The sequence below is a fragment of the Alligator mississippiensis genome, chromosome 8, assembly GCF_030867095.1.
Source record: "Alligator mississippiensis isolate rAllMis1 chromosome 8, rAllMis1, whole genome shotgun sequence".
NCBI lineage: Eukaryota > Metazoa > Chordata > Crocodylia > Alligatoridae > Alligator > Alligator mississippiensis.
Window position 1 is genome coordinate 76,575,226 of NC_081831.1, and position 144,179 is coordinate 76,719,404.

At 41.9% G+C, this 144,179-nt stretch overlaps 1 protein-coding gene and 3 long non-coding RNA genes across 4 annotated transcripts; 2 read left to right on the forward strand and 2 right to left on the reverse strand.

Annotated features, from left to right (window-relative positions):
• The first annotated feature begins 7,851 nt into the window (after positions 1-7,851).
• LOC132252177 (uncharacterized) lies at positions 7,852-48,418 on the forward strand. Its single transcript, XR_009464017.1, has 3 exons — positions 7,852-8,536; positions 26,103-26,152; positions 46,531-48,418. It is a non-coding gene; the product is annotated as an uncharacterized LOC132252177 (long non-coding RNA).
• On the reverse strand, positions 41,102-42,824 carry LOC109284410 (uncharacterized). Its single transcript, XR_002091861.2, has 2 exons — positions 42,159-42,824; positions 41,102-41,367 (listed from the first exon to the last, which is right to left on the reverse strand). It is a non-coding gene; the product is annotated as an uncharacterized LOC109284410 (long non-coding RNA).
• Positions 48,419-66,181: 17,763 nt separating the features above from the next.
• On the reverse strand, positions 66,182-70,386 carry SLITRK2 (SLIT and NTRK like family member 2). The gene is made up of 2 exons (XM_006271977.4): positions 70,113-70,386; positions 66,182-69,797 (listed from the first exon to the last, which is right to left on the reverse strand). The coding sequence occupies exon 2, from the start codon at positions 69,761-69,763 to the stop codon at positions 67,187-67,189; it is 2,577 nt and encodes an 858-aa protein (XP_006272039.2). The 5' UTR covers positions 69,764-69,797; positions 70,113-70,386; the 3' UTR covers positions 66,182-67,186.
• Positions 70,387-70,401: 15 nt separating this feature from the next.
• LOC109284444 (uncharacterized) lies at positions 70,402-112,807 on the forward strand. Its single transcript, XR_009464018.1, has 3 exons — positions 70,402-71,194; positions 78,331-87,163; positions 111,492-112,807. It is a non-coding gene; the product is annotated as an uncharacterized LOC109284444 (long non-coding RNA).
• The last annotated feature ends 31,372 nt before the right edge of the window (positions 112,808-144,179 follow it).

Here is a 144,179-nt window from a genome sequence, read left to right on the forward strand (position 1 = left end):
TGTTTTAAAGGGGGAGAAAGAAAAGAAGCTCTCTGCAGGCAAGCTTTGCAACTCATCTTTTTATTATGTTTTTCATCATCCACAGCAAGGATTTTTTTTTAATGTGCACTACAGTTAATTACTATATTCAAGTTATTCCTATACACACAGATTCCAACTAACTAATTAGATATTGTAATTAAGTAGATAGCTATTGAAGTTAACCAAATGTCTATTCAACTGTCTTTTATTCCCTAGAAAACCCTGTTAATATTCCTTTGCAACGGCAGAAAAAAAGACAAGATGCTATCCTACCATTTGTTCCCCAATGGAGAGTCAAAGAAGTAAAGAAATATTATGTCTACTTAACATGCTTTTGGACGGGTGCCCTGCAGGAATTCCCACCTCATGGCTGAAATCTCTCAATTGAGGGGAGTTGGTCCAAAAAAATCATATATTTGGGAAGATTCCTGATTCTGATTTACTCATGTAAACTATAGTGACCGGATCAGAATAGTCAGTATTACTCCAGATTGTCATCAGCAGAATTGATACCGAGAGGAGCAGCATCCACGAAAAGAGGTTGCAGAATTCCTAAGTGTGGGAGGGAGGCTGTTCCTACAAGTTGTATTATATCAGAAATATTAGCCTCAACTTCCACATCAAACAGATTTGTGCTCTGTTCGTGCTTTTCAGACAAAGTGGACTGGCTATATTATAGCCTTTATTTCCCAAGTCTGCTCTAACGTCCAGCTACTGGCAAACTGCTGGAGCTGGGAATCGCTGGAGTATAGTGGTACTCTGATCAAGCTAGTTCCTATGAACACATTTACACTAAGTAATATTAGGTTTTGCTAGCCAGGGAAAGTCAAACAGGGCTCTTGCACTAGGACTGTGAGCAGTAAGGATATTAAACTGCCTCCTATGTGAGCTTGGACATGCCACAGAAAAATCAGCCTCTCACACTCCCTGCACAATGCCTGTGCCTGCAAATTAGTAGAGTAGATGACTTGAAGTGGGTCTGAGCATCTGGCTAATTTTCAGGCCTCTGTGTACATGGGACAGGTAAGAGTGGGCAGGGCTATGTGCTCACGTTTGCTCAGGATATAGTTTAGACATGCCTTTAGTAGAACTAGTATAGCACAGGGCCAGGGGAAAGAAAAGGATTTGGTTCAAGAATCTTAATACCAGGGAGAAATGCATGGCCCGCTTCTTAAAGAAAAAGAGAACCAAAACTGGTACAGTAAACTCTTTAGCAGGGGAATTTCAGCATTTAATTCTTGCAACTAAAATAATGGGAAATCACAAAGTGAATTAGGAATAGACCCGAAGTTTCAATTACGTTAAAATGATCGAATCTGATATTGTGAGAAATAAGGTTTTCATTTTAAATCTCTTTTAATTTGAATTAAAAGAACATGTCCCAGATGAGCCCTATGGACTGTCATAATCCATTTTCTTAAACAGTGAAATAAATGGGAGTGGAATAGTGCAAGCAAGTGGGATATTGCACATTTTAATAAGCATTTGCAATATTTTTTTACTTGCCTTGCTTAAAACTAGAAACTATATGCATCCCCTCATGAGAACCATCCTGCTTGATGTCAGAGGAAATATTGAGTATGCAGGGATCATGGGTGAGATCATATCTAGATCAATTATTTGCCACCATTTTAATACTGTCCAGTTTTATAACATAACATGATCAAATCAAGATTGTGCACAATTCAGGCTTTATCCTTTCTCCACATCTATTGTTCCCTCTGAGTTTTTGGACTTTTCACTTTATTCAGAAGCAAACTCATATTATAACAATCCTGTATTGGGAAGCTCTTGGAAGAAATTCTATGGTCCTTATCTTGCCATTTGATCTCTGAATATGATTCCCTACCTCTCGATATTTTATACCATTTTCTCTACATTGTTGAGTGAATCATGCACTTTGATGTTGCTTATTCATTGAATTTTCTCTTTCCTGTGGTCATAAGTTGACCCTTATTTTCAGAAAGGGAAGAAATTCTTCCTCACCACATGTGTCAATGGATAAAACCCAGAAACATGGGAAAAACCAGGCACCATCTACTATGCATTGTAACCTGGGAACTGCAAGCACACCTTCACACACCCTTATTGAATAGCCCAGACTTCCCTTTGTCATCCTAACACCTCCATAAATTTGTCCCAATTTGTTAATCTTGTCACAGAATCAAGTCAGTTGTGGAGCTCTGCATCATTCTTCTGCTTCTCAAATTCCTCTCCAATTTCCAGTTGCTCTGAACTACAGAGTCCTTTTTATGATCTCCAAGGAATACATATGCACGTAGCTACTCCATCCAATGAAGGGTATTGCAGAATCTCCTCTGGTGGTATGCTTCTCTTCTCCATTTTCCCTCCATTAAAGGTAGGTCTGTGGCTCAGAGTTTGTTTTAAGGAAGTAATACCAATATGAGTGGGCACATCTACACGTGCTACTGTGCAGTAGCTCATTGCTATGTGCAGTACCGTCACAGTCATGGTTCGTGCCCACTGACGCTATATAGCATCTCATGTAGACGGGCCCGGCGAGTAACAGTTGAAGGAATGCTAACGTTAGGTGGGTAACAAAGTTGTTGTCACATGAAAAAATTCCCATTGGGCTCTGTTCCAAATAAGAACTAAAAATGAAAACTGTCAAGTTTAGCAGTGAAAAAGTCCAAAATGTTTTTGAATTGGAAATGTGGAAAAGACAAATAGTGATGCTTTTGATCATAAGTTGAAACTTGTACCTTCATCTCCTTGGAGGAAAGAAGATTGATTTAGTAATCTAACTGTGCTCCCCTTATTATTTTTAATTTATTTCTGTTCAAAGACAGATGTCCACTTAGAATTGCGACACATTATTTTGCATTATCTCTTTGAGTTCACAGAATAACTAGTGTCAGCCTCAATAGTGCAGCTTAAAGATAATAGATAAAATATACATTGTGAGTGTACTTGTCATTTTATGGAATAACTTGCGCAATGCAAACACTAACATATTATTGTAAGGCAGAGGTTTACAAGATAGACAGTGTTTTAAATGTGAGGTGTTGATCCTTTGTTTTTTACCACCTGGGACATTTTTGACACCAATACCAGCACCGATACATACTTGGAAACGAGCAAAATTGGCATTTATCTTATAACTGTCATGCCTTGCTTATTGGCAAGACATACATTATATACTCTGCTTCCATCAGTTAGTGGGAATACAGGTTCCAGTTTTCTTTTCTCTAGGGACAACAGTCTTTTTCATCATTAAAGAAAAAAACCCAAAATCCTCCTGTACCAGTACAATGGAGATCTAATGCTTACAGAAAATTCATTGTGAATATTTTTGAGCATTGAGTAGCAGTCAAGGACATAAAAATCTGTTTAGTTTTGTACCACGTCATGAAATATTATGGACTGCTGAATAGTTGCTTCTTCTTGGGAACAGAGTGGTATTTTCTTTTGATTACCATACTTCCATCCTGTATCCCTTCTTAGCCAAGAGCATGTGGCACTAAAATCTGGATTCAAACAATAGAAGGCCTGGGATTCATTTTTTAATCCACCAAGATCTTTTAGTGCATTGAGTTTTTATCAAGTGACTATTTATTAGAGAGGAGAAAAGGATTAATTTAGTTATTTAAAGACTTCTGCAGAGCAATGGAGAACACTTATTCCCTATCATTTTCTATGTAGCATCACATGGGGTTACATAAAAAAGTAGAATTGTTGTATTTTAAACTGTAATAAGGTCAACACCTTGATTTTTGTTTTCCTAATGAGACAACCCAATTAAAAGTTGAATATTTTGTAACTTTCATTGTTCTTATTTAAATGAAAAATTACAAGAAAGTTATTCAAACCTTTTATAAACTCATTAGTTTGATCCAAGATGGCTTTTCCTCCTATGCTTTAGCCTGAAAGCCTAGATACATGTTCTTTCATATGCTTTCTATATGTTTAAATGGGCAGTGGTTTCTTGGCCTTTCATTATAATTAAGAAAAGGATGTGTTATTTCTAGAAGCTAAACTTAGAAATTCTTTTAAATGATGTTTTAAACATACAATAGAGTATCCAATAAGTCAAGATGAATCGGTAAATGCTGATTTGGACCTCTGAGGCAATTTTAGATTGTTTAGCAAAAGACTTTTCTCAGAGCAGATTTCAGATTGTTTCTCTCATTGCAACCATCATAAATAAACCAGTGTAATTTGGAACCATTATAATTTAGGCAGTTTCCACATCTTGCTGCTTAGAGCAGTATCTTCTAGCCATAGTATAAATAAACACACATCTATTTTTGTGCATAACTCATGCAATCTAGCTTCTCTTGGGTGTCTGTAAATGCAGAGAAATCCAGTAGATTTATCCCTATGCTGATACTGTTGAAACAGAAATCAGATTCTGGCCCAAGGTATTCATAGGCTGGAATTTATTTTACTGAAGTCTGCAGACTTGAGCATGAAAACAAAATTGAGCAAACTTTTAGTCTGATTGCTGACTCCTTGACCTAAAGTAAAAGCATGATCTCACTGAAACATTTTGTTTGGGCAGAGTCAAAACATGAATATCATATTAAAATCTGTAAGCATAAAGCTAAATGTACTCTTAGTTGATGCTTGATTTGAAAGCAGAGCCAAATTTTCATTTAATGACACTAGTTTATGTGTTTTAATTGTATTTCATTGTTTAAGATGGAAGTAAAAGAGCCCTTATGTCAGTTGTGATTGACCCTAAATGTTTTTGGCGCTATCAGCATGGACGTTGTCAACAGGCTTTTATACCTAGAGGATCTCATCCTTCCTTCACACTTGATTAATTCCATGGAGTTACTCAGGTCTCACAACCAGGGAAGGGGGAATACAATCAGGCTCGATGTGAGCAAATAAGAACAAGATGATTGTGGAGCTGAAATGATCTACCTGCAATCATGAGCCTTTACAGGTAGCATTCACTATTCTGTAGTGGACCACAATAAGGTATGTGAATAACTCAAGTGCCGTTGACACATTCTCTACTAATGGGTTCAAAGGGGTTGTGAAATGGTACATGGTTCTTGATCTGGACAGGGAGCTATAATACACCCTGCATTAATATGTGCATCTTTTACATAGCTAGGCATTCAATCCAATACCTAATGTTGGAAATACTGAAGTTGAGTGAACTGAAGAATGCAATGATCTCTTTCTTTTCTTTTCTAACCCCCAAATTGATCCATAATCAGAACAAATATACAGACAAATGAGGTTTGGATACAAGAAGGGAGTATTCTCCTGGATAGTCACATTTAGGGCCATGCCCTATTGCTCAAATGTAGAGGCATTATTGTCTATACAAAACTTTGTTAGTGTCTGGAGGATGTAGGCGGTGGGGGAAATTGAACTTAATAGTAGAAAAATAAAGTCGTTTGCCCACGCTCCCATTTTGGCTCTTAAATATGCATTCATTTAAATCCGACTCCTTTGTTGGTATGTCTCTGTACAGTGCATATCCTTCATAGACAAAAAATTGCAGAACAATTTTAATGTTAATTATGTGATAGTGTTGTGCTACTCATTTCAATAACACCAAGTTGGTGAATACCTGAGTCATGCGCTGCATGACAGGAGAACAAAATCCAAGCTGTTTAAGATCTCAAAATAGCAGCTCTGCCTGAACTTAAGGGCAAAACGCAGGTTGCTTCTGTCAGCCTCCCCCCACCGCCCCCTCTTCTGCTAGCCTCCCCCCTCCTGGGTAACATTTACTAATAAAAAAAAGCTGGATGTTTAGATCTGCAACTGTATCAAAAGCTGGGTTGGGCTACAGATAGAGTTTTGTTGGGGCTAAAATCAGGGATCAGTTCAGGAATGATTTAGAGGTTGAATCTGAAAACTCATATGAAAAGCCCTTATGTTTTTATGGCCTTTTATTTTTCTTCAAAAGCCTTCCAATATCTATTCATATTTGTTACTGGAAGAACGATGGACTCTAAAGAACATATGTTTGGCTCATTTCTATATAGTTATCAGCTTCCTGAGCCAGACAGTCATTTTATGTGCTTCAACAGTTATTACTTCTGACTATTGCCCACGTCTTGCAGTGGAACATGGGTGGGCTATTCATTTACTCAGAAACAGATGAAAAAGTCATTTTCTGGTATTGATCAATTTTGACACCACAAACTTAGGAACTGGCTTGGAGCTGGAGAGTTAAACCACAGAATTCACCTGGTCTCTCTCTCTCTCTCTCTTTTTTATCTCAGGGTTCAATTTTTTTAATCGCCCCCCCCAAAAAAAATATCAGTAGAGTGGTAATGACAAATCTGACGTACTGAACTCTTAGGGCCACCCAATGGGTGAATACAAATAGGTGTTCATAAAGTTAGTTGCTTTGTTTTAGGCTACATGAGAGTTTCCAGTGCTGGGTATATATTTTCTTTACCAACCGAGACACTTAAGGCTGAATCACAACAGTATTAAGCATCTAATCCCTATGTTGCATGTTAAATCCTACTGATTCATAGTGGGAGATGGATGCCTACATATATGGTGGCCATCATAGAGGACAGTCCAGTTGTCCTCTGTCCTCTATTAATACAAAACCAGATGCCTTTATGTCCTCTATTTTTCTCTTGAAGAGAAAAGGTGAAGACATAAAGGTGTTGGGTTTCATATCAGTAGAGAACAGAGTAGCAGAAAACTGGAATGTCCTCTATGATGGCCACCCTACCTACATACCTGTGAAGGATGGGGGCCATTCTTGCCATAATCCACCCAGAGAACTTTCAGCAAATACTATATTTGCACTTCCAAATCTTACAACGTGTCTAGCCATCAATGCAATATGAATTTGCTAAAACACATAAGTGTATGCTATGTGGCATATGGAGGACAGTAAGATAGAAAGAGTGTTCTGGTTTTATTAAATTCTGAATCTCAGCTTTCTGCTCTTAGACAAACACAGATTTCCTTTCGTGGACAATAATGAAAAATGGTTTGAAAAGAGAACTCATTTGTTTTTAGTATTTTGGAGTAACGTACCCAGAACAATTCTTCTTTATGTGAAACATTCCCATAAAAAGCTGCCAAGGTCACATCGGTCAGACCTCAAATATTTTGAATCAGTACAGGTCACATAATGCAATGGGAAGCGATCTGAGGCCTCTAGTGTTTTCTATGGTTTGTGTTCATTTACAAGAAGGGATGAACATTTCTTTTATTTCTTTTCCTTAAATTGCCATTTTGCTTTGTACACAACCTTTGAGTGGCTGTTAGAAAAGGGTCTCCTTTGAGAAATAGCCGACCGATGTTGGTGAGCAATGTCAATTTGACGTGAATTGTGCAAAGCAGCTGGGCTGCACGAGTTTTCCTTGCATAATATCCTTGTATGAAATATGGCTTGTGTCAATTAGCACTCCTCTGGGAAGTCAGATGTCAATAATCTTAACTGTGCTAAGAATTTTATGAGAGGGTAGGGAAACCCCGTGGCTGAAAATACATCATAGCCCTTGAAAAGCTGTAATTTTCACTTTCCATTTTTACAAACAATGAATTTGTCAATAATGCCATGCTGAAACATAGCCACTGATTACTGCCTTGAGTATGTTATTCAAATTTCTGAAACAATTAAATAAAAGGGCTGGTTTATCTTATCAGTTTAAATAAAAGAGTAACTTTTAACGTATATAGAAAGTATGGAAAACAGATTAGAAAAAAAACCCAACTAGATTAATTGCCATGTGTTTCTTGTCTAACTAACCATTACGTAGCTTGTCAATTGTAGCCTGTTGAAAAGCAGACTTTCCGAGCAGTCATGCTTTATAGGGGATTGACTAGATAATTTTTTTAAACTTTAAAAAACTTCCCCATAAAAAATAATACAAAACCAGGCAATTTACTATTTAGAAAATAAAGGGGAGAATAAGTACAAGCAAAATTAAATTATTCTCTTGAGGACCTTATTTGCTTTGCAATGAAGATGAAAACTGAGGAGCTGAATTTCTAAATGAGCTGTATAACACTGCACAGCTATTGGCCCACCCAGGGGTTGGCAGTGTTTTAGGAAAAGCAGGTTGAAATAGTGCAGTTCAGTCCAAAGAGGGCTGCTGCTTGCAACCTGGCCACTGATGTTCGCTTTGCTACCTACATATTTGCTGCTAAATGCCACCTAGTCAATCACCTCTCTGCCAAATTGCCATTGATGTGCCAACTCTGTAGACCAGATGAAATTGCTTCACAGATTGGATTTGGATCCCAGACTGCTGGTTGCTGACCCCTGGTCTAAATGCTACACATACAGGGTAAAGCAGTAATTATATGGCTCTAAAAAATACTGCATGTTTCCTGTTCTCCCTTCCAGGCACCCAGAAGCTCCACTCCTTAGGTAGGTGGAGCCATGGCTCTGTTGGCTACCTCCCCAGTACAAGAGAAGGCTCCACAGACAAAAAAGCTCCACACCAACCTCTCCACCTCATTCTGATTATCTGCTGGAGAAATACTCATTTAGTCAATGGCACGGTTGAGTCACAGAAGGAAAAGGTCACACAAGCATGTAGTATGCACAAGCAACGTGAGTATGAACCAAAAACTGTATCTCTCATTAGAACCTTTCTTCTTCCTTCTTTTAATTCCCAGACACTAGAAGTATTCAGTCGCACAGTTTAGCTCACTTACCGGGGGCCTGAGTTTGCACTTTTAATAAGCAGAGACACTTTGTTATACTAGACCCATTGAGCACATCTACACATGCACTTTACTCCAGAGTTGACTAATTAGCCCCAGCTCCACAGTAAAGTGTCAACATCCACACGTGCCCCCACGTGTAGGATAGTACTACCTGAGACAAGTAGTATCGTACAGTGGAGTACTTATATGCACTCAAATGCACATATATAGGGGTGGCTGGGGCATGAAGGTGCCACAGTGCAAGGGTTGCCTGCTGCCTAGCCCCACATTGTAACTCCTCATGCCCCTGCCAGCCTATCTGCCCCTTGACACTACCAGGAGCCCCGGGGCTGATCCCCTGGACCTCCTGCTATAGGTCAGCTGCTCTCAGGTCTTCACATGCACTTTGCAGCACCCTGGTGTGTCCAGGAGCAGCTGACTTCAGCCCAAACTTTGCTGGAGTTTATTCAAGCACATTAATAGCATGTGTAGATGTGCCCATTGGATTGTAATTTATTCCACAAATAGACCTAATGGGATTATTCAATTTGTGCATAAATGGCTTGCAGCCCAAACCCTGCAGTGGCTTGATCCTTATTTTAAAATATAAGACCAGGATCCCATGTTTTCCTATGTTGGGTCTGGCAAAATATTACTTTTTGACAGTTGAGTATTAATAGCAAAGACAGTCTGTTCCCCACCATTGTTAACCTCAGCACTTCTGTCCATGTGTGACCTCTAACTATCCCAATTTTCATGGTTTCAAGCTGTCAGGGACCCTAATAAGGCCGGCCTAGGCTAATTGCCCAGGTAATCACACCTGCCTGGGGTTTTTTTGACTGACAACTCTACCCAGTTAATCAACTGGCTTCCTCCTGAATGGCTGCTGGGATTGGAGCTACCCATTTAGTCCCACCTTTGGTGGCAGCCTCTAGGACTGACTCGGGTCTGCTTTGGTGAGTCTCCTGGTTCTTGCACGCTCAGATTTCCTGATTTCTGACCCTGATTGACATTGCCCCTGGACTCTGTCTTTAGATTTCCCCTCGGATAAGTTTCTTGGCTCCAGACTTGGCTTGCTCAGTTCCTGGACACTAGCTTGTGGTTTTCTCCTTTGGTTCTGGTAACTCGGTTGCTGCATCCTGAACTCGGACCCAACCTGTGTTCAGAATGTGTCCCTGGATTGCCATTTGGATCCAGTAACTTGGTCCTGATGCCTGCCCCCGATGGGGCCTGTAGCAAGTAACCACTGGGCCAGGCCCCCTATGTCTAGCTCTAAGGGATGAGGACAAACTTTTGCTCCTGTATTCAATGGCATATCCCTCTTTTTCCACTCTATGACTGTTTCATTGCAGTGAGGCAGGGTTGCAGGGAAACCCCTAGCATTTGTAAGAAACCTTAGATCTCAGGAAAACCTAATGAATTCAGGGCCGTTTTTAGAAGAGCACGACGACTAAAATAGAACTGCATTTGGCTTAGGAAGCGAGAGTCACCTAATAAACCGAAATATTTAGAGTTGTTTTTAAAATGCTGTTTACACTTGTTTCCTTCTAACATGGCACTGCCATTTTTTGTCAGGCATAAAAAAAAATGGCCTTCTTATGGCAACACAGCAGACTTGGAAAAATGATCTCTCAGAAGTAATGCGAACGATGGCTTCTACAAACAGGGTATGTCTACATGTTCATTAATGTGCTTTAGCTACTGCGCATTAAATTTAGTACCTCTAATGTGAGGTAGTAAATAAATATGCATTTGACTGCCCTACTGTGCAGTAGCAAAAGCATACACTTTTTTAGTGAAGCCTTATACTCAGTAGCCTAATTTTAATACACATTATCATATTAGCACGTTTTTTGCTGTGATGCTCTAATGTGCAGTAAAATAGGCTACTGCACATTAAAGCACGCATGTAGATGCACCAACAGTGTAGAAAACAAGTGAAAAGGTCCAAATTATGTCTTATGACAAGAGCATAGTGCAGGAATGATGCTGAACTGGCTTTGACCCTGTGCTCATTAAGCTACCCTGAATCTGCAGTGAATTAGAGCAGCCTACATGGCCAGCTGGCTGTACGCTGTAAATTGGGGGAAGTCTTGGACTAATATCTGCATTCATATTCAGACCCATTATGGTAGACTATGGCATAAGATGGCTGTGACACAGGTAGGTGATCAACCACAAAATGTACTAGGAGCTCGATTGCCTTCTGCTTCGTAAACTGATTTGCATGTAACTTATGTACAAAAATTCGATGGCACTATACAATTAAGTTTAGCGATGCACCATTCTCTCATCTGGACAGTCGCTCATGCCTGAGTTGCAAAACTGAAGAACAAGCCAAAAATATACTGCAAATTTCAAGTAATCACAGCACAGATATTTTTTTTTTATAGGTGACTCAGTAATAACTTGCATAAATACTTCCAGTTTATGAGACAACGAATAAAATAAACCATATGCCACTGTTTCCTTTTATTAAGAATTTATAGGACTTCCCTTTAAAAACAATAAGTTAGTGCATCTCTGCACAGTAAATAAAGATCCAATGACACTTTTCATAACCCGGGGTATCCTTTTTTGAATGACACAAGGAACCTGCAAGGCTCCCATTGTTAGGAGCCAAACAAGAATCAACATCTAGACCAAGCTGTTCTGTCTCCCTTGTCCATCTTCGCTGAAAATATCATGTGGGGATACTTTGGCAGTTCTAATAGCCCAGACTCTGACACTCTGATGTATGTTTAATAGATGCCATTGATTAATGAGCAGGCTCATTGATTTTGATCATTGGTGAATCAATGGAACTGCTCACAAGAGTAAATGCTGTTCATCATGAATCGCAGGGGGGAAAGGGGGCATCAATATCTGGCTCTCCATGATTAGTCGATCACATATAACAAAGGCAATAGAAACCTCCAGAAATATTAGCCCTTCATAATAATGCAGTTGACTGAAATGCTTCTTTCCTTCTTAGCTTCAATTAATCCAATAACAATATCATCACAGAACTAGCAAGACATGGGACACATGCTTTACCACGCAGTTCATTATTTCCTATCCTGATTTCTGTTCCTTTGCATTCTCTTTTCTAGATTGTAAGTATTTATAGCCATCTGGTCACATTTATAAGGTCCAAATCCTCAGTTAAATTGGCATAGTTCAAGCATGGGGTGACACAGGATTTACATCAGCTGAGCATCTGAGAGTTGCCATGGGAAATTATGTGACAAGACGTGAACTGGTGCAACTTGCCTGGCATGGGTCAGAAGAGCAGAGTAGTAGCAAGAAAGCAACCGACAAACAACTGTAAAAGAAAGGGTTATGACCCAGCTTTACAGCCTGTGATTTCTTGTTGGTTGACTGCCTTCAGTCTCCCTCTTTGTCTCCCTAGCATTTAAATTGCACCCATTGCAAGTAAACCTACTTTCCAGCCCCAGTTGTGAAGCATCTGATTCGAGCCCGTGTCCGGATGCAAAAGTGGGATCCCACATATGTGTTCAGACAAGAATAACGGTATCCAACTTATTGTGGGTATCTAGTGTCATTTGTCCCTGAGGCCAGAGAGGAGTCAACTGCTTCACTGGCATTGCAAAGGTTGCTTGCAGCAAAAAACATTTATGCATCTTGTTACTCAAGAGCTGCTTATCCACCTCACGGGCAAATGGAATCATTCAAAGGAGTCTACTGACCCGTGCACTTACACAGCGCATTTACAGTGATGGGTTTACAGCAGTGCTGTTCTGGGGAGAGCCAAGTTCCTGTCTACAGTATGCGGTTGTATGTATATAAGGAACGCCAAATGGTCGTAAGGTCTCCTGAACTGGTTTATTTTGCTCAGTGAAATGATGTCGGTGCCTTTTTTTGAGAGAGTGACTGTAATCACTTTCACCGTCTGTCTGGATGTGTCTAATTACACAGGAAATTATTGAGAATCCTACCCCGTGTTCATATGAAGTAGAAACCTGACATAACCCAGAGGGCATTAGCAACTGGTTTCAGGGATTGGACTTAGAAGCACCTTGGCCTGGACCCCAACATAATGTTGCAAGGATGTAATAATATTCAAGGTCTCACTCTGGAACAGTCAGCATCCTTTTTCCAGGCAGACACCACATGAAAACATATGTGCCCCATGTGGAAAGTGCAAAGCTCTATGTCTTTGCAAAAATCAACTGTTACGAGCTTTTGGTGCTGTGTGAATAATTCAGTGTAATGTGGTAAAACTATGCAGGCCTGTTTTACATGTGCAGTTTGTATAGGGATATGATTTTTTTTTTTATTGATGTGCTTGTAACAATACAATCCCTTGGTTCAATGCAGTTGTTTGGTATTAGTGTGCCTTATACCAGCATGCCTCTTCCCCGCATAGAAAGATGCTATACTGGGACACTTTATGCCAGTATAACTAACTTGTCTAATGCCTACACTGGGGAGGAGTAGAGTGGGGCATCGTATTGTCTTTACCATACCAGCACAGTTAGAGAGAGAGCCAACTTTTATGTGTATACAAGGCCTTAGGCATCAATAAAAGTCAGTATTATAAAGCACTGTGTGCACTAGAAACTGCTTCCCATTAGGGACATGTGTCCGTTGTATGTGTTCTCCCTCTCCAATAGAGCTATCTGTCTATATTTTATATGGTGCGTGTCTGCAAGGCTTCCTCTGCTTCCATCACAGTCTTATTTCTCTTTCTCTTGTCACCCTCCCCTACAGCAAAATTTATTGTGAGCTCTCCATCTTCCCTTTGTTCCCAAGCCCTCTAGTTACAAAGATGCATCAATCTACTGTAAGCCACTTTTTAAGGGGGGGGGGAGGAATCTTCCTGTCTCTTTCTTCTTTTAGTTCTTGCCTTCTTTAGAGCCCCTTCTCTATCACTAAGGATTTATGCTCTTACACTCGTTGGCACCAAGGTTAACTGTGGTTTGCTCTGCTTTTGTGATGCCAAAGCTGCATTTTTAGTTTCATTGCTCATCATCAGCTATGTTTTCTTCTTATTCTAACACTGCTTGCCAAAGGGAAGGTAATTCTGGGTGCACACTGTGCACTGAAATGATGTCTTTTATTGGCACCAGCTGTAGGTAACTTCTAAGTGCATTAAAAAGAACTGCCTTTGTATTAAAAATATTGATTTAGGAAGTATGCAGACATATGTATTCTCCACCAGGGGCTCTGCAGAGGTGGAAACCCCTTGTGTAGAAGCCACATCCAGAAATTATAAGCCATGAAACAAAAAATGAGACCCAAATCTGAGTTTGGACTGAGGCAGTACAGCAAATAAAAGAGACACATCTCTGAAACATTGGCAGCTTGGGTCATGTAGAAAAATGCTATGCAGTCTGGTGAGATCACCAAAAATATTCCATAATATTAAGTTCTTGTGATATCATCCATACAGAGGTGTTAAGAGAGGACAGGGTGGTAGATGTGGGATTGTAAACTGTAGCATCCCCAGTGAATGTTGGCCTGTGGTACTGGCTAGCACTCCTGGTCATGCGGTAAGCAGTGTGGGGGCCATCTAAATGTGAGACATTGACTGCTGTAGAGCTCATAACGTAAAGCATTGCTTCACCAAGTGCCTTACCTTCCATGTGTCTCCTGATAATCTCATAGCATCAACTCAAGGACTTGCTAGATGGGTGGTTTTCAAACTTTTTTTGTACCTTTTTTTTTTTGGACCCATTTATAAACATCAATGGCCTGTCCCAACCCAGTGGCTCCCACTGCCCCCCGCCCCCAAGCCCTAGCCCCCCCCCACCCCCCAGTGTGTGGGGCAGGGGAGGCTCCAAGCAGCCCCTTGCAGGCTGAAACTCTTGCCAAGGGAAAAGCCACGGTTTCCCACGTTTTTCTCTTTTAAAGGAGAATCCATTTTTCAAGTTGGTTGATCCATATTTAAAGTTTGCTTGGGGCCCTGTCAAATATTCTTGTGACCCACTTTTGAGTCACGACCCCCGGGTTGAGAAACGCTGTACTAGAACACGACCACATCTCCTTTAACTGACGTGGTGTCATAGCACGGTGCCTCCGTTAACACTCACAGCTGGGAGGGTCTGATAAACGTGGCCAAGCAGAGAACCAGAAAACAGGCATTTTCCCTTTTGGATCAAAACTAGACTGGGGCTGTTTCGGGAATGTTCTGGAGGGTCTGACCATGGAGCTCCATTTCCAGAGTGATTTTTTTTAACATCCAGGGTCAGAATATTAAAAATTCATGCAAAGTATATTTCCAGAAAAATAACTCTTCCATTTTCCTCATGGTTCTTGAAGGCTTTATCAGACTAAAGCTGGCCTAGATGCAGGTAAAGAAATTATTTTGCCTTTTTCCTGACTAATAGGGCTTGTACTCAGGACAGAGACAAACCACTTTGGGAGAAACTGGGCAAATGTGGATTAAATAAAGAATAAAGGAGTAGGCTCAAAGTCATGCCTGCTGCTGTCCTACATTATTATTCTTATTAAATATATGTGTGTGTGTGTGTGTGTACATGCATGTGTGCATGTGCGTGTGTGTATTTTCAAAGCTCTAGGGATAATAAGAATAATATATATTCTTATTAACATATATATAGTCAACGCTCTAAGTACAGTAAGTATGTAAAGCTAGAGCGTTGACTATATATATGTGTGTGTGTGTGTGTGTTATATATGTGTTAATAAGAATATATTCTGATTATTCCTAGAGCTTTATATATATATATGTGCGTGTGTGTGTGCATGTGTGTGTGTGTGTATGTACACACACATATCGATTTTTAAAAATATACATAATCAAAGCTCTAGCTTTACATACTTGCTTTATTTACTTATTTTTATAACTATTTAAAAAATATATAGTTATAAAAATGAGTAAGTAAATAAAGGAAGTATGTACCTAAGCCTCCAGCACTATCAGCAATACTTCCAGGAACAATCACAGATCAGTGAGCAAATTCTGTAGTGTTACACTCAGAGATATTGTAAGACTTTCTGTAAACGCTTGTTCCAGCTCTGTTGTTGGCTGGCTTATGGCCTAAATGTTAATTTTTAGAGACAGCACTTGGATAGCCATTTTGAGCATTTCCTCAAGTTGCTTTTGAGCAGACCCTTTGAAGACCAATGCACAAAATGCTATAATTGAAAAATACAGCAGCGGCAAGCAAGAGGCTTATTACAGGTGCTGTATATCTCCCTGAAGTCAAGAGAAAATTAAACTTCAAACTTCCGTGATGCCACAAGACTTTTGTTTCTCTCCAGAAATGGAAATCAATCCACCAGAAAGGAAAGAAAAAGCTGAAAGTTGGTTTGCTTCCTTATTTATTTGTTTGCTTAAGTATTGAGTTCTTGTTAGTAAAGTTCAAACTGCATTACTGCTCACGTCCCTGTTTGCAGCATGAGATGCTCTTTGGAAAAAAATGATGGTAGAAAGGGTCAGGATGTAAGATCATAGCGATAGCTCTCCAAGGCTATGATCCTACTTGCTGGTAATACTACTAATGGGAATTTCAGAGGTGTCTCTGCACTACCTCTTCTTTCTGCAAGTCAGTCCATGAATATTACTAAATATACATGTTGGTCACAGTAAGGCTTGATTTGCTGGTAAGGAACAAATAGGCTTTTTGGAAGTATGAAAAAGCAATGCATGTTTGGGGTGGAAAACAATCAGTCTTCTATTGCAGTTAGTTTTAACAGCCTTCATGACTTGCTGTTGGGCTATTCTGATTGGAAAACTGCTGCTTATCTCTAGAGGGTAATCCTGTGATATTTTCATGTAATACAAGTATGGATCTAGGCCTGTGTGAAGCAGCTGGTATTCACTTTGGATTTGGATTCGACCAATTCAAGGGACAGTGATTGGATTTGGTGATTCAAATCACTGTCTCAAATCAATTCACCCGAATCTGATTTGGAGATTTGGCCACTGCTGAATCGGCCACATTTCTGAATCAGCCCCATCTTTCTCCTGCTCTCAATGGCTGCCCTGCCTGCTCTCCCAGCTCCTGGCTCTTAAAAAAAAAAGAAAAAAAGAAAGAATAATAAGACTATAACTTTTCAGGCCTATCTCTTGATAGGCCTGTCTCTTTAGGAAACCAGCCTCAATGTCTAGATCCAAAAGCACATTTCTAAGAGAATAGCCCCTTGAATGGTAACAAGGAAGTACCTGTGAATGTAAATGCTACCAAATTGTTATTTGGAGGAAGTCCTTGGCAGGCCAGCCAACCAAGGACTTGACTCCAAATCATTATTTCAAATTATCACACCTGAAAAGACACTGGCAAAATATAGGCACTTCCTGGACTGTTGAACAATGGGATGTTATAGAAATTCTCAGTTTTTTCCATGTTTTATAACTGGAGCAAGATTTAATGGTTTTTAAATGGAGAGAGGAGGGAAGAATATGAGTTACTGTCATTGACGGAGTTGCCTTTTTTCCTGTCACACCATTGTTGATCAATTAAAAAATATCCAAATTGCCATCCTAATAAAATAGAAATATATTATTAATAAGTCTCCAGCAGAAAATGAAGAATTCCGTGTTTTATTAGAAAGAAAGGACAATGGTATATATATATATATAGAGAGAGAGAGAGAGAGAGAGAGAGATAAATATATATCTCTATATAGATATATAGCTATATATGTATACACATATATATCTATATAGATATATATAGATATATATATATACACGTATACATATATATGTGTATATATGTATATGTAAAATCATTAAACTGAATAATAATGACACCTAAGGGGTGTCTAAATGAGATGCTAAGGTGCAGTAGCAATGAGCTACTGCACAGTAGCTCATTGTTATTGTGTAGTAGCATTGGGCAAAAACTGTGTGGTGACAGTACTGTGCAGTAACACCGGTTACAGTGCAGCCCATTGCATGTGTAGATGCGGCCATAAAAGAATGAATAGAACAAGAGGTGATTTGCTAAAATGTTTCACAGTGCTCTCTTTCCCCAGAATGATTGCCAAATAGATTAGGTTATTAGAAGGTAACACATTTTACTGAAGGAGAATGCTTTTATTCCATCATCCATGTATTTTGCTTCATTTCAATATATTTGAATCAAGAGGAGTAGTAGGGTAGCTTGTCTGCATATAATAAAACATGTCAGAATGATCTGTTAAGCACCAGACATTGGAACTAAGAAATACAAATTATGTTGTCCATCAGGAACCTGTCCTTTAATTGGAACGTATTTATCTGTTTATCCTGCTGGGCTCAAAGGAATTTGCTCTCCTAATCACAGTTTCCTTCAAATAAAACCTTACATCCAAATGAAAATGCAGGAAATTAATTGGTGAAAGCATGACTATTTGAGTAAAGTTGTAATAAAGCACTCAGAGACGGGCTTGTGAAAGGATTTTTGTTTTCAAACAGTGAGAAATCCCTTACAGTGGTAGAAACACTGGTATCGTATTGTAATTGGCATCTTTGACCTGTTTTAGATATTTTGCAAGCAGCTTTATGCCCATTCCTGTGGGAATGTCAATTTGTAGCTTGTAGACTGTGCCATCTCTTGCTTGCAACTTTCATGATAAGACAAGGCACCCAGAATTCTCTTACATTTGCTTTGAATGTCTAAAGCTATTGAAAATACTTATTTAATCTTTTTTTGAGTTAAAAAAAGATACTAAAATGATCAGGTTTTTTCCCTGATAGCATCGTGACAAATGAACCAGTTTATCTGTAGTCTAGGGCATAATCATCAGATGTTCTTTCCTGCACACTCTTAGAGCCTCAGATGCCTTTTTTCCCCCCTTCCCAATAGCTTTAAAATGATCCATTTAGCACTCCGAGTCATGATACACTATAGGCATGTATGCAGTGCCTGGTAATGAAGTTTTTAAATTCATGCGTTGTGTACTGGGGAGGCCATTTTCAAAATTCTTCTTGTGCTCATCTAGTCCTAGAGAGAATATTATAGGAAAATGAGACATTCACTCCTATGTAGTACACAGCCTTATTCTTTTTGTAAAATTAGTTCTGTTTCCAGAACCATGGGATGTATCCTAAGCAAGAAAATATATTTAAGGTCCATATTTGGCAGCCACAGTGTTGATTGAGAGAGCGAAGATACATCGCAAGGATTTGGAAATGTATGTATGTAGACACAGTATTGTCAATATGTAAAAGCATAACTAGAATGATACGCTTATGTGAGGAAAGGTTTCCGGGGCTGGATCAGAAAATTGAACAAGCTGCACTCCAGTACTGTATGCGTGGATAATTTGTGGAAACGTGTAATCTCCTCAAGTGCTAAAGGGGGTTGTATTTGGTATTTCATTCAAATCAGCCCTGTTATGAATTTGTTGCTTATAATAAATATATTTAGCTTAGCATCTTCATTGTAACTTGGGGTGTACTCCTCAGCAGGAGAGGAAGAACTTCTCCTTTATGCCACAGGGTACCTGAACCATGGGTCTGTACGCACAGGAGCAGGAAGCTTCAATCGCTTCCCAGTTCAGCAGCCAACAAAGCTGAGCCACGTAAAATACCGCTTACTCCCCTCTCAGCACAGTAATGGATGAGGGAAGGGCATCATGCTTCAGAACCATACTTCTGCTTCTGGGGAAACACGGGTACACACACTGACCTCGAGCTAAAGCCACAATCTCAGGCTTCACATTGAAAATATGGACTAACCTGAGGAGGATACAGTGATGCAAAGGAAACCATTGAGACCTCCCCAGTTTTAAAATACACTTTTCTCAGGATGATGTTCCCATTATTGAATACCAGTGCTAAGTACACACAGACAAAAAGCCTGAGGCTGAATCGATGCAGTCTTTGCAGGTTAGTCTAAGCTGTGTAGAGTGAACCCATAAGCAAATGAACAGATATTCACTTTTGATTCCAGAAATGCATCCACATGTCTGCAGTGGCCCACGGTAGAAGATAGGGGGCCCTAGAGCACACCTCCCTGCTCAGCTGGAGCAGACAGCTTGGGCTAAGGTTAAGCCACCCACCATGTGGGGGTGGGGAAGGGGAGAGTTTGTGTGGGATATGCAAAGCATCCTGGGATGCTGGGGGCTGTGAGTTAACTTGAATCTGGAGGGGAACTGGGACCGAAGTTCAAGAAACCGATTTAACCTAAATCAGTTAAGTTTGATACTACATCCATCCAGGTTTGTCTTAAAATGGTTTGGCCACTTTGAAAGCAGTTTATGTGCATTGAACTTCTGTTGTGTTACAGATTTGCACCGGTTTCTGATTACTTATACCGATTTATGTGTAATTTCTGTCCCTAGCCCAGGAGAGCAGGTTTTGTTTCAATTCTGCAAACTCTTTTCCCCTTTCCCAGAAATTAGCTACAGACTTAACAAAATATATGGCTTTCTGAATATCAGCCTGTATTAACAAACACAAAGGTTAATAGAATTTGAGCATCTTGAAATGTGATTTAATTTAGAGGTCGATAGTCTGTGAATATTAACTACTAACAAATTAAATTATTCAATGACAAATCACAGTGGGCTCCTACATAATATCAATAGATATTGTCATTGCAATCATTCTTCAGAATAGTAGGATGCAAGCAAACTCAGCCTTCGTATTTTGGCTCAAGGTGTTCATTTGCAAATGAACCATTCATCATGTGAACCAAAAGGGAAATAGCTCCAGGTTTGTGTCATATTGCTCTGGTGTTAACTGCTGCTCTCTGATGTGACTTTGTCTAGACCTAATGCCATTGGGAGTAATAGAGGGGAGAGTGGCTATTCCATTATTTTTGGATGACTTAAACTATTGGCTTCCACTACATAAGTATAGTGCTCCTAGTGATCCATATCTATAACTCTTGTTAATGGAAAAACCTACTGGCCATGTTTGTTTCTATAACTTTAAAATATACCACCAGCTTCATGTGCAATTTTGAAATAAATGCTCAGGCAATGTCTTATAAATTCTGAATTGCCCTGATCGATCAATCAAAGTCAAGAGGGACTGTCCCATTGTTTTCTACTTATTTTGGATTTGCTCCAATAGGGGAGAATTACTGCGTCCAATCAGTAATCCTCAGGGGCCAGATGGCATTGCCTCAAGCCTTCCCCATTCAAAGGGATGTAGGCGGCAGACAGTTCCTCTGTATTCCCTTATGGCAATGCAGTTCCTGTGTGGGAGGATGGAGATAGGAGGGAGCCATTTTGACCCCACCTCCCAAAAGATGTGAAGCACCAAGATGACTGGAGTCTTAAATCTGTCCAGACACAAACAAGCATGCGCGCGCACACACACACACGCACACACGCACACACACACGTGTGCGCGCGCGCAGTATAGGAAGCTGATGTATTGGGAAGCACATGTGACAACAGGTATAGGACTCTATTCTTGCTTTTATTCACTTCTGGACAAAACAGGAGATGGTGCTTACATAATCCATCTCCCAAGAGGCAGTGCAAGAATCCTGCTCTCTGTTCTCACCAAGATAATCTGGATCCAGTTGCTTAGTTGCTTGGTGTAACAAGATGTAAGCCAAATATTTTGTAATCCTGTTGCAAAGAACTAGACAATTGAGTATATCACCGTGTATTTTATCTTTTACAGCTAAATATTAAAACAAGATAATCCTCTAGTAACTATATACTGTATCTGTACACAGAGAGTAAGACTTAGAGAGGTCAGGCTAACATAGGCATTCCTTCTGTCCCTGAAATGCATGTTTAGTAGTAGCTGGACTACCATCTTGTTGTGTATCAAAGGCAGAATATTTATGTGGAATATTACTAATTTTAGTCAGTCCTTTTGAGCTTCTTAAAAAACATGAATGTATTTGTAAAGACCATCATTAAATTAGTATGCTAGCATGCAAGGAACATATGTATTTAATTCCAAGATTTTTTTTTTTTTAAACTAGTATATACATTTCATTTGGATGTGTTAGATTGTTGTTGTTTAACATGTGTTCCCATATACTTCCTCACTCCCCACCCACCCCATTTTGGAGTAAAACAACCCAAATAATTCCCTTGAAATCTGTTTTCAATGATTGCGTATCCCTTTCCCACTATAAGATCACTGTATATAAGAAGAGATTCCAGCCAGAGGCCTTTAAAAATACTAAATAATTCTTTTCTTTACTTTGTTTGAAGATTAAGTTGGACTTTGTTTGAAAAGTAATTGTTTTTTATTTATAAATTTGTTCCAGTTATAGTATTTCCTGGGTTGATTGAAAACTTTGGGACCATGACATAATATTAGTATTCAAAGTTGTGAAAAATGTTAGGTTCTCTTGATCGGCCAATAAAGGCCTCCTCCTCTGACTTCACTGTTTTGTCCAACTCAGCCTTAAAAGACTCAAAATTTTTTCAACTTATTCCCTTAGGTTTTTCTCCCCAGTCATTATTGGCTCAATCCTGTGAAAACATCCACTATTTGAGACCACATTAAAAAAGGCCTTCCCTTCCTGAGTAGTTGTACCCCACCAGAGGCCATTCTGATTTGTATGGCTGAATTAAACATATTGACGTGTATTAACCTCTCTCTCCTCATAAACAGAACAGCGTGAAAAACCGAAATCAAAACTCACCTCCTGCTTTTTCACTTTTTCTATTTTCATTGGTATTAGGTCTACAGCAAAGTCATGTCAAAGAGAAGTTCTTCATATCACAACAGTATGACACAAACCTGGAGCTATTTCCCTTCTGGTTCACATGATGAATTGCTCATTTGTAAATGAACACCTAGAGCCAAAATCCAAGTCCTGACTTTGACTGCATCCTACTGTTTAGAAAACTCTCCTGGTTCTGACTTCAGTGCAAAATCAGACAGTGTTTGCCAATATGTTCCCTACACCTTTTAAGTGAACATGAGGAGGTTACAGTTTTGCACAGACACCTAGCAAAGGTTGAAGCTTTTCTTAGAGTTGAGACAACCAGGTAAAATTCAGATAGTTCTACCAGGTTTTATTTTGAGGTCTGAGAGATGTTATAACACAAAAGTAAAACTACCCAGGTCAAAGCCAAAGTGAAATGAAACCACATTGGTTTGCCTGGCTTCAAAAGGTCACAAATGTCACACTATCAGTTCATGATGACAGCCTTTCTTAAGTTTATTTTAAGGATTTGACTGCTCCTTGTATGGAGCTGTTGCATCACCAGAGCTACCATCTCTTTATTTTGTTAATTTATCACATTATGATCAGTTTTCTGTTGGTTTTTACTCATCTATTGGTGTGACGGCATTCCAGACCTCCGCATCCCATAACATATCTTTTATTTTTATATCAAATCGTGCAAAGGTAAGCAAAGTGTGTCTTACCCACTTTGTGGAGTTTAGGTCTTTAACTACCACAGAAGGAGCATGACTGGTAGACCAACCATGTGTCAATTAGCCCGTGTCATACCACCCTCTCTTCTGTTTGCTCTTAAACAGGCAAGGGATTAATATGCAAAAAAAAATCCATATTATGAGGATGATTCATAGACACAGGGCATGCCTACATGTTCATTAATGCACAGTAATTACTGCACATTTAGTTTAGTATTTGCTTAATGAAGTCCTAGCTAAATACACAGTACCACAGTTACTGTGCAGTAGCCCCAGTGCATGGTTTTTTTGTGACTCTTACTGCACAGTAGCCTAAAAACACTGCACAGTAGCGTATTAGCTTGGTTTTTGACTGGCACGCTACTGCGCAGTAAGCATCTCATGTAGATGTGCCCACAGTCCCAGACATTTTTAAGCGTGGTATGGCTACTGGGAGCAGTACTGAGATGATGAGATGACAAAGGGACAGATTCACAAAGTTATTTAAGCACTTGAAGCCACAGATTGGTGCTTCTGTAAAAAGTACTAACTACCCAGTTGGGTAAACTCCCAGTATAGCCTAACCACTTTTGTGAGGGATTGATGAGTTAATGAAAGAGTTTATAGGACACAGGGGAAGGGACCGAGTTTATGTGATCACAGAGTTTATGTGATACAGGGGAAGGGACCGGGTGACCCAGGAGATCCATCTCAATTCTATACACTATGGTGCAACTCCCAGGGAATGGTTCTGCAAGGAGTTTCTGAGGATGGGAGAGCAAGTATTAAACTACATGGACAGTATTAAGCATTTTTTCTGGAACCAATGACCGCTTCAAGATGAAATCACAAGCTGTGTTTCATCTGCTTGGAGAACAGAATCAAAGTAACTGAATGAACACTCAAACATGTGAAAGTCACCTTCATATGGTTCTACCATCAAATCTATTGCAGACACCTTACAATTTGAGGGCCCCACTTACTTGTTCCAGTTAGCCTTCCTTGACTGGGGAGATGATTTAAAACCATATTACTCTTGTCAGTGGTATAACAGGTGAAGGCAGTTAGATGGGATTTGAAAGAAATTGGTAGAGGATAGTGTTTTTTGACCACAGAGTTGATTCCCTTTATGGATGAACTTGCTAGCTCAACCAGCAGAGTTACCCCTAATTAGAATTTGACCCTGCCAATAAGAGTTAGTATTAGTTCACAAAGTTATTCCCTGGTTTTGATCATTCTGGTTTCTGTATCGTTTGCATATTCATTGTTTGTTATACTTGTACCATCTCCTAGTTTTTCCTATTGAGCTATATATACGCTACTCAGTAAGACATACAGTTAAATTGAGATTTTATATGGGAATAAATTTCTGAACTTCAGTACATTCCCATGTTGGCTTTTTTATCTTTATTTTAATACTTTTTCTTTGTTATACATGAAGCTTTGAGCCAAAGCACATTTCAATGCTTAGAAACCATAAAGTGCTATAAAAATGCTAACTACTCTGCCCAAGTTAGGCACCAGTGATCTAACTTGACTGTCAGCTCATAAAGGTACCATATTTTGGTGACAGTTTTGCTAGCTTCCCTTTCTCTGTGCCTCATTTTACCATTTGTAAAAAGGAGGGGAATCATATTTTTTTCACCTCATACAGGACTTGTGAAGATCATTAAAGTTTATAAAGTACTCAAGTAGTTACAGTGATGAGCAGTATAGGAAAAAAACCATGAGAAAATGAATATTTCCATGTTGAGTGTCTCAGTGGGATGTATGCAGTATGCAGTAAATAAAACGTGCACCACACATGGAGAATAAAAAGAACCAGGGACTGGCGGCTTCATTTCATGAGCACTGAGCATCATCCATCCTGAACCTGAAGTACTGAACAGTAGCATGGTTGGAAAAAAAGTATATTGTTATGTAATACAAAGTGTACCATAATGCGCAAGAAGGCTGAATTACGGCTGCAGGGCAACCTGGAATCTGCCAGCTAACTTCTGAGCGCTTGCTTTTGTCTCTCTCATAAAAGCCCTTTAAAGTAATGGGGTTTCTGAGCATTGGCTCCTGTTTCATGTCTGTTATTTTACACGCTAACAAACATACAATTGGCTAGTATAACATGGTTGCTCAGATAGCTGCATCTTACTCATGCACTCCTTATTGATGAACTAGATGTGGCACATTTTCTTTCACAGTATACTGCTGATTTATTATTCGGCTACCATGACCTTGTCTGCAGATGCTGAATATCTTCCAGTCCTTGAGATTTTTTTGATCTAAAAAAACATTATATACAGTATAAACTTGCATATGATCCAGTGTGAATGTAAAGCTGCCAGTAATGAGAAAACATTAGTGATTAACAGGATGGTTGGTACTGATCACAGTATTAAAAAATGGAAACAATAATCTATAAAAGGGCAAGGCATCCTTTACTTACTGTTTCATCTAATGCAATCAATAGAAAGGATAACAGAGGCTTATAGTTTCATTACAATGTTTTCCAGACTAAGTGACAACCCGCAGGGGCCTTCACTTTTGTTTTATAACACGTCTTGCTGGCAAAAGCAGGTGGCATGCATTTCACTACAAGCACAGTTTGATTTACCAAATACTTCTCCCTCAGCTGGGAATATTTCTCAGTTCAGTTTAGCCTGCTCACATTTGACCTATGTTGGCTGGATGGTTTACAGTCCAGAGGTTTTCAGTACTTTCTTCTTCTTTCTTTCTCTCTCTCTCTTTTTTTTTTTTTTTTTTAAATCATGGCCTGTCTACTTTTTTATCGTCTTTAATCTTCAACCTGTTTTATTTATAAATATTCCTCGCGTATTGGCCAATCCACTAAAATTAAATGCAAGAAGATTTCCAAACTGATATTTTTTTTCTCAGTCAAGTTTATGTATTATGAGCAGGTTTGGAATGATTTTGCTACCTACCATTTCGCTAAAGACAGTAGGGCTGAATCGTATGTGCTGAGATATGGCTGAGATTTTTAAAATTTTTATTATTATTATTATTATCAAATTCAAATAGAGGGAACATCCAACTTATTTTATTCCTTATTTTGTTTCATCTCCCTAGTGGAGTTTTCCCCTTGTAGCTAGAGGCAGAGTGTGGGTGGCAGCAGGAAAACTGAGCCTGTTTCTTAAGTGTCAGTCCCCATCTATAGAGATTTCAGCAAGCCCGCTCCCTCCCACCAGCTTTTTGACATCTCGCACACTTTCTCTTACAGAGAACCCGCAAACTGCTACATTGGAATTGACACCGGCGCTGATCTTTTCGGTAGGTAACAGAAAAGGTGCTTTATTGGTGTGGCCAGGCAATTTTTTTTTTTTTTTTTGGTGGAAATGAAACTGGCATCTGAATATTATTTGATCGCATTTCACTTACGAAGAGTTGAGAGAAGCCTCCTTCCGTCTTACTCAGCACTAACAAACTATTGTAACGCGAGAGTTTAATATTCGTGTTTGGGTTATTTTAAAATGCTTCCGTGTTGATTGGGGTCACTGTGAAGTTGAGAAAGCCAGAAAGCAGTGAATTACAGCAATTCTCACTCATTGCAGTTGGAAAGTATCTTCTGCTGGACAATCCGCAATTTTTACACTTGCAATTCAGTGTAAGTGATTTGCAACAGACTCCAATAATATTATCTATGCTACCTAGCAACTTTCTCATTGATTACTATGATTCTTGACTGCTTTCACAGCATTTTATCTCCATTTGCAGCCATTTCCTTGGTATGCCACTACATTTTCTTAATCTAGTACTAGGGTGTACCAAGTATTTCCTGCCATGAACCCTGCTATACATAACTAAGTGATGAGGACTTTTTCCAAAGTCTACATCAGTAGGCTTTATTTTTTAGTGGGCTTTAGATAATGTTGTTTGACTATTTCTAACAGCCCCATTCTCCCGAAAGAATTTTTCTATAATATCATTGCGTGTCACAGGTCTTATCGTTGGTATGGAGAGGCATCTGTGAAGTCATTGGTGAAACTCATCTATTTATAATATATATGACAAAAAAAAATGTTTTCGATCTTGCTTCAGTTCACCTAGATCATCAAAGGTGATAAAAGGTGTTAAAAGTGCTCTTGGCCTACCTTGCAGGGCTGGTGGTTGTAGCCGTGTTGGTCTGAGGACATAGGCAGGCAAGGTTCTTTGGGTAGATGTGCTATCTTTTATTAGACCAGCTAAATAATTGGAAAAAAAACTTTCCCCCAACTTTTTAGTTGGTCTAATAAAAGATATCACATCTACCCAAAGAACCTTGCCTGCCTTGACCTACCTTATCACGCTAACAATTTTTTTTTTTATGCTTCCAGGATGGGACATTTTTATTCACCACCTCAGTGATGAGGAATTAGCCGCTTCCCAGTTTTCTTCCTGTGCTCCTTGAGTAGACAAGTAAACAGTTGTTCCTTCTTCCTCTTGTGTCTTTTCAAGCAAACACCATCTGTCCTGGTGCTTACCTTGCCAGATGCCCCGCTCTGTCTTTGGACTTCAGCACCTGATCCATTAGTTAACTCAAGCAACCTGAGTTCCAGTAAAAGTCCCAGTCTGTCTGTATCCTTCTGCTCCAAAAAAGCAGTTACTTCAAGAAAATAATGATGCCCTTTTCTTCTCTTTCCTTTATGCTAAAGCAGTCACAAGACATAGTTTCTATCCTGACACCTTTCTCAGCGCTATTGTGATTTCAGCCTCAGTTCCTTGGGCATTGTTTTTAATTGTTTAATTGTGTTTAATTGTTTAAATAATTCCAAGACCCCAGTGAAACCAAGACTCAGGTTACTGCTAGTTTATCCTTCATTTTATCTAGTCAAATCAGCTCAGAAAAACCTTGCCCATAATAGTAGAACACCTGACCCTGAGGGTCTGTGATCAGGGATCCTGGGATTCTCTGTTTAAAAATTGCAAGTTCTCTGTTAAAAAGATTTGAGACTAAAATGAAACACCACTATATATACAGGTATCAATTGAACACAATGTTTTCTTGATATATTTACACGTTTAAAGCAATTTGGAAGCCTACCAAGTGCCCCAGTTGCTATAATAAAATAAATGTTTAGTACCTACACATTTTGGTATTTGATTTTGGGTTTTTATTAGGCAGTTGTGGGGAGCCAGCTCCCCCGCCACCTGCTGGACAAGCCACCCGAGGCTCTGTCCCGCTCACTGTTAGGGCCCTGTAACCGCTTATTCTGGACCTGGACCCAGGCCCCAAGCATTGCCCTGGCTGAGCAGGGGCAGCAGCCCCATCCCCATCCCCATCCCTATCCCTATCCCTGCCTACCTCTCTCCCTCCCTATGAGGGCCTCAAATCCCCACTTCCCCCCACTGCCAGACTTACCTCTGCTCTCCAGGCTGCCTGGCAGTGATGTGCATGTTTGAACGCGCATGTACACGTGACATCCCCTGCCTGACTGCCCTTCTCCCGCTCCCCGCAGCCCCTTGCAGGCTGGAACTCGGCCACCCTGCAGAGAGCACACTGCAAAAAGAGAAAAATTCATGCGTTTCTCTGTTAAAATAAAAAAAAAGACATTTTTCACAGGTAAAAGGGTAAATCCATGGGTTTTTTTCATTTTTACATGGGAAATGGGAAACCCAGATCCCTGGTGATCATCCTTAGGATGTATTCATTTCTCTTATTGTTTCAGGCAAATACCTGTGTGCACGAAATGTGTGCAATTCTCATTGCAATCAATAGTAGTTCTGCCTTTGCAAGAATTAAAACAGGCAGATAGATTCAGGACTACTTTTAAAGGAATCTTTCAATTGCCTGGGAGATAAAATTATTCCAATTTATCTAAGCTATTCATTTCATTCGTAGACTTTTTATTTTAAATACAGCTGCCTGGTTTATGTTATTAGCAGTACATGCATGGAGATTACTGTGATTACCTTGTGACCCATGTAGAGAGGAGTACAGCAGCAGTTCTTCAAGTAGCACACGCATTTCTGCACTCTTCAATATAGTTGTGTATTGTGCGGAGGCTCGGCTCTATAGTGGGACTTAAAAATGCCTGATCCTCACCACTGAATGGTAAGGGTTCTTTACGAACCAAGTGCTTTGTATTTTAAAAGCTCAGAGTCAACATTAAGATTATTGATTATTCTTAAAAAGCCATGGATAGAATGAATGTGTTATTGAATATTGATTTTTTTTTTATCACTGGGGTTTGGGGAACACTAAGTATAAATAAAATGGTCCATGGGGAATTGATTAGCAACAAAATCCATTATCCTAAAAAAAACAAAACCCCAACCTCTAATTATGTTTATACCCAGTTGTTCTTGGATAACTAGCACTTCTTTGTAACCCACAGTTTAGTATGAAAAGCTTCCCAGGACCTGCAAGGTGATTAACTATTGTCTGGAGTAAATTTCTTCCTTATTACCTCTGGGTTACGCTTCCATGGACTCTCTAGCATAAGTCGAGCTTGCACTGAATGCCTCATGCCCACATCCATATTGTCCCTCTCCAGATGCTGTTTGTCACCCTTTCCACCCTCCACCATCACCCCCTTTTTTAAAAAACAAACCCTGCCCCTGCTGTGTTGTCTAGTATACCTGGTGCAGGGCATATACAATCAGGTCTCTTGAAGAAAGCGAAGAGGATCTAGGTTCTAGCACTACAGCTGGAAAACTGCAGAGACCGAAAAAGAGCTTCAGCAGTATCTCAGAGAGACAGAGAGGGAAGAAGACAAAGCTGCTAAAAACTATGCAAATAGATTAAGCAGGGAAAAGAATAGAAAGCAGCTGTACTTTACTTTTCAAGTCAATGGAGGAGGGAGTTAACAATCAAAGTTTTGCTAATGAGCATGAGCTGTACAAGCCTTATAAAGGTACATTTGAATATGTTACTTTACTTCGAGTGTAAATCCTTGGGGATGTAGTTTCTATTCTGCGCTTGTACAGTGCCTGGCACAAAATGGTCCTGGTCCATGACTTTGGGGCTGCTGGATGCTACTGAGATGCAAGTAATAATTTAATAATCTAATTCACTTAGCAAAATTCTGCCTGGTAGGAGAGTGAAATGACCCGTTTTCTCCCTGAGCATCCGTACAGTAGCTTGCCATTTACTGGCTGACCTGTTGCCTTCCTTCTTGCAGTTTGTACCTTGTCTTTAGGGTGCAGGGCTCGCACATGACCCATGCATTGCCGTGCCCTGGAGCCGGGGTTTCTGTGGGAGTGAAATGGTGCACTGGCTGCCTGCTGGCATTCCACACATTTCCATCCTCAGAGGAAAATCCCACAGCCACAGCCCTCCATGAATGGCTACTTGAAATTGTTCCATGATCTCATCGAGCAAATAGCAGGAAGCATTTCCGAGCGTTAGTCTGAATTTCTCCTCGTTTGAATTCAGAAACTTCTGCCAGCCTACATAATTCCTCTATGTTTTTAGGGGCATAGATTTGGTGAACACACAAACTGTGGACCAATTGAATTATCTGCATCCAGTTGTTTGGGGTTTTTTTTTGCATCGAGTTAACTGCATTGGCTTAGAAGCCTACTAGTTACATCTGTTCATTCCTGACTCCCAACACAGACAGTGTTAAGTCATTTAAAGAATGTCTTAAATAACCTTAACTTAAATTGATCGTGAAGTAAGTTAAACTAATTTAATACGCACTTCAAGTGGTGCGACTGTCCACAAACTAAGATTTATTATTTATTTGTATGGTCCAGTCATAGACCACCAGCCGATTGCACTAGGCACTGGATAGGTACAGAACCAAAAAAACAGTGGTCTTTTCCCCAGAAAACTGTATTATCCAAATAAAGGACAAGAGGCAGCAGGTGGTGATAGTCAGGAAAAGCAGAAACAAAGAACGAGACAGTCCTTTTTATATTGGTTTTAAAAGTCCAGAACAATTTGTGTACAGACAAGACCAGAGTCTACATCATAAAGAAATGATGCACACCGGGCAAAGGTCTGCACGCGTTAGAGACCTAAAGCAAGATTTGCAATGAAATTTAGGGGTGCTGCCTAAATTGTAGTCACCTGGCTCCTGAAGCAGACTCCCCCATACCAGACAGAGGGAGGATTAGGTGCTTCCGAAAGAGATCCAGGGCACTCAGCAGATTGTGTAGAAAAGCAATAGGAAGCTGGTTGAAAGAGGGATGTATCTTAAATCCTGCTCCTTTTCAAGGTTTAGGCACATAACTGTAGGGAGGTATCTGCATCACATCAGTATTCAGAGCTTGGTACCCTGTTCTGGAGAGAGGTATCCAAGTCCAGAGACAAGGACACTTTATTTAACCAAAAAAAGAGGAGTCTAAATCACTCCTTCAAAAAATGAAAGGGTGGGTCACTTCTTTTTAAAAAGAAAAGATGCGGGGAGGGTGGAAGTGAGGTAGCCACCATCTTCTTGTACAATAGGCCAGTAGCTAGAGTAGAATATTTGAGTTGTATCCAGATCTCTAATTCATCTCAAGACCCATCAAGGAGTCATGGCAGAGTTCATCCTTAAATCTAGGGACTGCAACAGCTGTTGATATCTCTAGTGTCCACCTCTCTTTCCCCCCCAGGAGAATGCACGAGCTACTTGGCCTAAGGCTGTTCTGGAGTTTGTGCGTGGGGGGAAGGAGGGCTGGAAGGGGAGTGGTGGGGCTGTAGGTCCATTTTCTACTCCAGGGACTGTTTTTTTAATTTAACATTAAGTGGCATGTGCAAATTCAGCACAGAATTGTTCATGTATTGTTCCTTTGGTCTTCCAGACCTAACTGAAAATGAGACCCACCGACTACATTTAGTATTTGCATAACCACTCATCAGTAGCTCATCACTACTGTGCAGTAGCATTGCATCACGGTTTGTGCCCCATGATAATGAGCTACTGAGTAGTAGCAACAAGTTACTGTGCGGTAAGAGTCTTGTGTAGAAGCGGCCACAGTATAGGTTTTGGCAAAATTATTCAAAATGTGTTTTCCATGAAGAAAACCTCATTTAAGGCATCCGCAAAAAAGATTTTCAGAAGACCATTTCAAAAGCTCTGCAGAGTCTGCAGATTTCTTTCTTAAAACACTAAACTTTTAGAACTTAACCTTATTGTCTGAAAGTCACAACAATTGTTGAATATATATATTTTTATATTATGATGCATCTCCTCCAGTGTGTTACCAGGAGTCTGCCCATATCTGGTTAGGAATATCCTGTACAAATAACATCTAGAAACCTGTAGAAAATTAGCTCACTTCTGCACACCTAGCCCTTAAATACAGGCTGAAAGCAAAGGCTAGGCTTGCAAATAAAATTAAAAGCCAAAACGCAGCTAGAAATGGAATAACAGAAGTTTGATGACACAACAGCTAGAAAGTACCAAGTTAAGTTAAATGCAGAAGGCTGCAATAATCTAATGTCATGGAAAGACTGAGCTTAAAAAAATAATGCTAGGCAGAAAATGAAATGACGGGTCCCTTTGGAAATACATCTCCTAGAAAATGAGCTCCTGGAATCAGACGTTTGTTCTCAGTATAAAGCAAGATTGTGTATTATGATGATACTTTTGATATTATATTAACAATAACCACTTCCTCCCAGTTCAAATTAGTGCCTCTCTGTGGGCCTTAGTTTCAATGTTAATAAAACAAGTAAATGGTAATGACTGCTATAATTCAGTTGCCATTCCTGACTCCTTTGTGAGCTCCACTCATCATTATCATGGTTCCCCCAAGAGGCATGTGGGAGAAAGTAGATTTGTGGATTTCACTCAAACCATTATTTCAGAATACATTATTATTAATTATTTGTATTGAAGCCTAAGGGCCCTCATCATGGGCAAAATCCCATTAGGATAACGTAACACTGTGATACTTGGTAATTTTAGAACAACAGCCTGACATGTGTTTTTATACAATTGGAAATGATTTGGTCATAGGTACAAGTGCGAAACCTAAGTTTCTGTTTTTGATATGATTAGTACCGTGAGTTTTCTTTGTTCTTTTGCTATGTTTGGTGAAGATGCTCCTCTTTATATAATAAAAAATGCTATCTTATCACACTAAGGCAAGATTACACAATAAGAGTGTATCAGCCTTGAGTCTCAGTTCAAGTCTTTGTATTGTCCTTTTTAAATTTATCATGGAAGTGAGACTTTACTAGGAACTGAATCCCACGCCATGTGTGATTAAACTTTTCAACTTTTTCCAGCCAAAGGAAGTTGTAGCCAAATGTGAATATAACAGTTCTGCTGAAACGTGTTAATACGTAGCAAGGAAAGAAGTTTCTCTTGCAGCTGGTTTGAATCCTTTGCTAAGGGTGATGAGCCCCACTTGATTTAGTTTGTCAACACTTAGTAGATGTTTATCTCAGTTGAAAAAACTGTTGAAATCATAAATCAGGTGCCCCACCAAGTTGGAATGAAGTTGGCAGTGTTTTCTGTTGGGAAAAAATGCAGATTTTGTTGGTGGTTTGTGCTGTTTGATTTTATACCAAACAGTCAACTTCTAAGTTTTTTTATGTCTTTGTTTTTAAGAACAACAAACCATTTTGAGCTAAAAATGATTCATAGTACTTAGTGGGGAGGGGCTGGGACTGGGGGAGGAAGACATGCATAAAAATGAATTACAAGGCCATGTAGAAGTAATCAGTGGCTGAGTGGGGTTAGAAGCATTTTGTCAGGCCTTGTCTGCACACACAAAGTCACAGTGGTTTAAATAGAATAGTTAATTTGGCCAATCCCAAATCAATCTAAAATGATTATGTAAATCACTTAAAGTAGGTTCATGCAAGGGTGTGCATTGCTTTAGCTACATAAATTTAGAAAATTGTTGATCCTAGATCAGCTTCATCAGCCATCTTTGCACCCGCAGATAATACATTCATGGAAGATGATTGCCAAAGAAAATTACTGGTAAACTGGTGTATTGTAGGGCTGTGCAAAGCTTTGTGTGCTGATTCGATTCAGAAATTCAACCTGATTCAGCGGCCTAATCTCCAAAGCTGAATCAAATCAGGAGACCAATAAAAAGGTCCAAATCAATTCAAAGCTCTCTGAATTGATTTGGAAAGGATTCAGAGATCTTTGGAGATTCAGTCAGTCCTCACTCACTGCCGCAAGGAGCTGGACCTGGACTCTGTGCCAGGAAGTAGTGGGGGGAGGGGGGGCTGGAAGAAAGGAGAGTGGACCATAGGGGGACCCCCAACAGGCCCCATCCCCTGCCTGCTCCCCCAGCCCTCCTGAGCGCCCCCCAGTCCCCACCTGCTCTCCCAGGCCTATCAATGGTTGCCCCGCCTGGCCCCAGCTCCTGGTTCTTTAAAAAAAATAAAAGCCCTGCACTCACTGGCTGCTGCAGTGGCTGTTGTGGCTTCTGGGGGCTCATGGCAGAGCACCTGCATGCAGCACAGGGCAGTAGGGAGCAGTGGGGACCATGTCCCCAAGGTGGCAAGAGCAGGTGAGTGTGAGGCTTTCTCTTTTGTTTTTTAAAGAACTGGGAGCTGGGGCCAGGTAGGGCAGCCATGGGGGGGGGGAGGAGCTGGCAGGGGATAGGGGCTTGTGGCAGAGCTCCCCATGCAGCATGGGGCAGTGGGGGGCACTGGGGATTGCCCCCACCCCGCCCTGGCAGCAGCTGGTGAGTGCAGGGCATTTTTTTCTTTTTTTTAAAGAGCCAGGAGCTGGGGCTGGGCAGGGCAGGAATTGACAGGGCTGGGAGAGAGGCAGGGGATGGGGCCTGTCCAATTTGAAGATTGAGCCGATTCCACAGTGGCCAAGTCTACAAATCAGATTTGGCAATCACCAAATAGAATTGCTGTTCCCTGAATCGGCCAAATTTGAATCCAAAGCAAATACTAGCCGCTTTGCACAGGCCTACTGTATTGGTATAGTACTTGTTTATTTTTACATACTGTGAAAAGGTAGGTTTTATCCCTTCCATATGATTTGACAGCAAAAAATTAACGCCCCCCTCTCCCCCGAAAACCAACAGCTCCGCCCCCCCCTTTGGTACACAAATAGTGTAGTACTGTGGAAAGTCCGTCTAACATCGATGGGGAAAATACAGCTCATCTGCCTGTCAGAGCTTCCATTTGAAACCGAGCTGTTTGCACATTGGGGCTAATATTCAGTTCTTCTGCATGTGAATATTTTGCTAGCTTGTCAGTCACTGCTCCACCTTGCCGCTTCCCCCCTTCTGTGCAGCTGTTTCCAGCCTGGCTCCTGCACCTTTCTGAGTAGCGAGGTCCCATGCTTAGTTAACTACTTTGGTCTGTTCATGGCTCTCTTCTTCTGCTCATCTTCATTGACCTCAATACTTCATTTGATACTACTACTTACAGCCTGTGGCAGTCTGGCATAGTCTGTTACAGTCACTCCTGTTTCTTCAACTCCTTGTGTTTTTGTTTTGTTTTTTTTAATGACTACAGTAACAGATATTCCTCTTCCATTAGAATTCTCTGCTAAGGTGTTTCTGCAAGATTATAGTCTCTGACTCACACATATACATTATGTCTTTCCTTCAGTCTCCTTTCTGTGTTCAGCCTGCGATATTACTTCTAAGCAGATATGCCGGACTCCTGTCACCATCATCTTCCTCAACTTCTTGTTCTCCCAGGAATCCTTTCAACTCCATAAGTCAGAAAGGTTATCACCTACCTGTGCTTGTGTAACCCAGGCTGTCAGCTCTAGATCACAGGTCTGGGAGGATACGATATCAAATAAAATGATACTAAGCTGCCTGTTCACCTGATCCCATCTGCCAGGGATCCTGACCTGGTATCTGAATCCCAGGAAGAGGACTCATCCCCATTATCACATCCTATAAGAGAAACTTTTAACTAGAAAACTAGTTACTACTTCTCTGAAGATCATTCCTTCTCTGGAAAGATACTACTGAGGGTACCATGAGTGGTAACTGCCATTGGGTGAAGATCAACAAAGACTAATGTATCCAAAATTTCTGTCTCATAATTTTGGATACATTAATCCTCATTCACATTCCTCCCAAAACTCCCGTCTTTCATCTCCTTCCTCATGTATCACCCTTCTATATCTATTATATTTTTAAATAGTTTTGTCTGTTCTCATGCTTGCAGTATCACCTGTGTTAGACACTATTAGACTAATCTTGTAAGCAAACTCCTTATTCATTCATCCCTCTTCCTTCACCACAAATAGGTTAATGCCCTTCCTTCTCCATACCTAATTCCTAGAGCTGTAAACCTGAACTTGTTCAAAAGGTAAAGGATCATCTTTCCAGCTACATCTGGAAATAGGACAAGTCAAACTGGTCTCCAAAAATCTTCTCTGGTCCCAATTCAATTTATAATACAGTAGTGAAGTGTAAATATTGGAGGGCAAATGTATAGAAATCACTGGTCCAATCTCTCTTTCATTAACCACTTCATTCATCATCAGCAATTAGAGCAGCTGAATATGAGGCAGCAGTGTGTTCTTGTTGCAAAAAAATAGTCAATGGGATACTCGGTTGTATTAATAGGAGTGTCACTTTTCAAATCAAGCAAAGTGATTCTTCCACTCTATTCAGCACTGATGAGGAGTGCTGTGGAGTACTGTGTCCAGTTTTAGGACCCACACTTCAAGAAAGATGTCGGCAGTTTGGAAACTGTTCAGTACAAAGCAACTAAAATAATTAGTGGCCTGCAAAGCAACACTTATGAGGAAAGGCTGAAAGAACTATGGTAAAGGTTGCCAGAATCTGGAAATGGCTTCCAAGGGAGGTGGTGCTCTCCCCTACCTTGAGGGTCTTTAAGAGGAGATTGGACAAGCACCTGGTGAGGGTCATATGACCCCAGCACTGTTTCCTGCCACTGGCAGGGAGTTGGACTCAATGATCTATTGAGGTCCCTTTCAACCCTAACAACTATGAAACTATGAAACTAGTTATTTGACTGGAGATGAGAAGACTGAGAGGGGATTTGATAACAGTCTTCAAATACCTGAAGGGTGATTTTAGAGAAGATGGACATAGACTGTTTTTTGTGGCTGTCGGGATCAGGACTAAGAACAATGGCCTCAAACTGCAGCAGAGGAAATTTAGGTTGGCAGCTAGGAAGAACTTCCCAACTATGGGGGCGGTCAAGCATTGGAATAGTTATGGACATTTTGGAAGTTTGCAGAACTAGATTAGACAGCCATGTGGCTGGGATGGTTTAATCAGGGATGATCCCGTCTTGAGCAGGGGGCTGGACTTAATGACCTTGTGAGGCTCCTTCCAGACCTACTTTCCTATGATCCTAGTAATTAAGCAATCTATATCATTGCATGGCAGTCAAAAAACAGACCTTTTCCTAACCTATCTTTGTAGCACTGTTTCGCTTATGGTACTCATTCTTTTTGAAGGATCAGAGTTCAGTGATGTCCTTCTCTAGATAGTGCTGCCAACGACTACAATGGCGGCATCCACTAGTCATTTTTGCTGTAGACCAAATGCCCTCATGTAGACTCCCAGTGGGCACCCACACCTCTCAGATAGTTCACTGAAATAGGTTATCTCACTCAAACAACATCAGTCTGTTTATTTTTGCATAGTTTCATTTTAGGACCCATTGTAGCTAGTATCAAAGAAAAACAGATAAATGGCACACTTTAAAATTACCTATGAGAGAGAGAACTATGCATTAACAAATACTGATTGTTAATTATCATTCCTTTTTTGCAAAACTATTCTATCATTTATTTTTCCAATGAACTTGCCACAAAGAGTGACAGGGTTGAATCACACAAGCTTTTTTTTTTTTTAACGTTAGCAGGAGTTGAATGTTAACCAACTTTATTTGCCAGGTCTTAGTAAGATAGCTGATCTGTGGTCACATCCCCCATTTGTGCCAGCCTTATTCTCTTTTAGTGCTTTAGTATCATTTCATATAGATAAGCAATATAAACATGGTTTGCTGGTTGATAAAACAAAACTAATGTCTTTTTTCTAGCATATCAACCTTCACATTTGCAACTCATGTTCTTCATAGGGAAGCAGGATGCTCTTGACCTTGTAGAAAGTTCTGCAGTTGCTGGCAAAAGGAAAGCTTTTCAAATGTGAAACACATCCACCGGGTAGTTCAGAATCCAAGGCAAAAAATGCGGTTTCACTTGTTCATCCACTATATTTACAAACCTTTTATACAAAAGTCAATAGCGCTTATTTGAAAGTAATTCCAGACCAGGGTGTATCTAATGGATAGCAGGGCCATTTAAATGTTGCCCCAGACTTAAAAACAAGTGATGCTTGATAATGGATAGTCGCACTTTTCTGGCAAATAACCCAGCGCAAATAGGAAAAAGAAATCTATTGAAAGTGGTCAGTATGTTTTAATGGATGGCTTAATTTGCTTAACGATGGCTTGAGGTTGCACTTTTTGTATCTATCACTCTGTATTTTGCATAGTAAAATGTTCCTGATATATCAATAAAACCAAGCATAAACATCTGGGGTTACTAGCAGTTATTACTAGTTATACAGCATATTTCCTTTGCTTGATAAATGGCCCAGTCCTCCTTTTCAAATGGTGTACAGCTTACTTGGGTTATCCTCCTAAATCAAATTAAGGGAGATTATTCTATGTGGATGAGTTCCTTTGCCTACAAAGTTACCCTGGTTTCTGTCTATGCAGGGTGCAGTCCAGGCTTGGGGCATTTTTAACTGAAGACACTAAAAGTCAGCTTTTAAAAGACCATCTTTAAATCATTCACCTTCTGTATTAAGTTAATCTTAATTTTCATTGGGCCTGATGGTGCAACCATAAGGCATGCTGGGTAGCATTTCTGGAAATAGATGTGTCATTCAAGGGGCGACTTCTGATCTGTGCCACTGTGTTGAAAGTGAGAAGAGGAAGCGTATGGGAAGGAGCAGAGTTGTTGGGGGGTAAGTGTGACACAGGGTGAGAAAGTGTGACTTGCAGTGAGAAAACAGGTTTTGAATGCTAAAATGGTAATTGTGTCCCTAATTATGCCCATCAGATAAACCAAATGAACTGTAAAGGGCAGGCAACCACATATTATTACTCAGTACTTCCTGTACATTCTTAGTTGGTTTTACAACCTGCAAATAGAAGACTAAAATGAATACTAAGAACCATGACTGGGATATAATTTCTTTACACTGCAAACACTTGGGAGTAACAGTTTTCCAAGGAAGCATTTGCAAAAATAAATAGCCAGCAGATTAGCATTGGAAGGACAATTATTCACAAAATGCTGCAAATGCTGAATTCCGTTGTAAATAAAATCTGGCTTTTGAATGTGCTGTTTTGACTTCCTAGGCTCTGAAGCATGGTAAGGGAAATATTTTATGCCCAGGTTTCTCTCCATCTGTCTAATGATGGGTATCTCACCACACTTCTAGAAGTTCTTCTTGTGGAAAACCCCATCTCATTGGAAAGGGTTATGAGAACCATAAAAGAAAGATCCTTGGGAAACCTCTGTGGGCGCGTATACACTTGCTTATTTACTGCACAGTAACTGAAATTACTGCACAGTATGGGCACATGTCTACACGTGCATGCCCATTCTGCACAGTAGATATGGCGACTTAGGCAAGCTTGAGCATAAATTTAATACCTGCATCACATAGGTATCAGATGTACATCTGATTAGTTACTGTGCAGTAACGCACATGTAGACCTCTTACTGCACAGTAACACTGTGTGTGTGGACTGACTTGGGACTAACTTTAGTCCCAAGTCAGTCCATACACAGTGTTAATGCGCTTTAAAGCCTGTGCGTGTAGACACCGGCTTATTCCCACTTACGCAGTAAATTCAAGATGGCGTAAATTCATGTGTAGACATGACCTGGTTTCTTTGTATGCTCCAGTTGGATGAAAAGAATGGAAAGAGCCACATAGTAGAGTTGAATGCTTGAAACATGGAGAGATGATAGACTTTTGTTCCCAAAGCAGTAGGTTTCAAAAGTATCTCTATTGCTATTCTCCCTCTCAGTCCTGCCCTGCTTGAATTTCTTCAGCGGTATGGTTCTTGTTGCCAGTAGCTGCCTCCCCTTGTAGTTGTAGCAGAGACCCTGGAGATGACTTAATTAAGATGTCCTCTCTGATAGCCCTACAGGATGAAGTTGGTTAACTGTGTTAGTCTGAAGTGAGGCAGAAGGTAGGGCAGGGTGAATGCAGCTGATCTCTGGTTCTGTCCCTTTCCACCCATACCCTATATTGCCACAGAGTCTCTATCACCCAAAGATCAAATGCAACATTTGATCACAGAAAGACCTAGACAAATTGGAAGACCTAGACAAATAGCAGCCTCCATTTACCTGAAGGGTGGTTCAAAAGAGGATGGAGCTGAACTGTTCTCAGTGGTGGCAGATGGCAGAACAAGGAGCAGTGGGTTCATGTTGCAGCAGGAGAAGTTTACATTAGATATTAGGAAGAATTTTCTCACTATGAGGGTAGTACAACACTGGAACAGGTTACCCAGAGAGATTGTGGAAACTTCATGCTTGGAAGTTTTTAAGACCCAGCTAGACAAAGCCTTGACTGGGATGATCTAGTTGGGGCTGGTCCTGCTTTGAGTAGGGGGTTGCACTAGATGTGACCTCCTGAAGAAAAAAAAAAAAAAAAGGAACTGACATCTCTTCCATGGACACTCTCCCTGGTCCACTTGGCAAGTTTCATCTCTTGGCTGCTAATAGGTTCATAAATTATTAAGGTTCAGGAGTACAGATTACATTTTCATTCTGTTACCTCTAACTTCAATTTTTTTTAGGAATGTTATCACGAATGCTCAGCTGGTTTAGCTGCACAAACTGTTAATGCAAACTCTGAGCATGACCAAATCACAAAGTTCAACTCCATTACAACAGAGCACCCACGTTATAACCTACAGTTCCATATTTCTTTGAGCTTTTGTATTGCAGTTCTCTGTATCTTATAACAATAATAATAATTGTCTTAGTTTCAGTAGTTTCTACACAAGAACATTTATACTTTTATGGATGAAAAACGTCACAAACTCCTTATGATTCAGATTTAGATTTTAGCTGAATCAAGTAAAACGTGCATATATAAAAGCCTATCACACTGTAGTCAGCCCTCAGGAATTTCAAAATGCCCCTTTTTGATCAAGTAGCTAGACTGTATTGACATAGTGAGCCAGATTCTTCATTGGCTAATAGACAGTAAATGGTGAGTAGCAGTACTTTTCTACATAGCAGAGGGGCAAGGTAGGGTATATTATCCAACACCCACTGATCTTTTAGGAACAACATTAACATGCTCCCTCTCCCCAACAGATCTGGGTAGGAAATGGGACACAAGTACTCTTCATAAGAATAGGGAAGATTTTAATCTGGGAAAACCAAAGCACTGACTTGCAAGTTTAATATGTACTTTCAGATGAATCTGTCTTTCCTACTTCTACCAGTGATGGAGAGAATTGAATCACTGGCTAGTACCAGATGGCAGCCCTGGAGCAAGGGGAGGAAAACTGAATTCTGGGATGAAAGATGAGCAAAGACAACAGTTAAGAAAAAATTCAATACAAATGGGCTGAAGACTCTCAAGTGCAAAATCTGATGCTCAGCTTCTGATTCCTAGGGAAAGAGAAGAAAGATTTTTAGGATAAATAGTTTTAGGCTGATACATCCAACATGGACACAGTGTGTGTAATCACCATACAATGGGGAAAGCTGCACTGCTTATTTCATTCTGGGCAGCAGAGGCTGTTTTTAGAACGTGATTTCGTGACTTTTTGTATGGAGTTCACTGAAGTCTAAGAACTGTCCCACAGTGGGGGGAATTCCCAACACCTTCTCTTAGGCCACAGCTGTACTAGGGTGCTTTACCACTAGCATTTTTGCTGGCATACAGCTGCTGGTATAGTTAGAGTGCCTACTCACTCAGATGCATTTACTGCGCAGTAGGTTACTGCACAGTAAGTGGTTTTTACGCCAATGTCTACACGTGCAGGCATTACAGCACGGTAATGCTGTGTGCGGACTGATTTGGGACTAAAGTGAGTTCCAAGTCAGTCCACACACAGGGTTACTGTGCAGTGAGGCACAGTACAGGCACATACATGTAGACACGTGCCCATACTGAGCAGTAATTTTTAGTTATTGTGCAGTAACCTAAGTTACTGCACAGTAACTGTGCATGTGTAGATGCACCCAGTCTGCCACGAAAGCATGTGCTGCCAGAGAGGAAAGAAATGTTATATTTCCTCAGCCCATAAGACAGAAAATACAATGTGAGCCCCAGAATAGAGGTTCTACAAGAAGACAAACATTTGTTTCAATCTGCAAAAGGAGATGCAAAAAGGCTGGTGCATGACAGGAATAAGCTGCAATGTTTGGCAAATGGGGAAGAACTGGGGCTGTCTCACCTGAAGGCCAAAGGGTCCAACAAGAGATTTGGGGCTGCCATTGTACATGCTGCTACTAAGCCAATCTGGATGCCACAGTGGTTAGGGACCTGCCACCCCCTTGCAAGGTCAGTGAGGATACCAGGTAATGCTCCAGGGAAGGACATTCCGGAAGAACAGTCTGATGAGAAAAAGAGGGTGATGTAATAGATACAGACATCACAGAGATCCAGGAGCTCTTCTGGAATACACAATAAAGCTGCTAGGTTGCACTTTTGAAAGAGGCATCCAGATATCATGTGAAGACTTGCTGCAGTACAAAAAGAAAATCCCCACGAATCACACAACATTAGTTATGACATACCATCCTTTCCTGGAACCTATATGGAAAATCCTCAAACAATTGCAACCTATACTAGAAGAAGACCCCATTCTTAAAGAGATCTTCCCAAACCACTCATCCTAGCCTTTAAACAGGCACTGAACCTTGCCAACCTCATCACTAGAAGCAAGCTTCCTGTGGCCCAAAGCACACCGAATGGATCCAGATCATGCCAGGACAAGAAATGTAAAACCTGCCAACACATCTCCACCCGTCCCACAATAACCACATCCCGTAACAGAACCTTCACCATTCTTGGGTCCTGCACCTGCTCCTCCAGAAATGTAGACATGGATAAAGGGATGTCCTACTGATAAGAGGAAGGAACCTACTTAAAAAAGAGGAAAAGCAAAGAAAGTGAAGAAATATTTTGTCTAAGCTGCAGGAATTGTATGCTGTTCTTTTTACTAAAATATTTTTCTTAATTTTTTTCTAAGTCTAAATATCACTAGAAATGATGAAAAATAGTTTTTCATTGCTAAGGGATGTGTAACCGATCATTCACTGGTATAGGTTATGTATATAGTCCATTGTCTTCAACGTGGTGTATCGACTCCAAAGATGCTATGCCAGTTTCCACTAGTGGGGCACTTTACTAGTTTTATTATTATGAACCCTCTCTTTCTAAGCTGGATTGCTAAGGGATATAGGCTAAATCTTCACCTGGTTGGAACAGGTGGTGGTCCTTATCATTTTTAGTACTTAAAGGTCTGATCTAGGCCAGGCTGCTATATAATAATTCCCTTTACAATACCGGCAATTGTGTATTAATTGCATAGAGGGAGAAAATTCAAGTGAGAATAACAGGAGACAGTGCTACATTTATAACTAAATCTTTCACAGGAGGATTAGAAAAAAGACTAGAATTTCCATGAATACTTGAGACATAATAGAAGTAATTACTCTGTGCTTCAGTTGCAAAAGAAATGTGAAGGGGTTTGCCCTATAACATGTGCTATACTGGTCAATAGGCAGGCTTTGGAAGACAATGAAATACTAAGGTTTTGCACTGAACCACTCTGGTTAATCCAAGTCATTTGCTTTTTTCCTTTTACCTGCATCATATCCCTTTCCATTTTTATTTTCCCGTATAACACTATCTCTATATTACTTCTCTGGGACTTAACCTGTCCCTATCTTCTATTCTTTCATTTGCCCTTTTTTCCCTTTCTTGAAGTTCTTCATGATATTTTCTTTCTTATCTCTCCTTTCCCTTTTCTCTGAAAAGTTAGGAAAGTAAGTTAATCTAACTGTAACATTGGACTAACTGATATGATCAGGACTTGTGAAATAGAAACTAAGCTCTCGCTGACTTTCAAGACATAATGGTAGCAAATCTCTCAAGAACAAATTGGGCCTTGATATATGGTCCAGCAATGGGCCTGATGCTTCTCTCACATCCGAACACAGAGCCTTGTCTGGTATAATGTTACTTCAAATTCTTACTCCTACTACCAATAAGAAAGAATAAGACCCTACTGTTTTTAACATAGTATAAAGTGGTTAATGGAAAGGAAGTCCCTGCTATCTTTTCTGTGCCAATATAATTCCATATATTGAGTATATTTAGGACAAATTGGGCATGTGTACACATCTCTGTATGGTGATGTTGCTACAGCAGCATGTTTTGGTAGTGTACTTCCTTTTGGAAGTACTAAAGCACAGTGCAGTATGGGTGGTTACTGCACCAAGTTCACAGCGCGTGGTTAGATTTTGCCATTATGGCGACACAGTGGCACACTATAACCAGGGAGTGTGCTGCTACGGTGGCATAGCTGATGATCGCATGTAGAGTCATGTGATCAGTACATCGCCATAGCGTGTCATATGGCAATGTAGCACATCGCTACATCACTGTAGGGTGACGCGTATATGCACCCATTGAGTTCTCGTCTGCCCATGGAAAATTCAATAATGTTCTCTTTAGCCTGTTGTCTTACAACTAAGTAGCAGCTGCTTCTTTTATGAAGTACATCGAAATAGTCAGATTAGGTTGAAAAGATCATATTAGGAAAAAGAGGGCATATCAAGGCCCATATTAGCATCATGGTCTGCGGGAGGGTATGGACCCTGCAGCTGCAGAGGCTGCTCATGATTCTGGCGCACAGTATACCCTGTTTACACCCACAGTGGGCATGGGCCGCCGGAGTAGGCTGCTCCCTTCCACGTACGGCATCACTGACTGTTGGCTCTAGTGTTTTTATATGGCAATTGACTTTAACAAATATGGTCAGAGACCTGGAGCCTGATCCAGAGGACTCTGAAATAATTGGAAAGATCCCTATTGACTTGAATCATGTTTGGATTGGGCTCCCTGTGTTCAGACTTGACGTTGATGGCAGGACCCTTGATAGTGAAGAGGGACCCGACAGTGCTGGCTTTAATTTGCATGTAACTGCCCACATGTAAGAAGCTCCCAGAGCAGCACGAACCGCGCGGCACCTGACATATACCTGTACATATGATTTTCTTTCTGCCCTGGCTATCAGCAAGGAAAGCAGGTAGTGACAGTGGAATGAGTCATAGGAAAGGATTAAAAGATGGATTATTTCTGTTGCAGCTGATTGGGGTTCTGAGATGTATGTCTAATTTCTAAGGGGCTTCTTCCTGATTTTTAACTTGAGTTAATGAAGGATTTCTACTTGTTTTGCTCTTGTATTTTGAGCATGACATTCAGTGTATAAATTCCAAGCTACAGTAAGAATTTGGCTAAATTGACTAACCCTTCCAAATATACAGAGTTTCAGAATCATAATGCCCTCATTCTGTCATATTTGCTTGAAATGTGTATTTGTGTATTAGGTGGTTTTACTCTGACTAGAATAAAGTATATAAAAATGGAACCATGATTCCCTATTGTTCAGACAGCTTCATCCTACTAATACTTAAAAATAAAGCTAATTGTGTCACGAATGGAAATAATTATTGAAGATGTATGTTAACATTATTTTCTCTGTCATTTTGTTTAAAGGAAGTTCTGTTTTATTGGTGCTATAACACTATTTATCCTTCTGCACTAATGGAATTTTTATAAGAAATTTAAGGGCTTTAGAACAAGACTAAATAAATAGGAAATAATTAAATGACAGAGCTAATGAATGGCAAACTGCACATATCCATCTGCTGTAGTACTGCAAAGTTATCCAGCATTAGATAGGCATTGTGTATTCCACAGCAATAAGTCAGCAATGGATTAAATCAATGCCAAAAACACCAAAATGCAGATGCTTGACCTTCAGTGGCATAGCACAGGATGTTATGCCTTTCCTTTCAGAAACAAATTACGTTGGATTGATTTCTGGTTTGCAGTTACAGAGGAGCAACTGTATATCATTTGAATGATTCTCTCCATAATACAAGGCAGACTTGCTTTGCCGTTGAGTGTCACATGGGAAAATTAGGTGGGCAAAACCTTTTGGTAGCAACAGGTTATTCAAGAAGTCTTACAAGTAAATTGCGTTACACACATCTGATCCTGGTAGCCTGTTTCCCCAACACTGAAGGACAAACAAAAGGGAGAAATAATTATCCCCAACTGAAGTGAGGATAGGGTGGGGAGGGAATGATGCTCTTGCAGTTGAAGTCCTGGGTAAAACTCCCATAGGTTTCAATACAGCTGGATTATGATTGTAATGAGTAGGAACTCCCCTCCCCCCCCCCAAACACACACTTATGAAACATAGAAAAACAGTGTATTATGATCTGAAGCTGGGGCATTGGACTGTGACAGTCATCCTAACTTGAAAAGTAACATAAGGAGCAATTCAGCAATTCTAGCACTGTATAGGTTTTTAATGGTCTTCTTTCCTCCATGTTCACTTAGGTCAGTGTTTACTAGACAGAGCAGCAGCAAGTTTAGCTATTGCTCCCACCATTGACATGTCCCAGCACTGCCCAGGCAGGACAGGGATGGAGATGGCCCGAGCAGTTCTGGCCCATTAATGGCTGCAGTGATAGCTCTGTTGATGCTGTCTAGTCTGAGAAAATTTTCTCTTCTATCTCCCCATTCAGGACTCTGCCATTTGGCAAATCGACATTGTTGGGCCTGTCATTTCAACCAAATGAGATATCGTTATAAGAGCTTGACACTGCTCCCACTGAAGTTACAAAACATCCATTCCCTTGGGACTATGCCGGAAGAGTCCATGTCTTCTGTGCCCCTTTCCATTGGGGTGAATTTCATCCTTCTGAATAAAGAAAATCGCCTGTTATTTTGAAAAGCAGATGAATCCCTAAATACTGCATGGGGCTTTCTGTAGAAAGTGAAGACTATTAAACAATAGCAGAAAAACTGTAATAATAAATCCTTTCAACTCCTACAGCTCCTTACATTTGGGGATTTCAGACTTGCATCATATTTACCAGGGGATGGAGTGTGAGGAATTGTATAGAAAACACAAACACTTGTTAGAATAGAGGCCTTTTTGCCAGGAATAGAATGATTTTTGTAATGAATATGACTCACAGGCACAGGTTATTTGGATTTCTCGATTTCAGTTTATTGCCATGACAAGGAAATGAATGGTTTGCATTTTTTGTATGCTTACCTGATTCATTTGCTATTGTTGTTTAAAAATCCTTCAAGGACAGAGACACCCTCATTATCTGGCTTAGGATTCTTCCTACTAGGCCAATATAAAAGATTAAATTGTATTGCCTGAGGCTGCACCTCTATATTTAGTAAGTTTATATCCAAGCAGGTCCTTCAGTAAATGTATAAGTATGGAGGCTTTATGTACTTTAAAAATGTAGCAAGGAAATGCATAAATATGTAGAAAATAGCTTCTTCAAACTGAGGAATGTAACCTTGCGTTATCTTTTTGTCTCCTTAATATAAAGCGAGAGACTCAAATCTATCTTTATTATTACTTCCAGAATGCAGGTAATGAAAAAAGAATTATTATTTACCTGCTACAGAAACTAAACAAATATAAATAGGGTTGAGCCTGTGACTAAGATATTACATTTTGTTACATATATTGTGTTCTGGAAGAACCAGTTCAGCAGGGTTCATTAAAGCAGTTCTTAGGGGCCTAAACCTTTCTCTGTCAGAGGTCTCCTCTCATTAATTCCCACAGAATGGACTCATAAAATTATACAGTTCCTTCATCAATGGATCAAAAGGCTCCAAATGCTTAAATAAGGGTCTTGGAGGGGCTGCAAGCACAGACAGAAGTGTAGCTTCCTACTGTAAGTCATGGCACTTTGCAGGAAGCACCATGAGTTACAGCAATTCCCCAGACCCAAGAGACATTCACTGTTGGGTCTTGGGTGTTGGGGGATGGAGCTGCAGTTTGGAGAGTCTGTGAGTCTGCAGCTGCTCTCCATCAGATGATAACAGTGGATCTCATTCCATTAACTGGCATACGGGCTGTAAAAGATTGTCAGGACCCAAAAGCTTCTTGTGGTTCAGGAGGAACAGTTTTTATCTCACCTCCATCCCCCCAACAATGAATTTCTCTTGAAGTCTGGGAGGGTGAATTTTATGCAGAATGCATTTGCAATCTAGCCTTAGCAATCTAGTAAATCCCTGTGCAGAGAGGTTTATAAAACTTAGCATGATTCCTCCCCATTTTTTTGTAACCTTATAACTGAAATTCAAGCAGATCCTTAACTACTGAAGCTGTAATTATCGTAGGAACTGTTATTGTATGACTCCTGCCGAAATAGCAGTCCCTTATGCTTGGGAGGAAAAGCAATAATAAAAATGTTGGAAAAAAATCTGACCCGGTACTATACTCACTTAAATCTCCTTTCAAAAGACATTACTTGCACTGTGCTTATGGTAAATTAGACAGTCGCTATATGGCCCTAACCAAAGCCTGAGAACAAAAGAGTGTGTTTAGTTGTGTCAAACACACACCTTTTTCCTTTCTGCCGTGTCCTCTCCAGGACAGTTCATAATTCAGTTCACCAGTCAGTCTGATTCCAGCTATCATCCTTCTTTTCCCTTGCTGTTCCGTTTAAATAGGAGCTTGTTAAAAGCATGAGGTGTTTTACTGTGTGATTAATAGCGAAGTGAGGTCACCCTTCATAAGCATCAGCTAATACGACAGGCACCAAATCATAAAACAATGGCTGGGTAAGCAGAGTAACTGTATATATTTTCCCAAACAGTCACAGTAGCTTTACATTGACCCGGTGATCATTACTCAGGTGAAGTGCTCTGTTATCTGTGCAAGCACATTCTAGCTTTTCCTGGTAGCAGCTCTCAGGGCCTCTGTCAAATGACATTCTCCCTCTTCTATACAGCTCATTAGGCAGGTTGGATATAAGAGAAAGAAATGATGACTGCTAAACCAAGCCCACTGGATCTTTTACTTTGTGCAAAGTGCAGTCTTTAAAAACATGGTGTTCTGCTACTGAAACTGTGGTACTGAGTGCCACAGAAATACTTATCTACCACCTAAAATGATGGTGGTTTAAGAGCACCAGGGGCTCAAGAAAGCCACAAATCTCAAGCTGCATGCCTGAAAGAATCCTCCTTGCTCCTGTCTCTGAAGGGGGGGATATAGTCATAATCCTTTTATTAGTCTATCTGGAGCTTAGAGAATAGCCAAGGCCCTCACTGGAAAGGTAGTCTGAACTGATGGAGGGTCTGGGTATAGGAAGGAAGAATTTGGGACAGACATATCTAAAGAAACGACATCTTCTGTGGGTGAGGTATGTGCAGAAACCTATGACTTTCATGCTGATGATCTGTGAGGTGGGGCTCCATGCCACCAGCCCTGAACTCCCTGCTCAGACCGGTAGGTTGTAAATTTTCTTCTAGGAATCAGCCTGCAAATAACTTTTTTTTCTTCCTCTGCTTGGTTCTCATTATAGGTGCTAGAGACAGAGTACAAAAGACCAGGAGTCGGGAACAGGCAGCTGTGGGATTGCTGCTGACAGACTTCCTGTGCTTGCAGCCTGCAGTGATCAGGTAAGATCCAAATATACCATAGACAGGAGCCATCTAGAAATCAGGCACAACCTTTGACACTGGAAGCACTGCAGGACACAGCTGGACAGCTGCTGGGGGCTGAGCTTCAGGGTTTTCAATGTAGATGGTCAGGGGACAGTGTCATCAATAGGGTCAACCCTAATAAGCAATGTGAATGGAGTAAGTAACTCTCAGTGGGCTTACAGCTTTGAAGCCTCATCCCTAATTCATCTACACAGGAACAAAGGTAGTCATTCCCACAGGAGGCTTGAAGACCCACGTGGAACCAAGCTGCTTTCCTGCAGTATAGGAAGCAGAATCTACTCAGGAGCCATACCTGCTTCCAGTCCAATAGCTTCTGTCTTAGTTTAAATGCTTTAATTTGCAGAGCAAATGAGTCTAACAAGACATAGCCAGAAATGGATTGACAGCAGTAGACAGAGGCAATTGAAAGGAGCCACTGAATGATAAGAGACAGGGGAAGAAAACATGATGTTTGCCATTTATAAACATTTGCAATGCTGGGTTGTCCTTATATTTCATCTGCACTAATTGCAATGGTCTAATTTTCTTCTTTTTGAGTCCTAGATGGAGCAGTGATTTGCACTATTTGGCACAGAGATCTCTAGTTATCTGCTACAAGTTAAATGGCCCATAGCATATAACAATTTTAAAGCACAAGTCGAGCATTGACTCCATTGGGGATGCTTTGCTTAAAAACTGATGGCACTATATGATCCACTTCATTCTAGGGCAGAAATTTTCTGGAATGCTATTCATCACCACTGCTATGGAGAAGCATTTAGGAACAGGACTCTTATGTTCTTTGAAACTTGAGATCACCAGGGAGCCTCATCACTATAAGTCTCAGATCTAAGGTAATTTCTTGTTCACAGGTTTGGGATGCATTAGACTACAGTATATCATTCCAGATGAGAAGTGGTGGTTCTTTGAGCATTTTCAGATCTTTTCAGTCTAATCTATATGCGTTACATAGATTTGGTATGATTTTGAGGATAATAATTTTTTTGTATTTAAGAAAAAAAAGGCTCCTTGAACTATGACATGTGCAGCTGAGTATTAACAGAGTAGTAAGGTACAATTTACAATACCATCCATTTAGCCGAGGGAATTCTTCTTTATCCTCATCCAAATATGCCAGCATCTTGGACTTCTTATTTCCTTCTCTCCTCAGTGCAGGCATGTAGTCCAAGCCAGGATCTAGCCTTTAAAATAATACAGACTGGGCACATCTATATGACATACTAATGTACAGTAGACTCATTGTACTGTGCATTAGTACATCAAGGCAAAAACCAAGCTAATGCATAGTAGAATGAGTCTACTGAGCATTAAGCGCCATGAAAAGACCATGTGCCATTGCTACTGCACATTAGTGTTGACTACTGGGGATTTATGCCGTACCTCATATTACAGGTACTAAACTTGATGCGCAGTAGCAAAGGCCCATTAATGCACATGTAGACATACTCACTGAGTAGCCATTTACCCCATAAGTAGTCCAACTGATTTCACCGAGATAACTTGCAGAGTAAAATCCTATGCAATATGAGTAAGAGTAGCAAACTTCACTTCAGAATTAGCAGCAAGTCAACAATCCCTATAGTAGCAATCAATGGTGGCAGCTTCCATTGTCATAAACCAACCAGCAATGCCATACACCAAACCAAACATGCCATTCAAGGTATTGTAATCCTAAATCCAATCTTTAATTTAGAGGCTCCATAACTGCATTCCTATTTGGCTCCCAACACCTAATAATTGCATTCCTATTTTGGCTCCCATCTATCACCTCTAACATAATATTAACACTTAGAAGTATCTTAATGTTAGCCTCTACAGAAGGACCTTCCACATATTTTCCCTTTCCTCCAGTATTACTGGCTATTTACTCTAGATAGTAAATGAGTTTAGGATGATAAGGACAGCATCCCTGTGGGTGAGGTCTCACACTCTCGAGCGTGTAGTTGGCAGCTTTTTTCAGTGTAGATATATATACCCTCAGGACTTGCTTCAGGTTTTCTACCAACTCATTGGATTTCATAATAGATTAGCAAAATCTGAAAGAACATGAGACTGATGGTATACATCAATCTGACTCCACTGAAGTGAATGCTGCTAAGCTGACTTACACGGCAGAGAATGGCCTTGTGTTTGTTTTGACATTTCAGTGTTTAGACTTAATGCATTTTGATGAAGCTCCTAAGGATATTATTGAACTGAAATCTCAGACAATGGCAGACTTGCCGGTAATGTTATTCTCAAAATGATGGAAAATTGATGTGAGCAAAGTTCTGTTAATTTTGCCGTGCTTAAAAGTTTCTCAGCTTTCTCTGTGGCTTTTTTCATGAAGCTAAATTTAGAGCTTTAATACAGCCCGAGTCATGATACTCTGTGTTTACCAAACGAATGTTGGTCAAAGAGAGAAAAGTGGACAACTTCAGACTTTCATGTCAATGCTACTCGGAGAACAAATATCCATTGGCAGGGTAAGAGCTGAAGGGAGAAGAAAAGACGCTTTCTAAGCATTGTAGAATAAATCAAAAGGTTCCAGTGAAATTCTTTGAGTGTTAGCAAAACCGCTTAATCTGGGGTTTCAAAGGATGATCAAAACTATTTTCAATTATTCCTGACTTGCACTTGTATCATTCCAGAATGAGCCAAGGTCTTTTTCCCTAACACATTCCTTTATTTAAAGGAAATAAAACAAAACAAAACAAAACAAAAAAGAAGAAAGAAGTTGATTTCAGTGATCAGCCTTCCAACGTGTGGGAAATATGACTTCCGTTTCCCTTTATAATGTAAGAATAGGGACAAATAATTGCAAGTTCTTCACTAGTAATAAGAGAGGGGAAAAAAACTATAATAGGGTATTTTCTGTGATTGGACTTAGCTGTAGTGGTATGGGAGCTTGCTTACTGCAAGAAGAGTAAGTCTGATTCTATAATATGTCATACATATTTGCACAATATAACAAAGTTATATGTTAGGCAAAGGCAACATTTTTGTTAATCACATAGGCTGGGGATAAAAATTATACATAAACCATTATAAATGGTTGGAAACCCATTCAAATCTGTAACACAACAGAAGTTCAGTACACATAAACCACTTTCAAAATGGCCTAAACTGGTTTAAGATAGACCTGAACGGATGCAATATCAGATTTAACCGATTTAGGTTAAATCCATTTCTTGAACTTCTGTCCTAGATCCCCTCCAGATTCAAGTGAACTCAAATGTCTCGCAGCATCCCAGGATGCTTTGCACCTCCCTCACAAGATGGGTGGGCTAGCCTTGGCCCAGCTGCCTGCTTCAACTGAGCAGGGAGGCATGCTTTAGCACCCCCCCGGCTTATGGCCCAGGCCACTGTGGGCATTTCTAGAATCAGAAGTGTCTGTTTACTTGCTTATTGGTCCAATCTATGCAGGTTAGACTAACTTACAAAGATTGAATCGATTCAACATCGGGCTTTTTGACTGTCTACACTTAGTCATAAGGAGAAGACAGCAGCGGGCAAGTATGGTAAAACATGACACTCTGAACAAGGCTTCACCCATGCCTCGAGCAGCATTTAGATCCCAGAGCATATTCACCTTAAAACACATTTTTATTTTATTACAGGGGGAGCTGTCAGTGGGTAAGCAAATCACATGTCCCAAAATCATAACAAAAAGATATAACCTACTACCTCATTAATTCACACTAATGACTGCAAAGGCCCTTTTAGAATTGAAGACTCTTGTAAATAACTGCATGCCAAAATCTATTGACAAGAGGCGGTTTTATTACCTGAACTACTCATTTACATCCTACAAAAGACTAGATGATGATGATGATGCCAAGGTTTCTGTGTTAAAGACTGGAGGCTTAGGTACCCAAAGACATTGCAGAGTCTTAGCTTCACCAGTGACTGAAGTGAAAAACGAATGATACTTTAGTGCATAGCTAACAACACTGAGTTGGGATTGAAGTAAATGTTAATGACATAAAAGGTAGGTGGCTGGGAGTGGAAATGAAAAGCTATAAGTACTCAGTGGACCTGTTTCTTTCACTGTATTCCTGACCTTTATTGAGCTACAGCGATTTACTGAAGCTCTTCTACATAATTTTTTTTAACTAATTTGCAATATTTTAGGGTGTTGTCTTAAGATACAACTCTTCAATCCTGTAGTATCTGATGGGGAGGGGAGAGGGAGACTGTACAGTAGTGATTCTCAAGAAGGGTGCCGTGAGACCCTTTTCAGAGTGCTGCAGGGTGCCATGCACTATTAGGTATGCAAACACCTACACACGATTCGCAAGATAAACCCAGAGATTTCACATAGGAATCTGTGTCAAAAATACCATGGCTTGCTGTGGTCTTTCTAAGTTCCTTGAAATGGAAACATTATTCCATTATCACAGTAAAAAAATGAAGGAAAACTAAGAGCTGGCATTTTCTGAGGGTGCCTTGTGTCTAATGAGAAGTGCCTTGAGTCTAAACAGGCTGAGAATCATTGCCTTAGAGCCTTCTTAAGGAACTAATTTGAACTACCTTTTTTTGCCTACACTGCAAATCCAGAGTTGGCGTTCAGATATTTTCAAACAGGTTAAGAACTGGGTTTTTTTTCCTAACTGATCCTGTTCACATCTAAGCCTGGGCATCTTTTGCCATTACCTACAATGAAATGAAAATTAGACACTAAATGTCAAATGCTCAAACATGGCACAAAATAAAACTATTTCATAGACTTGCAAGAATAAAGTAATCACATGTAGCTTTGCAACTTAATTGTCCCATTTCTTTTCCTTCCATCTTAGAAATTAAGTGAAGATTTAAAGAAGAAAAGAAAAAGCAAACACCCCATCTCTAATGAAGATGTCTGTTGTGGAAAAATGTACGATAAAGGTAGTATAAACATGATCATTCAATTGTTTCAATTCTTGATCAAGTGAAGATTTGTACTTTACATATGTTTGCTTGTGCAGAACAGCTTTTTACCAGGACACCTGCAGTGTTAGAAATATCCTGTGGTGCAAAGATATATCTTACGTAGTTTATACAAACTGCCTCTAAAGAGCTTCCTCTTAGCTGGAAACACAAGTCTGAATGAGATCAGTGTGATTCCTGCAATCAGCAGAAAAATGGCATGCCGCCTACATTCTAATAACCAGAAAACAATGGCCTAGATACCTTCTGTTTCTGGCCCCAAGCCAAAAGCCTATGTCGAGCACCCCAAAACGTGGGATATACTTGGAATCTGAACCCAAATCGAAATTACAGAACTGTCCAACATCTCCATGCATTGATATAAAAGGCAATTAAGCTCACAGTGGGTTTATCTACATGTACAATTAATGTGAGGTCTGCTTGTGCGCCCAGGACAGCAGCAGTTTGAGCTGGGGTGAAGCAGCTCCAGGCTGGCAGCAGGCTCAGGGGGTTAGCCCTGGGCTCACAGTGGTGGCGGAGGGGCTGGCTGGGGAGCTGTGTGGCAGGCAACTTCCACACTTTAGCACTCTCATGCGCCAGCCATCCTGTCACCGTCTACACATGCATTTTGGCAGAGAAAGTAACTGTGCCGAAGGATAATACCGTCCCCAACAGTTGTTTCTTACGGCGCAGTTTAATTTACTGTGCTCTAATACTGGTGCATGTCTAGACTATGACACTTTCCTGCAGAGTTAATTAGTCAACCTTGCCTTAAAGCGCACATGTAGATGTACCCAGTGGGGATAAAACTATAGTGCCTGTGCAGTGAAAGATTCCCATTGACTTAACTGGAGACAGTATGTCATCCTGGGAGTCTTCTCATTGCCTCCAAATGAACATTGGATTGGATCTTATCTTGGACCACCCTAAAACTTTGGTTCCACTTACCCTTGAACTTTGGAGAATTTGATATCTGGGTCTGAATTTTGTGGCGCTAATTCTCATTCAGGCCCTCTCTTAGCTCTGCCTTTAACATGATCTGAAGCCCATATTCACATATGAAAATACACACAACTATTCAGTGTAAAACTGTTGACTGATCAATATACTCATAGTAAAAACCTTAGTGGACCTTGACTGGGGCACCAATCATCCAAAGGTGGATTTTAACAGGTTGGTTGGGCCTTCATGACATGCAGGACGCTAGCCAATGCATAGCTAAGCACTCATTACTGGAATATGCCCATGCCTCTGTATCCACGGTATTTGCTAAGTGAGGGGAATGGCTGAAGGGACTGGAAGTAGAAAAATAAGGACCTTCCTGAGATGGGAAGGGAAGGAGAGTTAACTGCAGGTTGATGATGAGGTAGAAACAAAGACTAGACTAAACTTCTCTCTTCCTTCAAAGTGCCAAGCTGCCATTTCAGCAAGAGCATCTGTCACTCACAGCTGCTTTTAATGCACTTTCTAGTCTAGAAGGTGTGCAATAGCTGACATCACTTTATCCAGAAGAAAGGGAGTTGAAAATAGCTTTTAGGCTATAAATGACTGTAGAGAGGATTCTATAGGGTAAGGAAGGAGGGAGTCAAAATCAAAAAGTTCAGAGTACCTCAATTCAAAAAAATAAGAGACAGAATAAAAAGACCGGCATAAATAAATATTCAAAATAGTTTGGAAAAAAAGCGACTGTAGCTTTTATCTTTCTCTTCTTCCAGCAGGAGTCATGTTCCTCAGTGGTGAGATGCCTTCTCATATTCTTTTTTATATTAAAAAAAGGCAGAAATGTGAGAGTAATACATTATGTTCTAATGCCTGTGAAATACACAGTAGCCTACAAATTAGTACATTTTTAGTAAATGAGGAATGAATGCATAAGACCAAAAGGCACATGAGGTACTACAATGTATTAACTCTGTTCCTCTGTAAATCTCACTGGCCAAAAGAACTAAGTATCATCCTTCTAACTTTACAGATGGGTAAACTGAGGCACCAAGACCCAAAAGTGCCTCATGCTGAAAGGTACCCAACAGGCAAGTGGGCAAAGCCAGGAAAAAACCTCAGGTTTTCTGAGTCGCAGTATGATGAACTATCTACTAGATTGCAGTGCCTTTCCACAGACTATAGTCTATCCACTCTAAGGGACAAAAAACATAGAATCCATCACAAAAGAGGACATCAAAAGTACTTTACACTTGCTAGGAAATCACAAAGAGTCTACAGCCCACTAATTACTCGTGCAAATTACTTAATGAACAAGAAAGAGTCAAGGAAATCATAAGTTGCCCACGGATACTAAAAACATATTCCAATTTTTTTTTACAAAGGACCACTATCCTAAATGGAAATTCTCCATTTGATTCTGTTAAGTAGCTTATTCATTAGATAGCATGAGGCAGTTTTTGGTTGCATACCATTGCAGTGGGTTCACCCAAACTGGACTCTTTGCAAAGGCTACAGTATATTGCTTGCCTTCTGAGAACAAAGCTGCACAACTGTTCAGAGGAGCGTGAAACTGCGGGCTGGGGGAATGCATTGAGAGAGTATCTCTGTGCTCGGTTTTAGTGCCAAGAAGAAGGGCAATTAGGTAAATGAGAAGCCGGCAACATACAGAGTAGTGTCAGTAGGCAGATGGATGGACAGCGAAAAGAAGGGAAGTTTTAGGACTGATGAGAACAGCTGTTAGGTAGGGGGTGCAGTCAGTAAAAGGTCTGTACCTAATCCAGCTGTGTCATGGAGTGTGGTCAGCAAGAAACAACTGAAATATGTGTATACAAATGCCTGTGCAACAAGATGACGGAACTTAAAACACCTCCAAACCTCAGAATGTGAAACCAGCTATTACAGGGAATAGTAATCAAGAACAAAACACAGGTATTAAAGGCTATTGGCTGTTCAGGAAAACAGAAATAAAAGTAAAGGTGTTGGTGCAGCATTGTGCATTAACAATGTGATAGACAGTAAAGAAACAAGAAGAAATGGAACAGATACAACCAAAACTGTTTGGGTCATTATCACTTTGAGGAAGGCTGGTAAAAACAATTTCTACTCCGGATAGTTGGGAGTTAGCTAGACACCCACAGGGGCAGAGCTAGCTATGGATGGAGATCTCTGATGTTATGAAAGAGATGCATACTATCAGGAAATGTGTCGTTTTGGGAGACTTGAACTTCCCAGATGTGGACTGGAAAATAAATGCTACTAATAATAGGAGAACCCAGGTATTCCTGGAACAGCTGACAAATTTGTTTGCTGCATAGTCATTAATCCAAAGAGCAGTGATATCATTTTAGATTTGGTTTTAGTAATGAAGACATTATAGAAGAGCTGGTGGCAGAAAATAAACCTGGAAGGAGTGATCCCTGGTGGATTCACTTTAAATGAAGCAGACGGGTAAGCAACAGCAGGGTTTTGATTTCAAAAGAGAGAACATTGATAAATAAAGGAACAGATTTGAAAATAGCAAGCAAGTGCCTTTACTTCAGAAAGGGTTCAAGAACACATTCGTGTAGCCACCGGTCTCTTAGTCCTGTCTCAACTGCTAGCAAGGCTTTCAAAGAAATGCTGATGGAAAAAGCATAATTTTAAAAACAAGAAAGGAAATGGAAAATTTGATAACATTTGCAAGAGGGGTTACTAAAGGTAAACGGCGCCAGACTAACCTGACAGCTTTCTTTGATACCTGTCCTTTCTCAACAAAGGAAATACAGCGGATTTCATCTGTCTGGTTATCAGTAAAGCATCTGATACAGCACCGCCTGAGAAATGACTAATACATCTGGGGCGGCTGGGCACACGAATTCTCAGGCGAGTTAAGGAACAAGGGAGCGGGGTTCAAATCAGCCTGGTTGGCTTGCACAGTGGAGCTCCTCAAGGGTCAATCTTATTTAATATTGCTGTTACTGACTTTTGCACAAATAGGAGAGAGGTGATAAAATCTGCTGAGGTCAAAGTTGGGAGGTATTGTCAACACAGAGGACAATCAGGGTATCATATGAAAAAGAAAAAAAAAAAGGATGAACTTAAGAACTGAAGTATTAGGTATTTACCCGCCCCGATCACAGCTGCTTCACATGGGCTGCAGTCATGTGTAGATTGCTATAAATCTAATACAACTTTAAGGCTGAAAAGGTTTAAAGCTCGTGTGAGAATTGGGTGTCTAAATCCCTCAGTCAGCTGTCAGCATCCCAATCTTAGCGCATTTTTCTCCTTTATAGGTCTCAGACAGGCAGCCATTCAAGATAGCAGCTAAAGGCCTCAGCTTCCTGCTAGCCGCATTTTCCAGCACATAGGAAGTTCAGGCAAGAATAACCTATATTTTTTTTTTCCACAGTCATGCATAAAAAGACAGAGGGGGGGAAAAAGCCACATGAAAGTGGCGGTAGATTTTCTTTTGATTCACTAATGATCCTAATAAGGCCCTAAGAAACCTTTGGAAAAGCAGAGAAAATGTGAAAGGCTGGCCTGCTCCCTTTTCTATTGTAAAGAACTGTGTCAGCTGAACATTACAAGGTTCTTCTAGGTATTTATTAGTGAGGTTATGCTTCAAGTTAAAACACATTTGAGCGCAACAGTTTGACAGAGCACCACGGTAATATCTGCCGAGCGTGGTAAAGCTCAGTGCAGCTTGTTGGCTGAGAGCTTTGCTCACTGGCCTGGAGCAATGAGTTTCTGAAACTCTGCTTATACATGAGCTCAGAGGTGGAGCATGTTTTAGTTAGACCGGTTCCCGGAGAGCTGCTCCAATTAAAACGCCTTACCGTCACGTATATTAAGCCTCAGTGCATTTTAAAATGGCTTTATCTCAAGCTCATTCCATGAGGTTGAGATAAAGCACCCCCATGGCCATTTTTAAATGTGCGGGGGCTTATATGTGACAGTGAGGGCACACTGGACTGTTCTAATTAGAACATGGAGCAGACTTGATTAATTGGGACTATCAAGGTATCATATTAAAAAAAAAAAAAAAAAAGGATGAACTTGAGGTCCAATGTATTAGGCCTTTTTTTTCGAGTCTCAATCGAGTCTGCTCCAACGCACTCTAATTACAACGCAAATCAGCATGTGTATAGGCAGCCCATGAGTTGTCCAGTAGTCATTGTGCCCAAGATGGGAGTTTGGCCATTTATGGAGGGTAGAGGGACAAGAAGGACCATGCATTTTACTGGTCCTGAACGGCACGAACACGGCCAGGGGCTTTACTAGTCTGAATTGCTTAATTTTACTAAAGAGAGAATGAGTCTGACCTCACAACCAGTATCTGACCCTCACGGGGAGCGAGTAGGACTTGAAAAGGGAGGCAAAATGACAGGTATAGGCAGGCACAAACTAAAACATAGTTGAGCATCTGATCTTAGTGACTCGCATGGAGTTGAGAATTTCCTCTGATACATGTGATTTTAAATGATGTACTCAGCAGCAGCAGTGGGGAAAAGAAAACATTGAGTTAGAGACCAGGCTAGCTCCCAATGAAATCAATGAAAGGTTTAATGTGGATTTTGATTACAACAAGAGCAGCAGCAGTCCACAGTTTCTTTTATGTGATTTGGAGCCTTTGCTATTGGTGCCACCTGACAAGCAGAAATGCCAACTTGCTGAATGCCTTACCCAGGTATCTAAAACAATCTCAGTGGATAAGCATCAGTTCAACCAACTCAAAGCGCTCGCACAGGATTGTCTAATAGAACAAGAATCAATTGAAAGCTAACAAGGTACAGAGTTTCTCTGTTTGTTAAGGGAAGATTGCTCAGGTCAAGCAGTGAGCAAATTCTCCATCCGTTCTACTCAAAATACAGCAGTAGCAAGCAAGGAAGCAAACAAAGTATTGCCATGCAATCAAAGGCCAGTGCTTCATGACAAATGTTGTTTTAATATGCCCCCTCCGTGGCTCAATACTGGGGTTTTCCTGGCATCTCTGGGTGAAGAATGAAAGGGAGATGCTTTCCTTATCAAGTGTTTATTAAAGCAATCTGTATAACAGATTAAATTCGCCGCACTACAAAGAGTCAAATAAGACTCCGATGCACAGTCTTGGCTGTTGACAGGAGTGAATTTCAGCTAAAGGGTATTTCTTCAGTTACATGAATAAGATGGACAAGGCCAATAATCTTCGGCGAGTCTCAGGCTGACTTTTCCAGGGTATGAAGGTGACGGGGGTGGAAATAACTATCAACATTGTTTTCCCCTGACTCTCCCCACCCACACGAAGGGTTACTATTGTTCCAGTACTGCCTGCAACAGGCCAGATGCTGATAACAGTTGTACCAGTATTAACTCAAGACCGCTCCACTGAAGTCATTCAGACCTGGATTCACAATGAACTGAAATCAGAATATGGTCCAATACCTTTAAAAATCCTGCTCTTATTTGACCTCTGGATAACAATGTTTAACTCTTTGTCATGGCTAGGATTTACACATTCATCATTAATCTCCCTAGTCCTCACCAAAAGCAAGATGCCCAACTAATACACTGACAGTCGGATTCAGTAATGAAATGCAAGAAGCGAGAAATATAGTTTCTAGTCTGGACAAACCCGACTCAAGCCTTAGAAGGACATGCTTAACAGAAATCAAGACAGTGTAAAATAGTCCCTGATATGATCTCAAGATCTCAAGAGCTCTCAAAAGATTAACGCCCTCTCATGGAAATAGCAAATATCTCCAAAGAAGAAAACCACGATGGATCCCTGTGCATCCACTGTGCCCATTCCAACAAACACAGCATTTCTTAAATAGCCCAGCTGCCTCCTGCTCGGACAATAATTGATGTCTAGCACTTCTGCATTCAGGGCAATGGAGAGGATAAGAAGAGATGAAACAAGCTATGTTGCTCAGACACAAGTCTGTGCCTGTTTCTGCAGCCTGAGAGGATCTTGCCTTTGGCAGTGCTAACACTTGATGATTTTTTGTGCAATTTCTACCACTACTGCTAGTGATGGCACAGCTTACTCACCCCAGTTTCAACCTGGCAACTCCAGCTAAATTTGATGATCTTTGCTTTCCAGATCAGCAAGTACATTGCAGCCTAGTCTTGTTGTCCAATTATGAACGTGCACTAATTGGATCAAATCGGGGAGAAGGGTCCCTTCCTGTCTGCTTGTGAAAAGTTGGTTTTGCCAAGGATCTTTGGAAAGAATACAGGATCTTTTATATAAAAGGTCAATTCATAACCCTTGTTATTAATAAAGAGGCATAGAAATCATTTTAACCAGGTTCATTCTTGGATATAACACATCTGCAGCCAAACTCTTTGTAAGTGTGCTAAATGTGCAGGGATAGGCTAATAAGCAATAAAGTGATGCACACCACAAAAAGACCAACCAGCTCAATTATGCGAATACACTTTGGGGTAAATAGTGTAGCTGACCTCAAGTTTAATCCACCCAGATGCTGAACACTACATAACAGCAACCACTGTGGTATTCAAATGGTTGTGATTTTGTTCATAATCTTAGGAACAAATCAGACTTCATGCTCTTCATAGTCAAACAATACTAATACTCTTGCATGGTTTTTAGCATGATTAAAAGCCAGCCGCTTCTCCATAATTTATTCTATTGAAAATGATCAACTCTTTACTCACAGGCACGTCAATCACCTGCTTCCAAAGAAGGGAAAAATAAAAACAACGCCCCCCAAAACCTCTCATTAATCTACCTCTCTCATAAGCTATGATTAAAAACTTTAGTGAAAATGATTGGCTCCATGCCCAGAAAAACTATAAGATCAATAACCCAAATGGGCTTAATGATGCCCTTGTAAAAAATATAACTTCTGTACTTCTCCCTTGTTCTGGGCGGAAAAAAAAAAACAAAACTGAAAAATGCCATATCCTCCAAAAGTTAATTTCTCTGCATTTTTTGGTAAATAGGATTTTTCCTCCCTCTGTTAAATGACATTTTCCATCTGCAATAGCAATAATATGAAAAATCACAAACTGTATCAGTGATTAGTTTGTCTGAGCCTAAGAAGTTTCATTAACATTTCCAGTATCTCATTTCACTCATGAGCAGTTTAAAATTATGGCATTTGTATTCTTACCCAAGGTCAGTATTATTTTTAAATAGGTCTATTTATGCAATTCAAGTTGTTTGTACCATTAGGCTTGATACAAAAGTTATAGCTTACCACTAAAAAAAATTAAAAAAAAATGCCTTTGTTTCAGAAACAAAAATGACTGAGACACAACGCTCTGCCCTGTAGTTTTATAACCACCTTTTATCCCAAACCATTACAACCTGCATAGTTACTGCTTCATCCACCAACAAAATGCAACCACCTCTGGGGTGCTATGAGACCACATCCGATGGTGCGTGTATAGTGGTACAACAATACACAATACCCTCTTGGTCAGAAAACAAAGAAAGCAATGTCTAGTTGAAACTACTGGAGGAAACAGGGCACCAGAATGCAATGACTATGGTTTTAGTCAAGTCACTAATTAATGCCCCATCAAAGGGACCCCTAACACAGGCAAGGCAGCTCTTGGACTGACAAGCACACATGAAAGCCGTGGTGGGAACAGAAGCACTGAGCAGAGGAAATGAGGAGGAAAACAGATATATAGAGCTCCATCTAATACTGGTACAGTACTTAGGTATACCAAAGAGATCTGGCAGCATCATTCAAGATACAGACACTCAGCAGCCCTGAGAGGAGGCAGGACAAATAGGCAGTCAACAGAATAGGGAGACTCGTTCCATCCGGTGCTGAAAGCCAGCAAAAGGGAAACAGGGCAAGGGAAGGACTTGCGTGGGAAGAAAAAGGGAGAGCACAGGAGGACAGGTCTGAGTGCAGGCAAAGAGAAAGATGGCCAGAGAGTTTGGAGGATGTACACAGTTAAGGAGGTGAAGGGAACGGTGGAGGTATGAGGATGCAGAAGAGGGTGGGTAGGAAGATGGGAACTCGGGGGGAAGCCTGGGCAGGTCTTCAGGAATAAGCATACAACGGAGGGGTGGTAGCAAGGGCAAACCCTTGCCCTCCTGACAAGCAGGTAGGATAGGAGAGGGGAGGGAAGCAGTTAAATTGCCACTTTGCAATTACTGAAACTGGAACCTGAACATGAACAGCCCTGCACCAGTGAGAAGGACCAAGGACACCAGTAGGTGCATATCCTTCTCTGTCTCCTCCCAACACACACACGCATTTAACACAAAAAACCGTCAAGGAGCTACAGGAATGCTACACGGCAAGTAATCCAACAGAGTTTCTCCAAAGTGCCTGCCTGAGAACAACTGCCTCTATCCTACCCTGCTTTGTACCCTACATTTCTGTGCCATCTCTATCCTACCCTGCTTTGTACTTCCACCCTCTGTCCTTATACACACGGGAATAAATCAGAGTAGCATTTGGCTTCCTTTTGCCATCAGAACGGCTCATTTCTTACAGCCCTGCTTGGGCCAGTTTGCCAGTAGCCCTGTTGGCTTACCACCTTATATCTACAAAGACACACAGTCTCTAATGAGTAGCCGTGGATTAAAAATACACAGTACTTCTTTTGCTGTGCAAACAACTATGGTGTTTTAGTGCTGGTCCCCCATATTACCCAATTTCCTTTAAGGCAGGGACCATTTCATTAACTTTCATATGCACATGAAGTTATCAGGGAAAGCAACTGTTTACCCTGTTTTTTAGGCCAATAGTTTTGTGTTTTTTTGAGTCTCTGATCACTGATTTTGTCACTCTTGTTCTCTTTCTGGAAAGGAACTGCCAACCAGGGGCATCTTTTCAAAGTGCTGTCCATTGGGAGCCTGCAAAATAAGGTAAGCAGCATTGCTAGGAGGAAGCAGCAGCCCCCAGAGCAATGAAGAAGGCCCAAAGGCCTTCCCCAAAAGAACAGCTGCAGAAGCACCTTTCTCAGATAAAGTCCTTAAATAGGTCTCCTATTTCTCCACAATGGGAATAAAATGAAAAGTGAATAAACATCCTCTAAGGGGTAGACCCCCCCCCCCCCCCCGCATAGAATATGAAAGGTTTTTTTCAAGTTTGTGCTGAGGAGACAAGCCAAAATGAATTCACTAAATAAAATACATTCACAGAGCTAAAACTATATAAGAGAAAACATCTGAAAAACATTTCTGTGCCATCAAAGGAAACCAGGTGCAAAACTCAGTCTGGGAAGCAAAACAAATATTAAAAATTAACAACAGAATGGTCCCAAAATAACCTATAATCTCACATTCTTTGTAAACGGTATGGAACTGAAAGCCCATTTTGATTAAGGGGGGGGAAAATTAACATTTTTTTTTTTCTGAGCAAGAACATTTTAGCTCGGTTCTGTTTTATCTGCAAAAGTCAAGAGCACTTGCTAACACACTACAGATATAGAAACAGTGCATGTCTTCGCAGCCCGTGCTAAATTGGAACTTGGAAAGAGTTAACACAGCAAGTCCCTTCACAAGAGTCTCCCTTTAAATGTTCCCTGCGTTTGCTCTTCCAAGTTGTCTCAACAATAAATACATTTAGTTGTACCCAGGGACAGCAGCCACAATAAGACACTATTGGAAGCTCTCAAATAAATACCTCACCCAAAGATGGATGCTATTCCAGGAAAATGTTCCAAGTTCAACTAATGTGATACCATTTCTCCTCCTTCTTGAAGTGAGACCATTTTGAAGACTGATTCTTCAGTAGTTCATTGTAGCACTTCAGTTTTAAACCTGATCTAATGAACAGCAATAGAAGTTATGGGCTCTAAACATAAAGAATTGACATGTTAGCATATTAATGTACTCAGATGCCACATAAATCATTAGCAGACAGTTTGCTGAATGGGCTGGATATCCAGCCATATACATGCAAGCCTTGTTTAGTTCCTAAAGATAAAGCGACTTCCTGTTGGCAGAGTCCTGATTAAAACAAGATAGATGGTCGTTATTTATCGTCAAACTTCCCTGGCTTAAAATTTCTCCAAGTTTCCGAAATTATATCATTTGACCATTTAAAGTAAAGCTTTAAAAAAAATCAGTCAGCAGAGTCCACTTCAAACTCTGCATGATAATAAAGGATTATTATGTGCAGTAACCTATTTATGAAAAGGAAACAGTGTGCTTCTTTCAGACTCCATCAATTGCTTTAATAAGGAATTGAAAAGCTTGGCCTACTTTATATGCAGATCACCATCCCAGTTGCATAAGGATTTACAATAGACAAAACAAAACTGTTTTTGTTGTAAATAAGGGCTGTTTGTTTAAATCGCACAATAATGTTTGCATCTAAAAATTATTTACAGGCTAATACGGCTCCATAAAGTTGGTGTATATAACTTGTTAATTAAAATGGTTTCAATATTCTCCAGGAAGGACAGACATGTACAGTTAAGGTGTTAAGATAGAGACTCAAGTACCACAAGCCTACGGGGAAAGCAGACCCGAGAAACGTCCTGCCTCCATTGACCAATGCACATATTAGAACGCGTTTGGAGATTGCAGGTAATCAAATGGTGACTTATAAAAAATAAAATAAAATAAAATTACAGTATTTCAGAGGAGTTATTTATCAGCTAGGTGAGGATTATTGCAACATTGCTTCCCCTTTAGAAATGGCACTATCGCACAGCTGACAGTCGCTGTGATGCGCATCTCAATCTCTGCTACCCCAACAGGCCGGCTGAAAGGACCGAGTTCTAATCTCACCTTTGAAGTCTCTCTGCAAATTAGTTTGTTCATTAACGTGTTTGCCTGTGCATTTAATGAAGTGTGTGGCGGCCCCTGCTGGTGCACACGCTTCTAAAACAAAATAAAAATGTTACACCTGGCAGGAAAACAAACGGTTAATTCCAGTCCAAATGTTAGAAATATAAACGCTGTCATAAAATGTAGAAAAATATCTAATTTAATGCAGAAAATAGATATTACAAGTAGAGTAATGTTCTCTTCAGTATGAAAATAATCTTAAACCACAGAACATTACTGTGTTAGCTGCAGTGTAATGAATTAAGAAGGGACATTAATTGTTCAGTTCACTATGAGATCATGTTAAATGTCTTTTATTAATGAACTGTTACCCCCAGCTGAGGCAGTTGATTACCTCTAGTCCATTGCTAAATCCCCTTAGTTGATTTTCAGTGAATCACTTAAAACAAACCCAGAGGGAGAAAAAGAAGAGAATAATTTACAGTTCAAGTCCTAGACCTAAATTCACTTAAAGAAGGGCAGCTTTCCTATAAATCAACCTCTCGATTTAATGCAGCTGACATATAGATCTATTTTACATCTTTTTTTTTTTAATTTCAAAAATACAACACATTAAAATAGGTTCAATTTATCAAAGCTAAGAGCAACAATTAAGTAATAATGTACTTAAAGTGCAAAGGCACTTTAACACAAAGAAGTGACGCCCAGTGGCTACACTTGGTAATTGAAACAGCAGTACTGTATATTATTATTTACAAAAAAAAAAAAAAGTAATAGTCCAGAAAAAAAAGATCTTTGGAGATCTTCTACAGAATACATTATGCTTCCACTTTTAATTGAAAAAAAAATAATAACCCCAAGTCCCCCTTTCCTCACTTCCTCCCAAGGCAAAAAAAGAGAGAGTTATGCAAAATCTATTGTAGAAACATTCATTTGCAGAGACTGTTCCTAAAGGGGAGTGAGTGAAAGGGGCAGAGATGTAGAAATAACTTAAAGGGAACTTTGCCAAAGCAACACCACACCCCCAGCGCAGGATAAGGATTCCACTTCTTTTCTTTTGTTTTACTATTGAAAAAAGTGGAACGGGCGAGAATGTGACAAATCACATCGCTGTTGACTCTGAAGCCATCAAGTTTGATGTGCAGACCTTTTAAAAATGCCTCCTTTTCTCCCGCCCACCCTCACAGCTGACTAATCGCAGTTTGTTTCTCCAGAACTTCGAGGTAGTCTGGTTCTGTTTGTAGCTTTCCTTGGAGTAAAGGATGCTCAGGTTTGGATTGTTCTGCAAAATATTTCCTGGGAGTCCCATATAAAACAGTTTTATTTATCCTGTCCTGGTTTTGGCGTCTGGATTCATAGGAAGGGGCAAACTGCCTTTTGGGTAAGGTGCAAAAGTTATAATGAACTACTCCACCACTGGGGAGTTCCTTGACTCGCTCTGCAATGTTTTGATACAGCAGCTCCGGTTCCCTTGATGAGGACTGCTTTTCCAGCAATTCAGCTGCACTGATTGTAAATGCAAGGCTGGTTGGGTCGTCTTTTTTATGGTCAAGATTGCTATAGCTAAACTCATGGAGATTCCTGTAGTATGCCACTGGATCCCCTTCCTTCTGCATGTAGATTGGGTTTTGACACATCTGCCCCACTGGCGGGGGGATATAGTTATAAACATGCCCTTCGGTTTTATCGTGGGTCTCCGTGTTGTAAGACCCATACTGGAGCTGAAATGAACTGATGTCTAAGTTGTTGGCACTGCTGGGCATGCTCTGCACTCCCTTCCGGCGCTTCAGCACAAAGACAAACAAGCCTGCCCCAAAACAGACGGACAGGATAAACACCACCAGCAAGCCTAAAATTAAAACTGAGAGCGGGACTTCAGTGTGTATTTCTGGATAGGAGCTGGGCAAGACGCTAGGGAGATGTGGCGCGTCTGTGTTCTGGTTCACGGATAAGAGAGTCGAATCGGACAACCCGGGGTTCTCGGGGCAGATGGCCTCCTTGCTCAGGAACTTCAGGTGTTCTCCCGAGTGCTTAGTCGGAGACTCGCATATGACTTCGTTGATCACCACAGGGGGACCAGACTGCTGATGGCTCTGCTCGGTGACTTGCTCGATCCAGTTCCTCAGCCCCATGATGTCACACGTGCAATCCCAAGGGTTTTCTTGAAGGTCTATCTGAATTAAAGCCGAGAGCTGGTCCAGGACCCCTCTCACAGGCAAGTGTGAGAAGTGATTGTTGCGAAGGTTGAGCCTGGTGAGGGAAGTGCCACCAAACACGTTATCAGGCAGGGACCTCAGCAAGTTGTTGTTGAGAAACAGGAGGTGAAGATTACTCAGAGCGTCAAAAGTGTGGGGCAGGATTTCCTTGATGACGTTATACTCTAAGTAGAGGTACTGCAAGCTGTGCAGGCCTTCGAACATCGAGGGGTACAGGACTTCAAGGTAGTTACCGTTGAGATAAAGTCTGCGTAAACTAGTGAGGTTTGTAAAGGCACCTTCCTGTATCACTGCAATCCGGTTGTTCCCCAGGTGCAACAGATCCAGAGAGCTGTATTCTGGGAGATCGGTTTTATAGACAATTTGCAGATAGTTGCTCGTCAGGTAAAGCTTCTTTGGACTGGTGGGTTTTGGGTGCAGGTCTGAGATGTTGCTGATCTTCTTCTCCTGGCAGTTCACGTTCAGGCCATTGTCCGAGCTTTGCGAAGTGCAGACACAGCCGCTGGGGCAAGTAATTGGCACGGGGGACTTGGTCTGGTAAACCATGATGGGCCCAAAGATCTGCCTGTCTTTCGACACTGTGACCCGAGGCGTTGGGCGGTTCCGGGTCTTGGGCGGCCGGCTGGCTTTCGGGGCTCTGGTGGGGCCGACGGCAGAGTTGGCGGTGGGGGGCAGCCTCTGGATGTGGGTGTCCGAGGGGGCAGGATGCTTCTCCCTCTGGTTCGAGTCTCCGGAGCTCCGGCGAGGACACAGGTCCTGCCGGGTGAGCTGGGTCACGTCCTTGCCGTGCAGCCGGAAGGGCGTCTCGCACACGATCTCGCCCACGAAGACGGTGATGGTGTCCAGCCAGGCTTTGAGGGGCAGCAGGTCGCAGGTGCAGTTCCAGGGGTTCTCCTCCAGCTGGATCTCCATGATGCCGCCGATGTGCTCCAGCACGCCGGCGAAGGGCAGCATCTTGAGGCGGTTGCCCCGCAGGTCCAGGTGGGTGAGCAGCACGAAGCGGAACACGTTGCTGGGCAGCGAGAGCAGGAGGTTGTCGTTGAGGATGAGCACCTTGAGCTTGTTGAGCTGGCTGAAGGCGCCCGCCTCGATGGCGCTGATGTAGTTGTAGTCGGCCTGCAGGTACTCCAGGCTCTCCAGGCCCAGGAAGGTGTCCTCCCGCAGCACCTCCAGGCGGTTGTTGTTGAGGTGCAGGCGCTTGAGCGTGCGCAGCCCGCTGAAGGCGCCGGTGCGGATCTCCTGCATGGCGTTGTTGCCCAGGTGCAGGGTCACGGCGTTGGAGTAGTTGACGAACTCATTGGGGTGCAGGCGGGTGAGCGCGTTGCCGCTGAGGAAGAGCTGGTAGATCTTGGAGGGGGGCGGCTGCAGCAGGCTGACCGTGGTGAAGCCTTTGTTCTCGCAGTTGATGTTCAGCACGTTCTCCTTCTCCTCGCAGGGGCAGCGGCTCTTGCTGCAGATGTCTTTGGCGGGCTTGCGGCTCTGGCTGGGCGCCGGGATGCCGGCCACGCTGAACACCCCGAGCAACCAGACGCCCTTCAGCATCTTTAGGCGCCGTCGGTCCCCGCTCCGCTCAAACCTGCCGGGGCGCACACAGCACAGCCGCGGTTAACCCAGCCTGACCTCCACCTCCCGACCCGCGCCCCCGCGGCGCGGCGCTGCGGTACTCACACCGCCGCGGAGCATCCCCCGGCCGCGGAGCTCCGGCGCGGTGCGGGGCCGCCGCCGTCTGTGCGCCCCGCGCCGGGGCTCGCCGGGCTTTAGCCGGCTCCCCTCCGGCCTGACGTCACGGGCTGGGGGTGGGAAAGGGGGGGGGGTGCATTGCATTGCATTGCATTGCATTGCAATCTCCCGGTGCAATTGCAACCCCCCCTCCCGGTGCAGCGCAACTCACCTGCGGAGCCGCCGGGCTCGGGCTGGGGCTCGGGGGAGAGCGGGCGGCGCTGCCCGAAGAGCCCCGGGAGGAGAACTTGCAGGAGCCGGAGAGGCAGGCGGTGGGCAGAGCCCAGCCCAGGAGGAGCCTGTCCCTGTGCAGGGGAGGGAGGAGCTGTGCGGCCCGGGGAAAAAGGTGCTGGAGCTGGGGGGGAAAAGCCCGACCCGGCTGGTTTTTATAGCGGGGGAGTTCCATGGAGGGGAGGAGGGGGAGAGGGGAGGTTAAAAAGCGAGGTGCTGGAGCTGGCAGGCGGGTACTGCTCGGGAGAGGCTTGAATGCATCCTCTTTCTCTCTCTTTTTTCGTCCAATTTTATTCTATTTCCAATCAGGCACCAGCAGAAGTGTCCTGGCAGCGCTGCAGAGGGAGCCCCGATGGGTTGGGAGTTTGCCTTATTTTTTTTTCCCTCCTCCTCCATGTACTTCTGCTGCAGGGGCTGGGGGAGGCAGGAGGAGGAGGGTCTAGGTGCCGGATGCCCGAGTGCCTTGCTCCCCCAGCCAAGGCGTTGGGGGAATAGGGTGCGCTCAAAGCTACAGCATCCCTCCAATGTAGGGGGGGTTGGAGTGGCAAGACCCCCGCGTCTTGGGTCTGCTGCACCTGCACATGGAAAGGTTTTTGCTGAAGGTTGATAGGCTTTTTTTTTTTGCCTTTTCTCTTTTTGTGTGTGGAGGTTTTACCTAGTTTTTGACTCTTAAAATATTGCCCTTTGGGGCTGAATTTGGCCGGATGCAGAGAAACTCCATGCGGACTGGGGTAGGGTCCGCGTGTTTTTGGTGCCGCCTTCAGTGCCTAGACTGCTCCCAACTTTAATGAGAGTTTTAGGGACCTGGATCGAAGGCTTGACAGGATCCCATCGATCCAGTGTTTTCCTTGTGGGAATGTTCTGGAACATGAGCTCCCGTGTGTGCACACGCATACACACACACACACACACACACACACACAAATCCCCACTTCCCTCCCACGCACGTGACACCAGAGCATCCTTAACACGCTTTTGACAATGATCAGGGTCCCTGCAGGAGATGAGAAAAGCTGAAGCGAAGTAAGTCCGCTGCATTTCTCTCTGATGGTTGTGTGGGTGCATGCGGGTGCTTGTGCATGAGGTGTGTTGACATGCAGTGCATTGGTGTCATGTCCTGGAGTTGGTTTGTGGGGCAGTACAGCTTGCCTATGTGTTAAGTAGTACCCGATTGTATCCATGGCTAGCGATGCCTGCAAAAGAGCTGTAAATGCATGGCATGCCGCTGCAGTACTGTCTAGTTGCATGTGGGATAGACAGCAAGGGTGTCAGGGGATTGCAGGACTAATAAGACAGTCACAGAAAAGATACTGATCCCATCACTCCATACATACATATAATAACCTCCAGAGATGGAGAAACAGCAGTAGGGATTTTTTTTTTAAAAAACAGGTACACGTTTTATTTAGGAGCAAAGTAAATTTTTTTTTTTGCTCAGAAACATTTTAAAATGCCTTCAGCTACCATAATGCATGGTAAAATCATTCCATGTGGGGCTTGCTTTCCTCGCTTTTTACTTCATTTTCATCAAATACAATGATCAAGTATTTGGATCAAGTCAGGGCTTAGTCTGATGGCCTTCAAAAAAAAAACCTGAAAGCCATAAATTGTTTGACTACAGGAGTCAACAGGTAGACAGTCTGGAGTGGTTTATGGTTCTCCCCAGTCAGGTTTACAGACATTTTTTACTTTTCCCACCTCGTCCTACTTGGAGAAAAGTTCTGAGTCTCAGCCCTGATTGATATGCTCTGAGATGATAGTGATTCTCCAGCCTGACCTCCTGTATAACAGGACCAGATTGTATATGATCAATTCTTCTTCGAGCCAAATCATAGCCTTTAGAAAAGAAACCACCCAATCTTGGTTTCAAAATTGCCATCGATTCCCCCCACAATGCCAAGTTCAATGGCTATTTACTATGATTTTGAAAAAAAAGCATGCCTTATTTCATGCGTGAATTCGGCTGACTTCAACTTCCAGCCATTGGGTGTTGTTATACCTTTGCCCGCTAGACAGAAGAGCCCTCTCAGATTAAATTTCTGTTTCTTATGTGGGTACTTACAGATTGCAGAAGTGCAGGCACAAACTGAAGGACTTACTTGATCGCATCCTGGTCAACTTCAAATGCTTTGACTTCAAGCTAACTATATGCAGCTTAAAAGCACTACAGCCGATGCAGATGCCTGCATGGTCCTAAAGCGAGCAATATATCCACCTGCTGTAGAAAAAAAACCCAAATGAAAAAAGCAGCAGGATGTGAAATGCAGCATAGCTCATTACTATTAATGTCCTGTGCTCACCGTCGTGTCTGACTCTTTGTGGGTGCTTCCGAACTCTTGTGCAAGCAGATGCTGAGAGGCTCAGAGCATTCAACTTTTTATGAGGATGGAAAAGGAGGATGAGGGCTAAGCATTTCCATGCATATAAGCAAAGCAGACAAGAGCCCCAGGTGACACAACCCTGACTGTCCACTGTGAAACAAAGAATAATAATAATAATAAAAAGCCTCTTCTTTCTATCCACAACCCAGGGGAGAGAGATGCAGGGTGAGACAGAGAAATCTTTGGAAAGAGAGTCGTGTGCAGGGGGTGGGAGGATGGTGGCTTGGAGCAGGAAAGGGAACACAGAGCACTGTCTCAGTGAGCAAAGAGTTAAGGCTGGAGTGGTGAAAAGAGAATGGCTTCAAAGCCTTGCATCCCAGCACTCCTCCTCCTTTTCTGGTACCCTCTGGATCTGCATACCCCGAGGAGCCTGCTCACCTCACTGACACAATCCCATCCACTCATTCTAAACAAGGGGAAATTTTCCACGCTGCTTGCGTCCCCATTTTCCACACTGCTTGCATCCCCATAGTTTGCTACCGCTCAGAGTGCCGAGATAAGCTTATAGGCAGACAAAGTTCTTTGGGTCAATCCAGTATCTTTTATTAGACCAACTAAAACTTCACTACTACTCAGCACAGGCTCTCGGACAGGCATGTTACAGTGTGTGTGCACGTGCACATTTTCTGGGGTGCACGGGTGCTGATGAGGTTGTCACCCCGTGAGTGTAGATGCTGCAGGCTCTGTTGTACTGTAAGTGAGAGATTCTTCTGCTTTGCTAAAAGTAATTATTAAGGAAAAAAACCGTTTCTGCATTTAGCAGTAAACACAAGCAACATAATTGTACCGTGTGATACAGAGCTTTATCTTAGCCAGCAGTGAGGGGAAAGCGTGTTATACAGAAGAGGGTGAAAGAGGAGGATCCTGCTGTCACCGGCTTCCTTTGGGGAATGAGATGGGAAGGGGTGAGAGTGCAACCATCAGTGTGAAGGGCAAGGAGGGGAGAGAGCTGGCAGGCTCTGCCCAGCACCTGCTGCACTCTTGCATTGCTGTCCCTCGCGCCAACAGCAGCACCCAGGCTAGGCAGTGCCTGCTCGGGAGAGGGGCAGAGAAGGGGACACTTCTGTGATATTGTCTCCACCTCGGAGCAACCAGAGCAGCTGCCAGACACCCCGACCGCGGTGCTGGGGGACTCGACACACAGCTCGACAGGGCTCCAGGTTTCCACTTGCCCAAAGTCTGGTGTGTCCAAAGAGAGAAGCTGTTAGCTGCCATGTATTGTTTAAACCCTTAAAGTGTATTTATTTGACTCAGTTCTCCCAACACCTTAAGATCCCTGTTCTGTCTTAGTATTGTATTTATTGAAATGGCATGATTATTTGCTACACAACAAATGGAACATAGTGAGGATACTTACAAAAAGCCTATCATTAAGTCCTACCCTCAACCCCACTATACACTGAATTTTACCAGGATCTTTCATTGTTAAATTCCCAACTGGATTTCCTCCTTTGGCAAGCTCTCTCCTACCGAACCTCTGCAGATTCCACAGGAGTAGTGCAACGCACATCACAATCACGCCTGTTTTCTACCCTTAGTGTGGAGAGTGTCTCTTGTGACTTCTAGTGCCCGAAATCAGTTTGAAACTTGACTTGCGCGCTCTCTCTTAAATAGCAGTTGAGGGGGAAATCAGCTCTCTAACCTGCTCTTGCACTGAAGAATATCGACCAAATCTATAATACCTGTGAATAACAATTTTTCCTTAGCTTGGGTCCAGTCCTTCACTGCTCACAAAGGGAAAAACTCTGCTTCCTACACTCCTCAGCATGCGACCTACATAAGCAAAGCACTTAATCACAGGCTCCTGCCCCTATTCAGCAAAGCACCCAATGCAAAGGCCACTGAGTCAGTGGAGAGACTTCCATTGACTTCAGTAGGTTGAGCTGAATGAGCTAAATACCTACTTGAGTGCTTTGGGACTGGGAGTTTTGTCCTGCGGGGGCAAAATTAGTCTTTCTAATTACAGATTTCCTATGCTGATATTATTGAACAGCGGTAGCAACACATTTGCTTTCACTTTACACTGTCGATTGATTTAATATTCATTCATTTTGAGAGTGGAAAAAAAAAAATGAAAGCAAGTCTCCAGTCATGCAGACATGTGAGTATCATTAGTCATTCCAAAAGTCACATTGAATGTAATGGGTCTTCTCGCCTGACTAAAAGGTACGTGATTTGGTAATTGGATCTGTATTTGCATGGTGCAGTCAGCTATAAAAATACTCTTAATATTCATTGTCTCTAGTCCTGCTGGTTCTTATGAGAGGCGTCCTTCTTTTTTTTATTAAGTGGTAAAAGAGCATTAGTTAAATGCTTCCATATTATTATCTTTTATGGCAGTAGTGTTAAAAGGCCACCGTCAGGATCCAAGTTTCATTGTCCTCGTGACATATATAATATACTCTGAGAAGCAACAAAAGCAGAGGGCCAAGCCAAGAATAGTGCACCACCGAAGTCCCCAATTAAGTTCTCAAAACAGGGCTTATGTGGGGCTTGGGTGGAGCGTAAGCCTTTTCCTGGCTTTCTGCCCAGGGTTAAATTTCACTTGGAATGAATTAGTCATAGTCAATAATGTATTCTGTTACTTAAGCCTCTCCCCACACCCCTGTTTTCTTGAATTTATTTAATTAAAATTACTCACCAAATAATTTCTATGAATAATCATGGATTGCAAATTATTCTCAAGTAGTTTACTGTGAGCATTTCTAGCCACATTCAAAAGGTGAGCCACTGAGTTTGCCATCACGCACAAAGGTGTTTTGGCTCCAGGTTTCCAAGAAATACTACTCTGGTTTAGGTTTCGAGAGGAAGCTCTTGCCTGGGCCAACTTGCGGTTTGCTGTCTGTGGATAGTTTTGAATATTTATTTAAATGTCTGTATGTTTGTGAACACTCCTTCCAGCACATTTCTCCTAAAGTACTTGTAGAAAGTCAATATAAAAGGGGAGCAAACAGTCAAAGCAAATGCATTCTTGTTTGAGGATTTATCTCAAGGTGGGTATCCCATGTATTATTACTGTATTTCGGTGTTTGCCTAATTTGCAGAAAAAACAAATCCAGGTACAGTGGCGCAGGGTATTAGCAGTGAGCTCTGCAAGGTCTGAATATTGTCTTAAATCAGATGCTCGTCATTACCTCCAGGACCGTTTCCAAGGTCCAGTTTCTGCGCACACATGCATGAAAATGAGTATGAGGACACCCCGATGTAATGGTACACCTGGGAACAAGACTGTATTATTTGTGCCGTACGTGAAGTTGCCTAATGATGCCCGGGACAAAACCCACAAAACCTAGCGCTGAACCAGAGGCCATCTTGACTCAGTAGTAATGAGGAAGCTGAGCGGAGAGGGCAGGCAGTCTTTTTCTAACAAGAGAGAATAGTCAAAAGAAAAATACTGTAACTTTAGGAAGAGCTGATTTCTGTTCTGTTCACCGGATGGAAAAGGCATGTCCCCGAGAACAAATACAGATCTTTTCTTCCATTGGAGAAAACGCATTTATTGCTTTCCTTCAGTTTAAACTGCACCATCCTCTAGCACAAATCTTGCTGCCTTTGAACAATAACTACCTGGCTAAAAATACCCTATAATATATATAGGTCATACTGTTACAAACAGTGCTGAAGCTGAAATCGGAGACTATATAAGGCAGGGTGGCAAAAAAGAAAATGGATGGGACAATTAAAGCTTGTCACCATGGCACTTGCATTGATAACTGATGAAGGGCTAGGTTGAATCAGCCTTCCAAACTGTGGAAAAGTTTCCATTTGAATGTTTGTGCGGACAGAGTTAGGAGAAGCCCCCTTGTGCTATTAACACCCAGACACTGGTGTCGAGGAAGAGCCTGGCTACACTGCAGCAGGGATTTCATTCGTGGTTTCTTCCCTGGGAACGTAGGTCTACAAAAGGACTTGGGTGGCCTTGATTTGGAGTCAGGCAAGATTTAGGTCAAACAAGCAGTAAAACGCCCCCACTATTTTTTAGTGCGGGGACACTGACATACAAGACGCGGAGGCTGGCTGAAGCACGGTGATTATCATGTTCCAGCAGACTCGATGAATATGATATTGTTTTCAGTATTCAGATTTAATTGAGTCTGTTGTGATGCACTCTAATTACAGTGCATCAGAGCAGACACCTGGCTTGTGTATAGGCACCCATTGGTCCAAAATGTCAATTCTCATAACTCCCCCGTCAACTGTGACCTAACCCCAGAGGTCCTTAAAGTTTGGTGATGCCTCATGTTAAAATTCCCCAGGTGCTTAATGTTCTGCTCAGAAGCCCCCTGCTCCGTATTATGGATGCCATGGGGAAGCACTTCACTTTCCCCAGCATCATAAAGGAAACTTCAGTGCTAAATGTATGGCATCAGGGTGCTCAGTGTTGCAGTGGCTAAATCTCTTTGGGGATTGAGGTATGCCTCTACAACATACATAGTTCATAATATACAGGGGCTATCACTCACTATCTATGAAATATATTGAACATAAATAACTCCCCACATCCCAACATCTCTTTTTACTTTTGAACATTTTTTTTTTTTACCTTTAGAGAGCTCAAATCCTTTACACAGCTGGAGGCTTTGATGTCGTAAACCCAAGATTACAATTTCACTTCATGATCGAATGGCAAGGGAAACTTAAATGAGAGGGGGAAAATGCAGCACCATCATCTCTGATGACCAGCAGCGAGTGAAAGCTGAACCCAGGAAGCCGAAGGCCAAAATATCTGCACCCAAATCTTTCTTTGCTTCCCTAGCTACAGTGTTGAGTGACAGCTGGTCTTTTTAGCTAGACATCTCATCATGGTTGCTGTTGAATGCAGAAGCCATTTGGATTCCTATTTAGGACCGGTGATAACAATTCTAGTAGATTTATAGCAGGGCCTGTTGGCTGGCTAGGAGAAGCAGCTCTCCGGGTAATAGTCCTTCTGCATCCTCCTTCAGAATCACTTATTTGCTTGTTTGCTTTCCTGCACTAACTCTGAACCTTTTCAAATCTATATAGATCATTTGCATCATTCACATGCCAAAAGCTGCCTCCTCTGCTGAGTTTGTTGCCCTTCAACTCTTTAATAGCGCGTTACAATAGCCTGCTACTCAACAGGATCTGGCCCAGAGTCTACATCAAGAACTGCCTGGCAATTTTTTCCCCCACCAGAACACTTTTGCTGTTAATTTTGCCCGTTTTGAGGGTAATGCTCATTATTGGCAGTTTGATCATCGTTTATTTACTTTTGCTTTCCGTATTGTGGTAGCACCTGGGAGTCCCCTGGCTGAGGACCCTGCTGTTTTATTGTTCGCTCGTGTTTTGTTTATCCATCTGCTTGTAATTTGCTTGTGATTGGGATGTTTGTAACGAGAGCATATTTTCCTCATTGGTGTTTAGTACCCTAAGTGCGTTTGCAAGGAAGTGCTTCATATAAATAAGATCGTTAGTGTGCCGGGCATTGCACAAACACAGACCACTGTTTGCCACAAGTAACTTGCAATGAGATCTAGGGTTTGATGAGGTGGGACGACGTTTGGCCTGGAGGTCAAGGTGGGAAAGAACTGTATTTATTTAATATTTGCCACTAGATTGACAATGTCCATGTCAGGTTCTTGCCCGACATAGGTTGAGGCAGCTGTGCTACCGTATCAAGCCCCCTAAAATGAGATTTACCCTGGAAATGCTGACAAAACCTTTATTTTTACAGATGGCACCATGCATTGCCTTAAATACTTGTTATGAATGTTAATATGTTATCTCAAAGGTATTTTTTTTCTCCTCCATGTGTAGGCAGCCTGTGACAGAGCCTCAGTAATACAAGCTAACAAATGCATGAAGGCACAGTCTGCTTATGTGAGTATTACAATGATTGGCATTTCTGCAAACAGCACATGATAAGTGGTGCAAATACATTTTCAAAGCTTAATCAATACTAGGCTCTTTGATATTGCTGGGCACTTTGGGAATAGATGATTCCTCAGCATGCCAACTAAATAGTTTTCCCTTGGTCACATGGCTGTGTTTCAATCGATTTGCATTGGGGAAACACAAAGCAAGGGGCAGCATACTTGTGTTTTTAGGGTGGCATTCCCCCATCCTGTGGATAGTCTTTGCTAAGGGGAGGATGAATGAATTTCACTACCTCAGCAGTGGCCAGCACATAACCTATGCGCTGTTTAATTCCCACCTACCGTAAGCCCTGAGCTGTTAGCGTATTCAGGAAAATAGGATGTCTTTGGATGTCTTAATCTGAACATAAATGGTTGTCTTGGACTTTCTCTGTGTACCGGGTGACAGCAGGCAGGGAGTCCCTTAACTTACCTTACCTGGTGGGCTGAGTGCTACCAAGTGAGGTGTGCCTAATAGCAGGTCCCTTGGCTCTGCCTTAAGATGCTCCCCATCTACTTCAGGTCCACTATGGGTCTCCTCTCACCTGAGCAGTCGGCCTGTGCAGTGCAGTGCAGAGTGGTCCTTGCATGGCCTCCTCCTCTCCGGGTGAGCTTCATTCTTACTGGGAATATTCCAAGTGCCCTTGCCATGTGTTTGCTTTTCAAACAACACCAGTTGAAAGAGCTGAACTTTGGCAGAGTTTACAATGAACTGATCACTAACAATTAAGAGGCTACAAATTCTCAGCAGAATCCTAATGGTGTTGAGAAATGGCTTGTTAGTTTGTCCTCCATAGTGTAGAAATCTGCAGCCGTACTGACCCCATGGAATAGATCTCTGGCAGCTGGCTGGGTGTAGATGGCAGGTAATGATTTATTTAATCATGCTCTGTAAAGGCACATAGTATGGAGATAACCTTTGGCGGGGGATTCTCTCAGATACAAAATATAGAAACTAGTAGGCGTCCAGAAGACAAGAGAGCAGAAGTGTTTTAGGTGACTTGACCTGCATTTAATGAACTGCCATCAGCATTCATGCAAAACTCCCACTGATGTCAATGGGAGGTCTGTGCACGGCCCCACTGCAGCATATAGTCTGATAGGCATTGGCGCTAATTCTGCTCTCGTGACAGAAATAGCTCCTCTGAAGGCACCGAAATGCTGTCAATATAAAATTGCTGAGAAGTCTGGGGTTCTTGTTGCTAATGGATGTAATGGACTTGTTAATGCAATGGATATACATGCAAGGAAAAGGAAATGAAACTAAGGAAATCTAGTATCAGGAGTTGCCTTTATTTCTGTCAAGACTGTATTGTTTCAGTTGTCAGCTGCTTTACTTCCAGACATTGCTTCAGGTCCCTGGATGACAAGAAAAAAGATTCGAAAGAATCAGCTAAGGATAGCACAGAGAAACTTCCACTTATTTTTAAAAAATCTCTCTCTCTCTCTCTCTATCTCTCTCTCTATATATATGGATATTCATAGCCTAATAACTTAATTATTAGTCTTAATATCATGCTGAATAGTGCTCAACACATTGATCAGTACAGGTGAACTCGGCAGGGTTCCTGTAGGAGACAACACCACTCACTGGGTGCATCTACACATGCACATTTACTGCTCAGTAACCAAAAATTACTGCGCAGTACGGGTGTGTGTCTACACATGTGCACCTGTACTGTGCAGTAACTATGGCGATTTACACCCACTTAGTTACTGTGCAGTAAGGCATGTATAGACTGCGACTTGGGAGTAACTTTACTCCCTAGTCACAGCACGCACAGTGTTACTGTGCTGTAACGCCTACATGTGTAGATGCCAGTCTAACAACTGCTTACTGAGAAGTAACTTACTTTGCAGTAAATGCATGTGTAGACATGCCCACTGTGAGCCAAGGGATTTCACAGGCTGACCTATAGGTCTGCATCCTCAGTCAAAACTCCATTAAGCCAGAATTGCGGTGTGCAACAAAATACATTCTCTCCTGCATTTAAATGCATTGGAAAAGCTGGAGACTCACAGTTTTTTTAAGGTTAATTAGGTCGTGCCAAGAAGAATTAACTGGAGTTGTTTTCTTCCTCTCTCTCTTTTTATAAGAGCCTTTATAATTACCTTTATCTCTATTGGTTTGCTCATCTACCTTTTTTTCCCCCTGCAGGGCAACATAAAATACAGCATAAAATACTTTTCAGATTTGTTAAAAAACATTTTGATCAATCACATTAACAAATGATGTACAGATTCTGATTAAGTTACAATGCCCACGCTGCATGATAATTTATGCGCCAGATCTTTATATATATAGCTATGAGCCTGACTGTTAATCTTTATTTAATGGTGTACTAACGGTATTCACTACTACGGTGCTAAATGAGAATTTGATTTTCAGTTGCTTACATCTTGTTTGGAAAATAAAGGAAACAGTAGCTTAAGGCACCCCCATTCAGCAAGTATTCAGGAGGGGGCTACCATTTTAGCCAGCCTAGTCTTTCAGGCTCCCTTTGCTCACCTGCTGTGGACCGTACTCTTGATTCAGGCATATAAATAATCTGCTTCCTTTCCCACTGAGCTTGGATGTTTGCCTTTGGCGACATGAAAGCATGACTCCTTGTCTCCATATATGGAAAGCAGTCAAGTGACCTGACTGTGTGCCAGCAGGAAAATCACTTCTATACACCAGAGAGGGCTCTCAAAACCTGACTAACCCTGCCAGCACAGGCAATCCACCTACAGGGAAACACGCAGGGATGGCGATAATAGATTTAGATGAGGACTGACTGCCCTTTCTGGTGTCTGCACTATGATTTCCCCAAATTTCTTCCATTTCCATATGGATGAGGATGAGGTTATTTATTTGCTTTGCTTACCGTGCTTAGGTTGAGCACGCACAGAAAGGCATGCACTGTTTTGTCAGCAGGAAACACCATCATTTTCCCTTTACTCCACCTTGGCGATGAACTGATTTTATATGTATAAATTGGAGCAAGAGAGCAAAAGCTACATCTGTGCATCTCCCTTCCCCACTCCAAACAATTCCCCCTCTTTGCATTTAGTCCTCTGCTTCCCTATGTGCTTGTCTTATGACAATGTGTGTTCCTGTTATGCACTGTTTCTACAAAGCTACAGCAATAACCCAGAGGAGAGGTGGATGGGGAAATGCCCAGGCTGTAACAAAGACCGAGTAACTTCAGGAATCATACTGTTTCCCCTTAAAATAGTGTCTCTTTCAGTTTCAAATGAAAGACATAGTGTCTCATTCAGTCTCAAATGAAAGCCACTTCCAGTATACTCTTGTTATATTACACACTTCAGCTCTCAAAGGGTGTATGTACATAAGCTATGTTAATGCGCATTAAACTAATTTAAAGATGGTGAATTTAGGCTAAACACCTAAATTTAATACCTGATATTTAGGCGCAATTAGTTAAAGTGCATTAATGCACATCTAGATGTGACCCACCCTAGATTTAGCGCCGGGTTTGCCCAGCCACTAGAGGCACATGGCAAGGCTGCAGAGACTTAGCATTAGTGCCAAGTGTATGCACATGTAGACACCTGCCAATAATCACTTAATGCACATTAGTTTAATGTGCATTAAATTTAGTCATTCTTAAATGCATGTGTATATAGGCCCCAAGTGTAGTTTTATTTGAATTTCTTTAGCAGCTGAATCTCTTCCACATTTCTGAGCATCCTTTCCTCCACATCGGTTCTCTTCCTTGCTGAGCTGCACTGAATGCAAACTGGCAGGGGGGAGAGAGCATGGAGAAGAGAGGAAGACAGGTCACAATATTGCCCAGCCATGAATTCAGCTTGAAACAGGTATAGAGAAGGAAAGGAGAATTTTTTATAAGAGTCGGCTACAAGAACCTGGCAAAACTAGGCTAACGGGGGAGTGTAATTGATCTCTGAAATACATAAGGGGGATCTCTGAAATACATATGCACCAGGAAGGCGCTACCACTTCCTTAATCCAGGTCTTACAGGCTGAATGCAGGAAAACTCACACATCCTCACCTTTCCCGTTAAATCTCCTCTCCTGGAAAAGAAACAGGCATCGTAGTCAGAAGGAGCCTCTGACTCTGGATATGGGAGACATGGGATGAGGTTGGGGGCTATAATATTAGCTAGAGATATTTCATCATTATGAGTGAGAAATCAGTAATAATAGGTGAGAGCTGGAGGAGATACTATGCTCAGTTCCAGGTATGTATACCATCACATCTCTGCACATTGGGTTAAGTATATTATCTGCACATTTCCTCCCAAAATGATTAGCAGTGAAATAGTTAGAATTGCTGATGTTACATTGTCAGAGTCAAGACCTCAGCTGGGATGTAAGCAGGGAGCCATTTGCAGAGTTTTAAGAGCTGTTATTCCATGCAGGTACCTGGAAAGATGGATCAGCTTCAGGTGGTGACCTGGACTATCTTCTGGGATAGGGAACTTTTCTCCCCGTCCTCAATTTTGTGGGTGCAGATATAGCACGTCTCAGACCACCCAGAAACAAGGCTTGCTTTGCCTCCTGAAAGTGTTTCACACTCGTCTGTCACGTAGGACAGGCAATGGTGTTAGTGTACAATTGGTATACTTGTTTTGTTGTGCTTCATGCATTTCCCAGCTGATGCTATTTTACTGTTCTCCCCAGCAGTTGCTTCAGCACAGGTTGATTTGGGGTATCCAGAACAGCCCATGTGCTCTGAGAGTTTATTAATTTCAGTAAATTCACACAACACGCCCGGTCTTTGCTGTTCTTGTTGCTGACACTGCTCAGGCATTCTGCTCTAGCAGACAAGTGTCAGTTGTGTTGTGCTCTCTAGAAGGCCAGTTTGCATGTAACCCACTTAGAAAGGGACTTTCAAACCTAGAAAGGAGAATTTTAATGGCAGCTGGGTATCTGCTTCCTTCAGGTGCCTTTATCGATCTCAGCCTTAGTACTTAATTTTGCAATGGGTAACATATGATTTATTATTTACGTTGTCATTATGTCTAGTTCTGGTTCAGAGCCCCTGGTGTGATGTGTCTGAACAAAAAGTTGGTCCATGCCCCAAAGAGCTCACATTCTAGGTAAGATACGTGTAGTGATTTCATGATTATCAGGGCAGCCACCAATGGTTTGGCTCAAAAAGAGGAGAAAATCTACTCTGAAATGTATGATGGACTTTTGATTGATACTGGAAGATAAAATGCAGAAATTGCTCATCTGGGATCATTATAAATAAATAGCCTTCTATGTGGGTAAGCAACGCAATAGAAAACTCCCTCTCTCGATACTGCGTTGGTGGAAACCCAGCCTTTCTTGGCTTCCAGGCCCCTGGAACAAATTACCTTATGAACAGGCAGAATGCCATCCCAACAGATGAGCCCAGGTAGGCAGCCGAAATACCATGTAGGATCATCAGATGTGTTTGTTAAGGTCAAGTCTTCTGGAAAGCCAAGTGGCAAAGGCAGTCTGTCTTAAGCTTCTGTGCCTGCCATATGTTAATTGGATAGACTAATGCCTCTTTGGTGCTCAGCTGAATGAATGTCCACAATTTAGCTTTGCAAAGGCAGGCCATCTCAGCACTTCCTATGTAGTACGGGAATAGGGGAATTTCCTATGTAGCTAATGTTTAGTGAATTATGGAATAACCCAAAGCAAAGGAATAATGCATGTGTGTGTTTGTGTGTGATTACGTGTGTGTGTGTATGTGGTAATGTGTGTGTGTGTGTGTGTGCATTATGATTTGAAGCAGTGAAGGAGTGAGGATGGGCCATTTGATGCACAGAATTGTATCTATTTCTCCTATATCTTAAAGGAAAATAATCACACACAAAGACATATGGCTTGTTTGATAGTATAAATGGTAGGGGGCAGTAGGAGCAAAAGGAAAGGATTCCTCAGCTTTCCCCAAATGAACCCATCCTGTGTGTAGCTCTGCCCCTCTCTATCAACATTTCTCCCTCCACGGCCTCCAGCCATTTCCAAAAGAGTTTCTCAGCCCCAGAATACGCTCTTAAAAGGCTTGATTTTGAGAGCTCTCTACTGAGCAGGGATGCCTATGGAATACACAATTTGCCATAAAAATATTAATATACCAGGGTAAATCCTACCTGTACAACTACTTTCTGTGGCATGGAGGTGTCTGGGTGCAGGCCTGCCAAGTACTTTTCTGCTACTAGAGCTGGAGTGAAGAAACATGGCCTTGTGGCAGCCTCCCTCCCCATTACATTTCAGTCCTCCTCTGTTTCTTGGGGGGCTGTAATGCAAGCCAGAATACTGGACATGTTGTGCGATCAAATTTGGAGACAGCAATGTTTCATTAGATTCTGTGCGCTGTCATCCTGTGTGCAAATGTCACAATCGTCTCTGTTATGTTATACATAAGGAGCTTTAAACCCTAGTCGGCATCATGGGGATTGAAGACAGCAGGGGACACTGGAAGGATTCTGGAAGCTCTGGGTATTCCTGCTTTGAAAGGTAAGTGCAGACCTAGAGGACTTTCTAGGGGGCCTTTCTTCTGCCAGTGCCAATAGCTTACGCTCAAGAACTGCAAGTCCTACGACTGTTTCTGGGAATAAAAAGGGTTTTGGTAAATATACAGCTTCTCCCTTATTATTTGCTCTATGCGGGGAACAACAAGAGCCCCATTGTCCTCTGTTCCATATCAACAGGACCTAGCACAAATGAGGCCTCCTACATTAGATACAGCGATGACAGACCTTGCAATTTTCATGCTGTCTGAAATCAGTAATAAACTTTGACACATAACTTTTTATCCAGGAGCAAATAGCTCATCAATGACTCGAAGAAATACGGCTCCAGCTGCTAAGGTCTGACTTACCGATATGACAAACAGATCTGCAGTTGGGGTTGGTTTGTTTACAGGTGTGGTGGCTGCTGAGAAGTCAATGAAAGCACAAGTGGACCCGTCTGCACGGCACGTATGGGCAAAGGGATCAGCCTACGTAGTTGTGTGATGCATACTAACTTGTTTTATAGTGCTCAGGCATGGAAACTGCTGTAACCTGCTCCACTTACACTGACGTTCCTCGCTCAGTTGTTGGGACCCAAGTGTCATTACTGAGCGGCTCCACCCTGCACGTTCTCTGCCGGTGCTTTTGGCTGTGAAATGGTACCCTGTGGCTCTGCACACGTGCAGGTGCGTCCTAGCAACTGCACACCCCAAAGAAAAAAGATGGGGGTTTCCACAATACCGTATCTTCTCTTTTTCTCACGTGTGCGTGCATGTGTGCATGCATGCATGCACACACACGTGCACACACACACACACACACACACACCATTCTTTACCTGCTTTCTCTTTCTTCCCTCCAGTATAAATTGAAGTTAACTCCTTTCAATCTCAGCAAGCTAAATCAAGATAAAAAGGTTAGTCTGCTTATCTACATTAAACTATTTGAGGACAAGATCAGATAATATGGACTACTTAACCCTGCCCTCCTAATCTGGACAATCTACACTTTCTATTTAAGACTATGCAGTATTTGGGTCAAGAATCTGCCTATCCATAATATGAGTTTATAGTATTAAGAAGTGATGCTAGCCACCAGTAGGCGATACTCTTACCTTTGTCCTTAATAACATCTCTGCTGAGTGGGGTTGAATTTGTCACTACAAATGCTCTTTTGCTGATAGGCATACAACACCCCTTGGTTTTTTCTTCACTGAAGTAGCAGTTTAGTTCTGGCAATCTTCCATTTAGGCTGTTAAATTCTGCCTACTGAAAATCGCCCCTTTACTTTATGCCTTAGCATATTTTATGTTACTGATGCAATGGCTTTTAAAGGGCTGCTTCATTTTATCTCTGCAGATGGATGCATTCCAATGTAGGGTGAAATTTTTCTTTTTTGTGGATAAGCCAAAATGTTCAGGAGAGTCTTTTCCCAGTCCTTTGATTTACGCAGCTAAAACTTTATGCCTGCATTTTTGCACACTTAGTTTTCAAGCCTGCATTTTTTAATTCACAAGGACTTTAGTGTCAGTGTGCAGAATAGGCTGGCTCTTGATCAGTCGTTCAGACTCCTTGCAAGGGCATGACAAAAAAAACCTTAAAATGATATTTTTAGCTATGCATGAGCTAATGCATGTGAGAATGTCGGTCGTCCACCAGCAGAGACTTTGCACATGTGAAAATATAATTACTATAAAGAATCTACAGATAATTTTAGACACCCGAATTTGGAAACCGCTTCAGAGAAAATGCCCTGTTATTTACAGTCCATCAGAGATAAGCAACCAAGTATACAATCTATGGAGAGGGTTATGCCTTGATTAGGGCATTAGCCTATTGTGGGAAACCTGAGTTCAGTCTTCCTTTCTGACCTTGGGCAAGTTACTTAGCCTTTCTATGCCCGAGTCCCTAGTTTCACCTACCTTATGGGGGCATTATGATACACTGAAGTTTTAGACTCTCAAGTTCTAGGGTATTGGAGGACATCAAAGAAGTTCAAATAGATTTGTCAAGAACTGTAGGAGGTGGGAATGACTGGGTCTAGGAAATACATATACTAAGTACTATGGTATGCAAAAGTGACTTTGGTCATTAAAATTATATAAAAAGAAAGAGTGAGGGTTCCTTTTTCATAGGCAAAATATGTTGGTTACAGAGCATGTAAGATGACTAGAAAAACAGTGTTCTTTCCTAACATGTTACAGAAATGAATCATGAACCGGTTGTCCCTGCGAAAGAGTCATATTGCAAAGGTCAGCGTCTGAAGGGTGCACATTCCCTGTAAGTACCAGCCAGGTAAATTTACACTTCCAAAGAGCTGAATTAGCTTGTCCAGTTTGATTCTTCAAGCTGTTTCCAACATTTGTCTGCGTGATTTCTCACTTAATTTCAGTCCGTGGATCCTGTTGCCCTTTGGCTTCTGATCCAAAGCCTACGTGGGCCAAAGCAAACTTAGGAACATAAGATGGGAAGGGAACTTTCAGGCCATCAAGCCCTCCTATCCCAGGCGTCATGTCAGAAAATCCCTTTAAAAAACTGATCAAGCTCCATTTTGATGTGGTTTTGATGTCCCTATGACTTCCAATGGAAGCTGTTCCAGGAAGCGCATTCCTATTGACAGTGTTTAATGTTGAGCCCTGGCTGAGGAGAGCTGACAAACAGCCGACTCTTGAGTTCGTTCTCTGTACCGTACCTAGGTGAAACAGCAACGCATGAATTTCCCATGTAACATCAACATCTCCATAATGACAGGCCCTTGATGTAAAATTTCTCGTCCTTTTAATTAGTGTTACAGAATCCCAAAGAGCAAGTGCCTCTGCCAGGCTTTACACCCAGCAGCGGAGAGCAGTGCCCTTAGGTACAAAATAACACTGAATAAAGAAAAAGCAAGTGATGCATAATAGACAAGAACATCAGCCTGCAGCGCTTGCCTCGGGAAAGAAGCATCTTCCACAAGCACAACATACACACGCATGGAGAAAAGGCCTTTCAGGGAGAGTTTAAGTCTTTCTCATGCCTTTTTGTGGTCTGGTATGTGGAGAGCCAGTTCATGCCCATGTGTGTCTGGGAAGTAGAGGAAGAAAGCTTTGCCTTGCTTTACTGTCTCCTGTGTGGGAGTAAACTACTGTTGTAACACTAGACTGAAGAAGAGGACCAGTCCCACCCAGTGTAGGAGCCCACGTAGCAATGCAAAGCAGATGGATCCTACTGGTACGTCTTTGAGCTTGGTTGCCCAAAGTTTCCCAGTTCAAGTTCTGGGCGGTGGGTTTGATGCAGCACTGGTGGGCTTCTCACAGCAGTGTTGTGTCGTAGCAACAGTTAGATCATGTGGGGCTTCCACAATTGACAATTAATGGCCTGGTTTTGTTTCCTTTCCATGGGCACCGTGATGGAATTGCAATAGAAAAGTATAAATTAGCATGATATATATTTTTAATTTGCTTGTGTTGTTTTAATTGATGACTGTTTACTCCTTTGATAGATGGGGTTTAATTTTAGCACGAGCGCTGAAAGGATTAGTGCTTGATGCAAATGGATAAAATCCTCCCCTGTGCAGAGAGACAACAGGGAGCAGAGGCACCACAATGTACTGCTTAAGTAGACTTTGAAAAGGGATGACTTTCACTCAGGCAGTTTGTCGAGGACAAATGTTTGTACCTATTCACAACTCCCCACTTCCTCTGTGGTGAGGGAGCAGATGGAAGCTGTCCTTTCCCTTTGCTTTCTTATCCAAGGAAATCAAGGGAGCAGATTATTTGCACTTTAGCTGCATTCAGTATGGGTTAGACCCTAACCCCTGTGAAATCGGTGAGGTTTGCAGCAGGCTTGTCCTAGGAAATGCAGACTAATTAAACAGATCAAATGTAGCTAATTGTTCGAATAGATCCATGATACGCCTCTAGGAAAACGTCCACTTTTGTATTGACCTATTGGAGTTGGCTGGCTTTGGCCTGGTCTTCTAGTCTGCTCATAGGTGATATGCCTCACAAAAAGGCTGTGTCTGGATAAAAATATTGCAGAGATGCTGACACACACATTTCTCTTCTTTCCTCTTTTTCTTTGTGAAAAAGAAAATTAAGGCAAACAAACCAGTCCACCCCACTCTGAAAATCTACATGACATGAAGGTATACGCAGAACAGGGAGCATGTCGACATGAGACATTTACTCTGGAACTAATTAGCTCCACAGTAAAGTTATTAGGCTGCAGGAAACTAATAAACTCCACCATAGGACAGTACTTGTTAGCACAAGTACTATCTGGCAGCGGAGTTCTTTAGTGTGCTGCAACACATGTGTAGATGATGAGGGATCTGGCTGGGGCATGATGGTGCTTCAGTGTGGCGGCTGCCTGCTGGCTAGCCCTGCACTGGAGCACCCTTGTGCCCCAGCCAGCCCCTCTGCAGTACATTGAGCCAAGTTGGAGTAGTCCCAGGCTGGCAGACTGACCCCCCTAGCAGCTGGGGCTGTTCTGACCCAGCTCAATGTGCTGCAGTCCTAGGCGCACATTCAAATGTGACACCCAGGAACAGTAAAAGCCAGCTTGGATTGCACCAGTTCATTGCTTTGAATTAATTGCATGTGTAAATGCACCCAGGGTGTAGCAAGACAGTCCTGGAATTTTAACTTACACCATTTTGTCCAGCCTCCACAATCAAATCCATCGACATGAGCTTTGAGTTGCTTGTCATTTTTCAGTCCATATTTGGTAGCTGAACATATTTTTTATGTAAGTTTTTAGGCTAAATTCGAAGTCTGCTGGGTGTTTTGTAGGGAACAATATCACCTAAGACTGGGAGAGCACTCTGGTAGATTTTTGAACAGCTTTATTATTCTGTGCTTTCAGGCACAGACTTGATTGATGGAGCTACTAAAGAATAGTTGCTCAGTCAACAACAACAAATTGGGCCTGATCCTGAGCAGACGTTCATAGGCATCCTTTCACTTTAGTCAGTGGAGTGACTCTGATTTATACCCACTGAGCACGTCTACACATGCCCCCGACTGTGTAGTCATTACTGTGCAGTCCCAGTGGCTCATGGGTTGTTTCCGACCCTACTGCGCAGTAGCATTAGCATCATGGTTCATGTCCCACTGACACTAAGTCACCTTAGTGATAAACTACATCACTGTAGCGTATCGCTACGACAACGTAGCATCTTGTGTAGATGCACCCACTGAGGAATTGGCCCTGAATTTTTACAAAGTAAATTTGTACACTGAGCTTTGTGTTTGGGAGACGTGATTTCTGGTTACACACTCATATTCTTGTGTCTCTTTGTATTTGGAATGTAGCTTCCATGCAATGCATGGGGTACTCAAATGAGTTGTGATGTGTTATATGTGTGTTTATTTTTCCCCATCCCTAGGATGAGAGCTGTATATAAAAGGAGCAAAAAACCTGATTTAACTTCACAGAGCTCCTTTGAAATTAAATGAGCTACACCACTTTATACCAGCTGAAGATCTGGTCAGAAAATATAAACTGAAGGGTTTTACCATAAAGACCACAAAATTGACTAATAAAATACACATTACACTAGAGGCTGAGCTATATTTTTGTTGATCTTGGCATCTAGTACAAGCTTTAGAGTATATATGTATTAATAAGATAACAAATACATAATGGATGTAGCACTTACCACTCTGAATAGCAGTCCTTGAATTAAAAAAAAAAAAGTCCTGATAATACATGCCATTATTTCTTCCTTTTATACTAATAAACCTCCAGTTCATTAAGCTATTGCATGCAATATCTCATCTTACAAATAGAACCCATAATTCAGTCTACTCCAGGGTTGCACATTCTTTAAGTCTACAGACCACATTACCAGAGCACATTTTATCAATAAGCCTTCTGTTTGGGGGAGGGTTTAAGTAAAGCAATATGAAATGCAAGAGATTTTCTTTGTCAGAGGTCATTTGTTTGCTTCAATATTGCTTTTATTCTATTTGTACATTCTCTAAATGATGATGATTATGCAAAGCCTGTGGTTAATCGTCCTGAGCCCTTTCAAATGAACTTTCTTATTTTATCTCAAACTTTTCAGCGAGTGAGGTTTTAGAAGTTATGATCTCATTTGGTAAATGAGACTCTTATGGAATCCAGGCATGTATTTATCTGAAGGGTAAAAACTCTCTCTTGTTTCCAGTGGAATAAATAATATAAAGAAAAAAAAAGTTGACCTATAGTATGCAGCCCTTAAGCCAGAAGATGGTCATCATTACCCTGGTCAGGATTGTCCAGGGCTGGGTCCATCTGATGCAGGGAGCTGATAAATCATTTTGCCTGTGACAGCTGCAAAAATCAATCTTGCAACCTCCTTTGAGTCCCTAGGACTGCTCTCTTCCTCTGGGCTTAAAGCTGACTTGGCCCTATCTGTGCTGTATTCAGCATGTTCAGGTGGAGTATAGTTGAAAAACCACAGCACAAAAATCATAGAGGGGCAAACAAGGCAGCTTATGGCTAGTCAAAAAAAGCAAAGCATTTCCAAGCTCACATCAAGAATGCATTTATAACCACAGCCTATGAACTGTTGTTTGCTTTGTACACAGTGTGATTGATGTTGGACACTGGTGTATTAAATAGGGAATTCAGGATATTTGGGGGTCCCAGTGTCAGAGAAAAATGACAATATGGACATAGGAGTATAAATGATGCTTCCCATTTGAAGCTAGAGAGCCCAAGATGCTGTACTGCAGGTGACTAACACAAACTGTCTTGTTTGTAAAGGCAGTCCTGGGTCACTGCAGCTATCTCACTGTGGTCCCATACCACTTGTAGGGGTAAAGTCCAGCTCCACGTTGGGAAACAGGCAAAACGATATAGCCTCTCACTTGTAGGTGCTTGGCTCCTGCAGCTGAATTTATGAATCTATGTTAGACCCTTGTATGGAGTGACCAGAGTGGCAGCATTGTGAAGCCATTTCAAAGGCCGCAACTCTGCATTGAATGGGCTCAAGTGAGCTAATAGGAAATGAGGCCTGAATTTCTATCTTTTTCTCGTGGACCTTGGAGCTTTGGCAAGGCTGGGGTACAGATTCCTGTAACCCCTTTCTTTTCCAGGTAACTAAATCATAGAAAATGAGGGTGGGAAGGGACCGCAGGAGGTCACATTTAGTCCAACCCACTGCTCAAAGCAGAACCAGCCTCCATTAGATCATCCCAGTCAAGGCTTTGTCTAGCCGGGTCTTCAAAGTCTCCAAGGATGCAGATTCCCCCCACCTCTCTGGGTAACCTGTTCCAGTGCTTTACTACCCTCCTAGTGAGACAGATTTTCCTAATATCTAACCTAAACTTTTCTTGCTGCAACTTGAGACAGTTACCCTTTGTTCTGCCATCTGCCAGACTGAAAACAGTCCAGCGCCATCCTCTTTTGAACCCACCTTCAGGTAGTTGAAGGCTGCTATTAAATTCCCTCTCAGTCTCCTCTCCTCTAAATATGCACAGTTCCCTCAGTCTTTCCTCATAAGTCATGTGCCCTAGCACCATCACTATTTTCATTGCCCTCTGCTGGATCCTCTCTAATTTGTCCACATCCTTTATGTAGTGGGGGATCCAAAACTGGACACAGGACTCCAGATGTGACCTCACCAGTGCTGAATAGAAGGGAATAATCACTTCCCTAGATCTGCTAGCAATGCTCCTACCAATGCACCCATTATGCCATTAGCCTTCAAGTTCAATCAGGTTGCCAAATGGAAGTTGGTCACCGTGTGCTTGTGCAAAGATTCAAGGAGATGCATATTAACTTCTGAAGAACCGCATGTGGCTTCAGAGCCACAGGTTGGCCTAGTGCAACGGTGGCCAACCTTTTGGACAGGTGTGCCACAAATTAAGCCCTGGCCCCTTCCCTAAGTCGCCTCTGATTTCCACCTCCATGACAAAATTGGTGCCCTGAGGCACTGGAGTAGAGGGGTGCGCAGAGCCTCTAGTCCCATGGAGTGGAGGGACAGGATGCTGTTGTGAATGAGGTGTCGTTGCCAAGAGCCAGGTTAGCTCTTCCATCGGCCTGCAACCGCCACAATTTGATATGGCAAGCAAGGATTCAATGCCCTGAATGCAACAGTGGCTGCAAGGCTAGGGAAAGGACATCTGCTTTTGGCAGTGGCATCTGACATTTTTTCCCCACGGCAGCATCCATTGCATTGGGCCAGGGGCCAGAGACCCCTGTCCCATTCCAGCATCACCCTTTCCTTAGCACTGGGACTTGCGGACCTGAAAGGTGAGGGGGTGGGTATGAGTTCTAGCTTGAGTCTTTGCTCCAGGTGAGGCAGAAGCCTCCCTCTTGTACTGCCCTCCCTCCTTTTTTCCAGTGGCTGTAGAGGTGGTTCAACTTCCAGAGAAGCACTGAAGACAGGCCTGAAAAATGCTGGGCTTATGGCTTCTGGTCAAGCCCTGGGCTAAGTTTCACCCAGAGACTCAGTTTCACCCCCTTGAACACAAGGGGAAATGGGATGTGCCTAGAGCCCATGCTTTATGGCTTTCCTATCATTGGGGGCACTTACTTGTGTATTTTGTTACCAGCCTGCACACCTACATGGCTGCCTACATGGACACGAACAGAACTCCTACCTGTGCCCGAGGGTCGAAAATGCCATGCCGACGACCAGCTCTGGCACTCGGCAGACCAGGAAGGGAATAGCTCGCCACTCCTAGTTACCACTAAAATCAACAGTAATTAGCAGTGTTAATACTTTAGTGAACCTGGCATTTAGCTTGAAAAAAGAAAAGAAAAGATGAAAGCTGGTATTTTTATGTAATCCTTTGACTCCAGGAGCTGGTGAGGAGCCCGCAGAATGGGTGACTTGCTTTCTGACACCATCTCCTGCAACCAAAGACCACCAGCCCCATAAGCACCTTCTGAAATGACCGTGCAACCAGAGAGGAAAACAAATTATCCAACCTTAACTCAAAATGCTAACTGGATGGATTGAGCCCATAAACAAGCTACCGACCAGCCTCATTAAAAGTCATGAACTCAAACTGTTTAGTGGGTCTGGATCTGTCCGGCCCCTGTGGGCTCATCTGAATCTGTCAGCTCCAGTAGGCCATACAATTTACCTCTAACTGGGGCTGTGTTCCTGCAATATATAGGACCTGATATTTAGCTCCAGCATGGTTGATGGCTGGACTGCTATGCCCCCTTGTGTTAATCAGAGAATACACTCTAATTGCCTAGTATGAGGATGCCCACTGTAAGCTATAGGAGCAAAAGCACTTGGCATTTCCCCAGTATTGATTCACAATGATCTGCTTTGCTCTGATGCCATTAGCAGGCTGACTCTTTACTGGAGGGAGCAGTGATTTCCCTCCCCCCCAAAAAAAACATTTCCATAAACTGGTTGGTTCAATAAGCCGCAGGAATAATTTATCATCACCTACATAGCACACTGCAGTCAACCAATATTATTCTAATGATTAACAAAAGAAATGAGAAAGCTTAGGACACCCATAAGCATTTTCAAGCCAAAGCACTATTAATAGTGATTAAAAAAAATGTACCCTTCCAGATGCAAATACGACACTATTGGATTTGCATGTATTATAGTCCCTCTCTTAATCTCACAATATTTCCTCAGTCGAATATGCAGTAATGTAATATAAATGATAGTTGTCACCTAAAGGAGTAAAGCAATACAGCAAACTTTTCATCAAGCTTCATCATCATAATGGGGGGTTGTTTTTGATAGTAATTACAGATTACCAACAATGAATAAGGTCACAGTGAAAAACATCATACAAACAAGTCAGGGAAGGATAAGGTTATAGTACTGCAGATTTCAGAGACCATTTAGTGTGAATCTGGTTTGCTGAAGAAGTGAACGTCAGCTAGTTTTCGTTTCTATGAAAAGGCAACATCTGTCATAACAGCTTATTGCCACCCTTATTTTCACTGAGACCCATCCATATTATAGTTAGAGTGATACTGTGTTTGGATAAATTAGCTTGTCTTGTGTTCGGGGCTGCCACATTAAAATGAGCAAGATTGTGGATTTTGATGGGGTGTCCTGCTGCTCCTGCTGGGACTTACATAAAAAAAAAAAAACAACCCAGCGGTTCCTGGCCAGGGCACCTTGCTCCTCAGCTTATGGTCAGGCCAGCAGGCACATTTGGGATCTGGAAGGGATTTTTCCCTATGGTCAGACTGGCAAATGCTGGGAGGGGAAGGTTGGGGATAGGGTGGGTTGCCTTCCTTTGTAGCAGGTGGCATGGTCCTCTTCCTTGGGCATATTTGAATAAGCTGCAGCTGTCCTTGCAGTGCCTTCATGCTCCTTGCTTTTCCTGTGGCCAGTTAAAGGGTGTTTTTGTTGTTTTAGGCATTATGACTGATAGTTGTGCATTAGAGTTTTTCCCAAGAAGAAAGGTTTAGCTAGGGATGACCCTGCCTCAAGTAGGGGTTGGGCTAGAGAACTCCACACCCCGAGTCTTTTCCAGCACTACTTTTCTATGATTATACTGCGGTTACAAAAATGGCCATAACTACAGTGTAGACAGGCCCTTGAAGAAGAGCATCTAGCATCAGCTGTATCAAGCTAGGTATTGAAATAGTCTGTATTATAATAAAGATATTTTCAATGTATTATCACATTTTAATGTGGTTATTGCCTTTGTAATTTTGTTATCAGCATGCAACCTTGGTGCACAATACTGAAAAAGTGCCACTGAGCTGAAATAAAAAAGAAATGAACATGTTCATGAGGAAAGATGGCACAGTACTCCTTCAAAAGTCAGTAATGGATGTTAGTTGCTGTATATAGGGCCTCAGGCTTCAAATACATCGGCAAATGAGTAACCTTACTCCCTTGAATAGCCCCTCTCCATTGGAGACCAGTAAGAACAGTAGTTGCTCCATCCAACACTGAATTTAGCTCAGGGTTTCTTGGCTCTCACATTAAGTTAGAAAAAACTCCCCCACAAAAACACAAAGCAAAACAATGTGATTGCTATTATCTTTTAGCTCTCTGCCTTTTATCAGAGAAAGTTTTAATGAGAAAGTTTAGCTCATCAATGTCTCTTTTTCTACTAATTAAGGGAAAATGCTTTCCTCTGCAAGCAGTTTTCTTTCTTTATCTTACACTAGTCACCTACTGTTTTGTGTCCATGAAAGGTGCCCCCTTTCTTTATCTGTTTTATTGACATGTACCACATTTAGATTGTGCAGGGGTAATTTCACCTGACATTTAAGAGCCTGTTCAATGTGCATATGCCCTGTTTGATTTCCAACATGCTACAGCAAAAGAATTGAGCCCATATATGTCTTTCCAGGAGCAAGGCTTGGTCCGGCCTACATTTGGAAGCGTAGCGATGTAATTGATGATGGAATCAGTCGCTTCCAGAACAGAGTCTTTGTGTTCTTGCTTATGGCACGAACCGAAGCCACATCAGAGACAAATCTTCACTCCTGGTTTTTTTTATTCTTGAAGCTTTATCATGAGTTGAGCCGGTTGTTAACAATCAGAGATCAGTCAGAGCTTCAGGACGGTGCTTGCTAAGTTGGTTCGCTATGGGGGGTTAGAGGGAGAAGCAGCTTCTCTTATAGCGCTCCTCACTTTTCATTATATGCCATGGCTATTTGGTAAACTTACTCAGACCACCGTTCTGTGCTGGTGTGTGGGCTGCTTTCCTAAACTTGAAGCAGCGTGACTGTGGCCCCACAATTGAGGTGTATACACTATGATTGGGGTGGGCTGTTTAAGCACAGGCCAGTTAACTCACTTCCCAGGCTAGTTATCTCACTTCCCAGGCTGTGACTACCCTGCTTCCCATGTAGGAGGCAGCCTGGATAATGTTCTTGGGGGTGCTGCTGCTGTTGAGCATAGATATGGGAGCATTGTTATGCAGATATGACTAGAGAGAGAGAAGTTGTGACCAGACGGCAAATCCAAGCCAATCTGTAGTCACCATACACTAGCTGAGAGCTTTTACCTTTGGGGCAGATCTGCGTTATGTGAATTTATGCTGATTCTCTGGATAGTCTAGTATCCATGGCTGGAAGACCCTTTTGCAGCAGCACCAGCAGCTACAGGAGAAGAAGTGATCAGCCTCTGCCCACTGCTCCTTGTGAAGACCCAATATGTTCGTTTTGGGACACTGCGAATGGCATCCGCTACGTGCAACCAGAGGTGTCGTGGAGAAAGTATGGGAGTCAGGTTATAAACAGGCCAGAGCCCCTGGAAGATCCTCTATAGCAGGATCTTCATAGTTTTTATCTTTGTGGACTTTGCAACTGATACTTTTACCTGGACATTTTATATTTTTAATTACAAGCTCTGTTCCAGACACACATCTCTCCTTTCTACAGCTCTTTACCACCCCTCCTTTCTTGTCTATGGCTCTCCTATTCCTGCTCCCCCTGTTTCTTGCCCTCATTCCATTTTAATCCATTTAATGACCTGCCAGATCCATCACCTGAAATATTAATTTTATTGTTAAAATTAATACCCATAATGGATGCTCTATCTTCCAGTCATCACCCTGACCCACTTATTGGTATCTGACTACATGCAGCATTAAAACCTAGGTGGGGAAGACCTCTTGGGTCATGGAGTTTGGATCCTTACTATATATAAACTTGTCAAATAATTCCTTTCATAAACTGATAAAGCTCCATCTCCAGAGCGGATAGATATTTAGCCCCAGAGCTCCTAATGGAAAGCTGTTACAGAACTTCACCGCTTCTAATATCCAGCCTAATGGAAAGCCTAATAGCCTTCATTTCTACTCATTTGTTCTTGTGCCAAAATTGTCCTTTAGCTTAAATAGTTCTTTTTCCCTTGAGTTTATGCCCCTGATATGTTTGTAAAGAGCAATTGTATCCCTTCTGCTTTGCTAAGCTAACCAAGCTATGCTCTATTATCTCCTTTTATATGGTGCGCTGTCCTGCTCGCTAGCAGACTTTCTCTGCATTTGTTCCCATTTGCATTTAACCTTCTTTACCTTGGGTGACCAGAATTGTACACCATCTTCCGCACGAGGGCTCATCAGAGCTTGCACATTAGTACTTCCTTGTCTCCATGGGAAATAGCTCTCCTTACACATCCTGATACTTGTCGGATAAACGTGCTTTTTTTCATGGTTATGGTGTATTAGTAGCTCATAGCCATCCTGTGATCAACTCTTGTACCAAGTTGCTGTCTTCCCTGATGTTTCTAGTGAATAAGTACCCAGATCATTGGAGACATTCTGTTAGTCCCCACGTGTATGATCATCCTTTGGGACTACTGAATTTCATCTGATTTATGTTCTGCCAGTCCTCACTGGAGGATGGTCTGTTCTTCTTCTGTATTGGCAATGACCTCCAGCTTTGGGTCATCAGTGAATTTCATCAGCACATGCCAGTTTGGTCTGCTAAGATCATTAGCCCCAACATCAATCCTTAAGGAGCTGCACTTGTAACCTTCCTCCAGATCAGTACTTTCTCTTTCAACACTACCCATTTTCATCTTCCCATTAGGCAGTTCCTTGCTGACCCTCTAGCCTTGATGCAACTTCTCATCTCCTCTAGCCCAGCTAGCAGTTTTCATAGTGACACTATGTAGCATGTGTTGCTAAAGTCCATATATCTGAGATCTACCTCATTTTCTCTGCCTATAAAACCAGTTGATATCAAAGAATGCTATCTGTTTACTCTAATGTATCTTGGATAATCTCACGTTGCATTTTACCCTCTTTTCCATTTATCAATTTCTCTTTATTTTTTCTTTTCCTTTAAAAAGCTGCTGTCAAGTCTTGCATACTATTTAAATCAAAGTCACAAAATTACAGTGTTCCAAATCACTTTTTCTCCCCTTCCTAAATATAGGCATTTTATTTGTTATTCCTCAATGATACCATCCTAATCTAATAGATATATTACTGAGCCTTGCTACCAAATCTACAATTGTATGTCCCATTTCTTTTGGAGTCCTGGAAAGTAGATTATTCATTCCCTGTGTTCCTTGAAGTCACCCTAAATCAAACTCTCAGTTACCACTGGCACCTCAAAATTACTGGCAAAAACACAGCAATGAGGCTAAGCATTACAGAGAAACTTGCTGGAACAGCCTGGGGAAGTCATGCTCCTACCCTCTGTAGATCAACCCAGGCCCTAGTACTCTCTACAGATGAATACTATGCTCCTATCTGATGCCAAAGCCCTCACACTCATTACATTGACACACAAGTTAATGCCACATGTGAGTAGTAAGTGGTGGTCTAAAATCCTGCTGCTTCCATGGCTACTGGTGTTATGAAATATCACTCCCTCCATAGTGAGAAAGGATTTGGCTGTACTTTGAGAGTATGAAAAGATCATGAACTCCCGTTATATGAAAATATCACCCACCCACCAAGATACAAGCTTAAGCCAAGGAAACCTTTCTGGTTACATGAGCTCCAACTTTGAACAAACAGTCTGGATGCTGGGAGCCGCTGGTGCGAAATCTGTCTGCAGCAACAGCATGCAACAAAAATTTGGTCGTGAATCTGACCATCGAGTTTGTGGGGTTTTGCCTGTAGTGTAAATAGTGGACCATGCAGAACCACATTCATATAGGACACAGAAAGTGTGCCTATTTATTGAACAAATGAGGCATCAAGGATCCTCCAAACTGCATATGTGTTGAGGTGCAGTCAATGAGCCACAATGTAAACTCCAACCCTGAATGTGTATATCATGGAGGGATTGAAGCAATCCACTTAGTTGGCCTAGATGTCATCAACTGCCTATCAAACCTCAAGATACAACTTGAACTTGAACCTTCTTTGCCATTGCTTGCTCTAGCCAGATGAAAGAAGAAGGGGAAGGGGAAGAGTCATTCCCTCTGACTGGGACACGTCAAGCTCTTTGAGTTTGACTTCTACCTTGGTTGCTGTAATTTCTGTTTCCTTACCCATTAGCCATCTGCCCTTGTCTCCAAATTCAGTATCATTTCCCTTAAAGAAAATTGAGGGGAAAGTAAATTATTAATCTAATACTTGGGCCATAGCACAGTGATCCCATCCAGGAATATCTGGACTTTGCTATTATTAGTAGCATTTGTTTTCCAGTCCACATTTGGGAATTTAATGTCTCCTGTAATTATACCATTTCTGGGCATATTTTTTTCTAATATCAATAATATCTATACCCTGCTCTGACTGAGGTTTCCCAGTGCAGATTCCCAATAGAATCTCTTCCTCAAAATGAGTCTTACCCAGACAAATCCTGTTTTATACATATTGTTTTCTTGTTCCCTTGCTATTACTTCACAAGTGTAGGTTTCAGTCCTATGTTCTCTGCTGAACAACACATATATTTCAATGCCTGTCTTCTAGTCAAGATTACTATTTTTCCATGTAACGCCAATACTTATAATATCCAGTTGTCTCCTCATGTTACTTTTCTTGTTTAGGGGTCTGCCCTCCACATCCGCTTGCTCAGTGAGAGTGTGTTACTCTTGAGTTGATCATGCAAGTCCCCCTCTCTTTTCTTCCAGCAGGATCCCTTATGAAATCCACCATCCTCTCCAGATGTGCCCCTAATCCTTGGATCTTCTTGTCTGTGATCTCCATCAGATGAAACTGGTTTGCGTTAATACCTTCCATCAAATACTTATTCAAAGGCAAATTACATCACATAACTTCTGTACCTGCTATTCCTCATTGTTTCTGAAATTCTTTGGTTCTTCTTCTTGGCTGCCCTAGTCACAATCCCCATTTTCAGGATGGAAAAAGTGAGACTATCTCTAGTATTGTGTTCAGTTGTAGTGTCCCCTCTTCAAAAACGATGTTGACAAATTAGGAGGAGTTCAAGAAAGAGCTGCAAGGGAGAACTGAAGATGACAAAACATGTTTTATTGTAAAATAAATGTAAGAAGCTCTTTTTATTTAGTGTGTACAAGAGAAAGGTAGGGAGACTTGATCATGGTCTGTCAGTACCCAAAAGAGGAGGAGGTTTTGGTAAAAGAAGTCTCTTTAATCTAGTAGAAAGGAAGCATAATGTGAACCAGTGGCTCGCAGCTGAAGATAAGTTCAGACTGAAAATTGAATGCAGGTGTGTAACAATGAGGTTGTTACGATATTGGATCAACTTGATATGGTGCCTTCTCCATCATGCAGTTTTTATATCAAGTCTTCATGCTTCCCTGAAAGACCTTCACTCACTTAACCAAATGCTATCAGTTTGACACTGGGTGAGTGGTGCTATGGAGGAGGTGAAATTAGGCTTTCCAATCTATGCTGTAACCCTTCTTACCAACCTTTGTCTGAGTTAAATTTAAAAAATGTTAGTACAAGAGTGATGCCACAGCTGTCTTGCTTTAAATTTAAAATCCATTTTTATAAGCCACAAGCCACGGTTTCTTGCATGTCGGGAAAGCTGTTAGGAATATGAGGCACTATTACAATATCTTAATAAAAATAGTTCAATTGTTGCTTGTGAAAATCCTGAGGAAGGGGTAAAGGCAGAGCATATTAGAAATAAGGTCTGTGGCTAGGAAACTTGAAGTGTAGGTTGTGGAATAAAATTTTATCCTGTCTTCCCAGGTCTGTGCCTGGAATAGTAAAAATAAATTGGAAAACCCATGACTTTCTAGATTCATCCCTTTCTTAAACCTTATTTCTTTTTTAACAGCCAGGGAACACATTTTAGAATTAGTCTGACACTCATGATGGATATTGGCACTTAAATTTAAAAAAAAATTTCTCTGTGGACTTTACCAGCTTTCTACTCATAAATACTGTGTTTTATAGCTGTATTTTCATGTTTTCAAGTATACTGTCTGCTAAGGCACAGGTTTTATTTTCTGATTTAATTTGTTCTCCAGAATCTCTAGTCTTCAATCAATGCACTAGATGATTATATTATTATCCCAATAATGAGATTCAACATGATTAGTGTCAGTTACCTATCTGACCTCTTAAGTAGGTTAATTGGCAACTCTGAATAATTATCAACAACCTTACCTTGCTGCCTGAGCCTTAGAATATAGAAAGCACAAAGGCATGGAAGAGAGACAGTTCTGGGACTGAACTTGAAACCTGTTCAGTGTGAGGAAAGCAAACTTTTTCACAAAAAAACACCTTTTATGTAAAATGCAACAATTATTTTCTGAAATACGTTGTTGGCTGATAAGGTTTTGGTCTTGTAACAATTTGTATTTTTGCTCCTCTGTGCTCTTCAACGGGGTTTTTTCAATACAAAGAAGAAGCCATGCCATGTCCGAAAAATAGGTTTCGTTTTTCAGTCAATCAGGTTTGCTTGGGTGCATCATGGTATACTCTCAGCGTCTTCGGGAACTCAGTGGGAACTGGCTGATACATATCTTCTGAAGAAATGCTTTAAAAAAAAAAAAAATTTAAGGACCATATTTTTGAGCACTACCCTACAACCTCAAGAGCCAGAAACTTCTTTAAGAAATAGGTTCACCGTATTCACATTCTCAAGGAGCCGGGGCTCAAGCAACACAAGTAGGAGTTGGCAATGTTGGATTCTGTGCTCCTCTTGTTATTTCTTTGTTCCCTGTCTGCCTAGTTCATATTCAGAGAAAACAAAAACTAATATTCATCTTTTAATTAAAAAAGGAAGATGAGGGAGAGGTGAAGAAATACACTGCGCTGTGTAGATGACAATAAGGTAAAAAAGAGAAAGACTACATAATAGATGGATGACTTCGACAAGCAAATCTCCCAAGAATCAAGGCCAATAACACAGTTCTTGTTTCCTGTTGACAGGATATTTTTTCTTCAGCCAGGCTTGCAAGGCTAGCTATGGGAGAGCAAATGGGTTCTGTCTCTTTTCTGACTCATGTTTTATCATGAAAGTAACTAATTAGGAGCAGGTCCAGCATGTTTGCTCTTTGAAGTGATTAAAAGGTTAAAATCCTGCTTCTTTCCCTGGATGCAGATGGACCAAAATGTTACAGAGTCCGTGTAGACCTGGCATCCGTTAAGTTGTCATAATTCAATTTAGAGGGGTGCCAGCTGCCCTGTTTTCTGCCAGAGCAGAGGAGTGTTTTTGAAGGGAAAACAGGGAAGGGAAGCAGACTGTGGCCGGTGAGTAGAAACCAACTGGCCCACTAATAAATCCCACCAATCACTTGGGAACCCTGCCGAAAAGTGCAGGGTCCAAGTACATGACAGCACTTGTGCTGTCAGAAGACACACTTAATCCTACAGCCTACCTCTGCCAGCGGCACTGCTTCACAAGAAGGTGAAAGAAACCCTGCAGTAGGCACCCCAGCACAACCTGCCCAGGACGGTCCCTGAGGGAGAGATGGTGCATCACACTAAGTTGTGTTGCTCTGAATGGAATTGCATATGCAGGATCTGTTAAAAATTCAGATCATGACAACTATTTGAGCCATGGTCTAGTCAAGCTGCTCCCTCCTGGCAAAACCCATGCTCCTGTCCACCACAGAAAATCACGTACTTCATGCATGCTGCAGTAAGAGCCACAGGAGAAATTATTGACGATGCGGTGTTGGTGGCTTAAATGCAAGTCAGGAGCCATGGTTAGAGTAAGGCTCTGGAGAAACTTCCTTTTGCCATTTGTGGCCCTGAGTGCTGACATTTCTAGGCATCAGACCTCAGTAACAGAAACTGCCAAATAATCAGGAGCTCTGAGACACAAGGTCATAACAAAATAGAGATTACCTGGGTCCATGATAAATTGATTTTTCACTCATGACCTTAGACAATATTTTAACCTAAGTCCCCAGAAGTGAGTGGTTTAATGAATCAGTACATTACACCTCTATGATTATTTTAGTAATTCACCGTCTTTGTCTTATTGTGTCTGTAATCCCACAGCTATATCCAATATTGCTTTATACACATTTCTTTGGAAAAATAAGAACCCTTCACGAAAGGCCTGATGCAAAGCTCACCAAAGGTGATCTGAGTCTTTCCACTGACTTCAGTGGGCTTGGACCAGACACATAACTCAAGATGGGGGCCTAATCCAGCAAAATCATTAAATCTGAGTTTAAGCACATGAGCAGCTCTATTACTTTCACCAGAACCGCTTGCATGTTGAAATTAAGTATACGCCTAAGTGCTTTGCTGGATGAAGGCCATACTTGCAATAATGACTTCAGTGGAATTACACCTGCGGTGCATTTGGTCTCCTCCTTTTCTCCCAAGCATACACTTGTACCTCCAGACAATAACTTATGTCACTTTCTATTTCCTAAATGCTACTTTTATTGCAAATTTTATGACCTGTTTAATCTCTTATAACCAGGGGTTTATTTCTTCCTTTCTTGATATCCTCTATGATTTATCAACTGGGCTTTTTACTCCTCCCCAAAGGATTTCAACTGTACTCTACAAATTTAATCAAACTTAAATTGTTAGGACTTATTAAAGACCTGGTGCTGTCTCTTTGTGTGACTTCATTTGACCTTAAAAAAAAATGAAGGTGCAGAAGATCGAGATGCCAGGTGAAACTGCTGTCTATAAATGGCAAAGATAATAAGGTCTTTCAGCTCTCTGCTTGTAAAACTTTATGCTGGTATGTGGTCCCAGTGACTAAAATTATAGGCATTTAGAGTGTCAGGCAGTGGGAAAAAAAAACGTATTATAGTAAAATAGCAAAAAGCTGCTGTCTTGGTTATAGTTATAAGGTCTTTTATTTCTTAAAATAGCATGGTTGTGTAAGGTTATCATCATACCTGCTAGAAAATAAGGGGCCATCAGTATTGTGCAACTCATTAATTGTTGATTACATAAGTGGTTTTGAATGAAGCTGCGTTGGGAGGCACTGCCAAAAGCCATGCTGACATGATTTCTCTCTTTCTTTTTTTATTATTATAGTCAATAGCTTATTTGTAACACACATAATTGCTCTTTGTTACAGCGCTAGGCATTCATTTGGTAGAGCAAGCTAAAATTCTACATCAATAAAAGTATTTCTAAAAAAAGAACAGCAGGCAAATCAATAACAAATCGACTGAATTGAATTTGCAGCCCTTTTGATTGGTTTTTGCACCAAACAGCAACCAAATTGCTTTGCTTTGGCTATTGACCCTGTAGTTCTTGTCTAAGATCTTTTTATTTAAATCCATGTAGAATTCAATATTGCATTATTATACTGTCTTCTTTTATTAGGACTTTGCCCAGGAAATATTTGTATGCGCATATGCATTGTACAATAATATAAAAATAATACAAACTCATCTGGCCCTTTGACTAATAACCCAAGCTACTCATCCATGTGGAAATGAATGACATGGCCAGGAACACCCGTGGGTGGCTCATAAGTGAAAACAGGACTGTGGGAGCTGGGCTTAAGGGGTAGGGGGCACAAGTGTTTTTTTCTTCCATTCTCCCATTCAGGGGTCACAGCCCCTGGAGGGACAGTTGTATTGAGGAAGTCAACTGGAGGCTCAGGAGATGGTGCCACAGTGAGGGTTTCAGATTTTATGATCATGGTATGGTGTTCCAGAATAGAGGGTTTTTGGGAAGAGATGGCATCCACCGCATGCCAAGGGAGAAGAAACTGTTTTCTTCCAGGATGGCTGACTTGCTGGAGAGGGCTATAAATTAGGTGCATTGCGGGTGGGTGTGCAGACAGGAATGCAAGCTGGGGGACAGATAAGCAGGAAGAACGTAAAGAGGGAGGTCAGAGAGGTGTCGAGGCTGGAATGACATTGGGGCAGTGGGGAACTGAGGGTTACCAATGGGGGCATTAAGTGTCTATACACAAAAACTAGAAGTATGGGGAATAAGCAGGAATAAGTGGCGCTCCTGCTAGCAGAAAGGGAATATGATCCTATTGGAATAACGGAGACCTGGTGGGATGCCATACATGACTGGCCTGTATGCATAGAGGCTACAGGCTGCACAGAAGGGACCATATAGGGAAGGAGGGAGGAGGTGTAGCTCTCTATGTAAAGGAGCTGTATGACCCAAATTGTTTTGAAAGAAAGGCGACTTGAGACCCTGTGGGTCAAGATATGGGGTGGGGTGGGGTCGGGTGGGAATGAGGAGAAGGGACTTGATGTAGGTGTCTACTACAGACTGCCACACCAGGAGAAGGAGCCGGATCTGGAATTTTCCAGAGAACTGATGAAGGCTGCATGTTCAAGGGATGTGGTTGTAATGGGCAACTAAGTTATCAAGAAAAGCGGTCATGCTAGAGGATAGGACGGGGATCCAAGCAGACCTGGACAAGCTGGAAAGGTGGGCAGAGCAGAACCAAATGCAGTTCAATAAGAATACATGCAGAGTGTTTCATCTGGGGAGAAGTAACCAGAAACATGAACATTAGTTAGGAGGAGATGTCCTAGCCACTACGATGGCTGAAAGGGACCTCAGGGTTATGATGATCACAGGATGAACATGAGCTGCCAGTGCAGTGCTGTAGTCAACACAGTTAATAGTATACTGGGATGTACTAGCCAATGTGTCACGAGCAAGGCTAAGGAAGTAATACTTCCTGTCTACTCAGCACTGGTGAGACCCCAGCTGGAGTACTGCATCCAGTTCTGGGCACTGCACTTTAGAAAAGATGTGGAGAATCTTGAAATAGCAGATGAAATAGCAGATGAAAACTAAGTGTTAACAAAATCATGCTTTATACTGCGGCAGAATTTCCTGTCCTGGATATGAATGTTCTATTCTAAGATTAGGTCCTTTAAAACCACACAACACCTCTGGGAAAGATAAGTATTTTTACACCTACAGTGGGTGTTTTAGAGCTGATGAAGCTGTGGTGCACAGAAGATAAGCAAAGTTTAAAATACAAGCTCCTTAGTCATAACTCTCAGGTTTCAAAGATAAGACCAACCTCCATTTTGGCCATACCAGCTCTCACGAGGGAAGAGTAAAAGTAAGATTTTTAGCCTACTGTATAAAACAAACTGTTTCAGAAGAAATTGGTTTTACAGCAGACTTCAATATAAGGCCCACTCTTTGAGCATATTGAAAGGCAAGTCTTCACTGCTTTTAGAGGTCTCTTGACAGCTCCACCAAGAAGCCTACTCTGTTCACCCAATCCTGCTCCACATACACCAAAGTTGGAGAACAGACAGTGAAGCCACCACCATAATGCATGCTTGAGAGTGCTGGCAGGGGATACTTTTGTAGGGCAGTGCCCTTCTTCATTCATGCGGAAGAGGGGTGGGTGGGTGTGATGTGCTTCTCAATGGTGGTCTGAGTCATGGCTGACTAACCTGATTGCCTTCTTTGATGAGATGACTGGTTCTGTGGATGCGGGAAGAACAGTGTACATGATATACCTTCACTTTAGCAAGGCTTTTGATACCATCTCCCACAACATTCTTGCAAGCAAACTAAGGAAGTACAGGTTGGATGAATGGACTGTAGGTGGATAGAAAAATGGCTGGGCCATTAAGTTCAAATGGTAGCAATCAATAGATTGATGTCTAGTTGGCAGCCGGTATCAAGTGGCCCTAGGGGTTGGTCCTGGGACTACTTTTGTTCAATATCTTCATCAATGCCCTGGAAGATGGCATAGAGTACAACCTCAGCAAGTTCCTGGATGACACCAAGTTTGGGGGTGTAGTAGATACACTAGAGGGTAGGGCTAAGATTCAGAGAGACCTAGACAAATTGGAGGATTGGACCAAAAGTATTCTTATTCTCTCAATAAGGAGAATTGCAAAGTCCAGCAGTTAGAACCGAACAACCGCAGGCACCAATACAGACTGGGGACTGACTGTCTAAGCAGCAGCTCTGTAAAAAAGGACCTGAGGGTTACAGCGGACAATAAACTGAATATGATCTAGGACTGTGCACTTGTTGTCAAGAAGGCTAACGGCGTACTGGTTGCATTAGGAGGACTGTTGCCAGTAGGTCAGGGGAAGTGATTGTTTCCCTCTATTCTACTGGTGAGGCCACATCTGGAGTTTTGTGTCCATTTTTGTCTCCCCCACTACAGAAAAGATGTGAACAAATTGAAGGGAGTCCAGCAGAGGGCAATTAAGATGGTTAGGAGGCTGGGGCATATGACTTATTAGGAAAGGTTGAGAAAACTGGACTTCTTTGGTTTGGAGAAGAGAAGGCTGAGATGGGATTTAATAGCAGCCTTCAACTTCCTGAAGAGGGGTTCAAAAGAGGGTGGATCTGGGCTGTTCTCTGCGGTGGCAGATGACAACAAGGAGAAATGGGCTCAAGTTGCAGCAAGGGAAGTTTAGGTTAGGTATTAGGCAAAACTTTCTCAGTGGGAGGGTAGTAAAACCCTGGAACAGTTTAACCGCAGAGGTGGTGGAATCGCCATCCTTGTAGGTTTTTAAGACCTGGCTAGACAAAGCCTTGGCTGGGGTGATCTAGTTGGGGCTGGTCATGCTTTGAGCAGGAGGTTGGACTAGATGTGACCTCCTGAGGTCCCTTCCAACCCTATTTTTCTATTATTCTATGATTCTATCTAAAGATGCAGGCCATTTAGTAGGGTTGTCTGAAGTCCTTAAGCATTTCAACCCCACCAATTTTAGGGGTGCTTCCACTGTACTTTACACATCCCGTATCCTCAGGGTAAATAGGTCTTTCATGCCAGGCACCTACTTTTGCCAGTTGTAACATCTAAGGTGGAGAAGTCTAAAATGCTTCTCTAGATCTCACCTAAGTGACTTACGATCCTAAATCTTCACCTTTCAAATCTTTTGGTGTTTACCCATCATTCCATTTTTGTATGACCCGGTAAGAGTTTGATACTTGGTTTCCTTTAGACTGTTTGATATCTAAATACATAAAAAACAAACATTAACAATATCTGTCCTAAAAAGTTGCATTTCAGATGAGAAATAAAAGAACTTCAGTTACCATCCTGTCTTTTGTCCCATCAGATTACTATGCTAAAAAAGTACATCCATCACCTCTAACACTTCCTGTGTCTGTGAGTTTAGCAGATGCTGCAATCCCAGTCATCTATCTTGTAGACCGCTGCGTGTGGTAGATGATGATGTAATATCTGAGTAGGAGACAGGCAGTAGAGTGCTTAATAGCAGAGTAGAAGACAAGCCACACAATGAGTTTAATCAACATCTCCTTTTGACTATGACTTTGGAGATCCTGTTTTCCATCCCCTGACATGACCAAATTATTACTTCAGCAAAATTGCTAGGAAGTGAGGCCAGCAAACACAGACACACACTGTAAATTCAGAGAAGATGGCTTATTCTGCATGCCTATTGCAGTTAATTGTTCACAGGGATAGAGATTGACTATATATATTAGGCAATATTAATTTAATGAATTACTTTTTTACCATTGATCTCAACTTATTGTTTGAATTTCCATGCTAATCATATCTGCTTCCTCATGGGAAAGCATATATGAAAGGCTAAATCTAAGCATCCATTCTCAAATAATAATTTTGCAATAATCAGTAAAAAAATTCCAGCAGACTTTAACCATTCTAGAGAAAAAAACAAATAAACAAAAAAACCTTCCATAAAATAGGGGAAAAGAGAATTCACTCTTCTGGGCCAAATAAATAAATCTCTCTCTGCAGCATCAATGAAACTGAAATATTGAAAATGTATATATTGTAAAATATAGTTCACAGCAGTATGATCAAATGTTTAACCAACGCTGTATAAATATTTGTTTGAGAGACCTGAGACTCTTATCTAGACTACATGCTTATAATTATGATTCAAGCTGAGGGGCAAATTATGTTTTATAGAATAAGAACTAGCATAGTTAATAAATGTTGCAGCTTAGGGTGGTCAAAAGGGCACACTTCGAGTGGGAAACAGAACAACATGCCATTTTAAAATAAATGTCACCATTTTCTGTTAGACTGAATAATGATTTCAACGATGCAGAATTCAGGGATATCTCCCCTGGTCTCTAGGTTTGCATCCTGAATTCCTCTGCTCTGTAATATGCCACGTGGAACATGTCATGTCCCATCTGAACAAGACTGTGAGCAACTTCAGAAATGCCTTGGTTCTTGGTACTTTTCCCTAGACGTGGAAGGGGGTCTGTATCATTTGGGGTAGTCTGTGTGAATTTGTTGAATCTTTCTTTGTTGTGTCATGCAGTAGCTAGCACAATGGTGATCTGGTCCATGACAGGAGCTCCTAGGTGCTCCCCAAAGAAAAACAAATAAATACATATCAACATGGGGCAACATAGCAGGCAATGAGGAGGTTTGGGCCTTTAATTTCAGTTTGTTGCCAAAAATACATTACAAATTGTAATATTAATGTACAGGCAACCCCTGCTTAACATGGTTTTGCTTACTGTGGTTTTGCTATAGCGCTCATTTAAAATATATACCTGGTTTCACTTAGCACGCAGAGAATTTCGTTATAACGCTCAGCATGTTGGGTGGGGAGAAGCAGTGGTGGCAGCAGTGGTGGCGTCGTCGTCAAGTGAATCAGTGAGTGGCAGCTGGTGGGGCTCAGGGCAAGGTGGTAGGAGCCCAGGGTCCACTCTGGCACATGGTGCTAGAGCGGGTGGGGAGGAGCGGTGGCAAGAAAGGGTCGGCGGAGGGCCAGGAAGTATAAGCATGGAGCCTGAGCCAGCAGAGCCCAGGGTGTGGTACCAGGAGCCCAGGGTCCACTGCAGCATGTGGTGTTGGAGCAGCCAGTGGGCGGGCAAGAGTGGCGGTGGCGGCAAGAAGGGGCAGGCAGGTGGCATGAGCACAGGGCTCAGGCCTGGGTCAACACGGCGGCAGGACTGCGGGGCCTAAGGCCAGGGCTGGCAGGATTGCGGGGCCTGGGCCAGTGTGAGCCAGCACTCAAGTATACGTGGACAGTGTCCCCCACCTCAGGCTACCGTGGGGCCAAGCCTGCAGAGCCCCCGTCCCCAGGCTGCAGCCCATGATCCGTTCCGCTCTGGGTACGCACTCATCCACAGGGTGCGGACACCATCCCGAGCTTCCCCCTGCACTGGCCAGAGCCCCGCTGCCTTCTTGCCATTAATCCCTGGGTGGGTGGGTCCCCGACTCAGGCCCCGTGGGCAGGGCGGCTGGGGCAGCTGGGGCCGCACACAGGTGCGCTGGTGGTCAGCAGGTGTGGGCCAGCAGGGGCCATTGCTGTGGCAGAACAAGGAGGCCAGAGGGAGCCAATGCCTTCCCTGGTGGAGCCCGCACAGTGCCTTGCTGGGAGCGGCAGGGTGAGGGCCGGCGGGTGGTGGTGTATAACACAACACAAGTATGTGTGTTTATATTAAACACTACGGGAAATGGGTTTCACTTAACGCTGTTTTGCTTAGTGCCCGGTTTTTCCAGAACCAATTAAGAGCGCTAGGCTGGGGTTGCCTGTAATGATTTCACTAAATTGCCTTTTGGATTTTGGCAATCTCTCAGGTTCATTAACAATACAGAGCAACCCCCCCCCAAATAAATAAATAAATAAATAAATAAATAAAATAGGGGTTTATGGAAAATCACTGAATGTCATTTGAGTTGAATAGAACTCCATCCATCTTTAATATAAAATATGGGTTACAGAAAAAAGAGGTGCAAGTAATTAACAGGCAATTCCTCCCAGCCAGTGTTCATTTATTGCAGACAGCCTGACAGAAACAGATCAGATTAATAGCACACACCTGATGATAATCCAAGAAATAAATATCCCTATTAAAATATTTTCTCAATGTTCATAAACCATCCTAGGACTCCCTGCCTGGCAGAGTAAATAACCATTTTTTTTTATGCTTCCTATTAAATACAGTGAATCCAGGTTACTATGGTGATCAACAGAAGCGCAGAATAAACTCTGATTCATCATAATTGCTTCATGTGAGAGGAGAAAACATCTGAACTGCATCTTTCAGTTTCAAGTTGGTTCTCTGAAGAAACAATTACAGTTTGGAGATATAAACCTGTTCGATGAGGCCCATGTAATCCATGGGTGAAATATTATAAAGGGGATGAAACCATTACAGTGATGTATTCCCTTTGGTAAAAAGGACTTTGGCTATGAACCATTTTAAGAGCATGGCATATGAACTAGTTACCGTGAAATAATCCAAGGTATTAGATGACAGTGCAGCAGCTATTCTGCAGTACATCAAAGAAATGGGATAAACTACCTGGAATTTACTGTTGGCTAAGAGCATGCATATAGAAAGTATCGGCAATCTCTAAGTTCGCACTATAGTTTACATAATAGACAAATATGTTACGTGAAAAGCTTTAAAGGTTACAAATAAACCCACAATAACATGATGGACACTTTTCACATCCTATATGTACCATCTGCCCCTTAGTGACATACAGGAATCGACTCCATACCCTACCTTAATAGGTATAGTACCCACTGCCAACAACATAAAGAAAGAGCCCAGTGCCATTTGCTGAGTTCTCTCAACTCAAATTTTTACCTCTATATTCCCTGCTCTTTGTGTTAACCAGATTCAGTCTTTAAACCTAAGATTCAAGGAAGTGGGGTTGCTTTCCATGCACAAATACCAATTCAAGAGCAAATGTGTAGGCCTGGGAGCATATTGATGTAATGCAGACATATTTTGGGAGCACTCATGTGGCCCTGCATTGAGAAATTTGGAACAAATACATTTGACTTAAGAATGCTGAAATACCCTTTAATCAGAACCCTTTACTCAGGGGTCTATCCCGTGCACTGCAGTATGCATGATCAATGTACCAGGGGTTTTTTGTTTTGCTTTACAAATCGAACATAAATAATTCAACATCACAGAAATGACGTATTGTATTCTATTTATGCTTTTAATCATTCCCAGGCCTATCTCATACTAATGAAGCATTAAGTTGATGGATGTACGACTCTACCTGGACATAAGAGGGAAAGGTCAAGCCTAAATCAGAATTTCTTGCTACTCAGCAAATTTTACTTAAACTGTTTGGAAGGAAGGGAGAGAGAAAGAGATTTAAAGAGTGCATGTGTAGGTGTGTGTGTGTGTGTGTGTAGGAGGGTGAAATCTAAGCCTAGCAAAATTTAAGGAATTTAGGACACAGAACTAAGCCAAGACCTCCTGAGGCATTGAGTCCAGCCTGCAAGTGCATCCAATTTATCACCTTTGTTTTCATGTCAGTCTAGTTAAAAATAACTAAATGCATTCAAACAATGGCTTGCAAAAAGTATATCTGCTATGTTTAACCCAATGATTCTCAACCAGGGTGCCAGGGTACCCTAGTGAAAGGTACTGGAAAAAATTGCAGCACATTAAAAAAACACCTCTTTAAAAACATGAAATGTGCACAATTGGCACTCACATTGGGGAATGCGGAGCTCTGTACTTATTAGGTAACAGTCAACTCACTTTCTTGGTTTCCTCACAGCTGAATCATGACCTGGTCCATCTCTCCCATCCGTAGCAGTGAGTTCTGCTGCACTTTTTCAGGAATGGGAGTTTCAAATGGGGGTCTTTAGGTGTTGTACAATGTGAAATGTGCTTCATGTTGCTTTGAGGAGCATGGATAGTAGGGTCTCAACTATGCAGCTATCTCACCCATCCTCATCATCAAGCTGGAATTTAGCAGATTCAGGCCTTTAACCTGGAGGTCATTAATAGTGTTACTCCATTAATAGTATTACCCCATTGCCTGTGGAAGAAATTCCCTTCCCAGTTGAACCAGTCATACCCCTCCAGTACACTCACTGATGTGTGTCAGAGGGATGAGATTTACTCCTTGGTAAGTTAAATAGTGTACAACACCAATTCTCAACCTGTGTAAATCTACTAGCACTTCAGTGTAGACAGACTGATTTGGAATTCTAGCCCTCCATATTTAAACTGTCACATTTTTCATTATTACAATCGCTGGAATAATTTAACAATGGCTGTGATGGATTCTGCATCACCAGCAACTCTTAAATCCAGGTTGGATGCTGTGATTAACTAGAATTCAGGCAAACCTTTCCAGCATGGGTTCATGTGTCAGATTAGTTGATTAGATTAGATGATTATAGCAGTCACTTCTGCCCTTATTATTTATTATACAGTAAGGTAAAAACTGTTCTTATTGTTATGCACTTGTGCACACTAGAATAGTTGTCTTCTTAACCTTTGAGTAACTGGGGTAGTTCCTTATCTGACTAGCACTGTTAGACTGTCATTCCTTTCTAACATGGTTTGCCTTTTATCTTTAAACGTTAGGTATCAGTACTACACTCACCCTTTTCGGCACAACATCTAAAATCAGATGGACATAGAAAATTCATTTATATACTAACATGAAATGTGCTCAATGGACATTGATTTGGATGACCAAGTGATATGATAACTGTCCCTTGTTACTAGCCTAAAATGTCATTCTCCATCTGGTGTCATGTGACATGAACTCAGGAAGGCCTATGTCATGCCTTCATTGAATGGTCACATTTGGGGCCTTTTTGAAGCAGATGTTCACTAGAACCAGTCGTGGCAACACTGGGCACATCTACACATGCACATTTACTGAGCAGTAACTAAAATTACTGCACCATACAGGTGTGAGTCTATATATGCATGGCTATACTGCACAGTAAACATGGTGACTTATACTGACTTAAGTATAAATTTGATACCTGTATCATGTGGGTTTAGTTACTGTGCAGTAAACCACATGTAGATGCTTTACTGTACAGTAACTGTGTGTGTGGACTGACTTGGGGCTAAAGTTAGTCCCAAGTCAGTCCACACACAGTGTTAATACACTTTAATGCCTGCATGTGTAGACACTGGCCTATTCCTGCTTACTGCGCAATAAATTTAAACTGGTGTAAATGAACGTGCAGACACACCCACTGTTCTCTAATTCTCATAGATAACCCCATAAAGTGAAGAAAATAGTAGCTATCTTGGTAACTCTTGCACAAATGAATATTATCCCTGAATCTGGTCCTAATTACACTGTAGTTACTCCACTGTCATTACTGGATAAGCATACTGAGGCTCCTGGCCTGGATGCATATGAATATAATTGGGATTTCAGTCTTTCTGAATAGTTGCACATGCTACTTTGAACTTTATTTTGCATGAATATTCATGCCAGTACATTTTTATGGAAAGCAAATGCAACAGGCAGATGAACATGACCAAAACTAGCCCAATTAAAACATCAAGAGAATTCAAAATATTTTTTTTCCAAAAAAAAATCATCAGACAAAATCTTGTGGTTCTTGCATGACCTTAGATAGAAAAGATGGTTAAAACTCATGGGTCCATCTCCCAGCTCTGTCACAGACCTTGGACAAGTCCTGGATCTTTATTTTTTCTCCTGTCTAAAATGTCTATAAGATTTCCCAGCCTCAAAGACAGGTTCTGAGCATATGCACAAAAAATGACTGTGAGGCACTTAAACACAATGGTAAGTAGAGCCATTAAAATTGCCTGGATTAATTCAATGAAAACACGTTCAGGTCCTGTTGTTCTTAATTTTTGTTCAAAATTATGCTCTGCAGTGTAAATTCTAGAGAAAGAAGTCATAAGGAGAAATCAGAAAGAGTATGTGATGTCCTAATGGAAATTTCAATGTGAATGATTTCTTACCGGGGAAAGGTTTCAAAGCAATATCTGAGGAAATTGTTTGAGATGGGGAAACTGGCAGGTTTTTGATAGTGCAAAAAGCTAACAGCTGCTGCGATCTAAGGTCAGGGACAAAGTGGCTATGAGTGAAGATAAAGGTAGACAAATTAAAGTTTCTAAAACAGCCCTGTTAATCTGTCTTTGCTTTCCAAGTCAAAGTGTGTATTGGAACAGGTGCAAGATGAAACCATGTTAATGATGGCTTCTCCAAAGAGGGATTCTCAGCTTTAAAATTAAAGGCCAACAGAGATAACCCTAAAAGCAGATGCTGGTTAGTCTGTTTGGTGATTTAGCCTTCACCTTGGGGCTGGAGGGTTATCAGTGTTGTGTCACAGAAGGAGCATTCAGCCTCCCAGAGCCTTGTGTGGGAAAGATGACAAGCTGTGACAATCTTTCAGTGATGTACCTCTCACCGCCTTGTCAGCCATTTCTCTTGGCGCACAGGTCGGTGCAGACATGATTCCATCTACTCCTTGCCCTCCCTCATTTCCTTCATCTTTTCTCATTCATTTTTCTACAGCCATGTGCAAATGTTGCGGTGCTGGCCACCCTTCTTTGCAGTCTTGAGAGTCTTGAACAATAAAATAAACTTGAAAACTTTTCCATGTCATGTCTTGGCTGCTCTTTCTAGTTATCCAGTCAATTTGTTAACTCTGCTCTAATAGTACACCCATCAGTGGGGAAATACTTGAGAGAGAACATGGTTGACATGGCGATACCATTGTGTTAGCAGCATTACCTGCAGCAGCTCCAAGAGTCATGGCAATTAATGCTGCCACTGCTTGTCCTGCAATTACATTTCTGGATCCATAGGGAGTCCCGAAAGCCTGACAACATGGCCCCATGTGTGGGATTGGGATCACGGACCAGCCCCATGCACTGGATGAGTCGGGCATCACTGGTCTACTGAGTTTGTGAGATTTCCATGACTGGAGATTTTTAAGATACCGGTCAGGAATGCTTTCAGTATGAGCTGATCCAGGACTGAGAGAGAGGAATATGCTACATGGATTTCCCATGGTCACTTCCATCCCTATTGCATATAATTCTGCACTATTTTATTTTGTCACAGTGAGTTTTTTACTGTAGAGAATTCTCATTTGCCTCCTACGTGGATCCAAGCAGCATGTGAAGGGTTATCTTAAAGGTATCTAAAGGGTCTAAGAGAGGGACTGATCCAGAAATTAGATCACTAGCCATATTTTAATTCATATCTCAGCTATAAGAAACAAAGATATATCAGTCTTTTGAGTTTTCCTTTTTTTTTTTTTGGTTGTTGTGTTTTTAATGTATTTATGGTTAAATGAACAGGTTCTCCCCTTCCTTCTGGGATTCATAAGAGTTTTTCTTTGGTTAGAGTAGTTCTTTGTGCTGTATGCCCTTATCAGAAATTTCTTCCCGATTATTAATTTTTATATCTATATATCTATGTATATATAGAGATATATAGATACATATATCTAGATATAGCTATATAGATATAGAATAGATATATATGCTGTTTAGGTAACTAGTTGATATATGTGCTGACCAAAGCTTACTGGAAGTGGGAAAGGCAAGGAGAAACCTCTTCCATAACATCAGCTTTGGATCATTGTACTGTTTGAAGTTATCAGCGCAGTGGTTTTATATTACAATAAGAAGCACCACAGAAAGCCACAGATAGATTATTCTGCTCATTTTTTCAGGACTGTTCAAGAGCCTGGGTTTGAAATATAGATCTCTTGCTATTGCAGAGTTATTTAGTCCCAACAAGGATGCAAACAAGTCTCAAGTGTGATTTTTAAAAGCACCCAAGCTAGTTGATTTTATCCTCAAGCTGTGAAATATCTTTGAAAAATCTGGATTGGAACGCACGTTACTTTTTTAAATAGGGTTTTTACCCTCTTTTCTATCATTAACAAACAATCCCAAACCAGAAATAAACAAAAGATCATTAGGTGGAGAGCCAAAAATTGCTTTAAATGCCATTAGAAAAAAATGCTATTAAAAACCATAATAGATGCCATGTCTGCTTTCACAGTACCCATTTGAAGGGCTAAATGAAAAATTTTAAGAAGAAATAAGTCAACAGAACTTGTTTCAAATAAGTTACATTTCAGTGCTGGAACTAATTATGTTATTATTTAGATTTCAGTATTAACGAGCTTGGGGTGAATTTCACTCTGGGTGAAATATTCAGTAGTGTTTTGTGTTGGCGTCCAATGAAAGCCTTCATAACAAATGTAAAAACTGATCTTTGGGGGAAGAAAAAACAGGCTGTTTTGGGGGCTTATCATGCTATATGGGCAGTTGCATGTAATTAATTAGAAGTTCATTTGTCCTTCAGCTCCTGCACCACTTCTCATAGGATCAGAGGCAGCACTCCAATAAAAACCGTATTGTAACTGAATGGTTTTGAGTGAAAGCAACAAAACTCGTCCTAGTATCCGGGAAATGTGATGTGTTTATTCAGTCTAAAATCTGAATTGTTCTTTCATACCAAGCTTTGCAAGAACTCAAACAACAACAACAACAACAACAAATGAAAAAGAAAAAAAGAAAAGAAAAAGGTGTTTCTCCTCCAACAGCATTTTTCAAATCACCAAGGAAAAGATTTTTATTTCAAGTGATTCATCACAGCTTCTAAGCCAAGACATTTAAGCAGCGTGTGTTCAACATAAAAAAGGGCTCAATCGTGCAAATACAAACAATACTAGGGGGTCCCCTTATGTTCCTGCAAAGATAAACAGTATTGCCAGAACCTCTGGGTCACTATTTTCCCTCTGGAACATGCTGGGTGAGGCCTGGGGTCTGTGCTGCCAACATACCGGCCTGTAACCTGAAGACATCCCACAATGAAGAAGCAGTGGCTGGTTCAATTTACTCCAACTTGATGACAAAAGGTACAATCTAGCTTCAGGTCAGCAACTGTGGAAGATATTAAAGGCTACCACTTACTCAGGCTGGACTTTGGAATAGCGAACCGTGTATTATTATTGGAGTAGTAGTAGTGATAATACCACATCTACATGTTCATTAATCTGCCTTTGCTACTACACACTGAGTTTAGTAGCTCTGGGCACCTATATGCAAGCATGGAGGGTGCTCCGATGCGCTGCAGTTCTAACACGTGGGAGCAGGCTCGATTAATCGAGTCTACTGGTGCGTGGCAGATAAATTGAGTCTGCTGGAGTGTGGCAATTACCGCATTCCAGCAGCTTCCTGCGTCTTATATATCAGCACCCCCACGCTTAAAAATGGCAGTGGACGTGCTTGAACTAAAGCACATCGAATGAGCTTTAGTTCAAGTGCCCCCGTCTCCATTCTTAAGTGTGGGAATGCTGGTACATGAGACGCAACGGTGCTTTATTTAGAGTTGCTCTCAGAGCTGCTCTAATTAATGTGCCCCCCCCCCCCCCCCCCCCCCCCGAAACACGTGTAAAAGTGCCTTCTAATATAAGGAACTACATAAAGGTGCATTACCCATACTAATTCCCCGGTCACATAGGTGAACAGTTTTTTTGTGATGCTTAACGCTCAGTGGACCAATTCTACTGCGCATTAGCACAGTTTTTCCCGTGACGTGGCATTGGCAGTAGAATAGGCTACTCCGCATTATGGTGTCTTGTGTAGATGTGCCCAATGGCAACAAAAACTGGGGTTTCATTATGTTAGATGCTGTACTAATGTAAAATACTGGATAGTGCTCTACCACAGAGCATTTATAATCTAAATATACAAGACAGGCACAAAGTGGAAGAAAGGAGCATAAAACGTGAGTAGAGTAAATGTCTCTAAATAAAACCTTTTATTATCATTATTGAAAATAATATTTTGGTCCTCCTCAGTTACCTGTGTCCCTCATTTTCTCTGTCTGCTTTCTTCAAACCCCGGTAATGGGGAAGCAGTATATCATCCGTGGAAGGGCAGATGAGACTTATGCACAGATCATCAACAATATTTCCCAAAGGAGTGGTAATGCTTGCAACAGACACCTCTTCTGGTCTTAGCACACTGCTACCATCCAAATGGGAGATAAAATCTAGGATTCATCCCCTAGTCTACATATTAACCTCAATGGGAACAAGTAACAAGAGCCTTAGTTCTCTCTCTCTTTTTTTTATACTTTCCTTTCCCGGGTTTAGTACATGCTATGCTTTTTTTAGGTAGTTTTGGTGAAACAATTGCACCTGCAGACATCAGGGGAGTACTCTGGATAGGTCAGAACAGAGTATTTCCCCCACCCCTCTGTTTCTTCACTATGAAATTCTGACTCAGCTGAGAATTGAGAGTTTCTAGTGTCTCATCTGAGGAGCTGATGGGCAAATGAAGCCAGGTGGAAAGGAAAGGCTCAGAGGCAGGAGGGTTTCTAATCTGCAACTTTCACTTACAAGCTGAATGCTTAGTGGCTCCTTTTGCTGGCTAGAACCCTTTCACTGATATGGAAAGCAATGCCAATGTGAAAGCTAGGAGCAAAGAGCCTTGCTCCTAGCAGCCAGAAGGCACTATACACACAGAGCTCTGGAGATTTCCTAATATGAGAAACATGAACTCTTATGATTCCTAGGAGTGGGAATCATATGTGTTTCTATGTGTTTGTCCTCAACTGCCCCAGGGCCTGGCCCTGTGCTCAACATCCTACATGATCCTCCGACCCTCAAAAGTCTCTTTCTCAGTTACATAAATGACATGACAGACTAACTTTTAAAACCACGGCTGCCCTTTCTACCCTGAGCAGCCAGCTAGCTAGCTGGGGGTTTTGCAGGTTGCTCTAGTTAGGAGGAGAAATTCATGGTGGAGTCCTTGATGTTGCTTCCCTACCTCAAAGAATATGAGAGAGAAGGAATCGAACAATTAGAGATGGTATTTGCTCCCAGCTCCAGGTGCTCTCGTGCTTGCTGGCTTGCGCTCTCTCTCGCTCTCCATCCTGGCTCAGAACTTCATTCCCCATGCTGGTGCAGGCTGTGTCCAAGGTTTTTCCTGGTCTCCTATTGCTCTTCTTTATGCGCACATTTGTCTGATCAAACAATGTTCAAAGAACCCCTTCTCCCAGCATTCAAACTCCCAAAGGGCCTTGGAGGTGCCTCTGTTGGAGGCAATGATGTGCCTGTACTCAGGTTTGTTTTAGGAAAGAACTGTTTCTACTATATGAAGCAAAAGTGGTAGTTACACCCCTCTAATTTTAATGAAGTTGGTCCTAACACACAGGTACAACACTAAAAGTGTCTCTTTACTTGCTGTTATAGATCCATGTACCTCTTTCCATGACATATTTGATCCCACACTATTAAAAAGAGAATGGTTCAAACTCCAGATCCCCATGCACCAAATTCTGTAGCTCAGGCCTTTACTTGAATTAAGTCTACTTTCCTGGAAATGCTAAATTTCTTCTGAAACAAGCAGCTTTCCTGATATGATAACTAAACACTTCCAAGCGTTTGATCATTATGAAATTAGAAAAGCAGTGGACCCAAAAAATTGTCCGATTCATATCACCAAACATTAAACCACCTTATCTTTTTGATGGGAAGAGTATGGGGTAAGATTTTTTTACATGAAAAAGTAATGCAGCTACCAAACATTTTGATCTGACCTTGCTACATTAATGAAAATAACTTATAATGTCAGGCTACTTTGGATCACCTAAACAATTTTAAAGGCAACGGCTTGTTTATTAAGATGCTCTTTCATGTTTTTTATAGTGTTATTAATATAGCATGTTTTGTCTAGACAGAATATTTTTTAGAGCAGCATTGTGGGGTTTTTTTAAATCTAAATTTGTTTTTATGATTGAAGCAGTACAAAGAGGTGTTTCTGTGTGTGGGCAGGACAGAGCTAAAGGCAAGCATCACATGCTTGCATTAGATACTAAATTACTCGCATCCACATGTGAGTTTTAGGAAACAAACCTCTACATTACAGCAAAGTGAGTCTCCCTTCTCTGAAACTTATGATTACCTGTATGGTGGGAGAAAAGTGGGTTTTTTTGGTTAGAATAGTGAGTTTATAGTATATATAAAATGTGTCTGCTGGAAATAGATATAATTATTAATTGTCACCTAAATAGACAAGTATCTATACATTCTCCTTAGAGACTGATACCAAAAGAAGATAAAATCTCATTTTTTACCACTCATCTTTTTTATATGGTGTCAATAGCATTGGGTTTAGGCAGTTATGGCTTGTTCCATCTCCTATATAAATGGACTTTCAGAAACACCTTCCCATAAAAGACAAACCAGAATCCACACATGTACCATCTTCTAACATTGACAGATAAGGCTCTGACTCCCTGATTAAGGTAAGAAATGTGGGTCCTGTGCTCTAGTTTTTAATCAGCAAATTGACTACCAATGGCATTAAGACTGCTGTTAATGGTCCTGACTCTACATCACCTGAGGGCTCTTTTTTGGCTCTATGTTGCGTTCTCTGAGTCCCTCTTCATTTTCCATCAGAAAAGGGGGTGTTCAAGGCACAGAAATGCAGCATGTTAGGGCCAGCATGGAGGATGTTGTAAGGCAGTCTAGAGGAAACTCTGGAACACCAGATAACTGAGCCTTATGGCTAAATTGCAGAATTACAAACTAGACAGCAATTATAAAGATAGCAGAACTAAATCCTGTCTTAGGGCTCCTGCTGCAGAGAAAACAGTACTTCAAGCACATTTTGTTAAAGGAGAATATATAAACAGGAACCTGTTTCTTCACAGGTCTCTATTACTCAAAGTGCCAGGAGAAAAGTCAATCGGAAAGATCAAATAGGTAATGGTAATCACAATTGCTAGTAGGTTAGACAGTGAATTTGTATAGGATGATTTAGATAGGGATGATCCTGCCTCAGGCAAGGGGTTGGACTAGATGACCTCTGGAGGTCCCTTCCAACCCACCTTCTTTTTGATTCTATGAAAATACTAGAAGCTAATTGTGAGGGGCACAAATGTATGGTTGGTCATCTCTTATTAATATAAATAGCAGGGCTGTGTGAAGCTTTGAGTGCTGATTCAATTTGGAGGAGATTTGACCTGATTTAGCAGCCGAATCTCCGAATCTGAATCGAATCCAATAAAAAGTTCCGAACAGATTCAACGCTCTCTGAATCAATTCGGACAAGATTCGGATAACTTTGGAGATTCGGGCAGTCCCCACTCACTGCTGCAGGGAGCTGGACTTGGACTCCATGCTGGTAAGTAGAGGGCGGCGGGGGAGGCTGGAGAAGTGGGGATGGGACCATGGGAGACCCCCACTAGGCACTATCCCCTGCCTGCTCCCCTAGCCCCTCTGAGCACCTCCTGATCCCTGCCTGTCCTCTCAGCCCCGTCAGTGGCTGCCCAGGCCCCAGCATCCCGGCTCTTTAAAAAAAAAAGCCCCGCACTCACTGGATGCTGCAGCAGCTGTCAGGTCCCCTGGGGGTTTGTGGCAGAGCCCCCCCATGCAGCACGGGGCAGTGGTGATCACCACCCCACCTCACAGCAGCTGGGGGATGGTGCCTGTTTGATTCAGAGATTCAGCCAATTCATTGGCGGCCGAATCTCTGAATCAGGTTTGGCCGAATCAATTTGGGACAGTGATTCAAATCACCGAATTGGATCACTGTCCCCCAAATCAGCCGAATCTGAAGCGAATACTAACCGCTTCACACAGGCCTAATAAATAGAAGTCACATAGCCCAGTTTCAAGTCCCTGTGTTGGAGATATACTCTATATCCTCCTGGAGTTGGTGGCAGCAGCAACAGAGATTGAGTTCCAAGAGCAAACCCCATTGGCTTGAGTCTTCAGCCAAAATTTCTGAGCTCACTAAATACCTTCCAAGGTACCCTTCATGCTTGGTATTTTCCAACTTGCAAGCTTTACTCAGGTTATATATTTATTGCATCAGTTTAAGAAACATGTCAGCATCCTATCTAAATGAACCATAAGGAAAATGTTCTGTGTCAAATTTGTTGAAGCAGGTTCCCATGTAGCAGCGTGTTCACCCCATAGACAAATGGTACATCGCTTCCCCTCTGCTATATCCACTCCTTGTTTAGTGTCAGTAGGTAAAGATAATCTCAGAGTCCCAGAGCTCCAGCAAGCCTGTCTCCTGCCCTTTGGGAAAGCACTACCTGATCATGTCCTCAGGCGCACGCAGCTCTAGTGACTGGCTTTCCGCAGGGGGGCTCTTTCATTTTGAATAGAAAGCTTATAGTGTCTCTCTGGAGTACTTCTATTTCTCCTTGTCCACCAATAAACTGGGGTAGAGCTCTCTTTCTGCCATCATACTTTGCTCCATCTGGATTTCTGGGTGAAGAGCTTATTTAAAGAAAGGCATGCAGTGGTCATTTCTGCCAACTGATAGGTACAGAAAGCTCTTACCCTCTAGAAAGTCAGACTACAGGGCTTACATTTGGATTAACAAAAATACACAGGAAAAGAGCATCATCTCCCTCCCCCTCCCCCCACCGCCTTTACAAGCCTGACAAATATAACAGGCAGATAGGCTAGGATTAATATATTTAGCCTCCATTCAAATATATGTGGAATTATTCATGCAATGTAAGGGATGGGATTTAAGGATGGGTCTTAATTAATCGCTCTGCCAATTAAAAGATGGCACTCCTAATTAAGATGACCCCAGAGCAATTATTTAGGCATGTATTTTTACATTAATTATACTGCTAAAGTATTAAGAGTAAGGTTACTGACTTCATGGGAGGCAAAAAAATCCATCTCTCATCTCAGAACCATTAGGCACCCTATGGTGGTTATTAGTAAGCAAAGACCACAACCAAGGGAAATGCTTATTTCAGTCTTAAAACAAGGCTTCAGAATTTCAATGAAGAAGAGTTGTTTCTTAGAAAAAGGAATTGCTTTCTCCCTGATAGTACTGGAGGTTGATATGGAAATTCTTGTTAGTTCTGCATCAAGTACAAGTCCCTGTCCTGGGAGATAAATGCATCATTTCATCCTCATGCCAGTATTCAGCTGGCTAACAGCTAATTGAGTCTGACACACCCACCATTATTTAGCATGCACGTTTGCATTTTATTCTTTTAAATACCAAATCAATCTACACTACTAATAAAACAATTTAATATCTCGGTAATTAATTTATGGTAGGTAGCTATAAACAGCTTTAAAATCTGGCCTCTGAATAAGCAAGACACTCAACAAACCACATCAGCTGGTCCATTAACTTTACTGGGATTGGTCAGGTGGGCCTGGTCAGGGATTTCTAGATCAGTCCCTGGTGTTATTGGGGGAGAAAGGGATCTCTGCTCACTTTGATATAGACATTCTTCTTCAGAGGAGAAGTAAGGCCCTAAATGGTGAAATCAGTGGGTCCTGCTCATTTATGGCAAAACTCATGTCTTCAGGAATATCTGTGTAAATCAGTCTTTTCATCATTTTGTACTCCTGTTACAAAAACAAGCATTACTAATTACATATTTGAAGAAACGAATGTTTCTGATTTCCCAAAACATCCCTTTGGATAAGATTGGAAACTTGTATTTATCTATAAGTGTGTCCTAGCAGAGGCTTTTGAAAAGTTTTCTGTCTGTCAAATTCTTTACATTTTATGAAAGTTACAATATGTTAGTGGAAAGACCGTAAAAACTTCCTATAACTAAATTATTGAAGAGATGGAAAAATATAGTACATATTCAAATGCCCCTTTATGTAGCTGACTAGTAAAGCCGGCAAGGTAGTCTGACTTTTAAACCATTTTAAAGCCATATGGTTTGCTCTTGAAAAGCATAATGTTGGAAGCACAGAGAGCAGGAAATGTTATTGTACCAAAGAACAGTAGTTCCCCCAGTCTTGTAGTTCCCACAAATTATATCTCTGCTCTGACCTACTTCATGCAGACCTGCAAAAATGTCCTCCCGCCCCAGACTTCTGCACATGGCTGCTAATTCCTTTCCTTTCTCCCCACAGCTTGACTGAACAATCCTTGCAGAGCTATGGTGCACTCGGTCTTCCTCATCCTCCCATCACCCCCAAAGCCTACATGCAGTCTCCTTGTTGTTCAGCCTGTATCCAAAGCTCACTAAGAGATGGGCAGCTGAATGGTGTAAATGGAGCAATGATATGTTTGAAAGAAGGGGAAATAATTACGTGTTCAATTGCAAAATTTCAGAAGTGCCTTGCATACAAGATGTTATCAGTACACAGATGCTGTATCAACATGACAGTCTGAGCAGGGAGTCATTGTTTAACTGGAGACCTCTCCCAAAGAGATGTGTGAGGTGTTATCTTTTTAATCTGAGTGGCTAATAAAATTCAGGGTGGCAAAATTCTTGTAAGGTTTTTTTTTTTTCCAGGTAGGACTTGGAGTCATGTATCTATGATGCAATTCAAATTTTTTTTTTATTTGCAATGTAGAGTCTTTTCTTTTTTTTTTTTAAGCACAGGAGGAACTAAACCAAGTTTCCATACTCTCATTTTCAAACCTCTTTCAGTAAGGCCCCTGACTCCAAAGTTTCTCCCTCGGTCCAATACCAGTGTAGTTCAGCTTGAATTGAAGTTTCTTCCTCTGTCCCTTTCTGCAGGCTGTTTCATTGCTTCTGCACCGGAGCAGCTTCTCATCCACTTGAGCTCTCACAAATCAATACACAGCCAAAGCCCTTCTGCCTGAAGCATTCTAATTCCTGAGTTGTCTTGCCTTTTTCTGTGCTTTGGGAAGTAACATGTGCTTAACTGTCTCTTTCAGTCATCTGAAAACCTAATAGTTTTGTCAGGTTTCTGAACTATAATGCAAGGTAAAACCAGGGCACATTTCAAAAACGTATGTGTGGGGGATTTTTAGAATACATCCTCTGCAAAACACAGTAAGTTTTCCACTAAAACAAGCCTGGACAAAAATTAATTTGGCTTCCGAAGAGTTTGTCCCAAACTCAGACCGTGCTTCTACTGCTTCCCTGTCAATCCCATGGCTTTTCTCATAGAATCATAGAAAATGAGGGTGGGAAGGGACCTCAGGAGGTCACATCTAGTCCAACCCCCTGCTCAAAGCAGGATCAGCCCCAACTACATCATCCCAGCCAGGGCTTTGTCTAGCTGGGTCTTAAAAAGCTCCAAGGATGGAGAGTCTACCACATCTCTGGGTAACCTGTTCCAGTGTTTTACTATCCTAGTGAGAAAATTCTTCCTAATATCTCACCTAAACTTCTTCCCTTGCTGCAACTAGAGCCCATTGCTCCTTGTTCTGCCATTTGCCACCACTGAGAACAGTCCAGCTCCACCCTCTTTGAAACCACTCTTCAGGGAGTTGAAGGCTGCTATTAAATCCCCTCTCAATCTTCTCTTCTGTAAACTAAATAAGCCCAGTTTCTTCAGCCTCTCCTCATAAGTCATACCCCGAAGCCTCCTATTTTTGTTGCCCTCCATGGGATTCTCTCCAATTTGTCTACGTCTTTTCTGTAGTGGGAGATCCAAAACTGCACAAGGTACACCAGATGTGGCCTCACCACTGCTGAACTGAGGGGAATAATTACTTTCCTTGATCTCTGGGGGCAACACTCCTACCAATGCAGCCCAGGATGCCATTAGTCCTCTTCACAACAAAGGCACACTCATATTCAGCGTATTGTTCAATGTAACCTCCAGGTCCTTTTCTGCAGAGCTGCTGCCCAGCCTGTCAGCCCCCAGCGTGTATCAGTGCTTGGGATTGTTCTGTCCTAAATGCAGGACTTTGCACTTGTTCTTGTTGAACCTCATGAGATTTCTTTTGGCCCAGTGCTCCAATTTGTCTAAGTCACTCTGCAAATGAGCCCAACTCACACAACAATAAAAAGGTGAAGCTTGTCCCAGACTCAGCAGGAAGGTGGTACAGACATTGCCTTGGAGACCAAATTTAATCACTGAAGTGTGAAAATAAGAGATCCTAGTACTCCTTAACTGTACATTTCAACTCAACAACCTTAACTGTGGAGCTGCTGCTGGCACTGCCATGGGGTGCGTAAGTGTATGAGCAGGTAATTCTGCATATGTACGTATCACTGGGCATGTCTACATGTTATAGTTTCATAGTAGTAAGGTCAGCAGGGATCTAAACAGATCATCTAGCCTGACCCCCCCGCCACAGGCAGGAATGAATGCTGGGTTCACAAGACCCCAGACAGGTGATCGTCCAACCTCCTCTTGAATTTGCCCAAGGTAGGGGCGAGGACCACTTCCCTGGGAAGTTGGTTCCAGATTTTGGCCGCCCTGACTCTAAAATATTGCCTTCTGATCTCTAACCTAAACCTATTCTCCATCAGCTTATTACCATTGTTACCATGTTCATTCATGTGCAGTATCTACTTAGTATGATTGCACTTAATTAATTAGTGTAATTGCACACTTTTTCATGATGGTTAATGCGCAGTAGACTAATACTACTGCACATTAGTGCAATAACATGGTTTTTTGCCGTGTCGCTGTAATGCACAGGCAATCAGTCTACTGCACATTAAGCATCTCATGTAGACGCACCTACTGTATTCAAACTAGATTTCTCGTTGCATCAACACAGCAGAAAATATAGTCTGTCCAATGAAACTTCACGTATAGAATAGTTCACATGCAAATATCAGATTCTGGAAAGAAGGGCAACACCAATTCAAGAAAAGGAGACATTGTAGAGGATTTCAGACGTGGTATGAATATTTTGCACCACTCTGAGAAGTTCTATGAGCTTCCCATTCCTTGCAGCTGCAGTTGTATTTGCAATTCTTTGAAGGAAATCCTCTTTCCCTAGCAATGGCATTTGTATACTGAGCTCTCAACAATAACATTGAGTGACACAGCAGAGGATGCTCAGAGCACCCATGCTACATAATATAAGGGCCAGTTCTTTCCCTTCTGAGCAGGCTTTAGTCATTCAGGGCAGAAATGATAGGGACATGACCAGCAAGTTGTTGGCTGGGTTCTTCCCGTGCTGAAAAATGCATCTTAGTTTAGTTGGATGCAAACACTGATGCTAGTCTCACAACTCTTTTTCTCTTGGAGCTGAAGATGAAGCAGAATCGAGAATCTGCTTGCCATGGCATTAGCTTGTTTCCCTATGTTGATCTCAATGGAAATTTTACCCAAAATGATTAGACAGATGTAAATTCTGCCCTTGTGCATTAGTCAACTTATTTTCCAAAAATTAATGTTCAGCTACTTTAATGATAAAATACACTTTAATTGTAACACTGAAAACACTTAGATCACATTGAACCCTTAATATGCTTTAGCACTGCCATTCATATTGCCAAAACGTGTGAGCATGACAGATACAAAGAGTCAAAACCCAATCAAGCTTTACCTGCGCAAAACAAACAAATCCCAAACAGAAAGTGTCAGTGTTACTGAAGTGCCTGTTCAGATCTGCTTATTTACATCGAGTAGCACTTTAGTCCTTGAATCAGGCTGTTGAAGTCAATGTGACTTTTCATGGAGCAGTATTCCGCCAGAATGTGTAAGGAGCAAAATCAGGCTCCACATAATTAACTGATAAAAGAAAACACCCTGGAACATCGTATTCTGAGAAGAGAGGAGTCTGACAGCGCCTGTTATGGCAGAATGCATAACATACTGGGTTAGATTCTCAGCAGCTTAAACCAACAACATTGCACCGCTTCCAATGTAGTTGTGACAGTTTGCAGAAGCCAATAATCTGGCCCAATTACTATTAGCCGCACTGTGCTGCCTAGGAGTCTTGGGCATGAACCAGGACTCAATTATAGAAAGTCATTACTATTCTCATACGTTCTCCTTCCTCTTGCACTCTCCATTGCCTTAGTGGAAAGCTTGAGGGAAGACCACGCAGAAGCCGTGTTATGTCAAAACTGCTTTTAACAAGCAAAAATAGCCCAATGTTGAACCATATGTTCCATTCATATCTATTAGACATAGTTGGAACTGCAACATACTCATTAGTTTTTTCTAAACTTAGCAGCATATAAAATATCATCAATACCCAGGCTCTCTCTCACACATTGGCCCTCAAGCAACCATTCACTACTGAGACATTTTATTACTAGCATGCTGAGAATGGAATATGTTCTTGGCTTTTATAGCTTGGCTCTGGACCAGAGAGAACAGCAAGTGCTATTCTCAACATTACAGCTTATCTCACAGTCAGAAAGAAAACAGGATGCTGCTTTACCGTACTTTCTTTTAAGACACTAGCTGATGGCCAACAGACTCTTGCAGTCAGACAGATACCTCTGAGTGAAAAGGTGAATAACCAATACAGGACCAGACAGTAATTCTACAGTCCATGACATACAGGGGGTAATGTGGTATGCCACTGCCCCAGGACCAGTGTACGAGTGGTGATTCAGAGTCATAACTCCTCACCTGCTTTCCTCTTGCCCCAAGTAAAAGCAAATTAATTCCTTTTCATGGAACAGTTCACTCCATCACTCCATGTGTAAGGTGCATGGAGTAAGAAGCAAATGGTTGTAAGAAATGAGCACCGCTGTTCAGAGATTATCCACTGTTGGAAACGGGGATTCTGTTTCAGGTTCTGGAAAGGAAGGTGGGACAAGACAGCTGTTTCTAGGATGCTCTGCATTTCAGGTCAGTTTTGCTAGCAATTGTAATCACTTTGGAACGGTGAATTTCCAATTAGCAGGATTACTCAAAGAGGCACATAGATTCATGTTGTCTGTCTACCTCTCCACTGTCACTGCTCATGGAAACATGAACATGAGTTGTCAGTGTGATGAAATCATCAGCAAAGCTAACCACACTTTACCATGCATCAGCAGATGCATGACAAATAGATCCAAGGAGGTGATACTTCCCCTCATTGTGGCATTGGTCCGACCGCAGTAGGAGTACGGCATCCATTTTTGGGCACCGTACTTCAAGGAGGATGTTGATAGACTCAAGAGGGTCCAGAGGAGGGTCACTCGTATGGTTAGGGGCTTACAGGACAAGCCCTATGAGGAGAGACTGAGGGACTTGGGCCTTTTCATCCTCCGCAAGAGAAGGCTAAGAGGTGATTCTGTGACCGCCTACAAATTCAGTAGGGGACGCAGCAAGGGATTGAAGGTGCTCTGTTCACCAAGGTGCCTCTTGGGGTAACAAGGAACAATGATCACCAACTGACAGAGAGCAGATTTAGGCTAGATATCAGGAAAAACTTTTTCATGATAAGGGTGGCCAAAATTTGGAATGGGCTCCCAAGGGAGGTGGGGCTCTCCCTTGCCTTGGGGGTCTTTCAGAGAAGGCTGTATAGCCATCTGGCTGGGGTCATCTGACTGCAGCGCTCTTTCCTTCCTAGGCAGGGGGTCGGACTCGATGATCTGTTGAGGTCCCTCCAGACCCTAACATCTATGAATCTATGAAAAGGTCATGTCAAATTTATGAGCAAAAATGGGTTATTTTTTTGGTCAAGTCAGGCCTCTACCCTCTACACTGGCAGAGCCTCTTACTGAAACAGGTTATTTCCCTGAAGTCCACAAGCCAGTGCTGATACCTTCAGTCACAATAAATAACATCTTTCTCCAAAAGTAGGGTTACTGGCTTTAAAAGAGCTCCCTGGGGACCCAGGCATTTCTGCTAAGTAATAGCAGCAGAATTTGTTCTTTTTGCACTTTAATTTTTGTAGCTTATTCTCTCTCTCTTTTTTTATTGAAATGTTAGACAGATAGTGGGTAACTGATCCTATTATCAGGATTTAATATAGCAGCACTAATCTAAACTAGCATTACCTACCATTGTTTCCAAAGACTTCCTGGGGAAGAACCATGTTGGTGGTCACCGTTATCTACCCCTCTGAGCATTGGGGGAAATAGAAAGACATATTCAGATATCCCCACTCATGCCAAACTGTACTCTGTCCTATGAGTAGTTTCAGCAGGACTATTTGGAGAGTAAAGTACTATTCACAGGGCACATCTACACAAGATTTTTACTACACAGTTGACTAATTAGCTATGCAGTAAACATCTTGGCATCTACATATGTGTCCCTATTAGGCTGGAGTAAATGAATTTACTCTGCAGCAGGATAGCACTTGTAAATACTGGCCACATCAATATGAGATGCTGACTGCTCAGTTGTAACTGCATAGTCATTTAGTAGCTGCATACAGAAGTACTAAATGACTGTACAGTAACTGGTGTTACTGCACAGTAGTGTTCCCGAATGGCTTTTTGGTGAGCCATGCCTGGTACCTCAAGGTATGTAGAAAAAGCATTTAAAGCTGTGTCTATGTCCGAATTGCTGAATCAGGATTGAATCTTCAGATTCAGATTTGGCCAAATTAAATCAGGGACAATGATCCAAATCAACAAATCAAATCGCTGTCCCTGATCTGAATCGAATAGGGCCTGTTTCACATACTCTTACCCACCAGCCCCTCCACCGCCCAATGCTACCACCTGGAGCCCAGGGCCAAACCCCCAGGCCCTGTGCCAGCCTGGGGCTGCTCCACCCCATCTCAGACTGCTGCAGTCTTGGGTGCACGTGTAAACATTGGCCTGGGAGCAGTTGACTCCAGCGTGAAATGTGCTGGAGTTTATTGCATTATACTAATGGCATGTGTAGATCCAGTTCTACAAAAGACATTGCTAGAAGCAGCGCAAAGGAAAAGAATTTGTTACCAGCATGGTCGATCTGCTTTGACTTTGTCCTGTGTCTTGCCTTACGTACACCAAATCAAAACAGTACCATTTCAAATTCTCGCTTCACTGGCATAATTCATAATACAGGGTTCAGAGCAAAGCTCATTTGAGCCCAGTTTCTCTGACCCTCCCTCAAAAGCCGTTGTCAGAACAAGATCTGCAGTAATAGGGAGAGAGAAAAAAAGACTTCTTGTTAGTTCCCATTTATTTAATGACAACATAAACTCTGGGCTAGGTATTTTGTGTGTCAGAAGGTAATCGTGCATGACCAATTGCTGCTCCTGGGAGAATTTTACCTTGTGGCTACATTCTATTTGAGATGATTTCAAGGAAGACCTTTATCACCTACAGGCTTTTCAGTAGTTTGCACACTTATTGAAAAAGTAAGAGGGAAAAAGGCAGCAGACTTTATAAATGCATCAATTAACTTTCCAAGAAAGCCACGATTTATGTAGCACACTTAAGAGGACATGGCAGTTCTCAGAATATTGATACCATTTTTTAGTGAATGTGATGGGTAGTTTCAAGATGTTCATTATGAGCAAGTGGGTGCTTTTTTATTATGCACTAGTGAAATGATGGATTTATGCCCCAACTTGCAAATGTGTGCTTGTAGGTGAAGCCTTATTCATTGCAGATAGAACCAGTGAAGTCAATGACACTATTCACAGCATATGACATTAAGCGTGTGTATAAAGTCTTTGTAGGAGAGAAGCTCTAGACCATATCTTCATAGTAAATGTCCAGTATCCTACACAGCTCCAGGCTCTGCAAACTGGAAGCACTTTAGCTGAATGCACTCCACCTTCTATGTGAGGTAATTAGCACTGCAGATTGCCTGTGCTAATTAGCCTTCCCTTATGCTAGTTAACCCACTTGGGGTACTGCATGGAAGCAGTTATTGTGTTCCCAGTTCAGGAGACAGCCCACTGGGAGTAGCTAGGATGCCATCCATGTTCTGCAGTTTGATAAATTTACCAGGTAGACATAGCCTTGCTGCAACAGAGATGCAGAATTTTACATTAATGTTACTGACAGTAGACACTGATCCCAAGGAAAAATATATAACCTACATGGTATTTTTATGTCTATTTTTGGCTATATTTCAGTTGAGTAAAGGGAGGCTTAATATAAATTACTAGATTAGCTTCTGGCCCTTGTTCAAATTATAAACATATTGGTATTTCAGTACTTGTTGGATTATGAATCACTAGCCTGCTGGTGATCACTACTACACTTGAAAAATCTGGGCTATAATCTTAAATTCACATGGCTATTCATTAGGGCTGACTCTGTAGAGTAACAGTAACCCTCATTTGCTAACATAGCTTTGAGTCTCTAATTGCCACTCAGTAAATTACTAATATTTCAGTATTAAGCTTTTTGTGAAGTACAGACAGAATTGGAATTGTATTCATGCCAGGAAATGCATAGACGCTTAATCAATTTTAGGGCAGCTGTGTACCACTCATAAAAAATTGGATTACCCACACACACGTATGTACGTATGTATGCATGCATGCATATGTGATGAAAGTGTGTGTGTATACACGCACACACACATACACACATATCTGCACTCATACACACACACACACACAGATATATCTGTGTGTGTGTTCAGATGGGGGTGTGTGTATATGCATGTTTACATATATGTGTGGATACACATATATGCACATACACACACATACATAGCTGAACACATACAAAAATATATCTGAACATACACACACACACATATGCTTTCATCACATGCATATCTATATAGTAGGCCTGTGTGATGTGGCTAGTATTTGCTTTGGATTCGGATTTGGCTCATTCAGGGGACAGTGATTCGATTTGGTGATTTGAAGCATTGTCCCGAAACAATTCAGCCAAATCTAATTCAGAGATTTGGCTGCCACTGAATCGGCCGAATCTCCAAATCAAACAGGCCCTGTGCCCTGCCCGTTTTACCAGTCCCCCCATATGGCTGCTCTGCCTGGCCCCAGTGATCCAGGTCTTTAAAAAAAAAAAAAAAGCTCCACACTCACTGGCTCCTGCCTGGTGGGGGGTGATCCCCGCTGCCCCCCACTGCTCTGTGCTGTGTTGGAGGGGCTCTGCCATGAGCCCCCAGAGACCCTGACAGCTGTTGCAGCAACTGGTGAGAGGCTTTAAAAAAAAAAAAAAAAGCTGGGACACTGGGGATGGGTAGGGCAGCCATTGATGGAGTTGGGAGAGTGAGCAGGGGTTGGGGGGGGCACTCATGGGGGATGGAGGAGCAGGTGGGGGATGGGGCCTGGTGGGGGTCCCCCTATGGGTCCCTTCCCTCCTCCTCCATCTCTCCTTCCTGCTCCCTACTTTGTGGCACAGAGCCCAGGTCCAGGTCCTGTGGCAGTGAGTGGGGACTGCTTGAATTGCCAAATCTCCGAATCTTTCTCCAAATCTTTTCTGAATCGATTCAGAGGCTTCATGTCAATGTGGACCTTTTAATAGGTCTCCCAATTCAACTTGGATTCAGAGATTTGGCCACCGAATGAGGCCAAATCCCCTCCGAATCAAATCAGCACCTGAATCTTCACATGGCCCTAATATATAGTTATACATATATATTTGTGTCTCTGTGTATCTATATAGATATATATGCATTCATGCTATGTGCAACTAAATGCATATATATTTATATAGATGCACACAGTCTGGAATGCATCATTTGTGGGGTATTGGCCTGAGGTCTGGGGTATTGGTTAAAAAAATTATTTGAAAGGTATCATTTGTTAATGCAGAACTTTTTCATTATACATTTTAATAAAGCTCACTTTACATGGAGTGCTACTACTTGCGCTTTGCATCATTGCTCAGCTCTCACTTAGAATGTGAACAGCACGTCAGAATGAAAACCATGTTCATTACAATTACAGAAAGATGACCCAACACTTTAAATAATACAGTAAGCACCTAATCTGCACAAGCATCTCAGCAATTACCAAGGACAATTACTAGGGTAGCTCTAAAATGTGGTTTAACTTGATGATAGATAACAATGAAGTAATTATAGCTTTGCTTCTCACCCCAACAGCCAAAAAATAAAATTAGAAAATTAGCATCTGAAATACCAATATGTCTAAAATTAAAGGGGAGACAGAAATATATACTGAATTTATGAATATTTTACCAGTGAAGCTAAAATGATAAGCCCAGACCTTGACCTCTTAATTTTCATGACTTGCACTTTATTTCCCTAGAGTCTAATTGTCCATTAGAACAAGGAGGTGAAAACTTTGGCTGTTTGAAATTTGTCAACTAAAAATATTTTTATCTGAAAAAAGGCTTTATCTTTCCCTTTCCAAATGAGCGATTTGTTTAAAAATGTTGTAAAGTATCTCTATATAAGTGAAAAATGGCTCCTTGTCAAGACCTGTGTGAATGGAAATGAACCTGAAAATTTTTCTGGAGTGCAGCATTTTCTATTTTTTGAACAGCTCTAGTGGGGAAAGCATGAGCTTTCCATGAACATATGTAGCTGGATGTGGTGGTATTGTAACTTCCCAAATTCCTCCTTTTCCTTTTGCTTTTTGCTACTCCTAGAGTTCCTCAGTGTTTGTGTAATCCCTGGGTGGTCTTCAATCCAGTCTTCTTTCTGCAAGCTTTTTGCATCTACTATGCTTCTAGGTTCAAATATATAACTGATATTTCTACTCTATATCATATCTGGTCACCGCAGGAGTGAGGGACTAGAATATGTAGAGCAGAAATAGAAACGAGTCTTCTATAGATCCAATGCGAAATAGCAGACAATGGTCTGAGACTTTGTGGGATATTTGCAAACTTCTGGAAAAGTCTATCCCCCACTGGAGATCTTCTTAAGATTCAAATGTTGTTTTAGGGAAAATCCTCAGAGAAAAGTGAGCAAGAGGGAGCCTGACTCTGTAAGCCCAGTGAGAGTGACACTCCCATAGACACTACCAGGCATTGTCAGAGCATACTTAATGTACACCTTATCAGGAGCCATCCTAGGATGGCTGGAGGTACTTGGATTCTCTGGGGATGAGGACTATGTAGGTATTTAGATAGATGGATAGGGACTGATGTGAAACAGGGAAAGCCCAGACACACCTCCCTTCTCTATATCAGCAGCAGGGAGAGGTGGTAGAAGACAGCTATTTCACCAGCCCTCTCCCTCTACATGGAAGTGATCTTCATTTGAAGGTTACCGTGGCACACAGGAGAGAGTCCAGAACCTGATGTTTTTATAGACCAGCTAAATACAAGAGTTTAAAGCTGATTTGCACATGTCTAGGGTCTTCTGGTATGCTCTTTCCCATGATACTATAGTGAACCAGATTTTTTTTCTGAGCCAATCTTCATTTCTCCTACACCCACAGAAATTAGAAAGGGTAATTATATCTCAGGGGCACCTTAATTGTCCTAATTACTCAACCAGTTTCTGAAGTCAAATCTGATGTGGGGGAAGAGATCTAAAATGATCAGACACCATTGCATATGCTGTATGCATGGGAATACTCAACGCACAGACATAATTAGGTACCATAATCAAATTATTTTCCTTTAAGAGCATACTATAAGTGGCTATTAGTCAAAGTCTCCTTTTCCTAGAATGCTTGTATTTAAGCTAAATACAAGTGCACTTGAGAAAAGCTTTTTACTTACACTAACATAGTCTTGAATTGCAACACTCCTTAAACTTCAGTGTAATTCTGAAGAAACAACATTTCTCATACTTCAAGCAAGCACTTTGTAACAGGGAGTAATTAGCACATGTAAACTGTTTGTAGACTTTGGAATACTATGGTCAAAACAAAGATACGGGGGATGTCAAAAGTAGTTTAGGAAGGGCGCAAAAACATCTTTTAATCTGCTTGTTGATATCTGATGGGATATAAATACGTATCCTGGAGCATTCACTTTTGGAACAGACTTCTGATGTGGGGTAACTACCGTGACTCTGCTCTCCAAAGAGGTAATATGCCTTCTTTGATCGAGTGCTTTCTTTGTCCTTTAATTATAAACTATTGATTGACGTTGGATATCCAGAGTTTGGAGCATTTCAGTATTGACCCTCAAAAGTGTCTAATACATGTTGGCCATAGTTCAAGACTCTACTCTAAAAAGATCACAGAGAGAAAGAGCCTCAGTGTATTTTCAGAAATGCTTTAGTTCGGTCAGCCGCCTGAGATGTACAAACATTAGCACTAACTCAATTATAATCAAACTGGATGTAATTAAACTTGGCAAATTCAGTTATTCCTCACATTTCATTAAATATGTAGTTGCATAGTAGACTGTACTAAAGCACCTTCTGCAATATCTTACAGATGTAGCTGCTATCAAATAGTATTTTACCTTTTGCTTAATGTAATGATTTGGCTGAAAAATGAAACAATATATTATCATCCTAGAGTACTGAAGAGATTCTAACATTTTAATCAATATGAAAAAATAGTATTCAAAGTGTCTCCAAGCCATTTCAAAATGGCTGCTTGAGTATGGAAACTCTCTTAGGTATTCTTAGGTGCTAAAATAGCAAAGTCAAGATTTTCAAATGTATGAGTCTAGAGTTAGGCTTCAAATTCCATATTTAGGATTAAGTCGCATATGAAGGGCATCGGTATGCCGTTATTCAACAGTGTGCCCTTGTTGCCAAGAAGGCTAACCACATACTGGACTGCATTATTAAAGTGCTGCTAGCAGATGGAGGGAAGTAGTTGTTCCCCTCTATTCAGCACTGGTGAGGCCACATCTTGAGTACTGTGCCCAGCTTTGGATCCCCCCACTACAGAAAGGATGTGGACAAGTTGGAGAGTGTCCAGCAGAAAGCAAGAAAAATGGTTTGGGGTCTGGGACACATGACTTGTGAGGAGAGGCTGAGGGAACTGGGCTTATTTAGTTTGGAGAAGAGAGGACTGAGGTGTGATTTAATAGCAGTCTTCAAGTACCTGAAGGGTGGTTGCAAAGAGGATGAAGCTGGACTTTTCTCAGTGGTGGTGGATGATGGAAAAAAAACAATGGGCTCAAGCTGTAGCAGGGGAAGTTGAGGTTAGACGTTAGGAAAAAAACTGTCTCACTAGGAGGATGGGCAAGCACTGGGACAGGTTATCCAGAGAGGTGGTGGTAGCTCCATCCTCAGAGGTTTTCAAAACGTGGCTAGACAAAGCTTTGGCTGGGATGATCTAGTTGGGGATGGTCCTGCTTTGAGCAGGTGGTAGGACTAGATGCAACCTCTTGAGTTCCCTTCCAACCCTCGTTTTCTACCATTCTGTGAAGGTGCTGAAAAGATGAGAGACATCCCACAACTCCCACTGACTGCAACAGGGAAAGTTTTATGCTCACCACTTTTGAAAATTAGGCAATTCAACCCAAGTACTGTCTTCAACAGAGATGTTTTCCTCAGCTGGAATCATGTTTAGAAGCTAACATTTGAGTTAAACCCATATGCTTAAACACATTTTCTCTGGAAATTCTGGCAAAAGGAATTTGTTATCTTCATTGGCTTGTAGCAGACAACTAAAATGTCCATTGGTATAATGAAGACAGTTAGAGGAAAGCCATTTTTTCAACTGCATGCACTTGGGCTCTGACCATAGCTCATTAAAACCTGGCAGTAAATCGAATGTGACCCTTGTCATCAATGTGTTCTGAGTTAGGTGCTTGATCAAGGAATATTCCAAGATATAAAGTACTGTCTCTCTCTATGTAAATATATATTACTCATATTTTATTAACTATTCTACATATGGAAACAACTGGCTGAAGATCACTCTCCAAATCATCCAGTAAAGAGCAGTTCTTATAGTTAAATCTAACAGGTGTACTAAAAGCAGTTGGGTAAACCCCAAATATGACCCCCTCAGAAGATTCAGCCTCTTCAAGGTAACTTCAGGAGAGACAAACTTCTCTATGCCACATGTATTGCTAAATCTACACTTTTTATATGGCTCTCAACAGAAAAGCATGTCCTGATATGCAGGGCTGTGTTTGCCATGGTACAAATAGCAGTGCAAACACAATCTGGTTTGTGCCCAATAGGGCTGTGTGTAGCTTCAGTTGCTGATTCGATTTGGAGATTTGGCCCAATTCGGCAGCCAAATCTCTGAATCTGAACTGAATCAGAAGACCAATATAAAGGTCTGAATCTATTTGAAGTCTCCAAATCAATTTGAAAATGCTTCAGAGAAGATTCAGAGATTCGGTGATTTGGGCAGTCCCCGCTCGCCACTGCAGGGAGATGGACCCGGAATCTGTGCAAGTAAGTGGTGGGGGGGATGCTGGAGAAGTGGGAAAGGGACTATGGTAGGACCCGCACCAGGCTCCTTCCCTTGCCTACTCCCCCAGCCTCCCAAAGTGCCCCCAACCCCGCCTGCTGTCCCAGGCCCATCAATGGCTGTCTCGTCCGGCCCCAGCATCCTGGCACTTAAAAAACAAAAAAATAAAGCATTGCACTCACTGCCTGTTGCAGTGGCCATTGGGGCCTCTGGAGGCTCGTGGCAAAGCCTGCCCCCATGCAGCACGGGGCAGTGTGGGGCAGTGAGGATCGCTGCTCCCCCACCCCCGCCTGGCAGGAACCGGTGAGTGCCTGGACTTTTTTTAAGCGCCAGGACACTGGGGCCAGATGTGGCAGCCATTGACAGGGCTTGGAGAGTAGGCAGGGGATGAGGCCTGTTCAATTTGGAGATTAGGTCAATTCGGTGGTGGTTGAATCTCCGAATTAGGTTCAGCCAAATCTATACGGGACAGTGATTCAAATCACCGAATCGAACCACTGTCCCCTGAATCAGCTGAATCTGAATCCAAAGTGAATACTAGCTGCTTTGCACAGGCCTAGTGCACAACTGTTCTGGGTGGGGAAGAGGACGGTGGGATCAGTACCTATTCCAGCCCCAGCAGCCTTACCTGGGATCCTGTGGGGGGGGGGTCTCCTGGGGCAGCAGCTGCACCTATTCTGCCTCAATGAGCCTGGCTGGCAGCCGGAGCATGGTTCTGAATGGCCAGGCTGTTTCTGGTGGCAGCGCTGCTGCCACACTGCTTTTTTTGTGCTTGGTTTTTTATAACAGGATCCCCTCGTGACAGATTTTGGCACCACACTGCAAAATAGCACTACGGTGAACAGTTGTACATACACCATATGCAGCTTGTGATGCCTCAAGCAGCTTTAATGCACTGCAAATAGCACATGCACGCTCATCTAAGTGCACCTGTTGAAGTGGTCAGGGCCAGACTTAGCCCTAGCATCTGCAATATGAACTTTCATAAATAGCCAAAGTAATTGCCCCAAGTCAAAATATATTTTGTAGGCAAATCAATAGACTCAGAGGACTTCCTGCTCAGATATCATCTTATATCAAACTTAGTTTTAAAACTAAGCTCTATTTATTAGTTGACTGGTCAGAGTAAAATTTGATTGCTTATTGCCTCTGATCAGCTTGTAATTGAACCATTTCATGACAAAATGATAAATAAGAGACAGTGGGTTTAGAGTTCAAACTTCTTGATGTATTCTACCCTGAAGGATTCTTGAAGTTAGTCTCTTTCTTCTCCACAAGGTGAGCCAAACTACATACTTGGACTTAACATCATAAACTACATTATACTTTTCAACTGCGTACAGCTTTTCGTCTCTAGGTATATATTTGATTCAACAAAACCACGCTACTATTTTAGGAACAATCCACTGTAATTTGTGACTAAGTTGGGACCAGCACCTGCAAAATCCAGCCCACCAGATGTCACAGGGGACAGGTAGAAGGAGTGCTATGCAGCTGGAGATTTGTGCAATTGAATCCAATTCTTAGCAAAGATAAAACTGTGATGGAGTTTCATTAGATACAGGAGGGATCACACTGCAAGAAAATACAGGTTTCTAACAACCAGCCACCTAGTGGGTTAAAAATCAACTCTGCTCCTTGTACCATCTTGATTCCACAATGCTACACAGCTTTATACTTCTAATCCAGCCTTGTTATCAAGATAACCTGCTGTTTTAAGACCCACATGTCATTGCTTAGGACTGCAAACATTTCATCCTTCCCAGAGAAACTATGTAATTACTCAGACCCATTGATCTCATTTTCTGCAGTTGATTAGAATTCATGTCCTTTCCGCTGTCTGTTGAAGACAAGGGATCAAATGGGAAACACGTGCTTGTGCCAGATCACAAATTCATCCATGCTAATCCCTTACCAGAGGTTGAGGTTTGCAGTACTTAAATTCTGGAGATGTCAGTGAAGCACAGATCTCTCAGGAGGTGAAATAGCAGGGCCCAGGTACCAATTCAGCTCTCCTGAGTTCTCGTTTGTTTCCTTTGTGGTATTTTAAAATTTCCAACTGCTGTACTTTCCCACTATGAGAAATATCTAAGTCATTCATGTATAAATAAAATGAGCTCATAGACTTCTGTACAATTTTAAAAGCAGAGCTAGAAAACATGTCTGGATGGCTGCTCTTCCATTTATTCTCCTCTTCATAAATGCCGACTTCTATTTTTGGGGGGGGGATGACCTTGTTGCCAGTGTGTGAGGAGTGGGCTGGGTGTGTGGGAAAAGGAGAGTGTGGACACAGGCAGCACATGGGGGGGCTGGGAGGGGGCATGTGTCCCCGAGATTTCTGTGCCCACTGCAGGGTACAGGGCTGAAGTGGGGCTAGACCAGTTCCAGGCAGAAGCTGCCTCCATGGCCCAGGACCTGGCGTGAGAGGGAGTGCCATGCTGCCATGGCTGGCAAGGTAAGGCACCCCTGCCCACCCAGCAGCAGCAAGTGGGGGGGGGGCATCTCCATGCCATTGCCATTGCTGCACCTCAGCTTGGCAGCCATGGTGGTGTGGCACTCTGACCCATGCCAGGTCCTGCCCACAGTGCCACAGAGGTGATTCCTGTCTGAAGTTGTTTCCTGTGTCCTGTGCTCTGCTGTGGGCACAGAAATTGGGGGGGGGGCATGTGCCCCCCTCCATGTCAACTTGGCCCCCCACCTCTCTCCTCCGTGTCGCTTGTGCTTCCCCACCCCACCCCCATAGACTTACCTGGAGGGAGCAGCAGGAGCTGCTTTCCGCTGTTGCTTGGCTACCATATGCATGTGCACGCTCATATGCATGTGCCACCCCTCACCTCCGATCGCCCTCCCTGACCCCCCCCGCCCCAAGTAGCCCCTTCAAGCTGGTACTCTGCCAACCTGCAAGGGGAAACCTGCAGTTTCCCCATGCTTTTCTCTGTAAAAAGAGAAAATCTGCATTTTTCTGCAGTGAGCCAGCTCCCTGGCCATGGTCATCATTCCTAAGAAATATTTCATACTTTTCCTTAGATTTGGGCCCTGACAGCCCTCTTCCCAAGGGGATCCAGGGCCCTCTGGCCCCCACATACTCAGTGCCTTTGCCCCCTTACGTGAAAGCAGCTTTTCATATCTTTAGTGCTTCTTCCATAAGGAATGGTTCATGTCATCCCAGAGCAGTTATGTCCTGAAATGATTGTAGAGCTAGTTGCTGCACCTTGCTGGGCCATTTAACCCAAAGTTCATTTGAACATTGTTGATATTCAGAGCCATGGGTGCCTGCCACAGCCAGCCTACTAGAGATGGAGAGATCATGCTAATGAGCTTTTCTGCTCTGTTCCCTAGGGGAACTCAAAGTCTGATTTGTGTGCCATACATTTCAGAGTTAGAATGGATAGCACATGTCCTAACCTCATGCTTTCAGCCACCTCTGGCCATTGGTTTTCTGACCTATACTAGCCAATGTTGGGCAACCCTGACAGCAATGTTTTAAATACTGATCCAACTACAGATATTGCAGTTAATTTTATATTTTTTATATATTTTATATAAATATATACAATTTTATATGTGACTTCTAAAATAGACCTGTGAATTGCGCCATCCATTTGTAAACTGATGAGAACATTGCCAATCTCCTAACAGTGAGCAGAGTGCAACAGATAAGACAATCTTATTGCGCTAGCAAATTAAATATTGTTAACGTGACAGAAAATGCAAAAGATAGTATCTTAATAATGTTTGCACCGCATTGCAAATTATGTATGGAAATCCCACAGCATCACCAAATTTTAATCATTAAGAACAAAATTCGCCCTATTCAGCCTATACAAGATTTATAGACTATCTGTGTGTTACTCAAAATAAGGTTTAAAGAGAGATTTTATTAAGAGAAGAAGAGTGTGTGGTCTATGTGTACAGGTCAGGATTTGGTTTTAATAAAAGGGACAATTCAAATGCCTTTTTAATTTCTGAAAAGGGGTAAATTTTACCCTGGGGTGTTGTACTTTGTATCACATTTACAGAATTCAGTTATGCATAAAAATGGCAAATTGATTCAAGATGCATTTTAGCATATAATACCACTGTATCTTCATCTACTCTTACACATTTCATGAAACTAAATCCACAGCTATTTGTGTATTTTTTATATAAACTGCATCATCACCAGTTGCATGTTTTTATATATGATGCCAGAAATGTCCCATACATTCTAGTTTTAATTTCAGTTCTATGATAACAGGAGTTTTAAGAAAATAACCCTGGTAGAACCACCCAAACCAAACCATGCCTTCCTGGGTATCTTTTGAGTTGCATAAAGCAATGGCTAAAGTAGAACTCAAAACCTCCATTAAATTGAAATGAGTCTGGATGCTACTGTATATAAGACCCCAGACCAGGTTCACAGAATTCACCACTTTAAGTTGCAAATGTTCACAAGTCTCCCACCTTCCCCTAAACAGATACCTTGCCCATGTGGATGTCTGTGAGGAAAAGCTGGTGACCTTGCTCTTGAAAGGAATTATGAAGATGAATGGTCATAACTTCAAAGAAACTGTAGCACGATTGTTGCAGCAGGGCAAGCTGCTCTTCCTCTCCTTTCTATAGTGGTATAAGAAGATGAAGAAAAGGCACAGCCAAACCACTGCAAACACCCCTGGGCTTCCCCAGAGCCTTCCAGAGTGAGCACCATTCCCACAATGCCTAGTTCAATTAAATTCCCTTAAACCAAACATGAGGAAAGTCATCACAAGAACAGTGCATCTCAACCAGGGTGCTGCAGCACCAGTGCATCTCAACCAGGGTGCTGGGTACCTTGAGGTCCTTTCAAGGGTGCCATACGATGCCATGCAACATTTGCACTGCTGGGTGTGCAGACATGATTCATAAGATAAACCCCAAATTTTCCAGTAGGAATCCATAGGGCTAAAAACATTTTGACCTGCTGTGGGCCTTCTGAGTTCTCTGCACCATGACTCTATTATTTTTCTGCAGTCAAAAAACAAGTGACAACTGAGACCTGGCATTTTCTGAGGGGTGCTTCGAGT

Bases quoted from the DNA above. Each gene is read 5' to 3' on its own strand.
- SLITRK2 (XM_006271977.4), bottom strand. From the start codon at position 69,763: ATGCTGAAGGGCGTCTGGTTGCTCGGGGTGTTCAGCGTGGCCGGCATC.